The 144,179-nt window shown below is 39.2% G+C and overlaps 1 protein-coding gene across 2 annotated transcripts; it reads right to left on the bottom strand.

Moving 5' to 3' along the window:
• Positions 1-61,461: 61,461 nt before the first annotated feature.
• Positions 61,462-132,820, bottom strand: OMA1 (OMA1 zinc metallopeptidase). 2 transcript variants are annotated; one of them, XM_026006994.2, is made up of 10 exons: positions 132,748-132,820; positions 131,421-131,512; positions 123,412-123,930; positions 119,556-119,784; positions 116,512-116,685; positions 116,304-116,411; positions 113,544-113,672; positions 108,450-108,524; positions 79,838-79,987; positions 61,462-61,914 (listed from the first exon to the last, which is right to left on the bottom strand). In XM_026006994.2, exons 3-10 carry the CDS (start codon positions 123,909-123,911, stop codon positions 61,702-61,704), a joined length of 1,578 nt encoding a protein of 525 aa, XP_025862779.2. In that variant the 5' UTR covers positions 123,912-123,930; positions 131,421-131,512; positions 132,748-132,820; the 3' UTR covers positions 61,462-61,701. The 2 variants fall into 2 exon arrangements, with proteins under 2 accessions (XP_025862779.2, XP_025862780.1); XM_026006995.2 differs by lacking the exons at positions 123,412-123,930; positions 131,421-131,512; positions 132,748-132,820 and adding an exon at positions 122,218-122,327.
• Between the last annotated feature and the right edge of the window lie 11,359 nt (positions 132,821-144,179).

The raw sequence follows: 144,179 nt of genomic DNA, 5'->3' as shown, positions 1-144,179 counted from the left end.
AAGATGAGCAGGATCCCCTTTTCTCATTACTTCTCATCAGTGTAATATTGTATTGAGGGCTTAAATTTGACAAAAATCAGGAAAGGTAATTACCATTATCTCATTTATTCTTAAAAATAATTGTGAGATAGAATCTATTCTCTCTTTTCTAAAAACATAGAAACTGAGGCACAGAAATATTAAGTGACTTGCCTGAGCCCCAAAGCTGATAAGAGTTAATGCTGTCATTCAATCCTGGGAAGCCTTTTCCAAAGCCCATGTTCTTAACCATTGTTTTGCACCGTCTCCCTGTGATTGCCATCGTATCACCTGAAAAAGGCTGAGAAGGAGAATTCTGTATCTGCTTCAGGCGGCCCCTCCAGTCTGGGCCATGCTGACAGTCCAGGGTGCCGGGGGCCTACACTGAGCCAGAATGCCATGGTGCTAATGGAAGAAAATGTAATTATAGAGCATAATTACAGTGTATCGCATTCTGTAATTACACTGACAGTATTTAATATAGAACATATTCTGGAGCTAAACGGAATGGGAACACCCCTCAAACAGAACAGTCAGAGCTGCTAAGAACCTGTCTCTTGACATTATGGATCATAAAACCTCAACATCACGTTTCCCATCTTAGTGGAAAATATATTATTCACCCATAGTCCACACCTGAACTTGATGCTCTCCAGCCCTTATCCCCACATCCTGCAGACCTTACCTCTCAGAGCTGCCCCAACCACTCCAATTCCACTGCTTCTTTCCTATTTCAGAAACTATCATCTCTCCCCTACTCTATTTTTACAACTTTCCAACTGGTCTCTTGGCCTCCCAAGATACTCTGTGGGTCATCCTCTACACTATAGTTGAAGGAATCATCCTGGGATGCAAATCTGACCATGTTCTATCCTCGCTTAAAATCTTTCAGTGGCTGCTCATTGCTGAATGCAAGCACCTTTGCTCAGCACACTGAACCTTGGCAATGTGGCCTTCGCTCTTTATCCTGACCTCACCTCCTGATGCTTGTTCCATGTCCCCATGTTCCAGGCATTCTGAAGTATCTGTGCAGATTCTGGAATCTCTCATTTCTCTCCACATTTGTGCATGCTGCCCTCTCTACCTGAAATGCTTTCCTTTCACATCTTCCTTAACTCACATGCATCCTTCAGGAGCAGCTCATATGCCATCATCCCCCAAAAGACTTCCCTGACCCCCAAACTGGGTTGGTTACTACTAATTAGTGCTTCTTCAGCATCTTCTAGCAGAAAATTCACCCCACTGTGTCCTAATTTATTTTATTCTCAGTCTCCCCATAAAAATTAGGAACACTTAAGGGCAAGGACTCTGTTTTCTTTTCTTTTTTTGTTGTTTTTATTTCTATGTCTCCAATGCCTAGAATGATGCCTGGTATAGAGTGTTCCATGTTTCTTATATAAATGGATGGATGGAAGGAAGGAAGACATATTCAAAGAATTGTCTACAAGCAGTAAGATTTTATTTCTATGACTAGCTATAATTCCACAGAATTGTGGAGGGTCACAATTATGGAGGAGACACCTTTTAGACTTTCTTTTCATTTTAAAAAGTAAGGAAAAAAAGAACACCAAAGAAATGAGGAAACTTTCCCAAGCCCATATAGCAAGTATATGAAAGTTTAGGAAAGAAAAGAGGTCTTTCAATCCCACGTGAAGCACTATTACATAATATGGTAAAATATTTACCGATTTATAGGCAAAGATCTAGGCTATGGGAAAGGGCTGTCAAAAAATTTTATATGTTAATATCAGAAATAATTTGGGTAAAAATTTTGTCCCAGAGTTGCCCGGGTTGTAATATTTGGCATCACAACTTTTATGATTTTCCTCATCTAGATTCTAATAAAAGAAAAAAGATCCACTTTCCACTTAGGTATGGGCTCTACTAGGCTTTCTCACAGTCACTGGTTGCCCAAGAGGCACAAGCATATGCTAGAGAAAAGGCAAAAATGAAGGGAGTAGCTACAGAAACCACATCACCAATTCATCTGAAAAGATGAATGTATTCAGGAATTTGTTTATTTAGAATACCAAATACCTGCTTGCGCTTGTGAAACACCCCAGAGACCAAAAAATTCAAGAACTAAATTCATGCAACATTGGGCTCTCTCTTCCTCCCATTTATTCATTCATTTCTTCATTCAACAATTATTAATCGAGTACCAACTACATTCTAGGGACTAGAATCCCAGTGGTGACTATAACAGAACTCCCATCCTCATTGAGAGTCCATTTCAGATGCCATGTTGCCACTGATTAAATACTGCCACTGCAGCCAGATAACCTGGGTTCCAATATCAACTATGCCACCAACTTCCTGTTGAATTTGGGCAAGTAGCTTGATGTCTTGGTGTATTAAATGGGGGTACAATTAGATTCCTCCTCATAGTGTTATTGTGAGGACTAAATGAAGCAATATAAGTGCCTAGAACCATGGGTGGCATGTGCTTAGCCTCAATAAACACTAGCTTCTATTTTCTACCTGCATGCCCTCAGAGACAGAATGATAAAGCTAGAAGTCAGAGAGGAGGCAGTCCCATGCTCTTGTTTTACAGACAGGGAAATGCCATCTCAGAGAAGACAAGCAATGTGTTCCAGGTCACAGCATATTGGTGTCAACTTCATTTGTACTCTGATTTAAGGCCATCCTAATGTGGAGGACTCAGAGACCCTGGGCTAGCACTGCTAGTCACACAGACCTGAATTTAAGCCCTAAACCTAGTTCTTCCCAGTTCTGTTACCCTAGGCAGGTTATTTAATCTCTGAATCTCTGTTTTTCCCATCTGGAGAATGGGCATGATAATGCTACCAATGAGGAGGATAATGATGTTGATGATGATAGTGTTAATTACAGTAACAATTATTCCCCTGCAGTTGGAGGAGTTTACTATGAGTGTGATATGGGTGTAGTAACTGTAAAGGGCTACTCTGTCCAAGACAGTAGCCACTACCTAGCATCCATGAGCACTTGAAATGTGGCTAATGTGGCTGAGGAAGAAAACCTTAAATTTTAGTTAAATTCAACTTAAATTTAAAAGCTAATACTCAATTCAGTTATTGGAAAGCATCCAAGTATTCACAATTTGGTTGTGTGAATCTATTTTTTTCAACTATTTTATGAAATCTTAATACAGATCAAATGTTTCTGATGAAAAATTAGCATTCAAATTGAAATGTAAAAGTATAAAATACAGGCAGGATTTCAAAGACTTAGTGTAAAAAAGAATATAAAGTATTTCAATTTTTATCCTAGTAACATGTGCAAACGATAATCCTTTGATTATAATAAGTTAAATAAAATTTATTTTTAAGATAAATTTCATCTGTTTCTTTGTACTTTCTTAATGTGGTTACTAGGACAGTTTAAATGTCCTATTAGCTCACATCATAAACCTACTGGACAACATGAAGAACGGGCCACACACTTGGGAGGATTATTATCCTTCTTCCTCTCCTTGCCTTCTGACTGTTCTTAAAAATACTGGTTGGGAAAATGGACCATTTAGGATTTTTTGGTCACAACTAGTAGGAATCAGGCCTGGTTATAGTAACCAAATAAAGAAGGATATGAGAACACTCACAAGCTCTATAGAAAAACTTAAGCAACAGGCCTAGGAAAGGACCCAGGGCAGACCTAGGGTGTAGGATGCAAAGATGGTCCCTGCCTCCTGGATGCAGATCTCTAGCTCTTTTTAATCATCATATCACAATACTCCACATTCCAGGGAAAAGGAATCCAGTTGCCTGTTTGACTCACTTGTCAACTCCTTGGCTGGGGATGGCTGGGGGATGGAAGAGCACTTGGAATGACAGACCAACTAAGATGGTACTTAGTGCAGAAGGATCAGCCCCCCAGAGGAGATTGGGACGCTGCTGTGAGAGGTGAGAAAATGGATCCTGGGCGGGCAAGATCCATAGATGCCACTTAGCACAGAGGCCTGCATGCAGGTAAATGCTTAAGAGGTAAATGGGGTAACTGGGTGAGGGACATTAAGGAGGACACATGATGTGATGAGCACTGGGTGTTATATGCAACAGATAAATTGTTGAAAACTACACCTGAAACAAACAAAAGAAAGGTAAATGGGAGAATCTCTGCTCTGATACTGAGTCACTGGCACCTTGGATGAGTTACTCTGCCTCTTTAGGCCCCATTTCCTCAGCCAGAAAATGGGAGAAGGGTGTACATGCTGGATTCCCTCCCACTGCGAAACTGTCCCAGTTGCTTCAATCCTGCTTGTCTCTGGGGTGGACCTCACCTGCAGAAACTAACTGAGCTCTGCACCCTGTTGGAAGGGGAAGGAAGACTCAGTTTGGGCTGCAGTCCACCCTCCCATCTGCCTCCAGCCCCCACAGGGCACTGTAATTCTGCCTCTCTCCCTTGTGTGCCTGAGACCCTCTGCTACCTCCTTCCTCTCTTACCCCCTTTTTGTTTTGCAGCAAAATAAAAAATCAAGAGCTGGCATGCTCAGAGAAAGCCCTTTAGTCTAATTGATCAGGGATTGCTAATTCAGCAAAACTAAAGTCTCAGAAAGAGAACTTAATTCTTTGCATGAACTCTCCTGTTAAAAACAAGGAAAAGATGGCTTAGAGCTTTACACAGACCCATTATATCAGCCCCAATTATGCTCCCTGGTCAGCAGCTTCCTCCTCAGTGTGCAAAAGTGCCGCTTTGGTAAAGAGACCAGTGGCAAGCTGGACCCAGGAGACCTGGGTTTGAGTCTCAGTTATGCATCCATGCATGCATTCATTTATTCAGCACAATGTAGGGAAACAGAAGTGATTAAGACATACTCTTTGTAACCCAGGAGCTCATAATCTACTAGTGTCTACTAGAGATGGGTGAGTGAGCAAATAATCACAAAGCAATACAACAGAGGCAAGATCAAATTGTTTCAAGAGCTAGAGAAGGAGCCAACTAATTCAATCAAGTAAAGTTCTATGTGGAAAGAGATCATTCCAGACAGATGAAATAGTAAATGCAAAGTCATAATGTACATTATCTGCTCGGAGAGTAGAACTACATTTGGCTGAAGCATAAACTGCATGATGGGGTGGTAAGCTCCAAGTTAAGTTACTTCATCTTTCGTGACTCTCTCTTACCATTTGTCCCCAACATTACTACCTCTGAGAATGGTTGGAAAAATGAAACGTAATTCTTTGCAAGCATCCTTTGAAAACTGTAGCGAATCGTGGATACTGGTGTTATAGTGAGTTCATAGAGTGCCCTAGTGGCCCCATGTAAAGAAGAGGAGCTCGTCAGCCATGCAGAGAGCTTCCTTTGGAAGAAGAGCAGGCGGTGTGCTTTCATCTCTACTAGCTCTGTGTCTCTATGCTTATGCAAATCCAGGAGCCTCTGTATTTCAGCATCTCCTCCATCCTTTCCATGAGCTCCTTGGGTTTGGAGTAAGATCTAACCAGGGCCAAATGCTGGTCTGGTATTTATCGGGTGTGAAACTGTAAGACTCTCTTAGCCTCTCCTAAATTCTATTTCTTCATCTATAAAGTAGGATTAGCAATGTCTATCTCACAAAATTTGTAAGGATTAGATGAAATATTTTATGAGAAAGGTCTTGAAAAACCTACTCATAAAATATTATGGGAAATAAGCAAATATTTCTAAGGTCATCTTCATCACCACCCTTATTTCCCTCTTAGTTGGTAAGAATCTCCCATGAATAAACCACACTCTCATTTCAATATGAAACACACCATACTGGAAATCAGAAAACCTGGATTCTATTCCTGCTTCTGCCTCAGACTCCCTCCCCAGCCCTTTTTCTGCTCCTTTCTCTATGTCTGGAATTACATTTTCCTGGCTTTTTTTAAACTACTGGCTTCCTGGTTAGTGTAGCCATTGAGATGCCCTCATAGAAGACAGGAGGGTGGGAAAGAGGGGAAAGCCAGGTATTTCTTCTCTCACCTTACCTCAGGTGCTGTATCTTACAGATGCTGTATAACCAGCCTAGCCACACATCTCACTGGGTTCCAGTACTTCTAAGATTCCCAGAGTCCTAATGTTCTAGCTCCTACCAGATGGGCCTGGCTTCTGACCTCTGATAACTCCACCTCTTCCTATTGGTCCTTCCACCCTAAGGAAAGTAGCAGCTTTTGACAGTCTCTAGATTGCCTCTCTGTCTCAATTGGCTTCTGGGTTCTTTCCCATGAGACTGTTTGCTGTATTGAAAGACATTCCTACAGTGCTTTGACTATCTGGACCCTGACTGAGACCCTGGGTAAGTTATTTCAGCAGTAAAATGAAACCTGGGGATGATCTCTAAGACATCTCCCACTTTTGACATTCAAGTAATTTTTTTGTCAAAGAATTTCACAATTGAACACACCTGAATCTCCTGAAAGGTTCTTTCTCTCCATCTACAGCCATATCTCTGGCTTCATCAACTTGCTCCAAATCAGAGTTAATATCCAACCTTCCTGCCAATATTAAAAACTTGGCTGTATAACACCAACGTGCTCCCACCGCAGTCTTTTGAGTAAAAGACTTAACTGTATCATTCCCTTTGTTCTGTGTTGGCCCATCTGATCTTTCTCTCATCCTCTTAAGGCTGATGGTAAGCAGCTCAGATAGGTGTGTTTGTAGAATCTATCGAAATGATCTAGCCCAGAGCAGGGGCTCACAGAAGGTACTAACTAAAAGTTTGGTAACTAAGTACTTGCTACATTATGGTCTGCTTGGCCCCAGATTTTTAGAGTGGCCTACCTTGAATTCTTTTATTAACTACTGTCAGACAAACTGAGTTCAAATCCTGGTTCTGCTACTTATTTTTATATGACCTTGGACAACTTTAGTTGATGTCTTTGAGATGTTGCCTATTCTGCAAATTTAGGGAACTAGTATCTTCCTCGGGGGGTTGTTCTAAGGGTAGATGGAGTTGAGGGCCACTTTCCTCCCACTTCCTTGAACCCTGAATTCCATGCAGACTCATGCTGGCCTTACCTTCAGCCCTTCCTTGTTTCCATGTCCAGACTTGGCTCCTCTCCTCTGCTGTGATTTGGAACAATAAACTCACCACTCTGGTATACCAAATGTCTTTCTGGTGGCTTCCATCGCACACTCCATTTCTATTGAATTTATTCTAATCTCCGAAAGAAAATCAGAAACCTCTCTCTTTGAAGAGCTACAAACAGAGATTCCAAGATGTTAAGTCTCATTTCTAGACTACATAATCTCCTGGCCACATCTAACATATCTAGTCAGGCCAATCATTCAGATTCCAAAGACAGACATTTCTCTCCACAATTTGCAAGCAAAGCAATAATGCTCTAATTATGTGTCTATTATCGTCATCATCATAATGCACCCACATGGATGGTGGCAGCAAGGCTGGGTTAATATATTCATTAGGAACAGGCACGAGCTACATGACATTAATACTGCTAATAATACCTAATTGAGCTTAATTACAATGTGATGCCTAATATATTGTGATGAATTTATTCTCAAAGTATTTACATATTTGTAGTTAAGTAATTAGCATTCTGCCCATAAATAACTCCTCAAAAGTCCACTCCAGTTCCGCAGAGGGAGAGTGAATGCACCCTCCTGCTTAGAAGGGCCTGGTGAAAAAAAAAGCTTTTAATTTGTGTGGAAATACATATGTCACGTCTTCCTCAAAGGCAAAGTGAATTGGTTCCACCGGGAAGGCATTTGGGGGAAGATGGTGGCAAGAGAGAGATTTGCTCCTCTCAACTTCAAGAGTCTGACCGAGATTAAGAGCTTTCATGCTGGGGGTTTTTCTGTGCTTGTCAGACCACACAGAGAGCTCTGTGATCTGTCCAAGATGACAGACTTGAAGAGGGACAGTCACAAACTGGGGGAGGGTGATCCAGGTGGAGAGAGAGCTCAGAGAGGTACAGCTGAAAGTACTCAGCATGTTTGACTTGCAGCAAAGATTTGCTGAGATATGAGAGCTGTCTTCTCAGATTTGAAGGGCTGTCATGGGGCAGCAGGAATAAATTTAAGTGGACAATAGCATAGATTTTGAAGTCAAGGAGATGTGTTTGAATCACAGCTTGACCACCCACTATTCACGTGACCTTGGGCCAAATATACAATGTGTCTAGGCCTTTGTTTCCTCTTTGGGTTGTCTTAATTATATCTTCAAAATGGGAGATGATGCCTGAGATCTGATATCCCAGAATCCTCAGCCTGTCTCATCAAACAAAAGTTCAATAGCCCAAACACGAGAAGCAGTCACTGCACTGCATATCTCCTCTCACCACTTAAAATCTGGTAACATGGGGCAAATTATTGGGTCCCTGGAGTCCTCAGATTTCTCACCTATAAGATGAGGATCAATATCACATCTAGTACATAGGATTGTCAAGAGAATTGAATGAATAAAATAATTCATGTAAAGTGTTTAGAGTACTCAGTGCATAGTAAGCACTTAAGTGTTAGTATTATTACTAAGACCATCTATTTTGCTCAAGTTTCAACTTCAGAAGAAAAATATCCACCTTACCTAGTTGAGGCAGAAATGGAATTTATTACAGAGATTAAATGTCTAAGAGAGTTGCTGAGTGCTAAGGACAAGCTCAAAATTGAATTTTCAGGAATAAACTCCCCAAATCATGCCACATGCCCCAAGAGAGCTTCTGCCTCTTACACCATACAGAAGCCACCAGCTCCAAATCCACCCTTAGGGCCATGATCAGGAAGTCACTGTAATCAGGACATTACTACTGTGTGGTGGCTATTTCTACTGCTGCTACTGCGGAGCCATGTGGTGCCTATTACAATCTCTACCATCTGCATTACTGCCAGACACCCTGCTTCTTAACACCCATGAAGCTTGTTGGTGGACAGGGAGGCTTCTGCTAATGCTGCTTCAGAAAAATAAATAAATAAGCTTCTGCAACCATGGTTTCCAGAAGTAGCAGAGAAGCAAGGCTCTCCTCACTTCTAAATCTCGTATGAGCCAATCCTGATTGGCTGGACTCCAAAGGCATCTAGAACCCCAACTGCAAGGGAGTCTGGGAAACGAGTGTTAACGGACATCGTTCAAAATGCTGCCACACAGGAAACCACACTATAAGGAGGGTGGAAGGGATGTTGGGTTTTTTGTTTGTTTGTTCTGCTATATTCCCTATGCTATAGCTTTCCATCTCCATGAGTTATTTACTTTATAACTGGAAGTTTATACCTCTTAATCTCCTTCACCTATTTCACCCATCCCTCACCCACCTCCCCTCTGGATGTTAAGAGTTTTTTCAACTTATCTGTCATCCTACCTCTGCCCTGTTCCAAGGCAAATAGGCAACCTTCTAGGAAAACATACTGTCCACTACTAACCAGGACTTCAATCCCAGAGATCTCTCTGGCTGTCTATATAAAATCTCTCCTGTTCTTTTGTCTTAAGAACCAGATAGGAATTTGGGCAGATAACTGCTCCTTGGGCCTTTTCCTTGACCACATCCCAATCTTAGACCTCTAGGTCTTATCACTTCCACAGTGGGAAGAACCTTGCCAAGTTCGACCCCAAAAGAGAGAGCACTTCTCCCTAAAGCATTGAGCTGATCACCTAAGCATAACATCAGCTCCTCCTTTTGTGATCTGTTTGTGCTCCAAGAGAGGGAAAGAGAAAAGGGAATCTCCCAGTGGAGGCAGACTTAGGTCCATCTTACAACCCCGGCCCCATGCCGGTTATTCTCCATTGGTCAATTACACTCACACAGACCCATTATGCACTATCATTCTGCCAGGAGGCTGCCCCACAAGGACAGCATCCCAGAGCTCCCTACCCTTAAGATTCCAGTTGAGCTTGGTCAATGAGGGGCACTGGCTGAAAACGCAAAGCAAGAGGAGAGGAGGGTATTTCTTCTTCACTTCCTCCATAGTTCAGTCCTGAAGTTCTGGCAGTGTCTGTGTCCCTCTATGGCTATAGTTCCTGCCAGGAAACCCTACTTCCTGGACTCCAATAACATCTTCTTCCCTTTTCACTTGAAAGTCTAAGGAAAGTGGTGAATCTGCTGCCCCCAAGTACATCAAGATCACTTGCTGGTTCATTTAACCCTGCCCATACATCTATTCAATTCCATCATTAAATTCTCTTTGGTGAAACACTATTTCCTGTATGGCTCCTGACTAACACTGGCCTTGAGGAAGGACTATCTAAAACAGAGCATTTTTTTCAAGACTTTTTTCATTTATATTCCCTTTATTCCACCCACTAGATTCCACATTCCCTCCTAAAGGAGCTCTGATGTGTTCTTGGGTCATATCAGAAGTATTCTCTCTTAGCAGAGAAATGAGAGGTCAGAAGGAAGATGTCTTAGCTTTCCTTGGAAGTTAGAGTGTTCAGGCAACATGTGGTTAGAGGAATAAAGTGAGGGGCTTCTGAGTGGCTCAGTGGTTGAGTGTCTGCCTTCGGCTGAGGTCGTGATCCCGGGATCCTGGGATCGAGTCCTGCATAAGTTTCCTCACAGGGAGCCTGCTTCTCCTTCTGCCTGTGTCTCTGCCTCTCTCTGTGTCTCTCAGGAATAAATAAATAAAATATTTTAAAAAAATAAAGTGAGACAACATATGTTGCCTCTTTTACAGAGTTCTAACACCTAGTAATATTCAGTAAATGAAGTTCCCTGACCCTTTCATTTTTTCCCTTGTCCCCCAATCCATAAATCAGACAATCATAGACAGAATGGCACGTGATTAAACAATGAACTCTGTAAACAAAGGACCTGAATCTAAAACCTAGCTCTATAGTCTGTGATGATGGGCAATTACCACTCTATGCCTCAATTTCCCATCTAAAAATAATGGTGATTAAAAAAAATTTTTTAATTAAAAATTTTTTTAAATAAAAATAATGGTGATAATAGTAATATCTGTATCTTAAGATCATTGTAAGGATTAAATGAGTAAATGCATACTAAGAATTTGACACAGAATGGGTGTTCAAAAATTATTGGTATTTTAATTTGAACACTTTGCATGATAAGACAGGAAGCACTTTAAAACCACAGTCTTTTTTTTATTGAAGTTCGATTTGCCAACATATAGTATAACATCCAGTGTTCATCCCATCAAGTGCCCTCCTCAGTTCTAGTCACCCAGTTACCCCATCCCCTCACCCACTTCTCCTTCCATTACCCTTTGTTTCCCAGAGAGGAGTCTCTCATATTTTGTCACCCTCTAATTTTTCCCCACTCAGTTTCCCTCCTTTCCCTTTTGGTCCCTTTCACTATTTCTTATATTCCACATATGAGTGAAACCATATAATGATTGTCCTCCTCCCATTGACTTATTTCACTCAGCATAATACCCTTCAGTTCCATCCGTGTCGAGGCAAATGGTGGGTATTCGTCCTTTCTAATGGCTGAGAAATATTCCATTGTATATATAGACCACATCTTCTTTATCCATTTGTCTGTTGATGGACACCGAGGTTCCTTCCACAATTTGGCTATTATGGACTTGCTGCTATAAACATTGGGGTGCAGGTGTCTCGTTATTTCACTGCATCTGTATCTTTGTGGTAAGTACCCAGTAGTGCAATTGCTGGGTCATAGAGTAGCTCTATTTTTAACTCTTTGAGGAACCTCCACACTGTTTTCCAGAGTGGTTGTGAAACCACATTCTGGGGAAGGGAAGGGTATTTATCAGGTTTTATTACTCTAGACACAATTTTGCCTTTAATGGAAAAGAAGGGTCCAGGTAGTCCAGGAATTAATTATAGAGCAATTCCTAGAAGGGTTTTTTAAATCCTTAACATTCAAAATATGCTAAAAGGATGAACTAAGAAAATAATAAACCCCCATCCTGAAAAGAGGATTACATACCTGTGTATATAAGGAGACACAGTGGACACCAGTATCCCTCTCCTCAATACTCTCTCCCCCTCAATAAGGAAAGGGTCAAGGATGACCTGGACTTATACCACTTGGTAGCCACTGATCCTACATAAGTTACATAACTACCAGGAACCCTCAGTTATCCCATATTTAAAAAAAAAAAAGTGGGTCCTACAATATCTTCATCATAGGTTGTCAAGAGGATCAAACAAGAGAACCATTGTGAAGTCTATCAAGACCACCTTACACATTGCTCCCTCACATTCCTTCTGGTAAATAGGTTTTACGTATGGGCTCACTCCACGTATAGTCCTCAGATGCAAGATCTACTATCTGTTGAGCTCTTCGGGGCTTGACAGTTGCCAACAGTGGAAGGTGGCTACTCCCTATCTCCATGACTTCGGGTTCTGGATCTTCATTTCCTACATATGTTATATTTTGCCTACATCATCAGTGTCCTCAGTCTCAATGGAAGAGGCCTCTAATCTCCCTTTTGGGGGAAATGGATTCTTCTTGATACCATATAGGATCTATGCACAGCCCAAAGACACACCCCTGCTGCATCATAATTGAGCAAATCCTGGAAGCTTTTAATGAAAACTGCTGCTAAACCATGAGAGTAACATTGTGTATGTTTCACCAGGCCCCAGAGAAAGAAGTTAAAAGGAGGGTGAGCAGTCTAAAGTGGAATAACTACCCATTATTGGGATTCTCTGTGTTCTGTTGTGCATACACCCTATCTAGCAATTTCCCAGCATAATGAGATCCTCTAGAAAAATGGGGGCAAGGATGCTCTAAGGCAAACACGCAATCTTTACCATTGGATATATTTCCCCAATCACATTCCTTTTGTTCACAGAAGCTAGCTGACCCTGACTGACCTAGAGAGAAAAAACAGAGATAAAGAGGCCAGTTTGGAGCTATGGCTTGTGTCTTGAGATAGAAGGATGGGGTTATTATATTAGCAGTGAGTGTGAAGGAGAGAGAATGGCAATCAGGAAGGATTTTAGAAATGGGATAGCAGGGCATGGTCAGCAGTCTCATACTAAACATGAGGGAAGAAGAAGGGACAGCTACAGTAGTCCTACCTGGGGTTTGAGCACTGCACAGATGTTGAAGTCACCCAGTGAATCAGAAAACCAGAGCTGACTAGTTTTGGAGGACTTTTAGTTAGTATCTAATAGATAATGAAGTATACAACTCTGTAATGAATATTTATAATTTTGTATCCCAGACCCTATTCCTGACAGAAACAGCAGCCTCCCTATTTACAGATATTGTTCTAAATAATCAACCTGAATGGAAGCTGGTATGTTTGTCTGAGATCCTGCTTGCCTGACTAAATTAGGAGATAGGCCCCTGAACCAAGGCAAGCCCATCTGGATTCTTCACCAGGACTTTCTAACCAGGTCAAGAGAGGCCCTTTATTCCATTTTTATTTAAAAAAAAAAAAATTGAGCCTAGAGATATGGGCATCCAGAAAATCATGGAGAACCCAGCCTAAGAGAGTGGTGCCAACCTGAAAGGCAAAGCATAACTAATACAGTAATGACATCCATCTTGTAGGTGGTTGTGAGGGCAAAATGAAGTAAGCCACATGGGAAGTCTAGCACTGTGCATGGCACCTAGCAGTTATTCAATAAGCCCTCCTGACTGAGGGTACAAACTGTGAGCTTTGAATGGCAAAGATAGGAATGAATGATTTCAGCCATAGAGGAGATGGCCTTTGGATTGGGTTTGAAAGATGGGTTGGATACAGTCTGGGAGGACTGAATTTTAGGAACTCTGTGGCTCCAGAAGCACCCAGGCATCAGGGAGAGTGGGCAGTAAGAGCCTCCTGGAGAGAGCTGGGTGTTCACAGCAGCCCCCCCTCCCCCCCCCCCCGCCCACACACACACATACACACAACCACCATCGCAAGCAGCTTTCCTCTTCTCCACAGGAGGGGTTTGAAGAACAAGCCTGCCTGCCACACTCAGGCTGCAACCGTGACCTTGCTGGGCCCTGAGAGTGACAAGAACGAAGCCCATAATTATTAACCTTGCCACTTGTTTCTGTAGTTTATTGTGACAAGACAATGCAATAAGGAGGGAGGTAATCAAAAAGCAATTTTGTAGCAGTAAGCTTAAAGTGACAAACCTTGCTTTTCCTAAATAAATCACCATTATTCCCATATGGCTCAGGACTGACAACTTGGGTTTCCTTAGTAACCGAGTACTTAGCTAAACCTGTGGCCCAGTGTGAGCAGGAGCCAGCCGCATCTGGAGAGGAGAACTAGTTGCCAAGTCTTTTCCAGAGGGCCCCCCCATGCCTTCCAGGTGAGCACGGTCACCATTAGCATTCCGCTTTAACTTTCTCTGTTTGCACTATTCTCTGGAGATCCCTGAGGTCTATGACACGTAGTAATTTGTCATTTTGCAGCATCATTAATTTGGCTTCTGAGAGTCATTTGCTTTGCCAGTGAGTAGGTCTGAGAACCCCAGCATTCATATCTCAGCATGGCTTTTGAGGTGTACAAGGCAAGGCTCATGAACTGAATTCTAAAAATGTACGAAAAAAAGGATTTCTCTGTGAATCGTAGTTCTAAAGCAGAAAGCCAAGAGCTAATGCTGGTGATGGAAGCGAAGAAAAAGTAATAAAGACTAGAAAGCAATGGCTCTTGGGAAAAGTTTTGTGGCAAAAAATAATATATTCCAGATTGACATTTGCAAATATCTGGATTTATAAGGGTTTCTGAATTATCCTTTGCGAGGGTTAAATATTTACACTGTTTTCTAAGTTTACACCTTCCTCTCTCTCCTCCTCCTTCCTTCCTCCCTTCCTTTTTTCTTTTTTCTCTTCCTACTCTCATCCCTTATTCATGCACATTAACTGAGCGCCTACCTAGTCTAAGCCACGGGCTCTGCACACAGGGGCTGCACCCCAGCTCTCAAGTCTGACAGCCTGGCTTGGGAGATAGACATGTGGACAGATGAGTTACACTCCCAGGCCAGAAACTCAGAGGTGAGTATGAACACCCTGGCCTGCAGGCTTTAGGGAAGAGCCTTTGAGGGGTGCTATTTGGGCACAGCCCTGAAGGACAAGTGGGGTGTGACATGTGGGACTATATATGCCAGTGGCCTGAGGAGAGGAGCCAAGTTGAATGTGGCTTAAACATGGAGTCTGCACAAGCAGGATGGGTGGGTTCAGAATAGGAGTAGAAGGGCCTGCACTCGGTGCTCACAACGCTGCCATGCCCAGAATGCCTCCTCCAGGCTGCCCTTACCTGATCCTCCCATTCCCAGGCTCTTCAAGCCTCAGGGTCTCTCCTTCCCTACCCATTTTTTGTAGGGCTTCCCTGGGGACAGGAGAGACCCTCCCACTAACACTTCCTCTAAAGCTTCTCCTACGTTTCTTCATAGCCTTTCACCAAAACACAATTTTAATGTTACATTTATTTTTTAGTTTACTTATTATATCTGTCCTCTTGCCTGGACTCTAAACTAAGTTCCTGGAAATCACAGGAAGCTTTTTTTGATTCATTACTGTATCCCCTGCAGCTGAAGAAGTGCCTCTTTGCCTACAGCTGATCCTCCACAAATACCATTTGAATGAATGCATGAATGAGTCAAGACTCAGTTTGGAAGAGGAGTATCCCTTTGCCATGTGCGTTTCCTAGTGCCTGTGTTTACGTCATCACAGGTCTTTTTGATAACACAGAACTGAAAGCATTTACTTGCCTGCTCTCCTCCCCCCACAGCTCCCAACCAAGAGCTCCCCCTGAACCTGGCACAAGCATAGGTTGAACTGAGACTTTTCCCTAATAACAGGACCATTTTCCGGGGGAGTAGGAGGAAGTTAGGAACTTCCTGTGAGTCCCTCCAAACACACCTCACCCCACACATCCCCTCCCACCCAGTGCTCTGTGGGCTCAGCTCCCTTCTGGTTGAGGACATCAGGAAAGAAGGGCTGGCCCCTCCTGCTGGCTGCCAGCTCTGCCTCAGCATCCTGTCTGCCGCACAGGCACTTCTCTTTGCAAGCTGACTCTCATACCCCGAGGCGATTGCCTGTGCTCCTGTGTGTGGATAATGAGGTTGTAGGCTGTGTGAGGAAGCAGAGCTCGAGCAGTCACAAGGGGCCTCCCACATCCCCACCTTTTCTATTCTCACCCAGGGGACCCACCTGACTGGAAGGTGCAGTAGGTGCAGAATTGCACATTTGGCCAGCACCTCGCATGGGGTGGTCTCAACTCCTCCTAACAAACAGCCCAATGAGAACGAAGCAGGGAGGATAAGGTGAGTCAGGAGCGAAGGGAAGGGGAAGCTTGGATAGGTTGCAATTTTAAATAGAGTGAACAGGGTACTCACAGGGAAGGTGACATTCGAGAAGAGATTTTAAGGAAGTGAGGGTGTCAACCCCATAAACAGCTGGTGGCAAAGCATTCTAGGCAAAAGGGAGAGCCAATGCAAAAGCCCCAGAGTGGGAGCTCTAGAGTTTTTGAAGAACAGCAAGGAGGTCAATGAGGTTGGAGGGAGAGTGGGGGTGTAAGCAAGGGTAGTAAGAGGTGATTTCAGAGAAAAAGTTGGGGGGTGCAGATTATGCAGGCCCCTGAAGGACTCTGGCTTTGACTGAGTGAAACAGGGTCCATGGCAGGGTTTTGAGCAGAGGAGTGATAGAATCTGACTTGTATTTCTGAAGGATTGAAGGATCGATCTTGCTGCTGTGTCAATAATGGACTACAAGGGGGCAAGGAAAGGCAGCAGTAGTGTAGAAGGCTATTGAACTAACCCAAGCAAGATGAGCAAGGATGACAGCTTGAAGGAGGGTAACAGAAGTGAAGATGGTGAGAAGTAGTAGCCTTCTGGATATGGAGGGTAGAGCCAACAGGACTCCCTGAGGTATTGGAAACAGGCTTTGAGAGAAGGGGAAATACCATGGATGACTCCATGGCCGCAGAAGAAAACAAGAGGAAGGACCAGGGTTCTGAGCGTGGAGAACTAAAGTCTTTTCTCCACCTATACTCACTATATTGTGACCCACCAGAACCTCAGAATCACCTGACACTGTTTCATGAGCACTCCTACCTTCCCGAAGCTCTCCTCTCCAGAATAGATATAGGTAATCACAGATGGCCACAAGGACTCTTATCTTTGAGAGTTTGCCCCTGTGGATGGCATTACTCAGGACCCCTTGCTGGGACTTCAGATTGGGTTCATCCAATGGGAGATTGGTGGGCACAAGGACAGAGAAGTCAGAGTTTGTTTTTTTCCTCTGCTTTCTCCTCCACAAAACCTTACGAGTCAATGAGATTGCTCCCTGGGGCCTATTTTCCTTGGTTCTGTCATCCCTTCTGTCTAGAATTCCCTCTGACCTCGTCCCTTGTCCTCTATTTTTATCCTGGCGCTCTTCTCCATCAGCCTTTTCCTAAAGGAGGCAAACAGTCTGCTTCTCTGCCACAATTCCTGTGTTTTTGCCTTTAGCCTTGTGTCCTGTCACTGGGTGGAGAGGCTTTGTTATTTATGTCTCAGGCCTAACTCAGTTAATCTGTTCCATAATTTATAAGACAGCTAGCCTTAGCATGTCTGAGCTATTGAACAAATATCAGTGGGAATTTAGATCTGGTCTCTGACGAGCACAGGATCTGCCATCTGTGGCCTGGGCAGGGCCACCATGGGGGGAGAAGATCAGACTGCTACCTCAGCTTCTCAAACTAATATGGTCCTCCACCCCGGAATGGAGCACATCCCCAACTCTAGCAGTTAAACTGAGGTCCTGGCACCCTGCCCAGCCTTCACCTGCCTGGTGGTGAAAAATACACAAACTATAGAATCCAAATGGCAAGGATTTAAAGCCAGATCTTCATCTTGGTTGTGTGATATCAGGTAGGTCATTTTACTTCTCTGAGCATATAAGTTGGGCCAATAATACCCGCCCAGTCTCCTTCATTGAGAAAATACTATGGATTCTACTGAATGCCATGAATCTCACCAACATTATCTCATGTAGTCCACACACCCAATCATCTAGTTAGACCTAGGGCACACCCACTGAAGATTTGCAGAAGAGTAATTAAGTGGAGATAATTTTATTATTTATCTTAGGATTCTGAACAGGGGTGAGCAAATGGGAAGCATCCCCGCCATGGAGTGACCGGCTTCACCCAAGACATCCAACTGGAACAACCAAAAGTCCTAGGCACTGTATTCTTAGTCCATCAGATGTCTTGGCTCTTCAGTATCATTCACTATCTCTCCTTCCCATGCCACAAAATAAAGCTGGCTCCTTAATGGTTTCCCTTGGCAAATGAATTATACAAGAGACAAAATTAAAAATGGCAAGCAGTTACTATTAACCCCTTTCAAGTAAAAATCCAGAAACTCAAAAAAAAAAAAAAAAAAGGAGGAAATACTAGAAGAAAAAGAAACAATTAAAAAGTCTTTAATCATTTGTTGAATAATAAAATGACACCATTATAATATATGACTCTAAAATCACTCCTTGGGGGGTGCCTGAGTGGCTCAGTCAGGTAAGCATCTGCCTTCGGCTCAGGTCATGATCCTGGGGTTCTGGGATCAAGCCCAGCGCTGGGCTCCCTGCTCAGTGGGGAGTCTGTTTCTCCCTCTCCCTCTGTACTTTCCCTCCTGCTTGAACAAATAAATAAATAAATAAAATCTTTTTAAAATAAGTAAGTAAGTAAGTAAGTAAAGTCACTCCCTGGGTACAGAATAGGTAAAGAAAGAGACGCAATGCCAATGATGCCTATAGGTAATTGTTCCTAGGTAAATGGTCCCAGTACAGGGAGCCTTTAAACAGCTCCCTCTCCTTCCCCCCCACACTGTACCAGGCACAAACTCTGTCTGTCCACCACCACCTAAACTTTTTGATCTACCACCTGGCTGTGTGTTCTCTCCCTGTCTCCAAGACCTTTACACCTGGCCAGCCTCCAGCCCATCCTCAATGCAGTAGCCTCTAAGACTTACTCTTCCATAACACAACTGAGGTCCACTTTCTTCCCTGTTCAGAGCCTCTCTTATCTCTCTGCTGCCTCAAATATTAGTTTTCAAACTTGAATGTGCATAAGAATCCCCTGGAGAGCTTATTAAAAATCTAGATGCTTAGGCATCACCCTAGAGACTTCTCAATCTCTGGGTCTTCAGAGAAGTCTGGAAAACTGCATTTTTTAAATAAATGCCCTACCCCTGCTGGGGCAGTCTGAACAGTACATTTTAAGAAAACCTAGAAAGGAAGGAAGGGAGGGAGGGAGGAAGAAAGGCAGGCAGGCAGACAAGCAGACGAGGCATGAGGACTTAGTTCATGTCCCTCAGAATGGCGTAGTTGATTTGTCACCATCGGGCACCTGCCTGCACGGTCTTCCAAGCTGCCCTCTCTGACCACCCGTAGAAAACAGTGTCTCCTCAGCATGCACTATCATCTGTACTCTCTGCTTTTTTTCCAGAACACATCTGACTACTTGACATGTTTTTGATTATCAGTGTGCTTATTTTCCTTCTTCCCCCAAAAGAGCAAAAGCTGTGGTGTAAGCAAGGCTTAATATATTTATTTCCTTTCATATTTCTTATTACCTATAAGAGTGGCTAACACGTGGAAGGCAATGCCTGTAAACATCTGTGGGAGATACACCATCCAACGAGGCAGAGACATGGCACCCCCAGCTCCTCTCCTGCACGTTCTTCGAGAAGTGAGCACGGCCCTTGCCAATCATGCGACTCTGAGGGGCCTGTCAGGGCACTGCCCTGCCCTCCCTCCGCAGCTGGGCAAGCACATGACCAAGGCCTGGCCAATCACATTGGCCCATGTCCACTTGGGCTATGGTGATGGTTCTACAGGTGGGCTTGTGCTTACGTGGGTCAGATGGGGTGTCTTGCGGTAGTGACTAGGATGAGAATTTGGAGCTGCCTGAGCCCACATTCCCTCCACATCTGCAATAACAGAAAGAAAGGAGGCCCAGAGGAAGAAGCCGAGTTTAGAAAAGAGAAGAGCCCAGCTATGTGGAGGCTGCAGGTCCAAGCCCGGCAGTCTTGTGGGCTGTGGGCAGTGTGTGTCCTGTTCTCCAGTCACACCTCACACCCTTTCCAGCTACAGAAGGCACTCCCCTGTTTTGCTTCAGCTCATATGACTCATATGACTTTCTGTCTTTGGCAGTTGATGGAGTTTTGCCCCATACGGAAGAACTGATTGGATATGTAATTGGTTACAGTTTGTTTTGAAGTGCTGGGAAGAAAAAATGTAGGGTGCTTTGAGAACAGTTGGCAGGCCTAACCCAGTCTAAAGGGTCAGACTGCCTCCTCGACAAACAGCATATAGCTGCGGCTCGCAGGATGAGAAAAGTTAGCCAGATTAAGGAAGGGAGAGAGCTGGGAGCATTCAGGTTACCGAAAGCAGGCCAGTGTGATGGGCACTGTTGGTCTCCACGCCTGCCCTCATGCCCTGGGATCGCTTCTGTTCCTATGTTTTGTGGCTAGCCACTCACCTTAACACCTGTGACCTTCACAGGCTGGAGGCACCTCGCCTGTACCGAGACCCAGAGGTGCCTGGGAGTTTATGTCCTCCTTGGGTGCCCAGTGCCAATAACCAATTGGTGTGGGTGAATTGAAGGTGGAGAAAGTCTATGGCTTCCTGTGGAATCAGGAACAGTTTGGAACTGCACCTGAAATCACACTCTTTCTTGGCTTCCACCACTTCTTCCTGGGTTCCTCCTGGGAATACTCAGAGAAGAAACCATCTGCATCTGAATCTTGGACTCAGAGCCAGTTTTGCAGAGAGCCCACTAAGCCAGCCAATGTGGCTAAAGTGGGTGAGGTGGGGGAGGGCAGCAGAAGGTGGGATTGAGGGTGGTCGGTAGGGAACAGTGCATTGGACTTCAATGGGTCATGTATAGGACCCTGGTCTAGAGCCCAAGAGCCATGAGATACCACTGAGGGATTTTGAGTAGTAGCAGAACCCTTCCCTACTCTCCCACTCAGTGCTATAGAGCCAAACTTTTCAACATTTCTCAAATAGCTCACTCAAAGCCCATCTGTCAGTGTTGACCTAGGGTGTTCTTTTCCCTGGAAAGCCCTCTCCTACCTTCTCAGATAACTCTGATGTGTCCATGAGACTTATTTCAAGTACTGCCTCCTTGGGGAAGCCTTCCCTGACTTCCACCAAGTCACCACTCCTACCCAGCTCTGAACTAGACGCTGCATCTCTATGCTCCCCCAGCATCCTCTTCCTCTTTATTATCATTCAGCTCCTTTCAACAAACGAATGGTAATTGGGGGAACCTGCTCAAACATTTCTCTATACGTGGGCAAGTAAGCTTAGCGACCTTGACTGTATATTCTGAGCTTCCTGAAAACAAAAATAGTCTACCTTTTACTCCTTAAAGTCTTATTCAGTGCCTACTAAAAACTAGCAATTGCCTACTTGCTTACCATGTGGTAAACCACTTTCCCAAGCACGTCACATGCTATTTTATTTCTGACAGTCCAGTGAGGAAAGTATGTGTTATCCCCATTTTACAAATCTGACAACAGACTGAGGCACAGAGAGACTAAATAGTTCACCCAAGATCATACAGCTAATAAATGGCAGAGGATTCAAACTCAAGCAATATTAACTCTGGAACTTAGGTTCTTAAACAATATGTTGAAGCCAATAGCGCACACTTTAAGGAGGTGGGTATGATTACCAGTTATCAGTATCGTTATAAGACCCTTGCACTTCTAGCCTCATTTTGGTCTCCTCCTGCTCCAGTGGGCATCCTTCCAGTCATGTTGATCCACAGTTCATCTCCTGCCTGCTTTTTCTCACACTCCTTAACAGTCCTTGAAAGCTTTGCTGCTCCAGTGTTACCTCACAATGGAACAATTACTGGGATTGGATGCTCATGTGTCTCTATGTGGTAACATGTGAGATCCTTGTCTCCCTGACAAGATTTTAAGAGTGACTAGATGCCTTGATGAAATTTTGGAATACCCAAGAGGCCCACCAACCACATATATAAATCCTGTCTGCAGCAGGAATGGAAGGAGAAGAGTATTTCCTGGGAAGATTTCCAAGATGCTTCCAGTTGAAATCTGAAGACTGTGAGACACAAACATGGACTTGTGCCCTGGAGTTTACTCTGGGCGCCGCCGGCCCCCCCCCCCCCCTTGCTGGCTGCCTCTTCTGGTTCCAAGTTGTGTGCTTATTTATTCAGCACTCACTGGAAGCCTACTATGCACAGGCTAAAAGCTGAGCTCCCAGAAATGCCTGAGGGAAGGTACTGGGCTTCCCAGAGCTAGAAGCCTAGAGGGAAAGTCTGACAAGCAATACACTGGGACAAATCCTGTGACTGAAGTAGTAGGAGCACAAGAGGAAGGACCCTTGACCTTGGCCCAGATTGGAAGGATCAGGGAAAACCGCTTGGCAGAGGTAAAAATGGAAGGAACTTCAAAGATGGATTTGTGTTTGGGTCTTGACATTACTTCTTATTAAGCTTCATGACTTTGGGAAAATTACTTAGCCTCTCTGAGCTTGGATTATCTTATTTGTATAATGGGAATAAGTGTGTGTATACAGTGTGGAATTAATGAGATAATGAGATAAGCATGTGTCAGCTACATAACTATTTGTTGAATTTTCACTGTGTGTCAGGTACTGTTCTTTGCAACTTCAGCCCATTTACCTCTAACAGCTACTCGTTGATATAGAAACTATCATTGACATCATTTTATAAATGAGAAAGTGGAGGCACTGTCTTAGTTTGGATTAACAAACCACTTGCAGATGCTAAGACAAGGATTTGAATGCAAACAGTTAATGAAGAGATGCAAAGGACACGGTACCAGTGAGCAATAACACAGGCATTATTAAGCCAGCCACTGTGGTGGGTGAATAGAGCCTAATCCTGGAGGGAACTCTGGAGAATGGTATAAAACCCATGCCTGGGAACTATCCTGAGCAAGAAGTAAGGAAGCTGGGGCATTTATCCCCCCACATCTGTCAGTTGTTGGTCAAAGGCCGTCCCTAGGAGACTCTGGGCCTGCAATGGTCATTGACAGAGCAGACTCTGGGGGCCCAAGGATAGCTCTCCAACAAAGATGCAGATGCTGAACATGGAAAGTTGGGCTGGAAAGGGTGGGGACACTAAGGGGATGTGAAAGGACAGGCCTCAAAAACTGACATTGTTGGCTATAGTCTCCAGAGGTTAAGTAACTTACCCAAGATCACACAGCTTTTAAGTGATGGAACTGGGGGTTTGAACCAGGCTATCTGGCTCCAGAGCCCATTCTGTTAACTCTGCACTACACTGCCTTTCCTACATTGCTGGTCACATGAAGTGTAGCTCCTCTGGTGGTCGTCATTGTCATGATTATTATACTTTGGTCCCACCTCTAGAGATTAAATGGCAGGGGCAAGTAGGTCATTTGTTTTACCTTGTGTTGTGTTGGAAAGATAGAGTTTGGGAATTGTAGCTCCTTAGTTCAAGCCCTAACTGTGCTCTGCCTAGCTAGACAGATCATTTACCCTCTCTGGCCCTGATTTCCTCATTTATAAAAGAAGTGTCAGATTGGATGATCTCTAAGGAAGTTTCCCTGTCTGGCATTCTTTACTTCCTTCAAATGACTTTTCCCTGAAAGTGCAGGGTGCTTTCCTCTTGGTAAGTCCAGGTCAGTGGGTGTATCCAACTTGACCATCCCCGCCCCTTCAGACAGCAAGCTCCTGATTAACCAGGACTGATGGTAATTTATGTACTTACAAAATCCTCCTTGTTGGGAACAAGAGAAAATTAAATTGCCACTGGAGTCGGTAACAGATGGTTGGCTCCATCTTCTTCTGACTGGGACCCCCCCCCTAGAGAGAGTAATTGAGGGCATCCTGTCACACAAAAGGGGCCGAGGGGATGAGGGAGGCTGAAGGATGGTTGGGAGTCCTCTCTTTGGCACATAAGTCATTGTGATGTCTCCCCATTTCTCAGTGAAGGAGAAAATCAAATACAACCCAGAAGGAACTAAAGCACTTTGTAAATAGGGCATGCTGGGGTGCCTCCAGCTTTTTTTATTCCACTTCATTTATTTTGATTTTGTGTACCCCCAAAGCCAAGTTGGAGGTTTCCCAAGCATCTGGCCCAGAAAACTCAAGTTGGCCAGTCCCAAGGGAACCCCAGATGGATCTGGACACTGACTGGGCCATAGTCATTCATCAATGCTGGCCCACTTCCAAAACCTTCAAAATGCTAGTTTTAACCAAGAGCAGACACAAGATTCCTAGTGATTGCTCAATTGAGGAATAGAGGAAGGAGAGGTTAATATCTCTGCTTCAAGCAATGGTTTACACCCAGCAACCCCACTGGTAACACATGTGCACACAATCCCACTAAACTTTCTGGTATTCCTTCAGGCCTCTTAACCAATACCAGAATACAAGGTTCCTCCTTTGATGCCAAACTCCAAAGAGGCTTTTTTTAAAGAGGATGTCAAAGGAGTACAATTTAGGGCATAAGAACAATAATGTCACACAGACCTGGGTTCTAATCCAAATACTGACAGACTATGTCTTTGGGAAAATCACTTAGCCTCTCTGACCCCACCCTTTTGATCCTTAAAATGGGAATAAGAGCATCTTGTTTTAAGGAGTATAGGTATGGAGTAGTGGAAGGGGAAGTGGGTGGGGGGTTGGGGTGACTGGGTGATGGGCACTAAGGGGGGCACTTGGCGGGATGAGCACTGGGTGTTATGCTATATATGTGTTGGCAAATTGAACTCCAATAAAAAAAAAAAAAAGAGTATAGGTATGGAGAGTGTAGGTAAGCAGCCAACAGAGGGACTGCCACACTATAGATAATTAATAGACTTTTGTTTGAAGAATTGCAGAAGCTCAAATTAAAAAAAAAAAGACAAAATCCAAAAAGCCTTTGAAGCCACTCCCCTAGATTGACCAACCACTGGATTATGCCTCCCTCCCCTCCCCCCTCGCCTCCCCCAGCAGAATTTAAAAGCATCCAGCCCCTCCCCCTTTCTGTTCCCTCCTTCTTGTGACAATGATGGTGGTTCAGCTTCCCTATCACCTGGCTCCCCCAACACAAACATACATGCTTCTCCCTTACTCCATGGGGCCAGTAGATAATTGAAGGACTTTTCTAATCTACAATCTGATTTGCACCAGACAGTACCAAATGCCCATGGTGCGAGAGACTTCATGTAATAACTATTCCCTTATAGTTAACGTTACAAGAGTGTGAAGGTTTTGACCATAGAAGGAAAGTCACTTATCATTCTACTGCCCTCATACCAAATCCTTATTCCCTAAGTAAACAAACTTTTCCATGATTGGCAAGGCTTTCCTTTACCTAAAATTCAGTCAACCCTGGACAGTCAACCCTAGAATAAAGGACATTAGTGGAAAAAACTGGTGACATCTGAAAAAAGTCTAGAGTTTAGTTAACAGTGATGTTCCAATAGTTTTGTCAAACATACCATGGTAATGTAAGATGTTAACATTAGGGAGAGCTAGTAAAGGTATATGAAGACTCCCTGTACTGTCTTTGCAACTTCTCTATAAACCTAAAGATGTTCTAAAATAGAACGTTTATTTTTTAAAAATTCAAAGTATAGAATAGTGGATGTGGTATGAAACACTTGTATAAATAAATGTTTCCTCTTCTAAAAAATTTGTAACCACCATTTTTCGTTGTTTAAAGATAGTAATCATAGTTATTTTCCATTGCAAAATATTTCATCCTGAAATATCTCATTTTTGTTTCCTTCTGACTCTGCTACCACTTACTGCTTGTGAAGTTTTATTTCACCTCTTTTGTTTGCCTCTATTTCCACATCTGTATAATCAAGATTATCATAATTTCCAGATGTATTGTGAAGAGTAATAAGTAAGATAATGCAATGCCAGGCAACAGTAAGTGCTGACTTAGTGTTGTTATCATTCTTCTGTATTAGCTTTTACTCCAGCTCCTAAACTGAATCCCCATCGAATCTGAAAAACCTGTGAAGTATCTCTGGACTTTGTTTCCTGTCACTCTATTGTGACAGCATTAGCACCCTTGATAATGGGTTGTCATACTCCCAATTGAGGCAGGGTAAAGCAGGAGACATAAAAATAAATGTTTTTTTTTAAAGCCCACTTAACCATGTGCCAAACTGTTACAAGAGCTTTACAAGCATTATGCATTTAATCCTCACATTAATGCTATGAGGTAGGCTTATCCTTTTTAAAGATGAGGGAACTAAGACTCAGAGAGGTTAAATAACTCATTCAGGATCACACAGTCATTCATGGCAGAGTTGGGCTTGGCCAAGTGGGCTGGCATCAGATTTTGTGCTCTTAGCCCTGCTAGGTAAGGACAGCTGTGAGCTATTAGCACTCCAGCTGTCACAGCAGCTGCAGGGTGAGCATACCAGCCAGAAAAAAAAAGGACCTGGGAAAAACCCTACCAGCATCTACTGCAAGGAATGTGGAGGGCTGCTTACTGATCCTTACATTTCTTCCCTGAAGTGATGTGTATCACTTCCAATCACATTCCATTGGTCAAAACAAGTCATTTGGTCACATCTATCATCAAAGATTCTGGGTCCAGAAGAAAGAAGACTACAAATACTGGTGAGTAGCACTAATGTCTGGAGAGCATCATTAATATGATGGGAAAACAGTCTTTTTAAGAGTCTAGAAGGACTTGGTTCATATTGAAAAGGAAATTGATAGAATAATTATTATATGATTATATTAAAATATAAAAATTATCATAGCAATAACTACATGAATATCCAGTAGGAAAAAGACAGTCTTTTCAATAAATAATGTTGGGGAAGCTGGACAGCAACATGCAGAAGAATGAAACTGGGCCACTTTCTTACACCACACACAAAAATAAACTCAAAATGGATCAAAGCCCTAAATATGAAATCTGAAACCATAAAAATCCTAGAAGAGAGCACAGGCAGTAATTTCTCTGACATTGGCTGTGGCAATATTCCTCTAGAAATGTCTTCTGAAGCAAGGGAAATAAAAGCAAAAATAAACTATTGGGACTACATCAAAATAAAAAGCTTCTGTACAGCAAAGAAAACAACAAAACTAAAAGGCAACCTACTGAATGGGAGAAGATATTTGCAAATGACATATCTTATAAAGGGTTAGTATCCAAAATATATAAAGAACTGATAGAACTGAATACCAAAAAAACAACCCAATTTAAAAATAGGCAGAAGACATGAACAGACATTTCTCCAAAGAAGACATGCAGATGGCCAATTGGCACATGAAAAGATGTTCAACATCACTTATCATCAGGGAAATGCAAATCAAAACTACAACGAGATATCACCTCATACCTGTCAGAATGGCTAAAACCAAAACACAAGAAACAAGTGTTGGCAAGGATGTGGAGAAAAAGGAACCTTCATGCACTGTTAGTGGGAATGCCAAGTGGTGCATCTACTGTGGAAAACAGTAGGGGAATTCCTCAAAAAACTAAAAACAGACTACTCTATGATCCAGAAATCACACTACTCAGTATTTAATCCAAGAATACAAAAACACTAATTCAAAGGGATACATGCACCCCTATGTTTATAGCAGCATTATTTATAATAGCCAAATGATGGAAGCAGTCCAAGTGTCCATCAATAGATGAATGGATAAAGAAGTGATTATATATATATATATAAAATAGTATCCATTATAATATATAATATATTCTATGTGATGGAATACTATTATACTATATATATATATATATTATACTATACTATATATATATATTATAATGGAATACTATTCGGCTGTAAAAAGAATGAAATCTTGCCATTTAAAACAACATGGATGGATCTAGAAAATATAATGCTAAGTCATATAAGTCAGAGAAAGACAAATACCATATGTCTCACTCATATGTGGAATTTAAGAAACAAAACAAACCAACAAAGAAGAAAAAAGAGAGAAACAAGAAACAGACTCAACTTTAGATAACAAACTGATGGTTACCAGAGGGGAGGGGGTGAGGAGGGTGGAGAAATAGGGGATGGAGATTAAAGAGTACACTTATCATGATAAAAAATTAATAAAATGAAAAGAAAATGCCTAGGGAAGCCTGGGTGGCTCAGTGGTTGAGCATCTGCCTTCGACTCAGGTCATGATCCTGGAGTCCTGGGATCGAGTCCCACATCCAGCTCCCTGTAGGGAGACTGCTTTTCCCTCTGCCTGTGTTTCTGCCTCTCCCTCTGTTTCTTATGAATAAATAAATAAAATCCTAAAAAACAAAAGTCTAGAAGTACTTGGTTTATATTGAGATGGAAGTTGATATAATAATGATTATATGATTATATAAAAAACAAATAACTATATCAATAATTTTTGCTATAATTTTTAACAGTCTTAACAATTCTCTTCCCTGAAATATCTTAAAGTTCCATCACTTATCAGTTGTGTGACTGTCTAACATGACAACCATTCCAAGTTTCCCAGGACTGAGAGTTTCCAAAGAGAGGGGACTTGGCATGCTGAAATTAGAAAAGTCCTGTGCAAACCAGGACACTTAGTCATCCTACCTTGGACAAGTCTCTTAACCTCTCTAAGCCCACTTTTTACATTTGTATTATGGAAGACAATAATCAAGCCTATATATGTAAAGACATAGCACAATTCCTTGGCATGGTAAATTCATTACATTCCAGCAATATTATTTGTTGTCGTTGTTACTAAATTCCCAATAGCTAAGTTGAAATAAACATCATTATTTCTGCTTTATAGATGAAGACACTGAACCCCCTCCCCCCCAGCAGGCAATGAGTCACTCATGGTGCACAAGTGCACATGCAAGATAGTTCTTTAGGGTGCAGGACTCCGCACTGCCCTCCAGCCCTCCCCAGGGTCCTGCCAGGGAGAAGATGCTGTTGGGCTCAAGCCCCTCCCAAACCCTGGGGTGAAGCGTTTTCCTGGGCATCATGATGGTCTCCCCCTCACCCTCTGTGATTCATGCCTCCCACATGCGCTCCTGTTTTTGCATCTGTGGGAAATGCCTCTTGCTGTTGGATTTAGAAACTTGGATGTGTGGCTAGTGGCATTCTCTGAAAACCTTCCCCCAGAGGAATCACTACCTTCAGGTAGGGATGATTATAGTTCCCCTGGAAGGAAGAGTCACCCCTGACTCTTAGGAAGCCCAGGTGCCTGGCACAGGCCTTCCATTGTAATTATTCCACTGTTACTCCCAACAACCCATGAAGAGCAGAAGAGTCACACCCCCACCCCCTTCATTCCAGATAGGGAAGCTCAGGCCCAGGGAGTGAGGCAACTCCAGAAAAGACGTCTCCACCTTACCAGAGTTCTCTCAAAGTCAGATCGACAGAGTGTACCTCAGAAATCACATTCTGTTAGGGGGACCAACCACCCTGATTTGCCTGACACTGTGTCCCAGTTTGGGAAGTTAAAATCATGAATCACAGTTCACCTCCTGTCCTGGGCAAACCAGGATGGTTGGTCCACAGCTTCTCTGAGAGCTCCAAACTACCTTCCTTATCCTGTTAATGTAAATTTGTATGCATCCGGTGTTTCCCTTTTGTAGCACTCATCACGGCTGTAATTAAGCAATCAATCGGGAAATTTGTTATTTAATTTTGTCTTGTCCACTGAACTATAGCTTTAGGCAGGCATCGATCAAATCTGCACCCCTTGCTCCTAACCCATTAGATTATGCAGAATAGTCTCTTAATGGATCTTTCTCAAATAAATGATTTCACGAATAAAATGAATTCATGAATTAATTAATTAATTACTCAGTAAATATTATGTAAGAATAACTAGTAACCACCCTTGCTCGGATTAGCATTTCCCAAAATGTCTACCTTCTAGGAGTTGTTAAGAATAGTCACACAAAAATAATGGTTTCCTGGGTGAAACAAGCACCAGAATTGTGGGTTAATCAAAATTAATAAGGTTTTCTTATTTTTCAGGGACCTTTGTATTTACTGAGTGAAGTACATACTATGTTTTCCAAATAGTTTAACCATGAATGAACCCTTTTAGCAAAAAGCATTCAGGGCACTTAGGCTCTGCACAGAACCTCTTTTGAGAAATGCTGGACTAGATAACTAAGCACGGATACTTGCCGCCAGCTCCAGTTCTAATCTCCTCTGAGACTCCAGTTATTACTGTTGTCATTAATGACATTGTCGTTCCTTGTTCATGGTTAAGAGAAAGTGGAGGATAAGCCCTGCCTCTCTCATTACGAGCTTTCATTCTCCAAACGCCCATACTTTCACTCTACAAGGCAAACTAATACTTCATAAAAATAAATCATTATGCTGTGCTAGCTTGTTTCCCCAAAATACTCATGAGGGTTGGCAAAGCTATTCCAGCTTTCTTTTCCCAAAGCCCCCATACCCCTCTCCAATCACAAGCCCCATGTTCCTTACTGGATCATGGAAGGCAACTCTTTGGATATCCTGTTAGGGTGGTGTTGGTGACAAAACTAGCTAAGAGCTGAGTGCTCAGTGCAAGGCAGCCAGATTCCTACATGGTTCAGCCGCCTCCCTGGCCATTATTCACAAGTAATGACTGCTCAGTCTCCTGGAGCCTACAGAGGAAGAAAAATCAAAGAAGGGGTTTGCTTAGCTATCATGAATACTAAAAATCCAGTATCAAGAGGGGAGATTGGGGTGCTTCTGAGGGGGTGAAATAATGGTGTATTTCAAAGTATATTTAAAATTGTTTTGAAATACATCAACCAATGATTGGGTACGAAGTTATTTGTTAAAATGAAAAATAAGGAGTTAATCAACTTTTCAATCTCAGAACAGGCATGAAGGTAGACTTTCCTGCTACATGCCAGTTCTGTTCTACATATGTTCATATGTTAGTTTCTTCTTTCATTCAACAGATATTTATTGAGGATTGATTATATGTTGGGCACTATGCTAGCCATAGGCGACACAATGATCAAAAAAAGGAACACCACCTCTGCCTTCACAAAGCCCAGAGATTAGTGAAGGATAGTGTAAATAATCAAGTAAACAGAGACAAGTGCCATGAAGAAAAATAAAAAAAGATACATGCTGCTAGTGACTAATGTATGAGAGAGTGATATGACTTATGACAAGCAATCAGGGAAGGCTATCTTGAGGAGGTGACATTTGGGCTGAGACCTAAAGGTTGAGCAAAAGTTTTCTCATTTAAACCTTAGAAGATAGGAATTACAATACCACATATCAGGATGATTTGGGCTGTGAGTAGCAAAACTCAACTAAAAATGACAAGTGAAGGGGAATTTATCTTGAACAATAAATAAACTGAAGGAAGCACACTTTCTGGTTGCTCGATGAAGTGGCTAAACCGTATCATCCAGAACTAGGCTTTCCTATCTTTCTGCCCTCCCATCTTCCTCAGGGTGTGAGTTTGTCCTTTTGTATACTATACAGTCTCCTACAATGGCCATCTCAGCTCCAAGCATCACATGAGAGACAACATTTTGAGGCAGAAATGTGAGTATTACTTTCTCTGATGCTCTTTTTCCATTGAAGAAATCCATTCCCAAAGCCCCCAGAAGACATCCCCCTCATACCTCATTGACCAGAATTTCATCCCATGCCCTCTCCTAAAACAATTGCTGGCAAGAGGAAAGGAATTACCCCCATCAGCTTCAACCAACCTTAACCCACTGAAGGCTTCAGTTTCCTCCCTAGAAATTTGTGATTGCTTAACATCTGAACAAAACCGGTATTCTATTAGCAAGGTAGAAGATAGGAATTTTGCCCATAATCAATTTTACAACTAGAAAATTGATACTGAAGAGTTAAACAACTTGTCTAACAATATTTTATTTTGAAGCACAGGCAAATCTGATCCCAAATTCATGTTTTATTTTTTTTCCCTCCATCTTAAAGGGCACAATGAGGAGCAGACCAGATAGATCCAGGTCAGAGGTGATAGGAGGTTTGATACTGTGCCCAAGTCGTGGGGCTGGTCCTGGTGTTAAGTCTGTAGATGAAGGATCCCCAATTATATGCAACTGGGAACAGGAGGGCCAGACACATTTCAATGGGAGAAACTTGGGGACAGAAAACATGAAAAGAAGAAATTACTATAACAGGGTCTCAGAAATGAGGTCAAGTCACAGCTATTAGAATGGAGGCACTAGCAGCCAAGCTAGGGGTCTGAGTAGAACCCCATGTAATTACCCCATCTCAGTGTTGGACTGCACGGCTGCCTCAGCTGTGGGGACAAGAGGGCTAAAAGAGGAGGGAGCAGAACAGACCATGAGAACAGTTCAAAGGTGAATCATACACACTTACACTAAAGAGAAAGAGAATCCATCCAAAGAAAACAGAAAAGGAGGGGCACCCATGTGGCTCAGTCTGTTAAGAATCTGCCGTTGGCTCAGGTCATGATCCCAGGGTCCTGAGACTAAGCTCATCATCAGGCTCCCTGCTCAGTAGGGTGTCTGCGTCTCCCTCTCCCCCTCCCCTTGCTTGTTCTCTTTTTCTCAATCTCTCTCTGTCGAATGAATAAAATCTTAAAAACTAAAACAAAAAACAGAAGGCAATGCTTAGGTTGAAAAAGAATAGGAATAGTGTAGGGAGCAAAGCAAGACTTTCATAGGAAAGCAACAGTCAAATCAAGGCCCAGCATTAAGTATGAGTAGAATACACATGGATGTATCCATGCATGCATGAATGAATGACTAACTGAATGAATGATCAAATATAGGAAAAAGGCCAGATAAAATGTAAGATCTGTATGTATCAGAGGATGAATACAGAGGCTCTGAGTTCCCAGGGGTTGGGATCCAAAGGAGATGGAATATCATTGAAGATGAATGATAAATCTCAGCACTTTGTTCCTCTTGAATATAAACATCAGTAGGAATCAGGTTACTACTACTCCCACCCCATTTTCCAGATACAGCTGCAGAGGCAGGTTCTGTTGCCTTCCAATCCTTTACAGATGGCAGGTGAGCCCTGTGACAGACTAGCCAGGCTCCTTGGAGCAAAGCCAACATTTTTTAAAATGATAGAACAGCAAGCAGACAGAACCCACCAGGATGAGTAAGAATCAGATAGAAGAGACCACCAAATATCAATTTTCTAAAATAAGGCGTTATCTTGGAGGAGTCTTATGTTCCACCCTAGGATTGTTTTCAGTCACATGCCTGTTCTGAAATCCTAGGAATGCCAAGGTTGAAGACAAAGGACTTCACTTCTTCAAACATGCTCCCTTCATCTCCCAATCTCATGCTTTAGTTTATGCTGTCCTTTCAAAGTGAAATGTTTGCAGACCTCAGATTCATCTAGCTCCAAATAAGATAACTTCCTGAAGCCATGCTGTCTTCTTTTTTTAAAGATTTTATTCATTTATTTATGAGAGACAGAGAAAGAGAGAGAGGCAGAGACATAGGCACAGGGAGAAGCAGGTTCCCTGTGGGGAGTCCAATGTGGGACTGATCCCAGACCCCAAGATCACAATCTGAGCCAAAGGCAGACGCTCAACCACTGAGCCACCCAGGTGCCCCCAGGCTGTCTTCTTTTAGATTCTCTCATTTAAGGCAGTTCGTTGTTCCCACAACTCATCCTACTCTACTTGTATTTATTTGGTAATCTACTTTCTCTCCAGCCCAAGATTATTTTCAGACAGAAACTATATCTATTTCATATCTGTGCCTGCAGTGACTTGCATAGCACTTGAGTAAAATAAGTGCTTAAAGCAGGTGTATTGATTGAAATGTATATAACTTATGAGCAAATAAGTAATACTGAAAGAATTAACAAATGAGGGATAAGCAAATGAGTGAATGGGAGTGAGTGAAGGAATTATTGAATAGAAAGTAAATGAGTGGTTTCTGGTTCCCATCAAAATGAAGCACTCACCCTCTACTCAGCCTCACTCCTGGTGAAAGTAACAGAAACACTAGAAAGCAAGCATGGAGCAGCTCTCTGAGAACTCTGAAAAGTAAATGGTAGTAGGCAAATCTGCAAAGGAACACCAAACTGGTGCTGAATTGATTTCTCCTCCAGTCTTTCCCTGCCCAGACTAAAAGGCAGTCCAAAATTTAGAACCATGCATTGGATAAACATAGAAGCAGCTCCTTCTAATTCTGGTTCAAAGAGTGGTTTCCCACTGCAAGAGCTAGAGTTTAATTCCTCTCCCCTAGAGGATGGGCTGGCTTTAGTGACTCATTTCCAAAGAACAGAGTACAGAAAGGAAAACAAACAAGAAAACTTGACAGTGGAGGAATCTGGCAGACAATACTGCAACTAAGTGATCAAGGCTGACATGGGCAGTCAAGTGGAAGTCCTGTAGTCCTGATCTAATACCATGAGAAGGACCTTCAGTGGTGCAACCCCAGTCTACCACCAGAAAACATCAGGCAAGACTAAACCGAGAAATATTTTACAAAGGACCTGACCAGCATTCATCAAGGTCAGGAAAAACAAGGAAAGCCTAGGAAACTGTACAAATCAGAGAAGACCAAAGAGATATGATAACTAAATGTAATGTGGGATCCAGAATTGGATCCCAGAAGAGAAAAAAAGACACTAGAAGAGGAACTAGACTAAGAGCCTTAGTTAATAGTATTTGCAAGTGTTAACTTCTTCGTTTTAACAAATGTACCACATAGTATTGTATGAAGTTAACATGAAGGGAAGCTGTGAACTGTGCTCCCATGACTTCATCATCTCTCTGAGATCCCACCTACTGATGCCACATCAGGCATTAGGATTTCAACATATGAATTTGGAGGGACATAAACCTACAGACCATGGCACATGGCTAAATTTTTCTTAAAAATGAAAGTCTGGGACACTTGCGTGGCTCAGTGGTTGAGCATCTGCCTTTGGCTGAGGTCGTGATCCCAGGGTCCTGGGATTGAATTCGGCATTGGGTTCCCTGCATGGAGCCTGCTTCTCCCTCTGCCTGTGTCTCTGCCTCTCTCTGTGTGTCTCTCATGAATAAATAAAATCTTGAAAGAAAGAAGAAAGAAAGAAAAGAAAGAAAGAAAGAAAGAAAAAGAAAAGAAGGAAGAAAAGAAAGAAAGAAAGAAAACAAAACCAGGTGTTGACAAGGATATGGAGCAACTCGTATTTTCCCTGATTGCTGGTGGAAATGCAGAATGGTACAGCCGCTCTGCAAAGCAGTCTGCAGTTTCTTACAAACTTAAGCCTACAATTACTACATGATCTAGGAGTGCCACTCCCAGGTATTTGGGATGGAGAAATAAAACATATTCATACAAAAACTTGCACATAAATGTTATCACAACCCCATACATAATTACCAGAAACAGGACACTATGTGAAAAGGACACACAATCTGTGGTATATCCATTCAAGGGGATATACTGCTCAGCAACTAAAATCACATGACAGGGATGAATGTCAAAAGCACAATGCTAAGTGAAAGAAAACAGTCTCTAAAGGCTACATACTGTATGTTTCCATTTATATGACATTCTAAAAAAGGCAAAACTGCAGTGACAGAGAACCTTGGGGTTAGAGGTGGGAGGAAGGCTCCACCACAAGAGGGAGTTTCTGGGGGGGGATGAAATGCTCTGTGTTCTGCTTGTGAGAATGTTTACTTACATACATACATCGATACAAATATTGAAACTCCTAGAACTGTAAACCCAGAAAAAAGAAAGTCAGTTTGACTGCATGTAAGCCTCTATAATAATAGTAATAAATGTATTCATATTTCCAAGTGCTCCCCTCTCAGACTTTTTCCTTCCTCCAAGCCTATCTGAATCTACAGCCATTTCCTCTGGTTACCTTGGATCTCACCGCTCAAGATTCCTGACCTTGTGCATCTCAGCTGTCCCTGCGACCAGAGGCACACTGCAGAGACTTTAGGGAGACTGGGTATAAGTGGCCACCCTGGAGCCAGCCTCTTCTCACCTCCCTCAGGTGGCTCTCCAAGGCCACTATGTGTCAGTATGGCAGCTCTCCTCATGTTCTGTTTCCATCAAGACTCTTGATTATGGGAAAGAGAAATGCACTGGAGCCAGCCAGGCTAAAAGGGTCTGGAGGATTGTTCTCAGAGGTCTCAGGGAACCTGACAGGAAATCAAGCAGTCCTCAGGGAAACCAAGGTGTGGCCTCCAGTTCATGGGGCCTACAAGGCTCTGCTTTCCTAAGTGGGTCTGTCCCCTTATCCACACCCTTCCTGCTTTCTTCTGCTTACACATCAGCTGGTACGTGCTCCCTTAATCCTCCAGCTGCAGGTCCATAGGACCTTCCAGCTCCAAGGCCTGCCACATACTAGCAGCAGTCTCTTTAAGTTTCCAACTCCAGACTTGGATGAAATGAATCAATTGGCTCCACTCTTTAAGTCGGCCACACAATTCTAGGCTGGGATTACGCTCCCACCACTGGCTCAGGAAGCAGTTGGGTGAAGTACAGGGTCAAATGAACCATGAGCTACTCCTTCCAAGGGCAGACACTTTGAAAAGTGCCACTTGAAGTCATTGGCAATGATGTTGAGCTGTTGATATGCAACAGCCTCGCAGACACAAAGTCAAAAACCCATGCATCCAGTAGTTTAGGGGCAGCCAAGGAAGCCTCAGTATTAAGACACATTGTCTAGCTGCCTGACTGGTGACCAGAAATACCTTTCAGGCCAGAGCCAGAGGAAGATTCAGGGAGGGGTAGCCCAGGAGGCCTGCTGGTGCCAAAGGAGACCTGGAAGAGTCGCTGACCCAGACTTGAAGTTCACCTTGAGCAAAGGCCTCCAGGGCAACAACAACACAGAACAGCTTTGCTGACAGATGAAGGGGCAGGTTAGGGGAGGGAGCAGGAGGGTGGATCTGTGAAGGGCAAGCAGGCGCTGGGGCAGGAAAGGAGAGGAAACCAGAGTTTGAGGGGCACACCTCCTGCCTTCTGGGTGTCAGCCTCCTCCTCCCCACTACCTCAGGACCCTCCCACCTCACCCAAGTCCTGATGGAGAGGCTGCTGCCTTTCATGTCTGGTGCAGACCTGTCTGAGACTTCCTTCTTTCTGCTCTCAGACACAGCAATCCTCCAGACCCAGTTTGTGACAATAAAGTGCTGTCCTCCTTTCTGAGGGTAGGAGATATTTTATCATACACTCTTCCTACCTTCAAATATTAGTTTATTCTGTAAAACTCAAATTCTTCTCTTTCTTTAAACCACCTCACTATTGATATCCAAAAGTGGGAATGAATGCTTTTATATTTAATTCTTCATCAGTTTGCTGGGAAATCTCAGGCAGGTCACTCGACCATTCTATTCCCTCCTACCTGTCTTTCCAAAAAAAAAAAAAAAAAAGCCACAGATATATCCCCTAATTTGATATCTGTCACCAAACAAAGCTGGCTCAGAAGCTGTGGTTAAACAAGTGGGTGGATGTGGGTTTCTCCTTTCTCCCTGCTCCACACCATAGGTATCCCTCCCAGAGCTGTGAGGGCTATCAAAGCAGAAGAACGTCCCCAAAGCGATGGCCCTTGTTCTTACATCAGAAGCCCACAGCATGGATTCTGGAGTCAGACAGACCCTGACTATTCACTACATGATTTTGGTCAGGTTAAATAACTTTTCTGTGCCTTGCATCTGTCTTCTGCAAAATAGGCATAGGTATCTTGCTTGCTTCGGGGGAGACGAAATGACATAGGCATGGAAAATATTCCACATTATGGTTAGTATTTATATTGTTCAATTTTCTTTCCTTCTCCTCAAAAGGGCAACACTGTAAGAGGGTTGTGCAGAGGAGAAAAACTGATTTCAAAGATTGGGATCCTTGGGTCCCTAGTAATCAGATGAAGGAAGTGAACACAGAAAGGTTTAAGAAATCATCCAAGGCCACAGTTTATAAATAGCTCAGCTGGGATTAGAACCCAGTGTGGCACCAGAGTCTATGTTCATAATCATAGTGTCTTCCTGATTCATCTAAGAATGAATCCTGGAAGTGGGAAGATAATTTAAGAGGCTACTAAAGAATCCAGAAGTGCACTAATGATGGTCCAGAGCACTCCAGCTGTGGGGATGGAGGGGTCTGAGGACTAGGGAAAAGGGAGGAAGGATGTGAGAAGGAGGTATTGATGGGGATTTGTATTTCACATGCCTGGGGCTAGTTTTTGGCATTGTAATTTAGGGCCAGACAGCCAGGTTTGGAGAAAGAGGTGACACAAGTGATCTTAAAAATATCCACTGAATCACCAAATACTAAGCTTCTGCTTTCTACGAGCCCCCTCCCCCAATTAGGCCATAAGTATGATTTAAATATGATTCAGAAGCACCTGAGCAGCCAATTTTTTTCAACCCCAGCACTTTAGACCTCACCACAGACAATTAAGTCATATCTCTGGGGGTGAGGCTGTAGACACTGTTATTTTTTAAAAGCACCCCAGGTGATTCTATTATGCAGCCAGGGTTGAGACCACTAGAATTCATTACCTCATCTAATCCTCACAGCATTCCTTTCAGATTCTATTATTATTGTCCCAGAGAGGCTAAGTAACAGCTAAGGAGCAGAGCCAGGGGTCAAACCTTAGTTTATGTAGCTTCAAAGTCCAAACTTTTAGCTACTATGTAAACTTAGAGCTTAGAGAGATTGTCAGGATTGCCATGTCCAATCCTCTCCCATTTTGCAGAGTGGAAAATTGAGGTTCAGGGATGGGAAGTGAATTGCCGGAGGTCAGCCACACTAGTGCAATCAGAGTCCAGACTAGCTATGTTTCCAGACCCCTGGCCCAGAGCTCACTGTGCTCCCAGCCATGCCTCATTCTGTTTTACACCTAGAATATTGATCTAGAGAAGAAGTAGCAAGGAGGGGAAAAAACAACAACAATAACCCAGGGCTGGGTCAGAGTGTCAGATGGCGCTCTCTCGCTCCCAAGACTGGAAAGACAGATGTTGCATTACAGAGAGGTAACCAGGAAGGGAGTCCCACCAGGCCACTCTCACCCCACCATCTCTTCATGTCTGCACAACAGCTCCTTCTCAGTGACAGCCAAACCCCTTATTAAGCGGCCTGTGCATCTTGTCTCTTGCCCTTGCTGAACTTACACCACTCATGTTGTAGGGATTAGGGGAAAAAATCCCTCCACCCTGAGGCAGAACAGTAACAACATGGGAGCTGACTGGGAAGGCAGTTCATCGTGTTGGCTTGAAAAATAACGAAGGTGACATTTAGGGGGCTGCTCTGGCCTCCCTGTCACTGAGCCTCATCATTAATTTAACCATCTCTGTTACAGACAAACTTTCTAGTGAGCCTTGGAGGGATGAGGAGAGGGCTTCCTGTCCTCTGTGGCCCATTAGAGATGTAGGGGGCTTCTCTCCCTCAGTCCCCTCAGTCACCTGAAATCTAGTCTCTGTCCAATTCCTGGCTCAAATGACATTTCTGCAGGAGAGCATAATTGGCTGCTGTTGATGAGGGGAGAAAAAGGTGAGAAGCACACAGGCAGGAGGGGTCTGCTAAACATCAATGTTCTGCCCAGCTGATAGATACTATTTATCAAATGCCCGCAATGGACTATTCACTCATTTGTTCATCCATTTTTTCATTCAACAATTAACTACAGGTGCCTCTTTGTGTCAGACACTGTGATAAGTGCTGAATATGCTATGGTGAGCCAAATAGGCATGGTCCCCACCTTTCTAGAGCTTACAGTTTGGTACTATGCTGTCCAGTATGGTGGCCACTTACCATAGTGGCTACTTGAATATAAACCATCTTAATTAAATACAATGAAAAACAGAATACCTCATTTCTATTAGCCAGATTTCAAGTGCTCAACAGATGCGTGTGGCTAATGGCTACCATAATGAATAGACAGGGAACACTTTCAGACAGTTCTTTTGGACAGCACTGGTTTAGTGGAACAGGAGGACGCTTTACATATATTCTTGCATCTAGCCCCCATAGAACCTTTTGAGGTGGATGTTGTTTCCCCTATTTTAGAGAAGAGGAAACAGTGATCACCTGGTGAGTTATGGAATCAGGGACTCTCCTCCCCTAAAGTCTGTAAGTAAATGAAAGGAACCAGGATCAAAGTTGTGTATAGAAAGGCAAAGTAGTTTAGAGCATATGGCTTGTAGTGTGACCTGTCAGTGTTTAAATACTAATGTGGGCCAGGTTCTTTTTTTTTTTTTTTTTTTTTTGACCTCCCTGAGCTTTGGTTTACTCATCATGTGGGAATAGTCAAATGGTCACTTTATATGCTAGTAGAGATGAATGGCAGGATAATAGAGGTATGCACATCCTTAGAATGGGATGAATGCTCAATATTTGGTAGCCGTTGTTGTTGTTTTAGATGAGGAAACTGAGCTCTATAAACATGAGAGGAAATAATAATGGTTTGGCACCAGAAATGGGAAATAAATTCAGAAATCATTTGTTTTCAAAAACTCAAGAAAGCAAAAATTAAAGTCAGTGAGGAACAAAGGAAGTGGGCCCAGGATTTTGAATATTTTATGATTTACCTTTTTCTGTGTAACAAATTACCCAAAAACTTAGTGCCTTAAAACAACAAATATTATTATCTTCTAGTTTTTGAGTGTCATGAATGTGGAAGCAGTTGAGCTAGATGGCTCTGGCTCAGGATCTCTTACAAGATTGCAGCCAAGCCGTTGGCTGAAGGCTTGACCAAGACAGGAGAATCAACTTGTAAAAAGATTTAGTCACAAGGCTGTTGGCAGAAGGCTTTGGTTTCTCTCTGGCTGTTGACTGGTCATATTGGATATTTATCACATGGGCCTCTACACAAGGCTCCCTCAGTGCTCTTAAGACATGGAAGCTAGTTTTCCTCATGGCAATTACCCTAAAGAGAGAGATACTAAATGAGGGAGAATCACAGTTTTTTAAATAATCCAATCCCATGAATGACAAACTTTCACTCTTTCATATTGTATCTTATTAAAATCAAGTCTCTAGATCCAGCCCACACTGGACCAAGAGATGAACTAAGCTCCACAACTTAAAAAAGAGAAATATCAAAGAATTTGTGGATATATGTTAAAACTACCACAAATGTGAACTGAGCTTAGTATCCAGAGCTCCTTTCAAGCAGAATGCATGGATAGATCAACCAGAGTTAAAGACACAAAATCTATATACACAAATACCACTTTACCATCCAGGAGCTTGAGTCAGGTCAAGGAGGGTAGCAAAAGCCTAACATTATATGTATATATTTGGGGCAAGGACAGGAAGGGCACATCATCTGTATTATAATAGAATATGAACTTATTGTTCAGGCCTTACTCCTAATTGGGACATTGTGTATGGACAGCATCAGAAACACCCACACAGAAACACTTCCAAAATTGCATTGTTTTATTTCTGGCCAAAATATCTTCCCTGAATCCATCTCCTTTCTTTCATTTGGCCTCAAATCGAGTAGCAGAGAAGGAGAAGGAAGGAATTAATATTCACTGAACATTTATTATGCCATTTTATTTATTCCTTACAACTATCCCAGCAGATAGGTGTCAAAGATAGATTATTAAAATATGGTGCCCTCCCACTTGAGTGTGTAGCTGTCCATAGTCCTGAATCTCATTGTTCTCTAGCCCAGTGGTCTCCAAAATGAGGTTGACCTACCCAGACAGCATGCACAATGATTCATGGAAGCTTTGGAGGAAAACATATTAGCCCTCTATTTATATATTTAAATGTAAAATAAGTAAAACATTAAGGTTTACTAAGATGTAACATACAGATGGACACTGAAGCTCTGATACTCTATTTGTTACCTACTCTTTGTGAGGGATCCTGAGGAAACTGTGCCTTACAATGCAGAAGAGCTACCATGGAGTCATTCAGTTTTTGGTTTTCAATATTTCATAGTTTATTTTATTTGGCAAATGTACAGTTTTTGGTTTTCAATATTTCATAGTTTATTTTATTTGGCAAATGTACAGTGAGTGGATTTACAGGGTATATTATCTGAAATGCTAGATCTGAGTGAAGATAATGAAAATCTTCTATACCAAATAGAGATTCACTAGTCATCACAAAGCTAAGTATTTAAAAGAGTTGTCTAAAGTAAAGATGAGATATGCAATTGTTTTTCAAAAATTCAAGAGTTTGCAACATTTTTGCAAACATTTTCTATGATGAAACCAGCTGTTGGTAGTCTCTTACAACTAAGACGATCAAATTCAACCTCTGGTATAAATTGAACATTGGACTGGATCTTTGAATAACTATCTCAGAAAGCGTTAAACCATGATTTTCAAAAACGTATTATTTTAGTGTGAGCAAATATTTTTGTCTCGTTAATAAATCATTTTAAAATTATTGTTTATTTTTATTTCACACTTTTTTTTAAAGCACTATCTTAGAAATCTCCATTTGTTGGGAAGCCTGAATGGCAGTTGAGTGCTCAGCACTCAGCAGTTGAGTGCCTGCCTTTGGCTCAGGGCATGATCTCGGATTCCCAGGTTTGAATCTCACATTGGGCTCCTTGCATGGAGACTTTTCTCGCTTTGCCTGTGTCTCTGCCTCTCTCTCTCTCTCTCTCTCTCTCTCTCTCTCTCTCTGTCTCTCATGAATAAATAAATAAAATCTTAAAAAAAGAAACCTCCATTTGTGTATATCTTATGCACAAAATGCTAGTAGGGAAGTAACAATATACTTTATAAACAGATAAATATGCATACATTGGTACTAGATGTACCAATGAATGTATCAAAATTCCAAGACCAATAGAGACCCATGATCAAAAAAGATTAACCTAGAAACCAGTTATTTCTCCTGACATGGTTGAGACTTGCACTTATCCTCCTGAAACAATTCTAAGTAAGAAAAAGGCAAGATGGGTGAGAAAAAAGAGAGCAAGGATGGAGACACACCACCGATGGAGGTTTTGGAAAGCCAGAGCTACTCAGGGATTGGCAAGGAGAAAGCAAGATTTACTCTAAAGTTGTTTTCACGTAAGCACAATAACGTAAGCACCACAACTGACTCTTGTTAAACTACTAAATAGCTGAAAGAGTCGAAGGTGTCCATCAAGGGACACAGAGGCAGGCAATTATCGATGAAACAATGGGAGCCTCAACAGAGTGCTCGTGAAGAGAATGAAGTCTCTCTGCAGCTGAGTTATTCCAAAGAGCTCCTGGTTTTTCTCTGTTCTTATTTTCCATCTTGTGAGAAATGTGCTGATTTCCACAGTGTCTCAGGACAAATAGAATTTTGATATACAGTTTGCAATTTATGTAACTGATTTCATGTACTTCTGCTGGCTGTATCATGTTTCTGACAATTACAAATACTGCTTTCCTCACATGGAGGTGTCATAGGGCATCTGTGATCACTCTGCTATGCTACAGTGATGGGTGCTATCGTACCCATCTGACACTGCAGCAAAGTGAACCAAAACTCAGACAAGTATGTTACTTGCCCAAGGACACACAAGGGGTAAATGGCAGAGGCAGAATTTGAACCCAGGTCAATCTTAGGAAGTACCTGAACTAAATTCTCTCCCATATCTCAGGTGTCTCCAGCCTGGACCCAACCCCCCCTAAATCCCCAGGTATCTTAATCAGTAGCAATGTTTTGGAGGTTCAGGGTATCCCCAAGCTATTTTCAAAACTTCAAAAGTCTCAGAGAAATGGCATAAGCTATTCCTTAATGACTACAGAGTTTTAAGATGAATAAGATCTTTTAAGGGTGGAGTTGGGGATGTATGAAAATTCTATATATGGTCTCTGGTAGTTGGAGCACAGGAGGTCATTGCTTTAGATTTTTACCCAAAAGACAAATACCCTGTGCCAAGTCCCTTTAACTGCATACAGCATCTGATGGAGCCAGACTGCTTACCAAGTTGGTGACCTCAGTCTGTTCATATGACCTTCCTGTGCTTTAACTTCTCTGTAAAATAGGGATGAAGACAGACCTACCTCTTAGTATTATTTTAAGGATTTTTAAAAATTGAAACATACAAAATATTTAGAACAAGGTCCTGACACACAGTAGTAGGAAGTCAGTGGTAGCTGTTGTTGCTGCTTTGGCCTCACTGTCCTCATCTATAAAATGGACTTAACCATTTTTTACCACCTTTCCCATAGGCTTATCGTGAGACTCAAATGAAATTGTACACAAGTGCCTTACAAGCCATCACACTCTCGGAAGATAGGAGCATGTGTTGTAATTTTTACTTATGACTCACACATGAAACAAGTCTAAGAACAGCATATCCCAGCCAGGAAATTAAAAGCTTTGTTCCTTCAGAGTCAGAGTGTGTCCCTGTATAGATCAATGTTGCTGAAGCGAAGTGAGAGATTTAATTACCTCAAGCCTTAGCACCTTCCCCGCTGAGAGCAGAAGAGTGCCTGGTGAGAGGAGTGGCTGAATGTGGAGGTGACAGGCCAGTGTGTGGCCCCTGGGGAGTCCTGGACCACAAGCTCTGGCTCTGTTCCTAAGGCCAGACAACCTGGCAAAGGCAGAGCTGGCCCCAAGGAGGAGGTGTGAGCCTGTATCTTCCATGCTGTGATGGAATCTTCCTTGGGGGGAGGAGGCTACGGCTGCCTTCCTTGTCCTTCCATGCATGTGTGTCTCCACATACATGGAGCTGTGTCTGCATACACTGGTGTTCACATACTGAGGGGCATGTGTGCCACAGACTCGGTCTCAAATGCACATGGTTATGTGAACGCCTGGGAACATTTGCATCCGGTGGGTTTGTACATGGGCTCTTTGCCCCCAAGGGCACAAATGCATGCCTCTGTCTCTGCTCTTGGCCCAGTGGACATGATTATGTGTGGCCGGGTGGACCCATCTGTGTAAGTCCCTGGCTTCACAGATATAAATGAGTCTCAGTAGTGTCCAAGAATCTGAAACAGGGCAGACTATGGGGTTGCCCATAGGACATCTGAGGAACTGGCTCTGGGAGATTCTGGGTGAATGCCTCCAAAGCTGGCAAGAGGAAAGTTTAGAAGAAAGAAACTGGGCTCACAGCTGGAGGGGTCAAGGAAGTTGTGGCTACTAAGTGAGAGGAGATGCAGAGCCTGGGCTGTGGGGAGGGGAGAATGGGAAAGAACGCTATGCAGAAACGGGGAAGCAGAGCACCTGGCTAACAAATCCATAGCCCCTGGCAGGCACAGACAGGAGAACTGGGTTTTGTTTTTATAAACAGAATTGTCTCCTTAAAAGTGTCATACCAGCTGCACCATGCATATGCATAGAAGGTATCAGATTGAGCGCTGTCACACCCACATGGGGTCTGTATCTGCACAGGGCTTTTCTAGTTTGACATATGATGGGATTGCATCTCAAGTATGTTGGCTTTTACTCAGACAGCACTTAGACAGTGCCTACTGTGTACATGAGGTGTTTGGGAGGAACTAGAATGAAGTGGAATCATGTTCTTATATTACAAATGGAGGAATGAAATATGCAATGCAGAGAAAAAAATACAAGCAGTATAAGGAAAGTGGGTAGGAATTCCACTTTCTAGATTTGTGTTCAAGTCTGAACTCTGTGGTCTTGGGTAAGTTATTTAACCTCTCTGAGTTTCATTTCCCTCATTGATAAGATGAGATGATAACACGAACATCACGAGGTAGTTGGGAGAATTACAGGAAATAAGGTATATAAAGGCAACTATAAAGCATGAAACAAATGTGGTATATGTGGGCTTGGTCAGGCAGCCTCCCTGGCAGAGGAGGGAGCTGACCAGGGGGATGAACAAGGCTCACCTTTGCCCAGGAGAGGACATGAGTGGTCCTAAATTCCACCTGGGGCAGCTCCTATTCTCACACCTTAGTAAGATCCAAACACCTGCTCCCACAAATCCTTAAATGTCAGAGCAGAAGAGTTCCTTAGAAGAACACAAATGAAACCCCTCATATTACACAGGCAGAAACAGACTCAGAAGGGCTTATCCAGAAGTTTCTAGAAGGAGAGCTGACACGCTGTGAGACACTGCACCATACTCTTGTACACATTCTGAGCCCTACTGATTGGCAGAGCTTCTGTTAGTTGACACAGAACCTTTTTCAAATAAGAAAAGGGCCGTCCTCTGGGTAGGTGCAGCTCACTGATGCCCAGCTTAGTGATCCGTCAGCAACTCTGTGTGAATGCAAATTAGAACACCGTGCCCCCTTTGGGCAGACACAGCAGCCCTGAGCACTGAGCTCAGCATCTAGAGCATGAGCAGGATGGCAGCCTGGCTCCCCTCTCAGGTAGATGCCCTGGGAGACCAGGCCGTATGGCCTGTGTCTGAGCCTGGCAAGGGCTGGGACCAGCCAGCACGCCAAGCTCTGAAGATGCAGCAGCAGGCAGGACACTGTCCCCCACCCCATAGGAACTCTCAGTGTAGCAGAGGAAATGACAGCAATGACAAAACTGCAACCAGTCATTGTGAAAAGCTCCATGGGAGAGGAGGCTTCAGGATCAGAGGACCCCAAACCGAGCCTCATGGTCAGGAGAGCTTTGCAGATATATGGGCAAAGAGCTAAGGACAGAGTGAAGCTCCAGTGTGTCTGGCACACAGCATTTGTAGGGGTCCTTGGGTTTTTACATTTTGAGGCAGCCCTGTCAAACTGATGCACTGAAACACCCTCTGAATCAAAATGGCTCCACTCAGATAATGGATAATGCTTATTAAGCACTTAGCATGTATTTTAATTCATCTACTCCTACAACAATCCTATGAGATAGGAAGTGCTATCATCCACAGTTTCGGATGAGGTAACTGGGGGGCTGAGGTTCCCAGCTGGTAAGTGGCAGAGCTGGGGGTGGCTCCAAGCGACACTCCTCAGCACCACTTTACACCACCTCTGGTCAGATGTGTCTTCCCTGCTGCAATTCAGAAATAGGAGGCCAAGGGACAAGCCAGGCTTTGGGATGAAAAACCTAGGACAGCAAGGCGGGTGGCCTCAAGACATGCCTCTTGGATGTCCAGCCTCAGAGCGTGTAACTGACCATTGGTCCCACCAACTGCTCTCTGAAACCCAGCGCCACCTTTGTGCCATGCTCGCACCTGACCTCTCCCAACCAAGGGCAGAGCCAGGCAGGGCCACTCACGTGGGGGTAGCTCCTGGGAGACTCGGGTCTCTCAGGGGAACCTTTATCGCAAGAACTCCAGGGAGCCTTGCCAAACCTAGCACTGTCTAAGACATTCCCAGCCAACCTTCCTTCCCTCTCTCCCTCCCTCGGGATCAGACTGACATCACGACTACAGCTCCCCCAGCCACACAGGCAGTAACCTGCTGCACATGTAATCCTGTCTCAGTTTCTGCTCTCTGCTATCTCGGAGGACCTGGCCTAACACAGTTGGGGTGGGTAGGACTTAGTAGAAGCAAAGTGGGTGCCCAGGGAAGGTCCCTGAAGCCCAGGATCCTGCACCTGGAGGGCAGACAAAAGGGATACTCAGGGAGGATGCCCAGATGGTTGTCATTTGAAGTTGTCATTTACTTTATTTTCCTATCTTCAGACCTTAGAGAGGCTATTCTTTCTTGAAGGAATAATTTCCCTCCCCTGCCACACACTCTCTCTTGCCTTCACCTGGCTCTTCCTGGGTCTTATCCGGAGGTCATTTTTCTAGGAAGACTTGACACCTTCTTTGGGTGATGCACCACTGCTCCCTAACCTTCCCCTACCATGCAACTCCCCCTACAGCACCGGCAACCTGATTATGCCTCTGTATGCCCCGCTGGGTGGGTGGGGGCTTTTTGAGGGGCAGTCTGAGGCTGTGCCGTTTATCACTGTATTCTGGTGCCTGGTGCAGCGCTGCCTGCAAGGTAGGAGAGTTGAATAAATGAACCCATTAATAAATGGAAGACATGGCATGCCCTGTGCAAAACAAACACATTACCAGGATGCAGAGTCCCACAGTGGACAACTGAGATCACAAAGATTTTTGCATGAAGCCAGCTCTGCTAATTAGCAGCTGGGAAGCTCTGGCGGGTCTCAGTTTCACCAAGCTTCAGTTTCTTTATCTGTAAAAAGGGGTGATGATTCCCAACTCTCCAAGGGGGGCAGATTAAGAATAAAACCCATGAAGACTTTAATAAAGTGGCCGGAGTAAGTAGTAGGAACTCAAATATGTCAGGCCCTCCAACCGGGCCCCTGAGACACCTCACTGCACACCTGCTGCACACATGTGGTGGTGCTCAGATGGAGGTGCAAGCTCTGCCTCCCTGGCTATGCTGAAGCACTTAGTTCTTTATGCTCTGCCGTCTGCTCTCCCCGCCTTCTCTTTTTACAATCCCATTTTCTTATCTCTTGATTATTAAAAACTGAGTGGGAAAAATTAGAGAGGGAGACAAATCATGAGAGACTCCTAACTCTGGGAAACTAACAAAGGGTTGCAGAAGGGGAGCATGGTGGGGGGATGGAGTAACTGGGTGACGGGCACTGAGGAAGGCACTTGATGGGATGAGCACTGGGCGTAACACTCTATGTTGGCAAATTCAATTTAAATGTTAAAAATGTAAAAAAAAAATCTAAAAAAAATAAAAACGTACACATATTGCTCCCCTGCTACTGTCATAGCCACTGGGGATTCAGAAATAAGGATTTGAGAGTCTTCTTTCTTAGAGCTCATGGTCCAGCAAGAGTCTGGGAAAGGGAGAGAGTAGAAACAAGCACAAAAATAACTAACTACTGCTCACGGAAGGAACAGACACAATAGACTAAGACCCAGCTGCTGGCATGTGACAACACAGATCCAAGATTTTCCACTAAAGCCAGTTCCAAATCATTTTAACATTTTTTTTAAAAGAGGCACTTTGTTGGGTATGATTCAATATGTATTAATTTTTTATGGAATACTTCAGGCATATAAAAAGCATAAGTACAATGCACAACTGTGTACCAACTCTCCAGCTCAAAATAGAAAACCTGGTTGCATTCTCCTTTCTTTTCTATCCCCAGTGGTAACCTCTCTCCTGAATTTGATGCTTACCATTCCCTGGTGTGTTTTTATACTTTTATTACATGTATGTGCATCTACAAACAATGTATCACATTGCTTTACGCATTTTCTTCTTTGCCCTCCAGGTATTTATTTCCATCATTTGCCTTTTTTTCAAATGAAGTTCTCCCACACATTTTAAAACTTTATATATAAATGTTACATACTGCACGTATCACTCTGTGCCATTTTTTGGTTTTTGCTCAACATTATATTTTTGAGCTGTCTCCATGTTGATACCTATATCTCTAATTCATTTACTTTCACTCCTCTATGGTATTCCATTCTATAACAATATCACCATATTGATCTATTTCCTGGCAGTAAACAATGAGTTGGGGAAATAGTATCACTAAGTCTGTCCCTTAGAGTTCTCCAAGAAGCAGACATGAAGATGGCATTAGATGTACAAGAGAGTCATTGGAAAAACACATGAGTGATGGGGGGGGCAGGAGTAGGCAGGAGAGCCTTGAGACCACCATGAAGGTCTGACACATGTGCAAAGGGAGTGGGGAGGAAGGAGGATTGAATCAGAAGAGCTTCTGACTGTAGCACAGTTCTAAGAGACTCAGTAAGGCCAACAGGAAGCCCCTGAGCAAAAGTCATCCTCATGTGAGGCAGGATGGCTCAACCCAGCCCTGGCACCCCTGCTGTGCTCAGACACTGACTGAGGTAGTCCATGGTGGATCTGGTGGTATGGCGGCCGGAGCATTGGCCACCGATGTTCTCCACAGGTTTTCTTGAAGCAGGGAGGGGGTTTCTGAATGGTGCCACACTTTGTGTGACTGCCATACTATAAATAAATGAGAGGAGGTAAGTTCTTACTCTGTCTGGAAGACTTTAGTTCATTCATTCATTCATCCTCTACCTCTGGGGGAAAAAATGAGATGTCTGAGAAGGCCATCATAGAAAGAGTGATTAAAGATGGGTCCTAAGGGACTGTTTCAAGCATCACTGCTGGAGCCAGAAGTCTCAGTAACCCAGTTCCATTTATTTTTTGGTGGCTACGCAGAGCTCAGCTGTCAGGAATCTACAGTTAAGGTTCCAAGAGGCTCTGTGTTAAGGTTCTTTAGACAAAGAGACCTGCATTTCATTCTTCCCTCTGCCATTTATACAAGTCACCTCACTGCTATGGGTCTCTCGCATTTTTCATCTGTAAAATGAGGATAACCAGACCTATCTCACAGAATTGTTATGGGACTAAAAGAGATAATATAAGCATAATGTTTGATACACATAGTAGGTGTTTTCAAAACCATTAGTTTCTTCCTCTGTCCCTCTAGATCATTGTTAGGGATCATTTTTGGATGCAATATTTTTTCTCGAACTGAGAAATGTTTAAAAACTTAGAACCCTAGTTCTGTAAACTGCAGCTATCTATAGCAATTGGGGTAAATCGAAATGATGTCCACTGAACCTTCTTATTCATACCCATCACTCTTTCTAAAGCAGCATTTGTGATTAATCTCACTCTAGGGCTAAATCGGTCCCAAGCGTTTCCAAGGCACTTGATAAAGAAGCTCTCTGATTTATAGCAAACACCATTATTGAGCGGTGGCAGAGAGAGGCCATTGGGGGATTTGTCTTGCTGGAAACTCTGTCTGTTGGAGTCATTTCTTCTATTTTCCTGGATAAGAGCTCAATTTATTTCAAAATAGATGAATGAGGTCCTTTTTTTGTTCCCTTGGTGGGGTACGAAGGAGAGAGAAGTTGCACATATTTTAAAAATAAAGAAGAAAACTTAATATTTTAAATTTGGAAAGTTCTTTACAGCTTACACAGACATCAGGATTCAATAGAAGGCTAAGCACATAGTAGGTCCTCAATAAATGTTTTTGGAAGTGTATGGTCATCTCCTTTAATCCTCATAGTGGCCCTGTGAAGTACACCAAGTCCATTCTTCCTGTTCAGCAAAGGAGGAAGCTGAAGTTCACAGCTAAGAAACAGCACAACTAGGACTCTGATGTAGACTCACCTGAGCTTTACCCCTCACCCACCCACTCATGACACCGTGATCCCCCACGGTCCAGGAGCAGAGCTATCTATCATGCCCATTCTTTGAGCACAAATGCCCGACAAGCCACTTCCTCAGAGAGAAAACCTGGTCAGCCAAGGCTGCAACTTATTTTTTACCTGGTTTTTGGGTTCATTTGGTTCTATTCCAGAACACATTTATGGAACATTTGCCTCTTACTGAGAGTCCATCTTCCTTACTTTGTGTGCTCAGAGCCCGACTCTCCTCCCCAACAACCATTATAGATGGTCATCTTGGCTTGAACATTTCCAGGGACAGAGACCTCCCTACCCAATGGAACTTTCTGCTGTTGAGAGCTCTTCTTATTTGATTAGGCCAGCATATTGCTCTGGAATGCAATTCCCTAGACCTTAGACTTGGCTCCAGGCAGAAGAGTAGCAGAAAGAAAAAGCTTAGGCTCAGGCAGACATGGCTTAAAGCATAGCCAGGCCACTTACTAGCTCTGTGACATTGATATTTAACTTGCAAAATGTATTTAATTCATAAAATGGAAAGTGGAACCAGTAATATTTTATCAGCAGGAATTCTTCTGAGTGCACGTAAAAGAATACTCAATAGTGGCATAAACAATAAAGACAATTATCTCACTTCACAAAGAGTTTCAAGGGAGGCAGTGCCAATGTTGGCTCAGCAACAAGGTAATATTAGGGTTCTTGGTTGGCATCTTCATGATTCTCAGGTTCATGAGAAGGCCACAGCAGTAACACACATCATATCTTAACACAGCACCTGCAAAGCAGAAATAGAAGTCAGAAGTCACAAAAAAAAAAAAAAAAAAGACTTTTATATAGGGAGGGACATACTTGCCATCTCTGGAAAATATTACATGTTCCTTTATGCCTCATTGACCAGATCTGGTCACAGGCCTAACTCCTATATCAATCACTGTCTTTGAGGGATAACGTTGCCTCGGTTGCCTTAAATGGGCAGGACACAGCCACCTAAACAGAACAAAGTTTTGCTGGAAAAGAAGAGGAAGAATGGCTATTGGCTGGGCAGCAACAGTATTGTAGTTGAGGGTAAAAGGGAACATATGCAAAGTGTTTAGTAGAGTCTCTGACACGTTTTACTCTGTGTCGACTATTACAATTGCCTCTTATTGTTATAAAAGCTAATAAAAGTATCCAACTTCTCTCTGACCATCTCCTCTCCCAGCAAGAACTTGAGTTCATTGTTAAATTATGTTCTACCTTGATGATCATGCTCCCTGGCAGAAAGGATAAAGGGGTCATAGGTAGGGCTGCCTTGTTGCACAACTATCCTGGGTGTTATCTACATTGTTATGCCAGTGAATGGTGCCCCCTGGAGGGTGCAGTTTATACCTTGTGTGACCATTAAACTTGGTCCTAATAGGAGTAAAATAATTATTTCTGTGTCATCTGTCTTCACCATACTATCTTCTCCCAGAAGTGTTTCCCTCCTGTCCTTGGAATATTTGGTCCCAACATAATCTTTAGATTCAGGGTTTGTCCTTTTAATTTTAATTTTTAGCTTTTTTAGTTGCTTTATACTTATCATTATTACTTTTCCTAAATCTCACTTTGAAAATTAGCCTGAATCAATAACTTACCAACAAAAAGAGGGAAAGGCAGTTCCCTTCAAGGGAGAAAGTCAGTGGCCAGTCATGGTCATTGAGCTTGACCATGGGAGCTCTGTCTGCCCTCTTTGCATGTCAGTGACGCCTAGGGTGAGGAGGGCTTTCTGGCTCTGCTGGGACATTTGAAATAGTACAAGGAGAGAGATGTCGCCAGCAGAGGGCAGAGAAACCAGAGCAGGTAATGTCTGATTAATACCCAATGTTACCTTGAGTAGAAAACAAATGATTTTGTTGAAAAATATTCTTATATTTGTTTCTTGACATACTCTGACTTACCAAAACAACAACAACAACAACAAAAATCTCCTAATTTGAGGCCTGGCCTCAAAGAAATGAATCTCCTCCTCTCAGATTTTGGTCCCAAACTTTCCTTTGAAAATCATCTTTGAGGGCAGCCCCAGTGGCTCAGCGGTTTAGTGCCACCTTCAGCCCAGGGTGTCATCCTGGAGAACTAGGATCGAGTCCCACGTCGGGCTCCCTGCATGGAGCCTGCTTCTCCCTCTGCCTGTGTCTCTGCCTCTCCCTCTGTGTGTGTGTGTGTGTGTCTCTCATGAATAAATAAATAAATAAAATCTTTAAAAAAATGAACATCATCTTTGGAAGTGGACTACAAGCCACAAAGTTGAGAGGGAAAAATAAATACTACATGCATAAACCCACTGTCTTCTTACAGGTGCTCTGGAGGCAGATATTACCAAATATTTGGGAGGAGTGAAATTAGTCCTGGGAAAGTAAAATAATTAATCTAAGGTCTATCTGATTTGAAAGATATTTTTCTACATTACACTGTGTGTTCATGCATTATATACCAACCAACCAACCAAAAAGCCAATGTACTGACACCTAACACCTCCAGGTAGCATTAATCTGGGGCCCAAAAGCTCAGGTAGTCCAAACCATGATGTCTGCACCAGGTCACTGAGGCTCCCTGGGCTCTGATTTCTTCATTCATATATAAAGCAGGGCAATCATAGCCACCTCACAGAACTGTTGCAGGAATCAAATAAATATGTCAAGTGCTTTTGGGGCCTGGTTTGTATGAGGTCTCAGTAATGAATGGTGACTCTTATTATTGCTCTGATTACTGATCTTATTGTCAGTAACTTGATCTTGCTGAGCCCTAGTGACCACATCTCCAGAACAATCCAACCCAAATGTCCTCTGCAGAATAAGTTTGAGTGCTGCTAAGCAGGCTCCTCAAGACTGGTTTGTCTTTCCAGCCTGCCTTTCCTTCACATTTCGACTCCTGACAGATTTCTGTGCTCTGGACGAGGCCATTGAGTGGTAACTCTGCAATCTGTTCCGGCTGTTAAATAAACTTCTCCTGCTCCCAGACGAGCTGTCACATTTGTGTAAATACCACTTTTTGCTTGGACTATGATTTCCAAGTCAAAACTCCCACTGCATGGGTGGCTATTAGGGTCACTCTAGATCCAGAGCCCATGAATCACAGATAATAGGTTCAAACTGAGAGGCTGCTCTGGGAATTGACTGTGTGGCCTGAAGGAGAGATGATTAGCTATTGTACTTAGGCATCTTTATGGCTACTCTGGGTATCTGAGCATCACTGTCCATGTCACTACCATTAGAAGAGGTAGCACTATGAAGGGACAATAAGCAACTCATGCTAGTACTACTGTTTACAAGGCCAATTTATATCTCATAATTGACTTTTGACTTCCCCAAAACAATCCCCAGAGATAGGGATTGTTAGAACTATTTGCAGTGGGGACACCTGGGTGACTCAGCAGTTGAGTGTCTGCCTTCAGCTGGGGGGTGTGATCCCAGAGTCTCAGGATCGAGTCCTGCATTGGGCTCCCTGCATGGAGCCTGCTTCTCCCTCTGCCTGTGTCTCTGCCTCTCTCTCTGTCTCTCTGTCTCTCTGTCTCTCTCTCTCTCTCATGAATAAATTAATTTTTTTTTTTATAAAAAGAACTATTTGCAGTGGAACTATGGGCCCGTTACTTCACCTCTCTGAACTTGAGTTTCTCCTCTGTTAAGTGGGGTTGTTATGGGGATTCAATAATAACAAGTTTGATAGTGACCTTCACAGTTTGGTTTCCCTTCAAAGCAGGCCCTGAGGTAGGCACTAAGGTAGGGTAGGTGGGCACCAGGTCATTTGGTAGCGATCGCAGGGAAGCACATGTGGAGAAGTAAATGAAGAGAGTAGTAAGGAAGAGAAGCTTATACAGAGTATGTATCAATGAGCAGGTTAAAGTTCTGGGTAACGGGGGTCCCAGTCCCACCTACTGGCAAACTGTGGAACATACCCTAGAATCATCCCAAAGTATGAGACATTTATCCACTGACACTGATCCCCTGGATGTGGGGCATTCTGCAGGAGTTAAATGCCCTGTTCTTCTGAGCTGCCCCTGCTGGTGGCTGAACAAAATCAGGAGGTGCCAGAGAAACCCCTCAGCAGAGAAGGAAGCAGCAGGGTGAGAAAGGTACTGGAAACTCTCCACCCCAGCTGCAGATGATCTTGGGTGGCCTGAGGGCCCTCACAGGTGGTCCTATGTACTCTTGATGCACATATCCTCTACATGCTGAGGAAATGGCTGAGCTCCAGGCATATGTTGAGGCCTCCCACCCACCACCATGAAACCCCAACTATTACCACCTCCAGTTTCCAGAGGAAGAAAATTGAGTCTTACAGAATAAAGTAATTCACTTAGAATGAGCCAGCCTCATCTGGCTCTCATTGTAGATGCTGAGCTCTTAAGGGCAAGCCTAAGGAGAATATTAGCCTGCTTGATAGAATGGGGAGACTCACAGTGAAGAGTTTGCTCAACAACTTTGAAAAGCAATGCTAGCCACTATTATATTCTTAAATTGATTGAAGAGATGCATCTTGAGCAGTGCTTTGGATCAAGAGTAAGTAAGAAAGATGAGATCCAACCCCCAGGTGGCTCCCAGGTGGAGGGTGGGCTTGCCGTGCAATGTGGCAGACATGATCTGTCTCCACGACATTCCAGTGAGGATGAGCAGAGGCTCTGAGAGGCATAGTGGCTTATTCCATCATAGAGCTTGAAAGGAAGACAGGCTCTGAAGCCCAATCTTCAGACCTCAAATGCTCAGTGGTTTCCTAAACTAGTTCCCTTGACAAGAAAGAGTTGGGTATTTGTGATCAGCTCAGGTCAAAGCTAGTGACCCAAATAACTTTGGGTAGTTGTTGAGTCAAATAAGTCTATGATTTCAGACGGGGATAAGTGCTATGAAGATAAATAAAGCAGAGAATAGGGTTAGTGAATGAGTGAGTGGAAGGTAGAGAACTGGTAGGATTTTTCTTTTTTTTTTTTTTTTTAAGATTTTATTTATTTATTCATGAGAAACAGAGAGGAGAGAGAAAGAGGCAGAGGGAGAAGCAGGCTCCATGCAGGGAGCCTGATGTGGGACTCGATCCTGGGTCTCCAGGATCATACCCTGGGCTGAAGGCAGCACTAAACCTCTGAGCCACCCGGGCTGCCCTGGTAGGATTTTTCTGCACCTGCTATGGAGTGTTTGTGGGAACCTGGGTTCTGGGAGGAGGTGATATACCCTGGCACATGGGTGAGGCTTTCCCCTCACTGCCTTATAAAGTTCACCCCAAAACTGCCTCAAGCATTCAGATAACCCCTATTGCTCACTTGTCTGTATTCATTCATATGTATCCATTCATTCTTTCTTTCGGTCTTTGGACTTGTCAGTGAGCACTTACTATGTGCTGATTTGCATTCCTGAGGGCTTCTGTGCCCTTGTAATGAACTTGTTTCATTCAGCTGGTTGGCTCACTGCACGCGTTGAAAGATGGTGTTGAGAGGGGAGACCATGGAAAGTGTCAGGGATTATGGAGCAAGAGAAAAGATTTGGGCCCTAGAACAAAGGAGGACCCCAAATAAATGTTTCCTGCATTGCCCTAACAGTTGCTCTCATTTACTTTGTGCGAGACAAAGCAAGTCAAAGTCAGTAAAAGCTTCTGTGTATCATAAACCTAGTTGAATTCCTAGGCTATCTGTGTGACCTTGGCCAAGTTACACAGTCCTGTGAGCCTCCATTTCCCTGTTAATTGGTAAAATAACCCATGCCTTGAAGAGGTGTTGTGAGGATTAAAGGGAGAGAAAGGATATGGGGTCTTGTCCTTAGCAGGACTCGCCAAACATGAATCCTCATTCAGTTCATCATCTGAAGAGTGGGCTGGCCAGGAAGACATTGACTTAAGCATCAGAAAGTAGAAATTGATGGAAACCAGGTACACTCTCTAGACAAAGATCATTATAGGATTAATAGAATAACTGGGTTAAATACACACACACACACTCATAAGTCAGACTAAAACAAAACATGGCATAAATAGGCTTCCCTTTGTCTTACATATCTTCAATTTTGTGTTATACTAGATCAGGCCAATGGCCATCCTTTTGGAAATGATCTCTCCTAGCTAATAATCTTAAAGCCCAGACTAAAACAATACTAGAATATAAGAATCAGCAGAAGTATAGCAGTTTGGATACTGTACAAAGTATATACACATAACTATATTCAAAATCCATAATAATCCTGGGACGTAATCAGGGCAGATGTTACTATCTCATGTCCTCCCCCCTCCCCCAATCCCTGCAGAAACAAGACTAGTCATATTGTCCTTGATTCTCTCAAGGCTACTATAGCATCAGAGGATTAGTTGTAGAAGAAATAAAATTCAACTTGTTGGTTTCTGTACAAAAACAGTAATTACTTTAAAGACATCCTTAAATATAGACCTTTAGGTAGATCATCCATTATTCCTAACCCACAAAAATATAGTTCTACTTTAATATATTGGTCAAAATTAATACATGTCAATTTTACTTTCTTTTATAGTCTAAAGAAAAAAAAAAAAAAGCAATCTGACTTTAGATCCCTGTTGACCAGGATGAGGTCCCAGGCCCCTTGTGGTCCTCACTGATGGCACTGGGACTCTGCCAGCTATGCTTAATATTTCAAAGAGCCTAACTAAAAATTTTATATTTTCTTTCACATAATTAGGCCACCCAGACTAATTAAAATCACAAATTTTTCTTTTGGCTGGAATTTTGATAATACCAGAGGTCACATGACAATCAGAGGTCCTGATTGGTCTTTGATGATATCACAGAAATTCTGAGACACAGGGGCAGGACCACACTGTGACTTACACCCCATGCCCAACTAACTCAACCCCTAAACAGCTGGCACCCCAAGAAACCCTGGTCATGAGTCTAGACACTCCACCTCTTCAAGACAGAACTCTGTGCTGTCAAAGTCCATGCAGTCAGGTCAGGTAAAAGGAGTCCTTGATGATTGAAAGGCTGGGAGTCACTGGCCTACCTCTGAAGGCTACTGGTTTTCTGTTAGAAGTTAGGGGCTCTACACTGACATAGTTCTTTCCACTAATAAAGTGAGAGGTATTTCTCAGCACAGATTAAGAAGCTCTCCAGACCCTAATAAAAACATGTCATAAGATGATTCACAGGAATTGTATCCCTCATGTATATCAATACTCTTAAAATGAATATTTTTGCCACCTGTCATAGAGTATTAAAATGAATGCTTTTAAGAGAAAGGAGGGTATTGGCCCTACGGTTCACAAGTGAGGGGTGAAGGGAAATGAGCAGTTTTCATTGCCACTTCCTTTATGAGATCTGCCAACTAAAGTGGTAGAAACTGGATGAAGAGCACAGGTTTTGGAGTCAGAAGATGAGGGTTTGAATCTCAGTTATGAGCTGAGTAGTGCTGGGCACACAGTTACTTAGTATCTCTGAGCTTCCAGATAAAAAATGTAGGTAATACCTCCCTCTCCAAAGAATGTGGTATTGCTCAAGGAGCACTGGATTACAAATCAAGCATCCTTTCCTTCTCATCCAGTTCAGCCATCGACTTGAGGTGCATTCTTGGATAACTTGCGTAATCCTTCCAAGCTTGAGTCTTCTCCTTCCTGAGTAAATACCACCACTTATCCTTCTGGTTTCATAGGGTGGTTTTGAGGGTAGGAGATACTTCAGGTTGTAAATGATAAAGCCCATATTCTAATGCAGATTTACTACCATGTCAACATAAAACTTATGTTACGTTGTTTTTGCTCAGATTAAATATGATTTTGGACCAAATCTACAAAGAATGATCTTGTTTCTTTGCCTGCTGAAAAAGAATAAATGTTGGCACTGACTGTAACCATCCTCAGCTCCAGCCAGGCAGGATCACCCCATCCCCTGTGGTTGCTTCTGGGTTGCTCTTTAGAGGGTGCAGTTAGTATTGAGGGTTCTGTTTCAGTATTTGCAAGGTGAGCCACTCTTCTCAACGGGATGTGAATGAAGCATGTAACTCTGGCAGCTGCACAGCTATCTTGACATCAGCAGAGAAGAGTGAAGCCAGAGCTGAGAAAAATTGCAGAGGAAAAGAACCATTGCTCTGATATCATGATCCTTTGGACTAAATCATGTCCAAAGCTAGTGTACTTCTGGGCTTTTTTGTTAGGTAAGGCAATAAATTTTCTTGAGTTTGAGGGTTGGGTTGGTTTTTTTTTTTTTTTTTTCTGTTCTTGGAAGTAAAATAATCTTAAATACATCGAGTAACATTGAACAAATTTCATTAACCCTGTAAACTTCAGATTCCTGGAGTATAATGGGGGGTAATAGACTACCTATCACAAATAGGGCTGCAGTGAGGTTCAACAGTGTTTGAAAAATGCTTAGCACCGTGCTTGGTACAAAATAAGCATTCAATAAATCATGGCTATTTTTATTGTTTGGAGCTCTACACATTATGCTAAATGCTTTCAGTACATCATTTGCCTTCATCATTTCAGTCTATGAGGTAAGATTTCTTATCCCCATTTACAAATGAATAAGGGAGGGTCAGAGAGGTGAAATGTTTTGCCCAGGGTCCCATGGCTACAAAGAGACAGATTTCATAAGGTGTCTTTTCTTTCCTTTCTTTCTTTTCTTTCTTTCTTTCTTTTTCTTTCTTTCTTTTTTCTTTCTTTCTTTTTCTTTCTTTTTTCTTTCTTTTTCTTTCTTTTCTTGTTTTTCACTATTCTTTGACCAGATAATGTTGAGTGTACAGTATCAGTAAAATACTAATTGAATACCCACAGTGCGCCAAAAATTATTAGGTATTAGGGACATAGCAGTAAATATATATATTGTTCTTTCAGTTTGGTTTCAGAGGACAGTCGTACAACTGCCCAGGTTCTAGAGAGATTAGATTGAATTTGTGCCCTGTATTTATTGGCATCATGCTCCTAACAACTGAGCAACTAGCCAATGACACCTAAATCCTCTGGGTAGATGAAAAGCCCTGACAGTATGGTATGGAACTAAATGCAGAACTTAGGTCTTTTCCATATACAACTTAGAGTATGCGTATACATATTATATTACATTTCAACTGCTATTTAAGTTCTCCTAAAACCCTGAGCTGAAATGTAACATTTCCTTTACATTTATTGATCCCATGGGTTAAAAAAAAATATCTTTTTTATATGCCCTATAAGGTATTCTCTCTATATATTTTGTGCTCTGTCAACTTGTATATGTTTCCTGGAAAGTCTGAACAGTACAATTAGATGTGATAATGGGATGGAAGGAAAAATAGACTAGGGCCTCCACTACACTATTTTCTTAGGAAATCTACAGGGAAATCTAACGGTGTGTTTTACTGTTTACCTCTAGGTGACATTCTCCAAATGACTTTACATGTTATGGAGAGCCTCTGACAGAACTGCAATCATGGTCAGAGTGTGAACAACGACCAGAACAGTTAATCTGAATCTCCTCCTTGCAAGTGTTGTCTTGTGTACAGATCAAGACATTCCTTACCAGCAATCTCTGGTAAGCCTGAAAAAATTTAAAGAGCCCCTGAAATTCTCTTAACAACTAGGTACCTATTTTGTCTAAGGAAATGTGTCAGGACACATCCCAAATGAGGAGTCACCAGCTTCTACAGGCAGAGGGAGAGGTTCTTATCTGCTAACCTGCCTCACTCAGGCTCTTCATGTACAGTTTTTGGTAGAAGGGTCTGAAAAGGAACACCTGAAAGGACATCTTGCAGGGAAGTGATCCTGATTTTACAATTAGATTTTTACCTGACTGAAGCCACACATGAGGAAGCTAACACACACCTGGAGATGGTGCCTGTTTTTCTGATAGCTTAGCTTTAGGTACCTGTGAGTTGTGAAGATGGACAGATGTGCAGTCAGATAGATCTAGGTTTGCTCTTTCTAGGTGAGAGGCACCGGGTATACTACATAACCTCTCCAAGCCTGGTTCTCACCGTGAAAGGAAACCGCTGCAACCTCCTTCATGGGTCCCAGCTCATAGTACACAGTCAATAAAAGATAGTTTCTTTCCCTTTTAATTCTCCAAGAAACTACTTAATATAACGTGTTTCAAGAATAATGTCCCTCTTGTGAATAGAAACTTAACATCACTAGACTTCACCAGTTTGGGAGTACAGATAATTTTATACAAATAATAATACATTTTAGAAACTTATTTCCAGGGATCCCTGGGTGGCTCCAGACTTCTGTAACAGTAATTTCTGAGCACTGCTAGGGCTGTGCCTTGTGCTCCCTGCCCCATCTTCTTCCAGCCCTTAGGTGATGTCTGCTGCCCAGGGAGATCAACTTGGGGGCTGCACCTTCTCTTGCCCCTCCTGGGTATTCCCTCAATGAGAACGGGGTCACTGGCTTCTCTGAGAACCCCTGAGATTCCCAAATCATACTATTGTAAAGGAGCCAAGATGATACAACTTTCTGTTAGGACTTTGGACTGTCAGCGGCACACTATGTTTGCAAGGAAGTGACCCTCTCTTGCCATTTTGTTTCTCACTCTGTCACTTGGACCACAAAGGTCACTACTTTTCCCTCCTGTGGAAACAGTTTAGCTTCTGCCTAGATAGCCCTTTTCCCCTCAGAGTCCATAAGCGAGGGCCAGGAAATTCTCCATCCCAGGGTCCCCTATTCCACATAATCCTATCCCAGTGCAAGTCAATTTCTGCAAACGGATGCTTCAGATGGTCAGTTTCCCAGTTCATCATAACCACCCAGACTCTAAATCCCAGTTTAGGCTCGGCCAGAACTCTCTCTACATTAAGAATTACTGCACATTCTGATTTTTCATCCACTAGAGGTCTGCCTTCCAAATGAAAAGCAAGTATGAGACAGAGTAAAATGTGGAATATAAATTTATTCTGTGACATTTTCCTCATTGAAGATATTTTAAAATAGATTAAAATACATCAATATTTCATGAAAATACCTTGAAGAATTTAGATAATACTTGTAATATACATGATTTGACCCTGAATATACATTTTTTTATCTCAAACATCATTTTTTAAAAAGTAACATAAAAATGGTAAGGGTTGATACATTCTTCATATATCCCATGTCTCATAAATTTTAATTCAACTGCCAGTTCTTTTCTCAACTATGTACGTTAAGGGTATTTGCTTCTGTTGTTGCATGGTAAGAGTATCCATTTTATGTTTCTCAGCAGTGATTTTTACGTTTTCTTTCTCCGATTCTTCCAGAAAATGCTTCATGCTGAGTTTGAATAGTAATCGAGGGTCTGGTCCCGAAAGTGGTGGGCAATTACAGATCTCTCTAATTTTAAGAGCCTAGAAATAATACAAAAATATACATACATAAATTTATTAAAATTTTTCCAGTAATTCCTAATATGTTCTTTGTAATACAATGAAATATAAGAAAATATTCTGTATTTTTTGGAATAAAAGGTGTCTTAATTACAATACATGAAAGAGAACCATACAGAAATTCAAGAAACATAGTTACATTTTCATTATTTGTTCACACAGTAATGAATATCTGAAGTGACTGACCGATGTCCTATTGGAATAAACAAGACTTCTTGTGTGTCTATGATTTTAGTCAAGCTAGGCCTGATCGTAAGAACATCCATCCAGATTTTAAAAGAGCTGAAGACTCAGAAAACAATGCATGTAGAAATGTGAACATACTCAAAGAAGATACACATAACTAGGGCAGTCGAGGGAGCACTGATGCTAATAACCTAGGAAAGTAAACAAATCAAAATAATGATAGTTTTTAATTCCAGGAAAAATAAAATGCTATAGGAAAAGTAGTCACAGTATACAACATGGCTCAGCTGTGAGGGGCGTTTAACAGTTTTAAAAACACTGAAGCTTGACCTATCCAAAATCACAACTAAATACTGGGAAGAGGGAAAGCTGACAGCTGACCATGTGTGTATGTGCATGGGGTATGCCCCAATGGTAAGGGGAAGCTTAGTTCTCATCCCCTACAGAGTAAGTAAACTGGTAATGCCTAAAACTGAAAAGTTAGGAAGTAGCAATATAAGTATGTTTGTTATACAGTTATGGTGGGAAATACCAAAAGTATCATTTAAGAGAGCTGAAAATGGTTACCCTTAAAAAATTTAAGGCAAGGTAGAGGGACTGCAGCTTTAAATAACTAGACTTGGAGATCTATGTAATTCTTTAAAGTGGATACATAAATGACCTTAAGACATAAAAACTCTGGTTTCATTCATACAGGGAAATAAAAAATATAAAAAATAGTGAAAGGGATTATAGGGGAAAGGAGAGAAAATGAGTGGGAAATATCAGAGAGGGTGACAACATGAGAGGCTCCTAACTCTGGGAAACAAACAAGAGGTAGTGAAGAGGAGGTGGGCAGGGGAATGGGGTGACTGGGTGATGGGCACGGAGGGCAGCACTTGATGGGATGAGCACTATATATTGGCAAATCAAACTCCAATAAAAAAAATATACCAAAAAAGACATAAAAACTAAAACAGAAATTTTTTTTCTAAAATAGAAAATTTTTAAGGAAAAAACATTTTATATCTAATGGGGGTTAAAAGAAAGATATTTAGGGGAGGGACCTAGTTTAGCTTTTTATTCTAACTTTTTATAGTGATGCATGTTAAGGGACGTAAGTAAAGCAGGGAAGGAGACAGTCAGTATTTGGGGGATAGTAAAATTTTGGAAAGATTAGCCCAGTGAGGTTTCACTGATAAAATAATGATGGCAGTGGGGAGGGGGTGCTGCTTGTAGGGGTGGTGCAGCGAGGAGGGAGGGAGACCTGAAGGACATGAGGGAAGAGGTCACATGGGTACTTGGAAGAAGAGCATTCCAAGAGGCAGCAGCAGGAAGTGTGAAGATCTGAGATGGGAGCATGCCTGGACTGTTCTGGAACAATGAGGAAGCCAGCGCAGCTGCAGTGAGCAGGGTAGGGGCAAGAGCAGATTATGTATGATCTCATGGGTCATGGTAAGGATTCTAGGTTTTACTATGAGTGGGCCTGCCCCTGATATCTGTGGGATTCATGGCAAGAATGTAACTGGACGCACAAATATCATGCTTAAATATTGAAAGCGGTAAGTCAAGCTAATAAACTACTACAAAAAATATGTTCTATTCTCCTACTTTGAAGAATATACATTGAAAGTAACCCTGAAAAGCAGGGTTGAATTCTGCAACGTGTAAGGTTGCAGGGAGCCTGGCCATCCTCCTGCCACTGACCTGCCATCCATTCCCTTCTCCTCCCATCCCTGGTTTAGCAGGCACTGTGAAGGGTCTTGTGTACATGTATCCAAGGGAAGAGAGCCTAGGAGCAAGCTCAAAAGGGTTTGAGTGAGGAATTCCATCATCCCAAACACCCAGAGTGCCACGTGGGAGGAGCACAGGTTCTTAAAAGAGTATTCCTTTAAGTTCCAAGGGAGAGAAAGGCATGAAGCCAGAGGCAAACCAAAAAAAAATTGATGAGGCCAGGGCAGAAGCTTGGACCTAGGAACACTCTGATTCCAAAGGACTATGAGTTACCAAAATAAACTAAAGAGGAAAATGCATTAAAGTGAAATTCTTTGGTGACTGGGCCTTATCTGAATTTTCTTTGTATCTCACAATCATACACTGAGCATTAAAAAAAAATGTTTATTAAAGTAAACTGAACTGAAAAATCAAGCAAATTTTTCACAACAAAAAGGCAGACTCTCAGCTAAATGGCACCCTGCTGTCTGAACCCAGCCACCTGTAAGAGTGGAAGATGCTATTGCGATTTGCAGTGAGACATCAAGCACAGACTGAGACTGCCCTGGCAAAATGGGGACACACGGTCTACTCCTTTCCAACCACGGTGATGTCCTTTTCCAAGTGAGAAGCCACTACATTATGGCTGCTATATCACATGCCTAAGACATTCACTGGGGTCAGTAAAGGGGCAAGTATGGAGTCCAGCAGGTAAGAGCTGGTAACAGCTGAGTGAAGCCATGAGAAAGGCGAAGCAGCAAATGAAAGGAAAAGCAGAATGCCATCTAATCTTTTATATTCAGTGCAAGGTCTTCTCTCTCCCCTAAGTTCTTTTTCAGCATTTTCACATTCAGCCAATATTTGGAACACCACACTGAGTGAGGTGCTAAGCACACATCAGTCTGAATAGTCATGGTCCCTGCCCTCACACAATTACCCTGCATTTCCCCATTACAGGGTACTTGAATTGTTTCCATAGGTTTTTTTGTTTTGTTTTGTTTAATAAATTACCCTATGGGGTGCCTGGGTAGCTCAGTCGGTTAAGCAGCTGCCTGAGGTCAGGATCTCAGGTCCTGAGATCAAGCCCTGCATAGGGCTCCCTGCTCAGTGGGGAGTTGGCTTCACCCTCTCCCTGTATCCCTGCCCCCTACTTGTGTGCACATGCATGCATTCTCTTTCTAAATAAATACAATATTTAAAAATAAATAATAAATTACCCTATGAAAATCTTTGCTTAAAGAAAAAATGTTATTTTATAACCTCCATTTGGGTTTACTTGAAGTATACCCCCAAAACAGAATGATCGGAACAGAGTATAATTTTAGTTTATACAGGACCAGATTGCTTTCTACCAGGAAGGCTTTGCCAACTTATAATGTTTTCAGCATAAAGGCCTACAAAAGCTATTCATAATCAGTATAACATAATATTTCATGATTTTTATCCAGATAACTGTATCATCTCAAACTTCAGAATCCTTAGAAATCATCAAGTATAGTTTACAGATTGAGGAAACTGAACCCCAAAGAGGTTAAGTGACTGGCAGGGAACAAAAAAATTGCTTGGCAAATGTTTATTGCAGCTTTATTCATAACTGCCCATACTTGGAGAAACGAAATGTCCTTCAGTAGGTGAATGGAGAAATAATAATCTGTATTACATCTAGATAGTGGAATATTACTGAGCACTAAGAAGGAATGATCTATCAAGCCATGAAAACTCAGGAAGGAAACTTAAATTTTTTAAGCCAAAAAAAATCTATCTAAAAAGGCTATATAACATATGATTCCTGCTACACACGTAACATTTTGGAAAAGGCAAACTATGGATACTAAAAAGACCCATGGTTGTCAAGGCTGAGCAGGGAGAGAGGGTATTTTTAGAGCAATGAAACTACTGTGTGACACTGTAATGGTGAATACAAGTCATTGTATTTGTCACAACCCACAGAATATACACCAAGAGTGAACCCTCATATAAATGGACTTTGGGTCCAGAAGATGGGTCAGTGTAGATTCATCTTTTGTAATAAATGTACCACTCTGGTGCAGGACTTTGATAGTGGGGGAACCTAGCAGAAGCAAGGAGTATATGGGAAATCTCTCCTGTACCTCCATGAAATTTTGCTGTGAACCTAAAACTGCTCTTAAAAATAGTCTAATAAAAAAAAAATTAAGAAGGGCATAAACGTGAAAGGGCTTAGAAAAAAAGGGATCAAAACCCACTTCTGCTGTTTTTGCTTTTGATGCTTTTATACAATGCTTTTGTACTAGTTTTTTTTGCACCATATTTTGTTTCTTAAATACATTTTTTACTAAATAAATGTCCTTTTGAGATGTATAAGCTATGCTTAATTGCTAGAAAAACTATGTATTTTTTTTTATTTTTCATAAAGGTTTTTCTCTTAATATTTCTACATGTGTGATTTGTTTATCTCCTCCATCTAACAAAACCCTATTACAAACCACACACATTTCTATCAAATCTTCATCTATTTTGCATAGTAAGATTTTATCACCTATGTTGGTGAAATATTTTTATTTCTTACTTTCCTTTTTTTCCACATTTATTTTACCAAATTTCAGGGTGTCAACATATTTTATTTTTATAAATTCAAATCTGTCTTATTAAATACATTTATTAAATATCTCTTTAAAAGTGAGCAATATTTTCCCACTATACACAACTAGAAGGATATGCCCTTCCATTGCCTTTACTTTGTTTTCTTCATTTAACTTTATGCACTGCACATAACAGGCACTTAATAAATGCATGCTGAATTTTAAAGAAACACCTATAGAACACAAGCTATGAATAAATCATTATGATAAATGTCATACGGAAGACACTCTCAAGAGTTGAGAGTCTAAGAGAAAGCAAGAATGTACTCTAATAATAAAAATATACAGTTCTGGGACACCTGGGTGGCTCAGTGTTGAGCGTCTGTCCCTCTTTGGCTCAGGTCGTGATCCCAGTGTCCTGGGATTGAGTCCCATATCAGGCTCCCCATGAAGAGTCTGCTTCTCCTTCTGCCTAATGTCTCTGCCTCTCTCCCTCTCTCTCTGTCTTTCATGAATAAATAAATAAAATCTTAAAAAAAAATACACACACACACACACACACAATTCTAAGAATCCCAAGGAAGACTGGAGTTAACTACAGAATCGGTTAGCCTACAGATTCCCACTAGAGGTGAAAGAAACTACCATACTGTTCACCTCCTATGTGCCCTGAACTGTGCCAGGTATTTTACTTACGTTATCTCAACTGGTGCTATGGTATGAAGCACTTTTGAAATCTTGGTCCCAATGGAGTATGTTTATTATTGAAGTGCCTTATAAGAGAGGGAGGAAAGGAAAGAGGGAAGGAAGCAGGACCTTACCCCCCCCCCCCAACACACACTCAAGTACGTACATCAGCCAAGAGATAATGTTATTGCAATTTTACAGATGAAGAACCTGAAGGTTGGATTAGATAACTTCTGCAAAATTAGGTAGGCAGGTCAGAATTAAAACCCAAAGCTCCCAAGACCACTGCTATTTTTATACTACTTAAGCATCCTTTCCCCATTATCAACTCTTAGTTTTCTATATGCTAAACTCCCATGAGGGAATGTAACTGCTACTCAACTGCACTGCCCCATTTTTCTATTTTCAACCCAATATTATTTTAGTTATCTTGCCTATAATGAACTATCATGCAATCATGTAACAAATATTCATTAAGCATCTCAGACACTGTCAAGGGTACTAAGGATATAGCAGTGAGTAAGGGCCTTACATTCTTAAGAGGAGGAGTCAGACAATAAGCAAGTCAACAAGAGCATTTTAGTTAAGTATGTGAAGAGACAAAACCGAGAACTTTGTTAGAGAATGACTGCACAGAAGAAGGGCTATTTGAAACTGGGGGAATCAAGGAAAATCTCTGAAGGGAGATGGCGTTTGTGTAAGGAGCTGAGGGAAGAATATTTCAGGCTGCAGAGTCAGCAGGGGAGCAGTGAGGAGGAAACAAACTCAGTATGAAAGAACTGGAATCCAGGACAATCTGGGGGAGAGGAGCATGTAAAAAAAAGCTGAAGAAGGAAGCAGCAGCCAAATTACCTGACTTAAAGGCTGAGCAAGGAGTTGGGATTTTTATTCCAAGATAATTTAAGAGATGCTGCTAAAAGGTTTTATGCAGGGAAATGACATTTAAAAGATGATTCTGGCTACTGTACTGCAAACAGGCTGTTGGGGGATGAGGTGGAAAATGGAAAAGATTAAAATAGGATATGACTGCAGTCAATCCAGGTAAGGGATGATGGTGATGGAGAAGGGACAGTAGACAAGATCTTCTCGAGGACAGGATATAGAGAAGGAATAAAAAATGAGTCCCGAGTTCCTTCCTCTGTGTTAACAGCACTGCTTTTATTATGCTACCCATGTATTTGAGGATAATTTACTTGCTCCAAGTAAATAATTATTGTCACGTAGTACTGTACTGTTTGCTGGTTAATGACCCCAGTCCATAAATTCTTTTAAAGGTGGTATTTTTATCAATTTGTCAAAACAAAATATTCATAAAACGAATCAGATAATTAACAATGCCCCTTTCTGTATTTTGAAGCTAGAGTTAATTATTTACTGAATAACTGTTCTTTAAACTTTCAAAAATTCTCCAAAGTAAATCCCCATCAGGGCTAGGTGCTCTTTTCTTTGCTAATTTGTTATGACTCTGGGTTTCTGATACAGTTGTTTTTATTTATTTGATTTAATTATACCTTACCTCTTTCTTCAAAAATTATTGAGGAGGTACATTCTAGTTACAATTTCTACTTCTAGCTATATCCACTCTGGCAGTTCTCTCTCTCTCACACATACATGCTCATGCATGCATACACTTTAATTACTTCTGATTTTGACCTGAGCCATTAATTAACATCATCTACCTAAAAATAACATTCTCTCAAGTATTTTGGTTATCCTGTATGTTAATTATCGTAGCTCTTCTCCTGATCCTCTTTGTCTAACTAACTGATTCAGTAATTTTCACTTTGACAAAATTTCTGAAACAACCAACTATTATAATTTTATTTCTGCTTAATTTTATTTTCCCTGTCTGAGGTACACTATATTTCTTGATTTCCTTTCTCTTTTTCTCTTTTACTAATACAGACATTTAAATTGATAATTTTTTTCTTTACATATAGGTTTGACAGCAATCCATGAAAATATAACTACAACCATTACAATTTTATTCTAAGGCATGCTCTTCTTGTCTATGCATTTCTTTCTTGTCTTATACACACAAGAATTTTATTTTAATTTTCATGTGGGTGACCATATTTTAATTTTTGTTATATTAATTTTAATGTACTATGTTCTGATAATTTGAACCATAATATTTTCATATTAAGTATATGTATTTTTGTCCAATTTAAGACCAGTACTTTTCTGAAGATGTATGATTTTTTGGGGGGGAAAAATACATCTTTTTCATAGCATTTAGTTTTTTGTGTCAGTTGAATCTTATTTTTCCATACTTTCAACTCAATTCTTTATTAACTACTTACTCTATCTGTGGTTTTCTAAGAATAGCCCGGGGCAAGCTAGAATCATAATCATTTGTAAACAGATTAAACTATAAATTCTATCTATTTTTTATCATCATAGATTCCACAGATTCTGCAAAGAGAATTGCTAGCTACTAAGTACTTCACTGTTTTATGTGTTCCATGTATTAAGGGATCTTCTATCTTAAAGAAGGAAAAGTTGGTTTGGCTAGATAGCATACCAAAGTGTATTACTGCCACTATTTTTTTTGGCTTTATTTCTTTTCCCGTAAATGCTTAGACTTCTCCAAAGTCTAAAAGGTAAGATGTAAGGTCATTCTTACTCATATGTGACTATATTTTCTCTTTATACTTGGCAACTTATAAAATCCTATCTTTGTGATGAAGATTTAACACTTGACAATTTAAATGTCTAGGCATTGTCATTTCAGGGCATCTCAGGCATGATGCTCTGGGGTTCTAAAAATCCATCTTAAGAAATGTTATCTAAATCTATAACACATCTAAGTAAGATGTGTTATAGAAAACACAAAGAAATTAAGACATAAATGAAGGTATTGGTCGTCTTTTCCACAGTTTTATGTAGCTTGATTTCCTGTGTCTTTTCAGTGTTCCTTCATTTTTTTAGACTTATTTTTTAGCTTTGGGTGTTTTAATTTGGTTGTGCTATGTTCCTTTATATCTAGCATCAACGAGCCTTTGCTTGGGGCATCAGTTCTGCTCTTTACAGCCTTCACTGAAAGTTTTACAGCTTGTTTGTTGTATTCACAAGTTTAGCAATTTTCCAGAACGGATGTATCTTAGAAGTCATTCTTTCTTCTTCTGTCACTTTCAATGTAGTTAAATCAGCCTTCTCATGCCAGCTTCAGGGGGCACCTAGGCTATTCTCTCCTAAGCAGGAAAAGTTTTAAATTATACCTGAAATTTGTTTTTTGTTTTTTGTTTTTAGATTTTCTACTCTTTGAAGCTTACCTTACAGGAAGGAAATGGGCATTTCAGAGGCTTTTTGTTGTTATTCTTAGATTTAGTTTAGATGAGGGTCCTTGTGGTATTATTAGTTAAGGACACTCACACACAAAATATCTTTTAAATACAATAACCTACAATCATCTTTCTTTTCAACCTTTATGTACTCACTATCATTCTTATTTTTTTTTAAATCTCTTATCTGTCTCTTAAATCTATTCTTGAATAGGAGAAAAATGTGGCTGTAACATCTTTTCTTCCATTAGATTTGATTTGGCTGTTCTGATTCCCTTCTTTCTTTTTCTACACAGATTCCTCCTGAAGACACACATGCAGGTTAGCCTTTTGAGACAGAGGACAATGACAGTTCCCCTCAATCCAAAAAACTTCTCAGGTTGCTGAAAAACTGGATATTTACAGAGCGCTAAATCATTAACCTACAATCACTTGCTGGCCATACAAGGGAAAATCATGTTGACAAGAGAAGGACCAGGCTATCACCATCCAAACCCCTAGGTAAATGTAGCATCATTAAATGTGGAGTAGCCAAATTAAAAGAATCCTGATGTGAAACAATATAAAGCATAGCTGCACTGCCTATAAAATATTCTTGCCAAAATTTAACTTCTGTTTACAGGTATACAGAGAAACAAGTGTTAAAAAGAAGAGAGAGGAGCAACAGGCCCAAAACAGACTCATTTGTGGTAAGCCCCACATTAGCAAACCAAGACTTAATAGCTAACCTAACTGCAGTTTGAACCTCTTCCAGAAATGGAATCTTAAACCAGTAAATCTAGAATTTCCCAGTCAGCATTTAGTGAGGTAATCTTCCAGTAGATCCCTTTCAACCCCCAAAGAAATATGGGTAACCCCTCTTTCCTTGTCCCTGTCCTCTTCTGCTTATAGAAATTCTCCCATTTTGTTCAGTTATTTGGAGCTCCTTTCTATTGCTAGACCAGCTGCTGCCTAATTCACAAATCACTGAATAAAGCCAATCTGGTCTTTAAATTTACTCAGTTGAACTTTGTTTTTTAACACCAGTTAAACGATATCACAAAAAAGTAATCACATAAATAAAGAATGTTGAAACTAGATTTATTCAACAAGTCAATGGTATGTTTAAAAACAAAACAAAAGGGAGGGGGGCACTGTTCTGAAGTCAAAGAGATGTAAGGGACAAAACAACCAAATGCAACACATGGATTTGGTGGATTCAAATTTGAATAAACCAATGGTAAAACTGTATTTTGAGACAGAAAAATTTGCATATGGACAGGATATTTATTTTTAATAAGGAATTACTACAAATTCTCTTAAGAATGATAATAGTATAATTGTGGATGAAAATGATACTACTTTCTAAAATGAATTTTGGAGTAATTGGGGAGAAAGCATCATGTCAAGCATTTACATTAAAATACTAATGGGAAAAAATAAGATTCAAATGAAGTAAAAGTATAAAAAGACTGATACTAACAAAGATAAGGGGAAAATGGAGATTCATTAATTATTCAAATTATTCTCTATCTTTACATGTGTTTTTAAGATTTATAATAAAAAATTTTTTTAAGATGTTTTTCCTCTCTATCCTCCATTCACCTGTCATTTCTTCATTTCTGTGACTTCATTCTTGATTTTACATCTACACCTTGAGTTTGAAATAACTCATGAGAGGTTTAAATGTTTTTCCTTGAAGGGGTGCAGAAAAAGTCTCCCTAAAATGTGCCATTTTAGTATGTGGACTATTTTGAGTTGAAGGCATTCAACAACCCCTGTGGGCTCAAGAGAAGATTCTGCTCCTCTCTTAACTACCTAAAAGAATATAAATTGGGGGTGTTTCCCAGAGTAAGAGTTATTATCGGAAATAAATTTTATCTGAGTGACCCATCTATATGGCAGGGCAAACATCTCATTACCAAACATCTGCTCTTCTAACTGCCCTGTGAATTGCTCTCCTCCCCTTTGAAGCCCAGGGTGCTTATCCCATTCCTTAGCTCAGAATGGCATATGTACTTCATTTTACCTGTCTTTGAACATCTCATGAATGTGGGGTTTCCATATGTACAAAATTAAACCTGTTTTTCTCCTGTTAGTCTATCTCATGTCAATTTAATTTAGACCAGCCAGAAGAATCTTTGAAGGGTAGATAAAATTTTTTTCTCCCCAACATCCTGAAAAATGAAACCAATCTCTTTATACTGCACTTCGAGCTCCCTCCCTTAATTTCTGTAGGCAAGCATGTACTTTTTTAAAAAAAAAACCTAGGATTTTAAAATGCATCAATAACCTCAATCAAAAACTCAACAGAAACAAATTTAACAGAAATGAATGAGAATAGGAGGTTGTTACTTTAAGAGACAGAATAGTAATACAGCCAGGATAATCGCTATGTGGCTACTTACAAATAACAAAACAAAAACTTCTGTTTATATATTGGCCTGTCAGGATGATTTGATTTAATGTCTTTACTTAAAAGCAAATGGATGACAAAAGAAAATAAAAACAGAAGAAACTGTAAAAGACTTTGAAATGGGCAAAAAGATCACTGGATATCCTATCAAGTGTCACCTCTGCCTTTCAAGGCCTTAGAGCTGTTTTACAACTCCATAAGTTGTAGAAAACTAATAACAATGCAAATAATACTTGTCTTTAGAAATGTAAGTGAACTGTCTGGTGGAATGCAATTGATCATTGCCTCATGAATACATCAGTTTTGCATCTATCTGTAAAGCTGGTTCATCATTCCTGATTGTCTATATACCTATGGTTCTGAAATTCTCCTGTGAGCTGGCTGTAACATATTACTGGCTGTCTCAGGATTAATAGGTAAAGAAAATCTCAGATTTTGTTCATCTTATTTTTGTGTAAGTCATGATTTTACCTTAAAAATTTTTTTTCGGGAACACTTGGGTGGCTCAGTGGTTGAGCATCTGCCTTCAGCTCAGGGAGTGATCTGGGGGTTTAGGGATCAAATCTTGCATTGGGCTCCCTGAGGGAAGCCTGTTACTCCTTCTGCTTATGTCTCTGCCTCTCTGTATCTTTCATGAATAAATAATTAAAATCTTAAAAAAAAAATTGCCTTCTAATATATTTCAGTTCCTTTCATAAACTGCAATGGATATTGGAGTCTGACTAGTTTTTGAAGTGGTCTAAAATTAATTATAAATAATGAAAAATTTTAATAAATATAAAAATTTTAAAATTAAGGCCACCTTGACACTGGTCAATTTTCCTCCTGAATGATAAATAAGAAGAAGTTTTCAAATAAATCTTATAATCAACCACTCCTGGCATAGGAGAATGATATATTATGAAATGGCTGTATTTATTCCCAATAATAACTGAAGTATTTATAAAAACAACTGATAGTACACATCAGGATTCTTCTAGGCACTAAATATCAAGTAAAACAGCAATTACTTATTCATAAAAAATAAACCATATTAATTAGGTTTTAAAAAAGAAAAGAGGAGAAAAAAATTAATGGTCAGAGAAGCTTTATAATTAGATTAAAGCTTCCTTTGAAAGTAGAAAACAAGTCATTTCAAGAGAAAAAAAAAATCACCTCTATTTTTTAACACATTTTTCTAAAAATATCATACTTTTTTCCCCCTAAAAGCATTTTTTTCTAATAGCCCATTCACTTCAGCCTCAAGTAGATACACATCACATGCACCATAATATTTTTTTAAGGTTTTAGACAATGTTACTGTCAGGCTTCCTGGCTTTATATGATTCAGAGGCCAATTCAATTACAGTAGCTGCTAAGATATTTGCCTTTTCCTCAACACTCTCCATGTCAGACAAAATGAAATTCTGTAAGGTGAACAGTGTATGTTTGTGTACACTGGCCAACAACGACATTTCACTTCAATGTTAAACACTCCTATTTTCTACTCATGAGATGTATGATATTAATGATTTATGCATTTACTTTGTCCAATTATAAATGCATAAGAATGATTTACAAGAGTTCAACCTCCAGCTTCCTGAAAGTTTAAAGAATTCAAGATAAAATGAGATTAAAATGAATGCATTTACAGCCTGCCGGTATCTATAAAAACTGAATGTAGTAAATTTGAACATCAAAATTTAAACACCAGTTTACAAATAAGGCTAACATTGAAAGTTCTAAGAGTTATTAAAAAATAAATCCTATTATAAATTATTATAACATAACCCTAAGGAACAGTAAGGCCAAATTAAATGTTTTTCTTATACATTCTATCATTCTCTATCTCCTTCCCCCAACCAAGAAAAAGATGGCAGAGAGTAAGGCAATGAGAAACAGAAAAATTCAGTCTAAATGCTTTCGGTTGTAAAATAAATCTTTCAAGTAAATCTCTATCCTGGGTTATCATACCATTTCCTTTATTCACATCTATTCATCCATATTTTATAACAATCTTTATAGAAAGAAAGTTAAATAAGGGATTCTTTCAAGGACAACTTATGTTATACATAAATTTAAAATCTGAACAGTGTTAAGTGTAATTTTAAAACTGTCATACCATTAAACATCAACAGGTTAATATAACATCTGTTCTTCAATTTTTCACCTAAGTTGTTATGGTAACCAAAATGCGTGGTATATTTGTTTCCTAAATTTAACTGATTATTTCAAGTAAATAAAATTACAGCATATCATCTTATTAACCACAAATATTATTAATACTATAACCCTATATTTATCATTTTTAAATGTTAGTGGATCACAGGATTATATTTAACTAGGAATTTACAAATGCTTTATCTCAGAATACACATTAAAAAAATAGCAAGGGTATACTTCTTTCTAACTTGGGGGTATTTTCTTGATTTTCAAAGCAAAACAAAATGAAGAACTATCTATTTTCTGAAAAACATACTATATTAAAACACTTCAAAATTATATGATTTTAGGGATCCCTGGGTGGCGCAGCGGTTTGGCGCCTGCCTTTGGCCCAGCGCGTGATCCTGGAGACCCGGGATCGAATCCCGCATCGGGCTCCCGGTGCATGGAGCCTGCTTCTCCCTCTGCCTGTGTCTCTGCCTCTCTCTCTCTCTCTCTCTCTCTCTCTCTCTCTCTGTGACTATAATATATATATATATATATATATATATATATATATATATATATATATATATATGATTTTAGTGTTTTGTAGGAGCTAGAGATTACATTCTTTCCAAGCATTAAGTCAATCCCATTACTCCTCTAGTGTTCTTCTCAAAACTTTCCACTGGTGTCCCATCTGTGAGCAAAAGCCAAAGTCCTTACACTGGCTACAAAACCCATACTCTCCACTTTCCCTTGTTTACCGCATCCAACTACATTGGTCTCCTTGCTGTCCCTGTCCCTCAAATACACCAGGCTCACTCCTACCTCAAGGCCTGGTACTATTTCTTCTGCCTGGAAGGGTGTTCTCCTAGGAAGCCACAGGGCTCATTCTTTATTACATTTTTTCCTTCAAATACCATCTTCTCAGTGAAACCTTCTCTGACGAACCCCATTTCAAACAGCTATTCCAGGACCTCGACCACCTCTGCTCACAATTTACCTATCCATTAGAGACTGAATGGTTCCCCCTTGCCCCAAATTCTTATGTTAAAGCCTTAACCTCCAATGTCATGACAGTATTTGGAGATGGGGCTTTGGGAGGTAATTAGGTTTAGATGAAGTCATGAGGGTGGAGCCCTCATGAAGGGATTAGCATGCCCTTATAAGAAAAGGAAGAGACACCAAAACACTCACTCTCTCCACCAGGTGAGGGCACAATGTTCTAGAAGGCAACCATCTGCAAGCCAGAAAGATCTCACCAGAAACGGAATCTGCTGGAAAATTATTGGACTTCCAACCTTCAGAATTGTGAAAAAATTAATTGCTATTGCTTAAGACAGAACCTGATCTTGGACTTCTACCCTTAAGAACTATGAAGAAATAAATTTCTGTTGCTTAAGCCACCCAGTCTCTGGTATTTTGTTATGGCAGCCTAAGTTGACTAAATACATCATTCTTACATTATTTTCCTTATTAACATTCATTACTAACTAGTACACAATATATCAGTGATTCATTCTATACATTACTAATTAATGCTATTTATTGTCTGTCTCCCTTTACTACATAAGCTTCACAAGGGCGGGTTTTTTTGTGTTTTTTCTTCACAATACCTGTAACAACTATGGTCTGGCATAACACATAACCAATAAATATTTGTTGAATGCACAAAGTATAGATTTAAAATATCTTAAATGCTGATATACTATGGCAGGAAAGAATACATTTCTTTGATGACATTCAAGGAATCCAATAAAAAGTAGAAAATACACAATCTTTAATAAATTAAACTTTTAAAAAAATCAAAATCATCTCTGTTCTCATAGAACTAAAGAATCTTACATTCCTGATTTTCTTGATCTTTTCTCCTTCTATAATTCTGATTTACTACAGGCTCGATCTTCTTCCTACCAGTTAAATATGCAAACTACTTTATACGGCTAACTCTGTCCAGGATTTTTTCTCTGTTTACTTCCTAAGTGAACTCATCTACTCTGCTTCAACTATCACCTTTTTCAGGTGACTCTGAAGTCCTCGTCTCTCACCTAGATTTCTCTGTGCTTTGGTGCTGTATTCCTAACTACCTTTGAGATGTACAACACTTGAGGCATATGGTCAGCAACATAAAGGACAGGAACTTCAGGCAGAATATAACACTGTACTTACATAAGTAAAAACAACAACGATGACAAAAAAAAAAAAAAAAAAGAAACCTTAAATAAAATTTAGCTACAACAACAAAAAAGTAAGTCTTTAGTAGTAGTCTATAGACTCACATAATTCTATATACTGCCTGAGAAATCACTTTTTCTCATTACAGAAATTAGACTGTCGATGATAGGGAATTCCAACCTCTGAATTATGACTATGTATTCTAATTAACAATATACTCTTGCACTATCAGCTTCACTTCAACCACTGAATTATTCCCAATATTGTAGTAGAGTTTTATTACTTTCAAATTGAATTTAATCACTTGGGGGGAAAATATAAGAAATTATATGAGGTTTTCAAATTAAGTTTCTGAACTAGGATAGTTTATTTTTAGAAGAAAAAAAATCTCCCAGTGTTTTTCATCATTGGTTCCCAAATAACATATTTGTTTCTCTAACCACTTTTCCTCGTCCTTACTAATCAATTCATTATTATTTTGAAGATTTCTCTAAACCACATTTTTTACAGAATTTAGGACAGGCTTCAGATGAAGAAAGTTGGCTAGAATTCATTATTCAATTTAAGTAAATCATATATTTTTAGAAGTTCACTGAGCAAAAATGCAAAGAAAGGAAATTCTAAAAGAAAACCATGTGGTTATTATGACTTTAGAGATAGGCTAAAGTTCCCAGAGTAGTACAAGGTCTCTGGGTCTTAGGTAGCACTAAGAAGACTGACTCTCAGAGCCAGTGAGCTTCAGTACACATCTTTACTAATGAAATACATATGATCCCAGTCCTATGTTGCCCTTTAAGATGAATGATTACTATATATCAGGTAAATTTCACTGCTATTTCTTTCTCAAATATTTTTTCTCCAAATAAGGAGTATAAATCGAAATATATTTAGGAAAGGTCTTAAGAGCCCATGTCTGGCTATCCTCAATGCTTATGAAAGGTACAAAGTATGCCCAAACTGTAGAGAAGTTGTCATCATTCCTTTCAAAATATATTCAAAATCTGACCACTTCTTTCGCTCTCTTCTGCCTCCATAATGTCTTACTAGGATTATTGCAAGAGCCTCCTTAAATAGTCTCCCTGATTGCACCCTTGATGCACTATAGTCCACTCTCCACACAGGAGCCCCAGTGATCACTAACAAACACAAGAGTCAGGTTGAATTTGAATACCCCTCTGTTGAAAACCCTCTACTAGCCTTCCTCACCACTTGAAACAAAAGTTAAGTCTTTACAATGGTTTAGAAGACCCTTAATGGTCTGGTCCCCCTACATCTCAGCCACTCTCCTCATTTCCTTTACTCCATTCAAGCCTCCATGTCTTCCTGGCTATTCCCTGGACACACCAAACATACTCTCATTTTAGGTCCTGTGCACTTGTTACTTCCTCAGCCTAAAAGACTCCCTCCATATATTTACAGGATTTGCTCCCTGGCTTTTCCAGATTCTATTCAGTGAGGTCATCCTTGACACATGAACACAGACTAGTAAACCTTCTCTGCTGCCCAGCCCTATTACCTTTTGCCTGCTTTATATTTCTCCTTCATGCTTATCACTACTTGATATACTACAAGTATGTTTGCTTGTTTATTATTTGAATTATCTAATTAAAATGTTAGCTCCAAGAAAGCAAAGACTGTTTTGTTTTGTCCTTGCTCATTCTCTGGCAATAGAACACAAAGTAGCAGATTAGAAGTGAGTATTAACAAATACTGATCATATGAATGAATGAATCTTGTGACTGTTTCTCATTCCAAAAAATTGCATTCCACTACATTTCTACTTTTCTTATGATGTCACATTCCCTGTTATATTAAGAATCAATTTGTACTTATCTTAGCATGAAAATATCGAGAACCATGTCTTATTCCTCTTTGTGTCCCCTGTACCTACTAGCATCATTTCTTTCTTATGGTAGGTACTCAATATTTCTTAAGCTGAATTTGAAGTCATACTGAAAGATACTTTTATAATACACCTGCATCTGTTTTTATCCCTTAGCAAACAGACCAATACCAATTCTTAAAATCCTAAAGAATATTCTGCTTTTAAAACCAACCAGCAAATTTAATTCAAGTGAAACGGAAAAGAGATGTAGCCTGGCTTAGAGATATCTGATATCCATTTTGTACTGATGTGATAACTACATAAAACATTTTGAATGATACTAAGTCAAAAAGATTTTCAAAAGATAGTAACAACTAATTCAGAGAAAGCTGCTTCAACTTGATCCATTCAGGAGTTCTACCAAAAAAGAAAGAGTGCCAAATAGCACATGCTTTAGTGTATCTTCTCAAACAAATAAATAACCAAAGAGCAAATGAATACAAAGAGATTTTTTTCTAAGAAAACAAATTCTAGCATCACTATCAAAATTAATAATTAATTGATCCCAAAATTCTGCGCAATTCTTTAACTGGTATTTTTAACAAGCTTTTTAACAAAGCTTAAATCACCAAGAAAAGACTAAATTATGATCAATATGTTGAGTTATAGAGTTTCCCCAAATCAGTTTAAAATTGAAAGGTATGATTCTAAAAAGATTAAATCTTCACCACCAAGAAGTCAACTGAACTGCAATTTATCTCCAATACTTGTGGACAAGCAGGATTTTTACTCATCAGTCAAATCCTTTGAAAAGTGATAATCCATAATTATAGTGATCAAAATATTTGACAGGCTAGAGTAGAACTCAATTTTTCTAAGTACAAGAAGCAACTGCATTAAAAATAAATGATACAGTAAAAACAAAGTCTTGCCTTATACAGGGTTAGCTCACCTGAGGTATGAGTCTATCCAAGCGCTCAGCTCGATTTCCATGAGAAGGATGTGTGGATAACCATTCTGGCAACTTGGGATAGCCCTGAAGGCTATCTGCAAATTCCATCTGCTGCCAAAACACAGAACTGGCTCTGACATCAACACAAGCCTAAAACCAGAATTAATTTTGAAAAATTAGTTATGAGAATTTTTTTGAGAACATTTTTAAAACTTATCTTTATATCACTGTGTTTTAAAAATATTTTCTATTAAACTATAATGCTCCATTCTCCTCTCACTCCTGTCCTGGGTGAAGGCCATTATAGATTCTGTCTTTATGATTCTAACTACTCTAAGTACCTCATCAAGTGGAAATCATACAGTATTTGTCTTGTTGTGACTAGCTTACTCATTTAGCATGATATCCTCAAGGTTCATCCAGTATTATAGCATACTGCAGAATTTCCTTCCTTTTTAAGAATGAACAATATCTCATATGTACACACCATATTTTGCTTATCCATTCATTGGTCCATGGACACGGGTTGCTTTCACATTTTAGCTACTGTGAATAATGCTGCTATGGGTATACAAATATTTTTTTAAGGCCCTGATTTCAATTCTTTGAGAAATATATCCAGAAGGGGAGCTGCTGGATTGTACGGTAATTGAATTTGTGTGTGTGTGTGTGTGTGTGTGTGTGTGAGAGAGAGAGAGAGAGAGAGAGAAACTACCGTATCATTTTCACAGTGGCTTATCATTTTATATTTCCACGAACAATGTACAAGAGTTCCAATTTCTTCACATTTTCACCAACATTTGTTAATTTCTGTCATTTTGATAGTAGGCATCCTAATGAGTATGAAGTAGTATCTCATTACAGTTTTTATTTGCATTATCTAATGATCAATGATGTTGAGCATCTTTTATGTGCTTAGTGGCATTCATATATCTTCTTTGAAGAAATGTCTACTCAAGTCTTCTGTCCATTTTGCAATCAGATCTTTTGTGTTGTTAAGTTTTAAAAGTTCTCTGTATTCTGGATATTAATTCCTTATCAGATATATGATTTGCAAATATTTTCTCAGTCAGTGGGTTATCTTTTTACTGTGGATGGTGTCTTTTGATGCAAAAATTATTTTTTTAATTTTCATAGAGTCCAATTGGCCTATTTTTTTCTTTTGTTACCGGTGCCTCTGGTGTCATATCCAAGAAATCATGACCAAACCCAATGTGTAAAGCTTTGGTCCTACATTTTTTTTTCCCAAAAGTCTTATTGTTTTAGGTCTTACACTTAAGGTTCTTAACCCATTTTGAGTTAATTTTTGTTTACAGTATTATGTAAGGGTCCAATTTAATTCCTTCTGTGAATATCCAGTTTTCCAGCACCATTTGTTGAAAAGACTGTCTTTTACCCACTTTCCATCCTTGACAAAAAATTATTTGATCATATATGTGAGGGTTCATTTCTGGGCACTCTATTCTATTCCATTGGTCTATACATCTTTCATGCCAATGCCACAGTTTTGATTACTGTAGCTGTGTAGTAAGTTTTGAAATCTAAAGTGTGAGTCCTCCAGTTTCTTTTTCAAGATTATTTTGGCTATTCAGGTCCTTTAAGATTGCATATGAATTTTAGGTTTGGTTTCTCTATTTCTACCAAAAAAAAAAAAAAAAAGGCACCAGGATTTTGATAGGGATTGCGTGGAATCTATAGATCACTTTGGGTACTACTAACATTTTTAAAATACTAAGTTTCCAGTCAATCAACTCAGGATATCTATTTCTTTATGTTTCATTTCAGCAATGAATTTTTAGTTATCACTATATAAGTCTTTCACCTACTTAATTCCTAAATCTTTTATTCTTGCCTAGGCTATCATAAATGAAATTGCTTTTATAATTTCCTTTCAGATTGTTCATTGTTCGTATATAGAAATGAATTTTCGAGTGCTGACACCTATCCTGATACTTTGCTGAATTAATTTATTAAACACCTTTTTTTGGAGTCTTTAGGCTTTCTTACCTATAAGATCATATCATCTGCAAACAAAGATAATTTTACTGCTACCTTTCCAATTTGGATACCTATCACTTCTTTTTCTTGCTCTAACTACTAACTACAGTTGAATAGAAGTGAAAGTGGGCATCCTTGTCTTCTTGCCCCCCACGTACAGAAAGTTTTCAGTATTTTACCACTGAGTGTGATGTTTGTTGTAGGTTTTTCATATTACGTTGATGTAGTTTCCTTCCATTCCTATGTTGTTGAGTTTTAATCATGAAAAAGTGTTAAAAATTCTCAATTTTTTTCCTACATCAATTGAAACGATCATGTGAAGCTTCTTTTTCCCTTCCTTTTGTTAGATGTGGCATATTATATTGATCAAGTTTTATATGCTGAACCATTCTTGCATTCCAGGAATAAATCTCCCTTTGGCATGGAGCATATCCTTTTTAAATGCTACTGAATTGTTTGCTAGTATTTTGTTGGGGATTTCTGCATCAATGTTTTTAAGGGATACTGGTCTATAGTTTGCTTTGAGTGTCTGTCTTTGTATCAGGGTTATGCTGACTTTAAAGAACAGCTTAGGAAGGATACCCTCCTCTTCAATATTTTGGGGAAGTTTGAGAATTAATATTAATTCATCTTTACATACTTAGTAGAATCCACCAGGAATGCTGTCAGACTTTATTCTTAGATTTTGATAACTGATTCAATCTCATTACTAGTTATAGGTCTATTCAAATTTTCTATTTCTTCATGATTTAGGATTGGTAAGGTTTTGATTCTAGGAAATTGTTAATTTCTAGATTATCCAATGTCTGGCATGCAACTTTCATCATACTTTCTTATAAACCTTTTATTTCTATAGAATCATTAGTAATCTCTATACTTTCATTTCTGATTTCAGTAATTTGAGTCTTCTTTACTTTTTCTTAGTTCAGCTGGCTAAAGCTTTGGCAATTTTGTTGACCTTTTAAAAAAACAAATTTTGATCTTAACGATTCTCCTCTAATTGTTTTTCCATTCTCTATTTCTTATTTATCTCTGCTCTAATCTTTACTATTTCCTTCTTTTTCTAATTCACTAATTTGTAAGTTAGGCTGTCTATATGAAATCTTTCTTGTTTTTTAATGTAAGCATTTATAGCTATAAATTTCATACTCAGCACTGCTTTCACTGCATCCCATAACTTTCTGTATGTTGTTTTGTTGTTTTGTTTTTGTCTAGTTTTTATTAAATTCCTTGTGATTTTTTTCCTCAATCCATTGGTTATTTAAAAGTGTACTGTTTTGGGGTACCTGGCTGGCTCAGTCAGAAAAGCATGAGACTCCTGATCTTGGGCTTGTAGGTTTGAGCCCCATGTTAGGTGTAGAGATTATACTTAAAAAGATAAAAATCTTTTTTTTTAACTGTACTGTTTAATTTCCAGAATTTTCTGAGTTTTCCAGTTTTGTTATTTATTTCTAACTTCATCCCACTGTGATCTGAGAAGACACACTCAATGATATATACCTGAATCAATGAGAATTTGTAGCCTAACATATGATCCATCCTGGAAAATATCCCATATGACCTTGAGATGAATGTGTACATTCTGTTATTTTGGAATAAAGAATCTCTTAGTCGTCCTACTGCATTAAGTCCTTTATTTCTTTATTTTCTATCTAGTTGTTCTATCCATTATTCTGAGTAAGCTACTGAAGTCTCCAACTCTTATTATAACTATTGCTTCCTTTAGTCTTGTAAGTCTTTGCTTCATGTTTTGACAGTATATAATTAGGTACATAAATCTTTATGTTATATCTTCTTGTTGTTTGAAACTTTTATTACTATATAATGCCATTCTTTGTCTCTTGTAATCTTTCTTAATAAAAGTTTATTTTGTCTGATATTGGTATAGCCACCCCTACTCTCTATTGGTTAGTATTTGTATGGAATATCTTTCTCAATCCTTTCACTCTCAACCTGTTTATGTCCTTGAATCACATATTAGTCTACTATAGACAGCATATACTTGGATCATGTATTTTTATCCATTCTAGCAATCTGTTTTTTGACTAGAAAGCTAATCTATTTACATTTAAAGTAATTAGTGATAAAGAGGGACTTACTTCTAACACTGTGCTATTTGTTTTCTATATGTCCTCTACTTTTTTTGCCCTCATTTCCTACAATACTATATTCTTTGTTTAGTTCTTTTTTTTTTTTTTGTAGTGAAATGTTTAAATTCCTTTCTCATATCCTTGGTGCATATTCTATAGCTATTTTCTCTGTAATTACCATGGGGATTACATTTAACATCCTCTAAGTTTATAACAGTCGAATTTGAATTTTTATCAGTTCAACTTCAGTAACATATAAAAACTCTTCTTCACAGCTCTGTCCCCATTCTCTTCAGTCTCTAATGTAACAAAAGTACATCTTTATACATTGTATAACCAAAATAATAACAATAATAATAAATACTTATTTTAAATGTGTTAATCTCCCAAATTATACAGAAAACAAGATTTGGAGTTACAAACTAACCTTACAGTAATAAAGCTTACAAGCTTTTATACTACTAATTGTTTTTTTTTTCTTTAAAGGTATTTTCTTTATTGTATATAATACAATAAAGAAATTATGTTACAATGTACAATTGTATAGAAACAAAAAAGTATAGTTACAAACAACTGTTACAATAATACTAGCTTTTGAAATTGTCCATATATTTACCTTTACTAAGATCTTTATTTCTCCATAAAGTTTTGAGTTACTGTCTCCTATCCATTCATTTCACCTGACTCCTTGGAGCATTTCTTTCTTTCTTTTTTTTTTTTTAAGATTTTATTTATTTATTCATGAGAGAGACAGAGAGAGAGAGAGAGAGAGAGAGAGAGAGGCAGAGACACAGGCAGAGGGAGAAGCAGGCTCCATGCAAGGAGCCCAATGTGGGACTCGATCCTGAATCTCCAGGATCACACCCTGGGCTGAAGGTGGCGCTAAACCACTGAGCCACCTGTGGTACCCCTTGGAGCATTTCTTACAGACCAGTTCTGATGGTCATGAACTCCCTCAACTTTTTTTAACTGAGAGTATCTTAATTTCTCCCTTTTGAAAAACAGTTTTACTGGACATAGGATTCTTGGTGACAGTTTTATTCTTTTATAGCACTTTGGATATAGCAAACAGTGTCTTCTGGACCACAAAATTTCTGATAAGAAATCTACTGATAATCTTAGTGTGGCTCCCTTAAATGTGATTCATTTCTCTCTTGCTATTTCAGGATTTGCTCTATGTCTTTGGCTTTTTAAAGTCTAATTATAAAATATCTCAGTGTGGGTCTCCCTGGTTCATCTCTCTTGAAGTTCACTGAGCTTCCTGAACATTTATATTCATGTCTTTCATCAAATTTGCGAACTTTTCACCCATTATTTCTTAAAATATTCTCTCTGCCTCTTTCTCTTTCTGTCTCTTTCTCCTTCTCCTGGGACTCCCACATTGTATATGTTGGTCCTCCTAATCATGTCCTCCAGGTCTCTTAAATCAATCTTTTTTTTTTTTTTTCTGTTTCTTAGCTTTGGTAATTTCCATTGTCTTATCTTCAGGTTCACTGATTCTTTCTTCTGCCTGTCAAATCTCCCTTTTAATCTGGCCAGTGAATTTTACATCTTTGTTGTATTTTTCAGCTCCAAAATCTCTTGTTAGTTTTTTTTTGGGTTTCTATCTCTATGCTGATATTTACACTTTGCTCGTTTTCTTGACTTATGCCTTCCTTTAGTTCTTTAAGCATCTTTAAGACAATTGTTTTAAGTCATTATCTAGTATGTCTGCCATTAAATATTCTTAAGGGACAGTTTCTACTAATTTAATTTTTCCCTATGAATAGGCCGTACTTTCCAGTTTCTTACGTGTCTTGTCATTTTTGGTGAACACTGGACATTTGAATCTAATAATGTAACACTGGATATCAGATTCCACTCTTTCTACAAAGTTTGTTATTTTTATTATTGTTTTGTTATTACTTTTTTTTTTTTTTTTTTTTTTTTTGACTACTGCTGTCTCTGTGCCTAGGGTTTGCCTGAAGCATAAATCTGTCTCCTCAGGATTTTTCTAAGCATGTGCAGTCACTTTCTAATTTTCCCCAAATATGCAGTTGTTTTAGAAAGTTCTAGTCTTTAGTATCTGGCTCCCCTCACCAAAAAGTGGAAAAAGAAAATAAAGTGGGAAAGCTGGGGGGAGGAATGTTACCAGATGATTAAGTCCCCTGGAAGTCACTTTGGCCAGAGGGGCAGGGCTTGCTATAATGGGAAGTGGTAAAAACTATGGCTGCATATATTGGTCTACTGGGGAATTTTGGCATTCACTGCTCTGTGTTGAGCTATGGGAGGGGCTACTACAACTCTTTGTGTGCTACTTCAGACTGCTATCCTTACTCTCACCAGCCTCCAGGCCTAGCATATATTGCATCTTGTCAGTGCTCTGAAAAAAGACAGAAGCCAGTTCGTTCCTTGGACATCCCTGGAAAAGTTGGAATGTTGGACACATGGTCCAATTCTTCCTTCACTAGGGAGAAGCTGGGAACTGAGGTTTCCTTCAAATTGTATGGCACTGTGTTGAGGGTAGGGATTATAAATTCCCTTCCTGAGAAATTCAGAAACTAGTTCAGAGGCTCCTGCACCTTGGGCCACCATAAACCAGACATATCAAAGCCAGTAGGACAATTTGGAACAGCTCCTTGCCACAATCCCTCAACATAGACTGAGTGGCAAAATTCCCCAGAACTGAGATTCTCCTCCCTGGGAAAGAGAGAAAGTGAACCATTGGTCTAATGTTCCGACATTTCTGGATGATGCCTGAGAAACTGCCTACTATCTCACCTATCTCAGAGTACTGATTGGACCTGGTATACTTTATTTATTTTGGAGGGGAAAAGGCAGAGAGAGAGAGAGGGAGATAGAGAATCTTCAGCAGGCTCCAACACCCAGCACAGAGGCCCAATGTAGGGTTCAAACGCATCACCTTGAGATCATGACCTAAGTCAAAATCAAGAGTTGGACACTTACCTGACTGAGCAACCCAGGCTCCTCAGAGACTGGCAAACTTTAGATGTCTGGGTTCCACTAAGAACAAAGACAGGGGTTTGGACTGGTATGAAGATTTGAAGTCCACAAAATACCTGGCTGGGCTAATTGGTAAGGACCTTCTCCTATACCAGGCCAGTCCATGAAAACTGAAAAGTTTTTCTAATGTAAAGATACCAACACAGGGTCAAGAAAAATGAATAACCAGGGAAATATGTCCCAAAGGAAAAACTTAAATCTCTAGAAACTAACCCTAATGAAACATATGTATGATTTATCTGAGAGATTCAAAGTAACCCTCATAAAGATAGTCACCCAGGTCAGAAGAAATACATAAACAATGGTGAGAACTATAACAGAGATAGAAATATTTTAAAATACTAAAGAGAAATCTTAGAACTGAAAAATAAATGAACTGAAAAATTTACTGCTAGAAGATTTCAATAGCAGGCTTAGATCCAGAAAGGCTCAGTGAACTCAAAGACAAGTCACCAGAAATTATCCAGAAAAGGAAAAAGAAAAAATAAATAAATAAAAGAGTGAAGAAAACTTAAGCATTTATAGAACACTACCCAGTAGACCAATATATGCATTACAGAATTCCAAAAAAGGAAATAGAGAGAAAGGGGCAGAAAGTTTATTCAAAGAAATAATAGGTGAAAACTTCTCACTTCAGGGGAAGGAAATGAATAACCAGATGCAGGAAACCCAATGCATTCCATGAAAGACAAACTCAAAGAAATCAATAACCTAGAAAAATTACAAGCAAATTTTAAAAAGTCAAAGACAAAGAAAGAATTTTGGAAAAAAAAGAAAAGTGAATCAATATGTACAAGTACATCCATAAAAATATCAATGGTTTCCTCAGGAGGTACCTTGGAGGCCAGATAGGATTGGAACATCATATTCAAAGTGCTGAAAGAAAAAAATTGCTGACCACGAATAGTGTGTCAAAACCGTCCTTCAAAAATGAAACACACACACAAAAAAAATGAAAAACAGACTTTCTCAAATAAAATCTAAGGGATTTTATTGCCACTAGACTTGCCTTACAAGAAACATTTTATAAAGAAAACTCTTCAAAGTAAAGAACTATAAACAGCAATATGAAAGCACTGAAAGTATTAAACTCAGTGGTAAAAGTAAATATGTATACAAGTACAGAATACTATAATATTCTAATAGTAGTAGGCAAATCATTTTAATTCTAGTTTAAAGTCAGTAGTATTAAAAATAACTACAAGAATATATTAGTGGATACGCAATATAAAAATATGTAAACTGAAATCAATAACAAAGTGTGGGGGGATAAAAAGTAAAAGTGTAGAATTTTTGTATGTAACTGAAGTTATTATAAGCTTAAAATAGAACTAATAACTACAGAACATTTGAGCCTCTGGGTGGCTCAGTGGTTGAGCATCTGCCTTTGGCTCAGGTCATGATCCCGGAGTTCTGGGATCAAGTCCTGCATCAGGCTCCCCATAAGGAGACTGCCTACATCTCTGCCTCTCTTCCTGTCCCTCATGAATAAATAAATAAAATCTAAAAAAAAAAAAAAATTATATAAAGTTAGTAGAAGGAAGGAAATACCAAGACTATATAGCAGAAATAAACAAAAAAGAGAATAGAAAAGGAATAGGAAAAAACTGATGAATTAATAAGCTGACTTTCTGAAAGATAAATTAACAAATCTTTAGCAAGACAAAAAAAAATGAGAAAAAACTCAAACAAAATCAGAAATGAATGAGGAGACATTACAACCAAAGTCACAGAAATAAAGAAGATCCTAAGAGACCATTACAAACAGTTACATGCCCTAACACTGGATAATCTAGAAGAAATGGGATAAATTCTTGAAACATACAATCTACTGAGACCAAATCATGAAGAAACAGAAAATCTGACAAGACCTAAAACAAGAAAGAAGATTGAATCAGGAATAAAACATCTACCAAAAAAGAAAAGCCCAGAACCAGATGGCTTCACAAATGAATTCCATCAGACATTTAAAGAAGAATTAACACCAATTCTTGTTAAATTCACACAAAAAAGTTGACAAGGAGGGAATACTTCCAAAATCATTTTGCAAAGTCAGCATTATCCTGCTACCAAAGCCAGACAAAGACACTAAGAAAACTATAGATCCAATATCTTGATAAGCACAGATTCAAAACCCCTCAGCAAACTACTAGCAAACCAAATCCAACAGCACATTGAAAGAACTGTACAACAGAAGAGTGGGGGGGGGGGGGGCGGGGGTGGCAAAAGAGGAAGATCCTAAGATTATTTCCTGCCATGGATATATCAAGGCAACAACTTCATGTATTGCTACTAACTGTGAAAATGACCTGACGACTGGCAGAATAGATCTTCCACAGCTAAAAACATAAAAAGAAGGCTACAACAAGAAGTGAAGGAGGGGCATAGACACTGTAGTGAATCAAACCTCTGGCACAGCAACCAGTAAAGAGGAGAAATAACAAATATGGAAAAGGAAGAATCGGGATTAGGCCCAACCCTGGGCACTTCAAGCCATAAGGACCTAAACCAAGAAGACAAATCCCCAAAACATCTACCTTTAAAAATCAACAGGGTTTGGGGCACCTGGGTGGCTCAGTCAACTAAGCATTTGCCTTCAGCTTGGGTCATGATCCCAGGGTCCCATCAGGCTCTCTGCTCAGCAGGAATCCTGCTTCTCCCTCTGCCCTTCCAGCTGCTTGTACTTGCTCTCTCACTTGTGCACGTGCGCTCTCTCTCTTTCTCTCTCTCTCTCTCATGCGAAAGAGAGGGAGGGAGGGAGGAAGGGAGGAAGGGAGGAAGGGAGGAAGGGAGGAAGGAAGGAAGGAAGGAAGGAAGGAAGGAAGGAAAAAGAAGAAAAAAGAAAAAAGAAAATCAACAAGGCTTAACTCCAAGGGTACCAGAAGGCTATAGGAAACCACGTCACTGAGCTTAAAAGGCCAGTTGCACTATATTACTCAGTCAGAGACCCAGCACAGAAGCACCCATTTGAAAAGTGTCTTTGTTACACATGAAGGAGATTTACAGTCTAATTTTAGGATTTTTGCCACAGAGGCAGGAGTCTGCAGAATTCTCTGGGAACAGAAGTGACAACAGGATCCATTTTCTTGCCCTCTTTTTAGCCTTGCTATCTGGATGCTTGCAGGAGCCAGTTCTGACACTTTCTATCACCTTGCTGGTATCACTTGCCCCATTGCAGCACTCCCCTACAGATTTATCCCAGTAGTCACTCCTCCAAAGCAGCACCTGCCCTGCCATACAGTAAGCAGACAGGAGCAGTGCAGGAGCAGTGCTCCTCTAATGTGACTCCTGTCCAGGGGAGGATAGAAGCAAATGCCACTCTCTGGCATACCTACAGTATCTACTGCCAGGTTTCTCAGTCAGCTATGCCAGTGGCAATCCCTACCCACCAAGGCATCCAAGCAATCACAGTAGACAGCAAGGTTTAGGGCTGGCCCCATCCACCAGCATACCCATGGTGACTACAGCCAATCCTCAACCAGATGTACCAGAGGCAAGCCATGTCCATCAGTGTGCCCACAGTAGTTTCAGTCAGTCATTGTTGACAGGCAGGCTTAAGGCCAGCTCCAGCCACCAACACATCATCAGCACTCACAGTTTAACCATAATAGCAGAGTAGATGCAGCACACACACAGATGATAACCATAGAACATCTGGTTCTGGTAACCAAGGGAATTGAGCTACTGGGCACTACATGATACCTTTTACGTAATGGCACTACTTTCAAGACCAGGAGACAAATCTGACTAGTTAATACAAAGAAACCAAACAGAGAATAAGACAAAATAAGACGACAGAGGAATATGTTCCAAACAAAAGAACAAAACAAAACCCCAGAAAAAGAACTAAATCAAATGGAGATAAGTAATCTATCTGATATGAGAAAGTTCAGAGTAATGGTCATAAAGATATTCACCACACTATGAGAAAAGTGGATAAACTCAGTGAGAACTTCAATAAGAAATAGAAAATATAAAAAAAAGAGCCAATCAGAGGTGAAGCATACAGTAACTGAAATGAAAAATACACTAGGGGGAATAAAAAGTAGATTAGAGGATATAAAATAACAGATCAGAGATCTGAAAGACTGGAAAATTGAGAGCAACCAAGCTGAAGAGGAAAAAGAAAAAAGAATTTAAAAATGAAGATATGGCACAAAAATAGACATATAGATCAATGGAAAAGAATAGAAAAGTCCAGAAATAAACCCGTGGATATATGGTCAATTAATCTATGACAAAGGAGGAAAAAATATACAATATAGAAAAGATAGTCTCTTCAATAAATGGTGCTGAGAAAACTAGATAGCAAGATGCAAAAGAATAAAACCAGACCACTTTCTAGTATCATATGCAAAAGTAAACTCAAAATGGATTAAAGACCTAAGCATGAGACCTGAAAACATAAAAACCCTAGAAGAGAACACAGGCAGTGATTTCTTTAACACTGGCCACAGCAATATTTCTCTAGATATGTCTCCTAAGGCAAAGGAAACAAAAGCAAAAATAAACAATTGGGACTACATTAAAACAGAAAGCTTTTGTACAGAGAAGGAAACTTAACAAAACAAAAAGTCAATCTACTGAATGGGAGAAGATACTTACAAATGATATATCTGATAAGGAGTTAATAACCAAAATACATAACTTATATACCTCAACACCAAAAAAACTCCAAATAATCCAATTTAAAAATGGGCAGAGGACACGAATAGACCTTTATCCAAAGAAGACATACAAATAGTCAACAAACACATGAAAAAATGCTCAACATTGCTAATCATCAGGGAAACACAAATAGAAAGCACAATGAAATATCACCTTATACCTATAAGAAGGGCTAAAATAAAAAATCAAGAAATAACTAGTATTGTGAGGATGTGGGGTAAAAGCAACCCTCATGCACTGTTGGTAGGAATGCAAATTGGTACAATAGCATTGACTGTATTTCATGTGCTATGCCTTTTTTCCCTCTGGCTCATTCATTCCATAATTGGAAGTTTATATCCTTCATTTTCCTTTATTTAGAATAAATAAACTCTTAAAAAAAAAAAAAAAAGACTGACAATGAGGGATGGAAGAAGATACTCCACGCAAAGTAAAAAAAAAAAAAAAAAAAAAGGCTGGTTACCAGTACTTGTTTCAGACAAAACAGACTTTAAAACAGAGACTATAATAAGAGATAAAGAAGGGCATTACATAACAATAAAGGGATAAATCCAATAAGAGGATGTAACAATTGTAAATAGCTATGCACTCAACATAGGAGCACCTAAATATATAAAGCAAATATTAACAGATATAAAGAGAGAAGTCGACTATAATATAATGATACTAGGGGGTTTTAATACCCAACTTATATCAATGGACAGATCATCCAGACAGAAAATCAATAAAGAAACAATAACTCTAAAGACACATTACCAGATGGATCTAACAGGTAGATAGAGAACATTCCATCCAAAAACAGCTGAATACGCATTGTTTTCAGGTGCACATGGAACATTTTCCAGCATAGATCACGTTACACTATAAAACAAGTCTCAATAAATTTAATAAGGTTGAAATTTTATTAAGCATCTTTTCAATCACAACAGTATGAAACTAGTAATCGATTACAAGAAAAATACTGAAAAAAAAAACACAAACAGGTGGAGGCTAAACAACATGCTACAACAGAACCAATGAATGGGTCAATGAAGAAATCAAAGAGAATAAAATACTTGAAAACAAATGAAAACAAAAACACCATCAGTTCATAATCTTTAGGTCACAAAAAATCAGTTCTAAGCCAGAAGTTTATAGTGATACAGGCCTACTTCAAGAAATGAGAAAAATAGCAAATAATTAATCTAACTTTACAATGAAAGGCACTAGAAAAAGAACAAAGCAAGTCCAAAATTAGAAGAAAGGAAACAATAAAGATCAGAGCAGAAATAAATGGAATAAAGACTAAAATAATAGTACCAATAATAATAATCATAGGAAGATAAAAAAACTAAGAGCTGGTTTTTTGTTTTTTGGAGTTTCTTAAAATTTTATTTATTCATCCATGAGAGACACAGAAAAAGAGAGGCAGAGACACAGGCAGAGGGAGAAGCCCCACAGGGAGCCTGATGCAGGACTCAATCCTGGTACCCCAGGACCATGCGCTGAGCCAAAGGCAGACGGGCTTAACTGCTCAACAAGAACCCATTTCTTCCTCTCTCTCTGCCCTGGCTCATGTTCTCTCTATATCTCAAATAAAAAAAAAATAAAATATTTTTAAAAATCCTAAAATACACAAAGTACCACAAAAGGCCCCCAAAAAGGCAAAATAATCTTAAGAAAGAAGAACAAAGGTAAAAGCTTCATACTTCCTAATTTCAAAATATATTACAAAGCTACAGTAATTAAAACAGAATGATACTGGCATAAAGATAGACATACAGACCATTTGAACAGAATAGAGAGCCCAGAAATAAACTTAAGCATATCCAGTCAAGCGATCTTTGACAAAAGTGCCAAAAATATACAATGGGCAAAAGACAGTCTCCTCATTAAGTGGAAAACTGGATATCCACATGTAAAACAATGAAATTGGACCCTCACTTTACACCACAGACAAAGATGCAACCAAATGGATTAAAACCTTAAACACAGAACTTGAAACATATGAAACTCCTCAAAGAAAACATAGGGGGGGAACTTCATGACACTGGTCTTGGCAATGATTTCTTGAATATGACACCGTAGCACAAGCAACAAAAGCAAAAACTGATGCAGGAGACTACATCAAATGGAAACGCTTCTGTACAACAAAGGAAATAACAGAGTGAAAAGGCAACCTACAGAATGGGAGAAAATATTTGCAGACGATATACCTAATAAATGGTTAATATTTAATATAAGGAAGTCCTAGAACTCAATAACAACAAAAAAAAACAAAATATTTAAAATTGGGCAAAAATCTTGGATAGTCCTTCAAAAACAATGTACAAATGACCAATAGGTATATCTAAAAATCATCAATATCAGTAACTATGAGAGTAAAGGAAATCAAAACCATAATGAGAGATCACCACACATCTGTTAGGATGGCTATGATTTTTAAAAAAGGGGGGCGGGGGTGTTGGTGAGAACACAGAGAAAGTGGAACCCTAGCACACTGTCAGTGGGAAATGTAAAATAGTATTGCCACTACAGAAAAGAGTATGTAGGTTTCTCAAAAAATTAAAAATAGAACTTTTATATGATCCAGCTATCCCACTGATGAGTACTTATATAAAAGAACTGAAATCTCAAAGAAATATCAACATTCTTCTGTTCACTGTAGCATTACTCATAACAATTGAGATACAGAAACAATCTAAATACCCATCAGTGGAAAAATGGATAAAGAAAAGTGGTATACATATATAATGAAATATTATTCAGTTTTTAAGAAGGAAATTCTGCTATACGCAAATACATGAATGAACTTTGAGATATTATGCTAAGTGAAATAAACGTGTCACAAAAGGACAAATACTGCATGGTCCCACTTATGTGAGGTATTTAAAATAGAAGCAGAGGATAGATGGTGTTGCCACAGGCTGAGAATAGGGAGAAAAAGAAGTTGCCATTCAAAAGGTAGAAAGCTTCCGTTATACAAGATGAATAAATTCTAGAGATCTGCTGTACAACACTGCCTATAGTTAATAGTATGTATTATACACTTAAAAATTTGTTAAGATGGTAGATCTCATGTTAAATATTCTTGCCACAATAAAAAAAAAAGATAATGATAATTATATATCAAAACAGAAATATTAAAAAAATATTCAGCCTATCACAAACCCAATTCATTTTTCTCAATAAAAATTACAGCAGGGCGCCTGGGTGACTCAGTTGGTTGAGTGTCCAACTCTTGATTTCGGCTCAGGTCGTGATCTCAAGATCGAGCCCTGTGTCAGGCTCCAAGCTTAGCATGAAGTATGCTTGAGATTCTCTCCCTACTTGGGTGCTCTCCCTCCCCCTCTCTAAAAAAAATTTTTAAAAATTATCACAAAATAAGGAACTTGCGTTTACAAAGTGTCTGAAAGTACATTAAGAAAAGATGGGATAATTCCTAGACAAGGTTTCCTTCTTAAAATAGAACTAGTAATGGTTACAGTTGGCCAAGGGAAATATAAGAAAATATGTCTAAGTAAAATACATTGGTCCTGGAACACTTTTTGAGGCATTATACTAGGACACTGGGAAGAGCACAGATTTTAGAAACAGAGAGACTGGGTTCAAAATACCATTTATTTATTTTGTTTAATTAATAATGACTTACGTGGCACTAAATGCCAGGTATTATTCCAAGCGTATGACAAATGTTAACCCACTGAATCATTATAACAAACCTTTGAGAGTAAGTACTATTATTACACTCATTTCACAGATCAGAGGAAGAAACCAAGGCCCACAGAGGTCAAGTAATTTGTTGAAAGTAACATAACTAGTAAGTGACAGGGTCACAATTTGAACAGAAGTAGAATGGTTGAAGTGTTTGTGACCTTGGGCCAATAACTTAGTCTCCAGGAATCTCAGATTCATTTTTAAAAATGAAATGAAAGCAGTAGATCATTAGGATTAAATGTGGGAACTCTTCTAAAGTAGTCAGTCTAGACCCAGAACACAGTAGATACTATTTCTACTCTTACTTTCCCCCGGTGAGCAACCAATTTTGCAAGATGTTAGGTCTGGTCATAAGTGATGATATCACAAATTTACAATTAAAGAAGGATTTAGTTTAATTCAGCCTATAACATCAGCATGCATGAATATGCATTAAGGGACATATTAATGCAAAAAGAATTTGCTACTATTCAATTAGAAACTCAGTGGGATATGATATTCATAAGAGTAGAATAGTAGAAGAGCTATTCTTATATTTGAATATTTTCCAATGTCAAAACAATACCAGAAAAAATACGTATAAATAAATCCAGACCTAGTATATCCTACCTGTAGCCAAAATTTTCATTAGAAATGTAACAATAAAGGTATCTCTGAATTTTGGTTTCTATTCACCTAGATTCTCCAACAAAACTCCTGCCAGCCATAACCCTAAGAGGTAAAATCTGACATTAGCAGTTCTGAGTCATTTTTCAGAATGCCATTAACAGCTTACACTTGTGTCAGTCCTTGTGACATCCTCTCCTGTATTTCACACAGACATGTGGTGGGTAAAATAGTCACCTGAGATAATACTACAAAGGACTGTGGCAGAAGGGTAGCTGGACTCCTAGAGATAGAAGAATACACTGAGGCTATTTAGAGAGACCAAACACTTTTTAAAACGATTATCTTTGGGGCAGTGCTGCAGAAAACCAAAATTGTTCCTGGTGCATTACAATATCATAGAAAGTTCCATTTCAGAAACATGTATTTTTATCCTAGGAGGGAAAAATCTTACTATCTGAGAGATCTTTGTCAGATTACTTAACTTCTCTGTCCCTCAGTTTCATCTATAAGATGAGGATGATAACAGCACCTATAGTTCACAGGGCTGTTAGGAAAATTACAGAGTTAACACATGCAAACAAAACAGGGCCCCTCACGTACAGGGACGTTAGTTAACAGTATTGCTGTTGTTGTGAATAGCATCATCAGTGTTACCAGCACTGCTGTCATCACCGTCACTACCATCTACCAGGAAACCAGCTCTCCCAGTCTCTCACTTTCATACAATCATTTTCCTAATACCTCTGAAGACATCACTCACTAAAGCTCACTTTATGGTAGAACACATTTCTTGTCTAAACATTTTCCAGTCAATACTTAAAAATTGCTCTTTTCCAAATGAATGTGACATAGCATCAAGATGGTTTCAGCTAAACCATTCTCAATATTAAAAACAAAACAAAAAAACCTGGACTTACCAAAGCTATTTCATATGCCCTAACAAAGAGAAATAAGAAGACTTCAATCATTTTGTAAATTCATTTCATTTTAAAGTTTTTTGCATCTTTTAATTGTCAACATGTCAAACTTTCATGTACATATTTTCCCTATCCTAAAGTTCTATCATAAGATTCAACAGAGTTAAAATCATTGCAACTAAAAAATTAAGTGAATACACAAAGCCTGTCTCATTTGTCTACATGATATAATGAAGTTCAAATAATATGTAACACATGATGTATGCTTTACGAAAATTTACATTATAACACACCTAGTAAATAAGATGTTCTCATTTCCTGTTTTTTATTCTTTAATCACTAAGCAAAGCACCTAAGATATTAACCCAAATTGAATACAAAAATAGTCAGTATGCTATGACAAAGGCTCAGATTACCAACCTGGAAACTCTGAGACCTGCATCTTAGCATGGGTTCTTCCTAACTAGGTGCATGTTATGGGACAAATCACTTCACCTCTTTGGACCCTAATTTCCTTATCTGTAAAAAGAGAAGGTTGATTAGATTATCTCCAGCTTTCCTTCCTGCTCCAAAAGTCTATGATTTTTACCTATTATATACAGAAAGTTTACAATTTTGATTTTATTTCTGCCATGAAAATAGATTTTGTTTATTACCTGTTTCCATCACTAGATGGTGCTCTCTGCACAGTTATGCAGGTTACTTGAAAAATCCATCTGGCACCTCACAACAGGAACACTTACAAATTTGGGGGGCTCGACAACTCTACCATTTGGAAGGCTCTCCAGGCCATTACAGGGTATTGAAGATCCCTGCTCCCAGTGCCTATCCCATGCCAATTAAACACCAGAAATCTCTATTACCCTAAACATTGTGACAATCACAAGAAGTACCCTACTAAAAAGACTGCTCCTGCATTAAAAACACTGAAACAAAATCAGTTTCCTTTTTCATATTTAAGAAACAGATACTAAAAAATAAAAATAATTTAGCTGCTGGTGAAATCAGCCATTTATGTAAATGACTGTGAAGTGTCAAATTATCTTTATAATGACACAGAATACACACACACACAAAATAAAATATGTAATTTGATTGCCAGCTAGTAAGGACATCTACTAGTTATTACTCTGTGAGTCACCAGTTTTTACCAACCTTGTATTAGTCTTTCTGATAACTTATATAATGATAAATTAAATGTTTTATAAATGAAAAATTAAAACTATAAAAATATAAAACTATAAAAACATAAAAACACAAAATAAACTCACACCCAATAACAAAGAGCAACTAGAGAGCACTCTAAAGGCAGCAAGCTGCCTATTTTCAAAGAGGCATCCTTAGTAACTTGATTTTAATGAATTTTCCATATTCTGTTTAGTCCTTGGCCGTAAAATCTCATAAATCTAATGGGATAGCACATGACCAATAGTTCAATCTCACAGAAATAGTTCCTATTAACCAAGTTCACAAGGCTGATATAAGAGCAGAATATCAACTTATTAATGTGTGCCAATAACTATAATTGCCAAAACTACGAAGGGTACAGGGCATCTGTGTCCTCTAGTCATCATGTTCCCTCCCTTTTAGGCATGGTACAAAGGAAGTCAGGCTATAATGAGGAGGTTGACTAATAAAGACAGAATTAGGAATAAGATTATTATGCTCTGTGATGTGAATATTAAATAGCAAGAAGTTAAGAAAGTTTGATGCATCAATGTCCAAAAAGAGGATACAAGACACAAGTAAGAATCAAGTAACCACGAGAGGTAGGTACTATCATTATTCCCATTTTTCAGACTAGAAAAGAGAAGGGTTAAGTGATTTGCTGACAATCATGGGAAAGAGACAAGAGGTCAAACACAGGTCAGTATGACTCTGGAGTTCAAGGTGTCAACCACTATGCTGGGTAAGATATAAAATTCTGAAAATTGCTAACAAGTCTCTAACTTTCAGTTTTATCTCTTGACATTGGTGCTCTTGAACTCTACATTTTAGCACACTGCATTTTTAACTACTAGACTAAGCAATTATTTTTGCCATTAAACATGCTGTCCACCATGCCACAAACATCCCCATAGACATCTTCACCAGCATAATTACTACCTAGCTTTCAGATGTCTGCTAGAAGCATCTCTTTCTCAGTCTAATCTCTAGACCAAGTTCTCATCCCTAGTTACATATCTCTGCTCTACTTTTTCAGGGGATCCTATGTATTTCTATCACAATACTTTAAACTACAAAAATTGCTTATTGAATCTCTCTGCTTTTTACTCAAATTCTGACCTCCATAAAGGTATTATATAATCCCTACATCCTGGAAAATGATACATACACATTAAGTACACACTGAATAAACAGAAATCAACAGAACAGACTGAAGAAGGGCTATGTATGTCAATTTAAAGAGTGTCACCTAGGTCTCAAAGATGTCTTCTAATAGCATATATTAACAAATATGGGGAAAAAAGTGCCAATCAAATAGAATCTGAAAAATCTCATGGCAAATGCTGGCCAGTGTCCTCTTAGGTCTTACCTTGAGGAAGTAAATATCCTAGCTGACTGGACCTAATTATAATTTATGGCAAAGTAGAGGAAAATGTGATTGGAGCCAATGAAAGCTGGCATGAGGCTGGCACAGTTCAGGTAAAATGCTAATGGTGAGATATATTTTATAGACATGACTACTAACACGTGGTAATAGATTCCATGTGAATGATAAAGAAGGTAGTATTAAGGACTCCAGATCTTTTCCAAAAATAATTGAATAGAAGGTGGATATTTATTGGGGAAAGGATGACTAGAAGTAGATGTGAAGGAAAATCAAGGATATTTTGAATATATTAGGTTTAGGATACTTGTGAAATAGAAAGAGGAAGTAACAGGCAGATATATGTTTGTTTTGTTTTTAATTTTTTGACTACAGCTGAAACACAGGCATACATTTAAATATAAATGATTAGAAGATAGATTAGTGCTCTTGGGACTTTAATTATATTAATTCTACAACATAGGTCTTACTACTATTCCTGTCCTATAGATGAGAACTGAGGTATAGAAATTCTAGGATAAAAAAATTCACCCAGGATCACACAGCTAATACTCTAGAGCTGGCAAAGCAGATTCTCAAACTGAGGCAGTCAAGTTCCTGAGCTCGCTCATTATCACTATACATATTGCTTCTTTGGCAGCTGACAGCCCCACATCATGGGGACTCCAGAAAGGTTCCATATTTGGTACTCAAGAGAAAGTGGCTGAGGTGAAAGATTCACAAAGAGAATAAGGAAGAGACTCACCAATAAAAGGATAACCCCACCTCCCTCTCCCTTTCTATCCCCTAAATAACAACAGCCAATTTTATAGGATTCTTCTGCAAAGACACTTGAACAGCCACAGAGAAAGGGCCTACATATATTCCATGTAGAAATTCCCAAAGACAGAGCTAGCTCACTGTCTTTTCATCTTACAGTGGAGTCCCCTATCCCAACCTATGTATGCAGAGCTTCTGAGAAGTTTCTTAGTGTATTTGTGTAAAATATGGACAATCATGAGCTACGAATGTGGGGGTGTATACACTTCCATTCATGAGAATAACTGGCACTGGACTTGTCCTCCCACCACAAATTACCATAAAAATGGACAGATTACATGAAGCAAACATTTTCAGGTACTGGACAAAAGGCAAGACAAGACTATGATTCTTGAAAAAAAGAGAAACACTGTGTACTGAGATCCCCAGATTTGCTCCTGCTCTCTGCCTAGAGGAAATTTCCTGATCTCAATATAAACGGGTGAAACCCAAGCAGAACATCGTAAGTTTGGCTAAGCTAAGGGGTTAGAAGACAAGAGTTTAGGGCTACAGGAGTAGTTGGAATTTGTGGGTTAAGGTTTCAGAAAGAAGCTCGCCTCAGAAATTAGCAGAGTTTCATTGGGGTATCTTAAACTAGATTTCATCAAAATTAAAAATGTTTTCTCCGGAAAAATATAGAAAAGAAAGCACACATAACTTTGTTTAAAAAGATGAACCACAGATAAGGAATAAACAATTTCAAATCACACATACAACTAATGACTGTATCCAGAATACGTAAAGAACACTCCAAAGTCAACAGTAAGAAAACACAATCCTAGTAGAGTATGAAGAAAAAAAAACTGAAAAATACTTAACCATGGAGGAATAGGCACAGATAGCAAATAAACACATAAAAACATTAACTGGGTTATAAAAGATTAAATCTTCCATAACAAGAAATGAATTGTCTAAACCTAATCAGTCAAGAAATTAAATTAATAAACACATTATGTGGAAACATAAAGGTAAACAGCTAAAAAGTTAAGGTGACTTTCACTTCAGGGTATAAGGTAGAGGGGCAGTAAAGGCTGTTATTTCCCATTATGAGTTTACAATATTAATATTAAACAACTTTCTATATAATACTGAAATGTGTAGCTAAAAACACAAATACATACATATTTTTAAAGGGGAGTATGGTTAATAGTGTCAAATGCTACTAAAAGAACAACATAAAGATGGAAAAGCATGCATGGGATATAATAACATGGAAACAAGATGAGCTTGAGAAATGTAATTGTGGTAAAGGGATAACACCAAAAACAAAACTGGAGCACAGTCTTTGAAATCATACACACTTGGGTTTGAATCATGGCTTTACCGTTTTGTACTTGTAAGAAGGTAGCACAGCCTATCTGGGTTTCAGTTCCTTTATCAATAAGATGGAGATAATGATACTAATCAATATTTCACAGAGTTACTAAAGGATTAGATCAGATGATATATATATATAGCATACTAAACATGGTATTAGAATATGGTGTTAAATCACAGATAATGACATTATCATCAAAACAGGTGATATTGCAGAATAAATGGTAGTATCAATATAATATCTGAGGTTCTTACACTGTTCCGTCCTTTTGATAGGAAATGAATACTTATACTCAGACATGGCGTTTTTTATATCCTAAGGGCTCCATAACAAAGATATTACTGGTATCACTATGGATTCATAACTTAACATCTGTAAGCAGTATCATTTTCTCCTTTGAACTAAGTATGATGTCACAACTGGCAAAAGTCACCTTGTCCACAATATTTAAATGTGCTTTAGAAAATGAATCATAGTTTTATCTACCCAGATATATTCTCTTTAAAAATATATAGCTTATATATTTTAAAGTAATCAAAGGAATATCAATATTTACTAACTTTTCTAATTTCATTCTTCTTTCTCAAATAAAACAGAAAATTTAATTTACCGAGTCATCCAAAAACATTAAATTGACATTTGATCACTCAAAGTAGTAATTTCCAAACCTGTCTAGACAGCACAATCACTTGGAAGTTCCTAAACATATTGAGATTCAGTGTTTCATCATCTAGTTACTGATTTAGAATTTCCAAGTGTAGGATCTAGAATATGTATTTTTAAAATCTATGCAGAAAAAACATTTTTTTAAAAAAAAAGGCAATCTACAAAAGAAGAAATGAAATAGTCAATAAAAATGAAGCAATATTCTCAACTTTACTACTAGGCAAGAAAATGCAAATTTTTTAAAGCAACAAGATTCCATTTTTTGTCCAAATTAACAAAAATTAAAGATATTTAAAATGGTGCTGATGTGGGTATTAGAAAAATGGTATTCTGATATGTCACTGTTAAGATTTGCCATAATGTTCTATAATAATTGAGAATATCTTTTAAAAATAAAAATGGCATGTCAGCAATGCCACCCTGCTATAAAAAGCTCAAGGAACATAAGGATATGTGTATAAGGATGCCAATTTGCAATTTAAACAATGACAAAAGACCTGGAAATAATCCAAAAGCACATGAATAGATACATAACTAAATTACTTACTGATATTACAGAATATTAGGTAGCTATTAAAAAGACTAAGTTAGGGACTGCCTCTTCTAGCAGTGACAGAGTAAATAAATTAGAGCAGAACAATGTTACTATCAAACATAATTAGAAAATCTAATAGGTGAAGGGGATTAAGAGGTAAAAACTAACAGTTATACAATAAATAAGTCATGGGGATATAATGTACAGCATAGGGAATATAGCCAATAATATTGTAATAACTTTGGCGATGGATGGTAATCACACTTCTCATGGGTATTATTTTGTAATGTATAAAAATACGGAATCAATATGATGTACACCTGAAATTAAAAGGATGTTCTATACCAATTATACTTCAACAAAAATTTTTTAAATCTGGATAAAGTATAAATAATATTTGTTCAAAGGTTTTGGAAAGTTACCAAGTCAGCCAAGACTAGAAAAGCAAAAATCCCAGAAGGAAAGCTCAGGGAGGAGAGTCTTATCTATGTGTTGCTCTTGCTTTCAAAGAAATCTGTTAAATTCTAAGCAGTAAAGAGCCAGAGGCTGAGAATATAAGCAGAACTCTAAAGAAATTCATGCATAAAGAGGTGACTAAGGAGATTTTTCAGCTGTCTAGCAGGGCTAGAGAGCCAAAACTTCAGGCTTAACAAGGTAGCCAAACTTGAGAAGCTAAGATCTGAAACATAGGAAGGCAAACACACCACCTGATGTCAGTTCACCAAGGTGTCCTATCAATTTTTAAGCTGCACAGGACACTTAAAATGGATGAAAACTGAGTAGACATTTCAAGTCTCATGATGCTGGCAGATGAAAAACTGAAGTGCAAAAACCACTACACAGAAGGAACTTAGCAAATACTCCATGCCTCAGTAGACTTCCCTGAACAGCAATACCTTTATGAATGAAGGTGAAGTAGAGGTAAATTCAAACTTATGAAGTCTCAGCTCAGGCTCTGACTGACTGAAATACTCTGGACTATTCTAGTCCTCCAGACTAAAGGGAGAATCCCCATTACCAGAAGAAATTATCATTCAGAGCCAACAGTACTATTTATATGAAATGTCCAGGATTCAATCAAAAATGAGCAAGCAACTGTTGGGGATTTACCCCAAAGATTCAGATGCAATGAAACGCCGGGACACCTGCACCCCGATGTTTCTAGCAGCAATGTCCACAATAGCCAAACTGTGGAAGGAGCCTCGGTGTCCATTGAAAGATGAATGGATAAAGAAGATGTGGTTTATGTATACAATGGAATATTACTCAGCCATTAGAAACGACGAATACTCACTATTTGCTTCAACGTGGATGGAACTGGAGGGTATTATGCTGAGTGAAGTAAGTCAATCAGAGAAAGACAAACATTATATGTTCTCATTCATTTGGGGAATATAAATAATAGTGAAAGGGAATATAAGGGAAGGGAGAAGAAATGTGTGGGAAATATCAGAAAGGGAGACAGAACATAAAGACTCCTAACTCTGGGAAACGAACTAGGGGTGGTGGAAGGAGAGGAGGGTGGGGGGTGGGGGTGAATGGGTGATGGGCACTGAGGGGGGCACTTGATGGGATGAGCACTGAGTGTTATTCTGTATGTTGGTAAATTGAAACCAATAAAAAATAAATTTATTTAAAAAAAAATGAGCAAGCATATCAAGAACAAGACCAAAGGCAAAAAACAAACAATAGAAACAGACCCAGAGAGAATGCAAATAGTTAATAAACATGAATGTTTAAAAAAAAGCTACAATTAACATATTCAAAAAATATGAATAAAACTATGACAAAATAGAGAATTTCCCCAGAGAATTGTAATTTATAAGAGAATCAAAGAGAAATTCTAGCATGGAATAGTATAATAACTAAAATTTAAAAGTCAGGTTTAATGGCAGAATGGACGCAACTGAAAGTAAGATCAGTGAGCTCACAAGACGTGACAGAAAATATACATGCTGAAATGTGAGTTATCTGTGGGAAAGAACCACAAGACAGATCTGCTAATACTATGAAAGAACTAATAATCAAATTATTTTAACCTTAGATATTGGCATATCTCAACAATCTTTACTATGCTAGAGTGTGACAGTTTAGGAGTGAATACAGTTTGAACTTATTCACGTTTAGAGGGTGTCTGAAATGGAGAACTAGGCAGATCCATCTACTCAGACCCTAACTGTGGCCCTAAAGGAAACTGCTTGAAGACACTGGATCCCAAAAATTACAGCTGTTGAATTTCTGAAGTACGTGCATATTCAAGTGGAGATCAAAGAAGCCCAACTAAAAGAACTGTGGACTGAGCAAAGCATCTTTTTAAAGATTCATTTACTTACTTTTAGAGAGAGAGAAAGAGTGTGTGAGCAAGGAGTAGGAAGGGCAGAAGGAGAGGGAACAAGAATCTCAAGCAAACTCTCTATTGAGTCCGATGCAGAGTCTGATCCCACAACCCTGAGATCATGACCTGAGCCTAAGTTAAGAGTTCTACGCTTAACTGACTGAGCCACCCAGGCACACCACATGACTTTAGAAAAGGGCTACCTTGAAGATTATGACTTAAACTCTGGAAGAACTAAAGTGATTGACAGTAGAAGGAATCACAACATATGAAACTCCTTAAATAAAACTGAATTAGATTTTCAATAAATAAATAAAATACATATATAGAATGCAATATCCTTCAGACATTAAAAATATAGTAAAGGTAACAAACTGAAGGTTGCCAAAAGAGAGGGGCATGAGGGACAGGCAAAGTAGATGAAGGTGCAGGAGATACAGGCTTCTAGTTATGGGATAAATAAGCCACAAGATGAAAGGTACAGCATAGGGAATACAGTCAATGGTACTGCCACAGCATTGCATGGTGACAGACGGTAGCTACACTTACGGTGAGTATAACATATGGAGTTGTCGAATCCCTGTTTTATACACATGGAACTAATGCAATATTGTGTGTCAACTATACTTCAATAAAAAATATATAAAATACAAATATAGATATATATATGCATATTGACAAACGTTATGCCAATAATGTTGAGAATTTAAATAAAACCTAAGTTTCTATAAAAAACAAAACTTATAAAAACTGACACAAAACTGGGGCACCTCAGTGCTCTGTTGGTTAAGCCTCCAACTCTCGATTTCAGCTCAGGTCATGGTCTCAGGGTCATGAGACCAAACTCTGCGATGGACTCAGTGCAGAGTGTGCTTCTTTCCCTCTCACTCCCTCTGCCCCTTCCCTTGCTCATTCTCTCTCTCTCTCTAAAGTAAATAATTTTTTTTTTAAAAGCTAGCACAACACAGAAAAATGTGAATAGTTCTGTATCTGTTAAAGAGATTAGCCATAACTAAAGACCATTACACAAAGAAATGTGTAGGTCCATATGGCTTTACTCATGAAATCTCCAAACATTTAAAAAATAAATGTCACTAATATTATACAAACTGTTCCAGAGAAAAGAAAAACAACCCTTCCCAACTCATTTTATGAGGCCAACATAATCCTGATACCAAAACATGACAGGACATTCATTACAAGAAAAGAAAATTCTAAGCCAGTATCTCTTATGAAAGGAGATACAAACATTCTACTAAGCAAAACATTAGCAAACCAACTTCAGTAATATACTGAAAGGATAATATAATTGATAAAATCGGTTTATTTCAAAAATAGCAAGTTGTCCTAATGTGTAAAATAAAAATAAATGTAGTTTTCCAGATTTACTGGTTAAAGAAGAAAAATTATATACTCAATACAAAAAAAAAATGAATTTGATAAAATTTAACAGCTACTCATAATTTAAAAAAATTCTCTTAGCATATTAGAAATAGAAGGGCAACTCTTCTAAAAAGTCAGATTACAAAAAAAAAAAAAAAAAACCTTATAACAGATATCAGAATGGTGAAATACTGAATGCTCTCTCCCTAAGGTCATGAAGAAATAAAAGTCTCACCATCAACATTGTACTGAAGTTTCTGGCCATTGCAATAAGGTAAAAAAAGAAAGGACATAGATTGGAAAGGAAGAACTAAAGTTGTCATTACTCACAGGTAACACAAACATGTATGTAAAAAATCTAAAAGAATCTACACACTATTAGAATTAAGTGACTTTATTTAGCAAGGTTGCCAGATACAAGTTTATAAAAAATAAATTGCACTTCTATACATAGGAAGTTTATTTTTTAAATTATACTTGACGATAACATCAAAAAACGTCAAACACTTAGCAGTACATTTAACAAAAGATGTGTAAGTCCTACACACACACACACACACACACACACACACACACACCATCTGAAAACAGTGCTGAAACATCTAAGAACATCTATGTAAATGGAGAAATATATCCCTCATGGGCTGGAAGACTCGATATTATTAACAGTACTCAACCATCCCCAAATTCACACAATTCCAATCAATATCTCAAGCATGTTTTTGTAGAAGTGTGTAATTTGATAAGCTGATTCTGACATTTAAATGGAAAGGAAAAGGACTAAGAATAGCCAAGTCAATCTTGCAGAACCACACTGGAGGACAGAAGTTATCAAATATCACATCTTACTACAAAGCTACAGTGACAGTGTGGTATTGGCTCAAAGACAACAGAACACAATAGGGAGGCCAGAAATGGACTTCTCTATAGCTCCCACATTTACAACAAAGAGAGCACTGAAGTATAGTGGGGAAAAGATAACTCTTCAATAAACAGTGCTGAGGCTATTAGATATCTACATGGGAAAAAAACAATTTAGATTTCTTCCTAATATTATTTTTTTTCTAATATTATATTTTAAAAAGATAATAAAATAAGCTTCTTGGAAGTAAAACAGTAACAATTTATTGAAATAGGCAAAGGTTTCTTAACCAGAACATAAAACATACTTTAAAGAGAAAATTCCATAGACTATAGTACATTAAAGTTAGGAAACTCTTGTTATAGCCAATCTGTGGCCCACTATTCGGGAACTTCTTAATCTAAACAGTGAGATAATTCACTTAACTTTCATTATATAACATTCAAATAACTACTTTTGCTTTTGTGAATAAGCAGTATCTTCATTTATGAAATTAAATCCATAGAACTCATAATAAGAACTTCAAATAATAGTGATTTTTAATAGCTAGGACTTTTAATAACTACTGGAAACTCAACAAAGAATCAAGTACAATTTGAATTTAATGTACAAAGTGGCATTGTTTTTTAACCATTTTAAAAAATGCAGTTTTACTTCCAATATTAAATTCTACTAACAATGCTCAGTTATCACAGATGATAAAAATAGCAGGCAGGCATGCAGTTCCCTTATAAAGCAGACATGAACAAAGCCAACTTAAATCATGCTAAAGGCCTAGAGTTGCTTTCTGTGGCTAGCAAAGGTCATTTGCTGCAACAAAAGCAGTCTTAAAGATACAGAGTAATAAGCCTGTCCTTCTACTGTTTATTTAAATGGTAAAAATTCAATTTGTTCATCTAGGATCATAGCGACAATAGGATAAACCTTTCTCAGGGGGTGGGGGGGGGGACGTTATACAGGACTTTACTCGAAAAGTACCCTTAGATCAGTGAAACAAAGGAGAGGAGTAAAATAAAGATAGTCTATCAGTGTACAGTGTGCACAAATTTAAAAAGGTATTAATGACAAATTTCATACAGCCCAACTCTCATTCTTGGCTCATGCCACAGCTCATTAAGATGATGTACATTTATCTTGTACTGTGTGAAGGACATTCTGTTTTCTCAACTACTGAGCATTTTACCTTTGCAGCTAGCTGTAGTCCAATTTTGTCAGCTTCAGCCTCCAATGTTCTACTGTACGGTCTATCAAACATATACTAAGAAGAGATAAGAAAGAGAAGCTCTATTAAGGATATTTATCTTACAACAAAAGGAGTGCCAAAGTGAGATTTTTAAAATTAATTTCATGGAACATTTAGGATAGAGTTTTTACACTCTCCATGATTAACATTCAAAGGGCAGCCTTTATTTCTTCCATCAGAGATTAATATTTTAAAAACATGAAAAGAATATTTAAAAAATTATGCCTACAGACTACAGAAGAGTCTATAGTATCACAGAGAGTATGGTAGTCCCCTTTATCCAGTTTCACTTTCCATGGTTTGAGTCACCCACAGTTAACAGGGGTCTGGAAGCACAAGGTCCTTCTGACACACTGGCAGGTTTAGAGCAGCCTAATGCTATGCCACAATGCCTACATCATTTACCTCACTTCACCATTCATCTTATGTCATCACAAGCAGGTGAGTACAGTAAGATATTTTGAGAGGCCATATTTACATAACTTTTTTTTACAGTGTGTGGTTAATAACTGTTGTATTTTATTATTAGTTATTGTTGTTAATCTCTTACTGTGTTGAACTTTAAAACTTTATCACAGATATGTATTTATAGGGAAAAACATAGTATATATAGGATTGGATACTATCTGAGGCTTTAAGCCTATCCACTAGGGGTCTTGAATATATCTCACCCTCCCCTCACCCCATGGATAATGGGAGAGGAATACTACAGTACAAGTATCCCCCACTTTCCAAAAGTTTGCCTCACTCTGCTTTTACTAAAGACCTACATTAGTACCTGTTTTCACTAACCAAAAGAATCCAAAGAGTATGTTTGCTTTTATGAAAAAAGCCTGAAAGTGACATAACAAGAACTTTCAGAAAGCAGGGGATCCCTGTACTTCTATTTTCCCAATTACAACCTCTACCTACTGTGTAGAGGATTCTCTAAGAAAGCTTATTAATGCAAGCTTTTAATATGGCCAAGGAACATTCTGATCTTGTGGTTTTTGTTTTTTGTTTTTTTAAGATTTTACTTATTTATTCATGAGAGACACAGAGAAGCAGAGACATAGGCAGAGGGAGAAGCAGGCTTCCTGCAGGGAGCCTGATGTGGGACTCAATCTCAGGACTCCGGGATCAGGACCTGAGCCAAAGGCAGACACTCAACCACTAAGCCACCAGGTGCCCCTGATCTTGCAGTTTTAAAAGAAAATTGAAAAAATATAGCTATATAATAACCACTGACACCACTAGAGAATTTATTTCAGTTAGGAAATTAACCAAATAGCAGAATTTTCTTTCCTTGATAAATTATCTTAATTCCATCTTTCTTTTTGAGGTATTGATTAGTTAGGGAAATGAAATTTTCTTCCAACTTCAATAAAAAAATATAAATAGCTATCGTATTTTTAACTTTCCTAATTACTTGTATTTATGTGAATGCTTTCCAGTTAAATTCTTATTTTCAGTAAGTACTAAAATTTGTAGGAGAGGGATCAATAGTCAGAACTTTTGAGAACAGAGTTATTAATAGAGGAAATACTTTTTCAGAGGTAGCTACACGTCAGTGATGTCCAGAAATAATATAATCAATCTGATCCACAGTATATGACTTTCTTCCTTCATGATCAGGTCTTTTCTAGGTTGCTGAACTATGTATCAGTCTTCACTTTCAACAAGCAGTCTGCAGGGTTCCATCAAGTCTACTGATAGTGGAACTGGTTAAAAACATTGTCTTTAAAAGGACAGAATCTTACACTCAAGTCCAAATGCTGACACTTATTAACTGTGAACCCTTGGCTAATTGTTTAACCCCTCTAAGCCCAGTAGTATCATATGTAAAATGGAGTAGCAACAGCACCAACCTCCAGGGGTTACAGACAGGATAAAACGAGCAAATTATGACAACAGCTCCTATTTATTGAGTCCGTACTTTGTACTAAGGCCTGTGCTAACCGTTCTATAATCACTGGTTCTCAACTGGATATGATTCTGCCCCCGGGGACATTTGGAAATGTTTGAAGACATTTTTTTTTTTCTTTAGAAAGAGAGTGCACACAGGTGGTGCAGGGGCAGAGGGAGAGAGAGCATCTTAGGCAGGCTTCATACCCAGCACAGAGCCTGATGTGGGGCTCAGTCTCACAACTCTGAGATCATGACCTAAGCCAAGATCAAGAGTCAGACACTTAACTGAGCCACCCAGGTGCCCCTGGAGACAGTTTTGATTGTCACTACTGTAGGGGAGGAAGGATGGCGGTTAAAAGTGCTACTGGGATCTAGTGGGTAGAGGTCAGATGTTTAGAGGCTAACTAAACATCCTGCAATGCACAGGACAATTCCCCACAACAAAGAATTATCTAGCCCAACATGTTAATAGTGCTTAGGTTGAGGGATCTCACTTTAAAATGCATCACTAAACCCATAACAGTGCTTTGAGTTTAGCCAGTATTATGCCAATTTACAGACCAAGAAACTGAGGCCTACAATTGGTAAAGTAATCTACCCAAGTTATATAGAATTTAGGTCTACTTTCCACTCATAAGGGGAATATAAAAAATAGTAAAAGGGATTATAGGGGAAAGGAGAGAAAATGAGTGAGAAAAATTAGAGAGGGAGACAAAACATGAGAGACTCCTAACTCTGGGAAACGAACAAGGGATAGCAGAAGGGGAGGCAGGAAGGCCAATGGGATGACTAGGTGACGGGCACTGAGGGGGGCACTTGATGGGATAAGCACTGGGTATTATACTATATGTTGGCAAATCGAACTCCAATAAAATATGTATTTTTTTAAAAAGAATTTAGGGGATCCCTGGGTGGCGCAGCGGTTTGGCGCCTGCCTTTGGCCCAGGGCGCGATCCTGGAGACCCGGGATCGAATCCCACATCGGGCTCCCGATGCATGGAGCCTGCTTCTCCCTCTGCCTATGTCTCTGCCTCTCTCTCTTTCTCTCTCTGTGACTATCATAAATAAATAAAAATTTTTAAAAAAATTAAAAAAGAATTTAGGTCTAACAGAGCCTAAATTCAAAAACAGGTCTATCTGTTCACAGTTTATATTCTTAACCCCTGTACATAATTAATCTACAGTGTGTACCTACTGCCTAACATATGGTAAGCACTCCATAAACAGCTACCATAATTATTACTAATAGTTTTCAAAACTCTACCTGGTAGCACTCTATAAGGACTGCTACCTTATACCCAAATCTTCTAAGGTTACAAAAATAGGACCCCCCAATGGTTATGTAAAGTCCCCTGTTTCTTCCTTTTTCTGGCAAATGAATGTCAGCCAATTCCCCTCCCTTTATGACTTCACTATCAGCATCCCCTTGGAGCAAGGCTTCTAGAGAAACATATCCTTATCACCAAAATAACTGGAGGAGCCTTGATTTAGGGAAAAAGCATTCAAAGAGAAGTGATCTCTACTTTTAGTTTAATTATTAAAGAATTACATGAAGTGGCAGGATTCATCAAATATTTCAAGGGAGAAACAGCTACAAGTTATCTTTCTTAGGACAGAATCTTCAGATTACATCACAGAAAAAAATCTACATACTAATTAATGGGGAGAAAACTACACAAACTCCTATGACTTACCCAGCATATCAATAACAGAAATAAAATTCAAAATACGAGATCCTGTAACCTAAACAATAACCATTCTTTTTTTTTCCTTTTAAGAACCTTTATTTCAATAAAAACGCAGCCAAACAATATGGTAACGCTGGATAAAAGGCTTAGTTATCCAATTTCAAAAGCAATTTGTCTCAAAGAATTTTACACATTAGATTTAAACAGCACCCAGATGGCACAATGATGGGTGCTCCACAAATCATTAAATAAACAAATAACAGATTGTTCCTGAATAACCAAACCTCCTAGGACAGGAGGAAATATGTGAAGAAAGATGTGAAATAAAATAATTAATTATAGTTAAAGCAACTATCAAGATTGCAAGACCTACTTTCAGTTGTGAAATGTGAACAAAATGACCTCAATAAATTTTGCAACGACTATCATTATACATAAGCACTAAAAAATAAAGTTAACAAACACCTAATATAACTACCCTTTTGGTATTTTCCAGGTAATTCTAGTTTAACTGGGAGGAAGGAGATGAGGGCAGCTTCAGCAATATCATGCCCATAAAAGTTTACAGGTTTTAAAAGTTCCCCATCAGAATGTAAATATTTGGGGGAAGGAAGTTACCTAGTAAGTACACCATAGTCACTATGAGACAAAAATGAAAAGTCTGAACGCAATGTGACAGAAGTAGGGAAAGGATTTGTGACAAGGCTTTTTTCTCCTTAAGACCAATAACTAGGGGGATCCCTGGGTGGCTCAATAACTAGGGTCCCTGGTTTAGCACCTGCCTTCGGCCCAGGGGGTGATCCTGGAGTCCCAGGATCGAGTCCCACATTGGGCTCCCTGCGTGGAGCCTGCTTCTCCTTCTGCCTGTGTCTCTGCCTCTCTCTCTCTCTCTCTCTGTGTCTCTCATGAATAAATAAGTAAAATCTTTAAAAAAAAAAAGACCAATAACTATGTCCCCTCCATATCATGTTAGCCAAAAGTTGCTAAGCCTTTGTAACCCATCTATCCCCCATCATTTAAAAGATGTCGTATTTTCTAATTTGAATGCTCATTAATAAGAATATCCCCTAAAGGGACACCCTGGTGGCTCAGTCAACTAAGCCTCCAATTCTTGGTTTCAGCTCAGGTCATGGTCTTGTGGGTAGTGAGGTCAAACCCCATCGGCTGCACGCTCAATGGGGAATCTGCTTCTCTTTCTAACCCTTCTCCTGCTACCCCTCACCCTGTTCATGTGTATGCGTGTGCATGGCGACCATAGAATAAATAGAATAAATAGATCTCTAGAATAAATAGATCTTTAAAAAAATATAGATCTATTAAAAATGAGAAAACATAAGACACTAAAATTTAGTAGCTATGTTTCATGGTATGTGAAAATAGGTATCTGTTACTTTAGAGTAATATTTAAAATATTCTCATCACAGGCCATTACAAATTCAACTTACTGTCTCATACTTACCTCCTGTAGTTTAGACTGTATCCACTGGCCCAAAAGTGCCAAACTATCTCGAGGACAAATGGCCCAAATCATTGTGAGAAAAATCAGACCTAGGAAATCCAATAAATGAACCAAGCTAGCCTTTTCTGCCTGAGAATAATCAAAATAATGAAAATTACACATAATAAATTGAGAATATGTACAAAAAAAGACAGCATATACCTACATCTTCTAGTTCATCATGTATAATCACACTAAATAATTACATTTAACTGACCTTCACCAACTAAGATCACATGTTCTTTTTCTTCGATGTGCTTTATTTATTCCATCCCTTGCTTACATACTTGCTTACATGTTTATATATATTCACTCATTCAGCTAACATTTACTGAGCCACCTACATCATATAGATGAAACTGAACAATGACAGGTTCAAAGATATGAACAGAAGTTCATTAACCTATGGTTCTTATATTTAGTATAATAAGATCTTGTGAAATAGGTTCAATTATCCCTATTTGATAAAGAAACTAAGATGGAGAGAAACTAAAAGAATTGTCAAAATTCCCAAAGCTATTAGTAAAAGGACAAGAAATCAAACCCCAGTAAGTTTTAGTTTCTAATGTAGTCATTAAACTGTTTTTAAAGCAAACAAATGTGCTCATTATGATTATACCTTTGGACAGACTAAACACTACCTAACATATGAAATAGTTAAAACAAGGAAAATTCAGAAGAAGATTGGAAATTTATTTTAAATAAAAGTCTTTTGGATTTTATGACCAAATGATTCATTTAGGCAAGTGTGCAAAATTATCACTCTGATATTTCTCACTAGGAAATCAACTTTTGTGAAGTTTTATATTTATTTACAGTAATAACCAATTTTAGTTAAAATAGTTGTTTTGAGTAGTAATTCCCAATTACAAGTTTAACACACTGAATTGTTCATTGTTCCCTATTTAAGTTGATAAATAAATGTTAATATAATGCTGACATTGTTCATACAGGAATCATTACTTGAATGTATGAAACATGGCTGACAACTTAAAATAATCACATAGAACACTTCTCTTAATATAATCTGCCTTCACAAAGCATTCTTTGCTTCATTATACAAACTGTGTGTCATGAAAAACAATTATGGAATTATTTTAGCACAAAAGAGTAAAACTACAAAAGATAAAGTTATTATTGAAGAGAAAATCCTTGTTATTAATTATTAAAGAATATAATTGCTATTAGTTTTAGAAAACTAAAAATCTTTTTTAAATATGTATTTGTGGAATGAAGAAAAAAAACACTGAAGGCTATAATGAATCAAACTGGAGACTGCTAAAAGAGAAAATATAGTGCTGATAAGGGCTAAGACCTCTACAAAGAAATACTAATAACTATTTTCAATTTTTAAGGCCTTATCTAATTAGCATTCCTCCACTGATAGGAATGACAACAGTGTGCTGAATGAGGCACTGAGCTAGAGGCCAGAAAAGTAAAGATACAGAATATGAACATCTCTTAAATTTTTTTAAAGTGACCAAAATGGATTGATTTTGCAGCGATGAAGTCCTTTCTTGAAACACCATCTATTTTGATTTATTCTTGTACATATCTGTTTACGGAAAATGTTTTTTATATTTTTCTGTACCACAGAAGAAATAAAGGAGATAACTCCTATTTATGCTTCAGAAAAGTAAAATCGTGGCCCACTTCAATTTACTAATTCTTTAAGGAATAGACAGGATTTGAGATGATTTTTACAGCAATTCATAACATTATCATTTTCATTTAAAATTAATGTTACTTGCATTTCCAACATAGCATTTCATGATCCTTTCACTATTTATCTTCATGTTTTCAATCAGGAAGTATTTCTAATTAATTTCTCTAATTAATGTGGACAAAAGAGACATACTTATTTTTAATGAATAATAATATATGAGTAAACAAATACATTGGTTTTTTTGGACCCATCAAGTCAAACATAATGTGTATCCACAGGAACATAAATCAACCTGAATTCTATGATCCATTAAAAAAAAAAGGTGCTGCCAGTATCCAGGTAACTTCAGTAAAAGCAAGCAGTGCTGGATTTGCAAACAGAAGAACTGGATTAAAGTCCCAATTCGCCAGTTGGACACATTACTCCAGTTATCTAGAATCTTTTTAACATGAGTTTCCTCATATGTAATATAGGGATGTTAGATACGTAGTTAATGAGGATGGTATTAAAATTATAATTGAGAAGGTTTGTATTTAAAAGCTCAGCAAACTGTAAAATGCCAAGGTATCATTATTATTACTCTGCATTAATTATATATGACATATCATTCCAGAGATTTTCAGAAATGCTCCAAGCCATCCTCTGAGAATGAATAAAAAAGCAAGGAAAAGGATTTAACCACTTAAATAGTCATATCACTTTCATATAGTTAATTTTCTCAACAGACTACAAGTATGTTAATAATTATGGGAAGTTTAAAATCTAATTTAAAATAATTAGAGGTTGAGAATAATTACTTCTTTGCAAAAGACACAGGTGATAAAAATAGTATTTAAGAGAAACACTAATTATCCAGGTATCAAATACTAAAGACTATAAAAATTCTCAAAATTAGCCAATCTTATTTTTTGAGATAACAGAGTTAGTCAATGACTAAAAACTAAAACTCCATCTTTTAAAGAAAAACAAACCTGAAAAGATTCAGTTTTAAAAGATTTGACTTGCTAACTTCAAAGCAGTATTTCAAGAACTAAACATTCATTCTAGGTACTTACAGCATGCCCAAGTATTGCATGTGCTATTTCATGGCCCAGAAGGAAGGAAAGTTGATGGATATCAGTCACACTATTTAAAAGTCCAGTGAAGATAAACACTTGTCCATTCTGCACCATAAAGAAAATAATGTAAGCAACTGGAACACCTTAAAAAAACAAGGACATTAAATTTAACAATTAAAAATTTAGTGTGAGTACTTTTACTTACTGGAAGCACAAAGGCATTTACATCTGGAGAATCGACCACATGGATAACCCAATTGATCTCAGAGACCCCTGGAATATCTTTATTGCATTCAATCAAATGATTAACTACTTCTTTAACCATTAGGTATCGGGCATCCTTCTCAGTGAGCATATCATTTTTAAATTCTTCCATCCACTGAAAGATTAAAAAGTCATCTTTATTTTAAGGAGTTTTAGCTCCACAAAATGTTTATATTGCTTTATGAAGAGTTATATAGCTACTTATTGTTGAACATTTTAATTTTTAATTATGTAAAATCTACATATTCTAAACACTCAAATCCTTAAATTGAATTATTCATGCAAAGGCAATGCAAATGGAATAAATTCTATTAACTAATATTTTTCATATAAATTGGTTGAAATAAAACTTTCATCTTTTTCTATTAGTCTATAAAGAAAGAAAATGCTTAAGATTCCTACTTTCCTAAATATTTCAGAAAACAAAACATTGCCTGGGGAACAGAGATTTCACATAAGGAAGTGCAATACAAAAAGAAAATTACTTTCATAACCCACTGAATAGAAAAACACCCTATATACTTACTGAAAAACTTAAACTTCTACCAAAAAAAAAAGACATTTCATTAATTTTAAAGTGTTTCATTCACACAGAATGAAAGGAAATTACTGAAATTTTAAAACTAATGGGCACGCAATTTCCTCTATACTATGTTGAGTAAGACTAGCCACCAAATGAAGACACTTTTTCTGAAGCTATATTCCATAAGAAACCCTTTCAAGTGTAGGAAAATTAAACATGTTTTGAAAATATTACTTTAATTTCCATAAAATGTAAAACTTCTTTTACATGCGGATCAAGAACTTGATAACCTTCCCTGAGATGTATTTAAAAAAAAGATGATTTTGTAGAATTGGGATCTGAAACAGTCTTTTTATCAATAGCATTTTTAAAAAGCATAAGTCACCAATGTAAACTGAAACAACAAAAAAACATTATATATTAACCCTTCTGAAGTGGATGAAACAAAATTATATAGAATTATAGTGCTTTATAGTATCTGTATAAAAATGTGTGCTTGAATTTTTTTTTAATGATTTTGTTTATTTATTCATGAGAGACACACAGAGAGAGAGGCAGAGACATAGGCAGAGGGACAGTCAGGCTCCATGCAGGGAACCTGAAGTGGGACTTGATCCCTGGTCTCCAGGATCACACCCTGAGCCAAAGGCAGATGCTCAACTGCTGAGCCAACTAGGCATCCCTGAATTTTCCTATCAAGCAAGTTATTACATTTGTAGGTTAAAAAATAAAAAGAATAGGGGTACCTGGGTGGTTCAGTGGTTGAGCGTCTGTCTGCCTTTGGCTCAGATCACAATCCCAGCATCCTGGGATCAAGTCCTGTATCAGGCTCCCTGCAGGGAAGCCTGCTTCTCCCTCTATTTCTCTGCCTCTCTCTCTCTCTCTCTCTCTCTGTGTATCTCATGAATAAATAAATAAAATCTTTAAAAAAAGAACACATACAAACATATATATATAATTTTTTAAAGCTTCTAAATGATATAAATGGTAGAACATACTGATTTAACACTAGGCCTGTCTCAATCCTTCCACAACATTTTCCTCAAACTTGCTTCAGACAAGACTACTCTAAGAAACATCTCCAATCTCTGTATAAACTCAACTAGAAGAGATGCATCTTATCTTTACTGGGAACAATCTTTTTAGTGAAAACACATTGTTATTTCTTTTTTAATGGTAACTTTCCACAGACAAACTCAAGTTGAACTGAAATTTAAAAATACAAAGATTTAGCCACACCAAAGCTGTCAAGTGAGACTACGAGACTTTAATTCAACATATACTAATTGAGCACATACTATGTGTGCACTAAGAACTAGTCAAAGAGGATCTATCCTCAAGAAACTCACTAGTGGTATAAAATGCTTAACTTGTATTTGCTAAGGAGTTGAGACTTCTGAATTACAACTTTAATTTGCATTCAAAAAATATAATAAAATAAAATAATAAAATATAATAAAATATATTTAATATATAATAAATATATATTTAAATATAAATAAATTTATTTATAAATTTATAAATATATTTATAAATAAATATAAATATATATTAATATATAATAAAATATATTTATTATATAAAAATATAATAAATTTTATAATAAATTGAAAATGATGTTTTGGGGGAAAAAATCTTATTCTACATTACTTTCAAGGTATAAAAATTCTATTACATACCTACTTATCCAAAAAATACATACTAAGCACTACTTTGTACGTTGTGCTAGTACTTAAGATAAAATGATAAAACAGACAGGCCTCTGTTCCCAGAGCTTAGTCTAACAAAGGAGACAGATCAGCAAATAAATAATTATGCAAATAATTATTGTTACCCTCATGATAAGTGATTTAAAAGAAAAGCACAGTATGCAAGGAAAATAAAAGTAGGTGGGACACCTGGGTGGCTCAGTGGTTGTGCGTCTGCCTTTGGCTCAGGGCATGATCCCGGAGTCCCAGGATTGAGTCCCACATCGGGCTGCCTGCATGGAGCCTGCTTCTCCCTCTGCCTATGTCTCTGCCCTCTTGCTGTGTCTCTTATGGATAAATAAGTAATCTTAAAAAAAAAAAAAAAAAAAGCAAGAAAATAAAAGTAGGAGTCCTGACCCCAATATAGCCACCACTGGACACAATTACAAATGAGCTGATTTATAATTTAGTCTGTATGAAGTATACCCTCAAAGCCTACTGTAGCCAACCTGCCTAACCCAGTCTGGATAATCAAGGAAGGCTTTCCTGAGAAAGTGACATTCAAGGTGACATGTCATGAGAAGGAAGAAATGAGAAGAAAAGCAACGTAGGCAGTTGGAATACTGAGTATGAACGGTTGGAGGCCTTTCAGGAAAATGTTAATTTTCTATCAAAGACTAACAAAAAAGTAGTGCCTCTTTCATACTTAAGAAATTTTTCCGGCTTTGAGTATTATATTAAGCAATCTAATTACAAACAATTCATACTACTTACTGCTTCGTATTCCAATTCTGATAAAAGTCTGAAATGTTCTTTCCCCAATAATAGTAACTTGCTCCTTCCTGTGACAGGACTGACTTCCAGGTGAGTAAAATAAAACACTACAAAGAGCAATCCAAAACTACCGAAACAAAGGAGTAACTTCCATTTATTCTTTCTTAAACTTTCTTTAAATAGCTCCTTCTTGTTAGGAGGAAGTGCCTGCCACCATTTCCTTATGCCCCTAGAGCAGAAAAAAAATTCAAAGTTCTGACAATAGTATCAGCACATATCACCAAAACTTAATCTTATGCTAGGATTTTACGTCATCAAACACTTGAATTTTTGTGATATATTTCTCCGTGTAGATGAATTTTTTCAATTTATACAATTCTTGGCTAAATAATGAAAAAGTATTCAGTTATATAGAACTATAATTAAAAATTCTAGTGTTAAAAAAATTCTAATGTTCACTTAAATTTTCTTAAGTTTTTTTAAAGATGAACAATAAAGGAATAGCAATTTTACACAACTACCATTAGTTAACATTTATTGACTGTTTACTACATGCAAACTACTATTCTAGTCATTATATATAGGTCATCTCTTTTAACCTTCACATTAACCCTGTTTCAGAAGAGAATACTGAGCAAAGCAACTTGTCCAAGGTTGCAGAAGTAACCAGCTAAGACAGTGTGACTCCAGAGTCAGAGTACTTAACCACTTAATAGGAATGAACTGCCCTAACACGCTTTTGAGGGGGTTATGGTACAATAATCTATACCTCTAACCATGATCCTCCCTACTGGTCATCAGAATTCTGGCACAATCTGCCAGGACTTCAAGCAAGGTACTAAGGAAACAACCTCAGCACTGAGTTTTAGAAATAACTATTGCTCACTACCAAAAAAAACACTATTCCCCCAAGAACGCGACAAAGGAGAAGAGCATAAACACTGTAAATAAGGAAATAAGAGGAACACCTGCGTGGCTCAGTAGTTGAGCATCTGCCTTTGGCTCAGGGCATGATCCCAGGGTCCTGGAATTGAGTCCAGCATCAGGCTCCCCGCAGGGAACCTGCTTCTCCCTCTGCCTCTGTCTCTGCCTCTCTCTCTATGTGTCTCATGAATCAATAAATAAATAAAGTCTTTTTTAAAAATAAGGAAATAAGAGACTGTACAGCTAACACATGAGGAGGTCCACTTCCTACCAGGCAACAATACTCTCTGCTGGTTATCAGGGTTCACAGACATTTTGACAAGCAATGTTTTCAACACTGGGACAAACTTTTTCCTCCTAAGTTCATCTGTGAAATCACAACAAAAACTTAAGATACATACATCATTCTCTTGACAAAATTCATCTTATAAAATAACTTCAAGTTATCTTAATTTTATTAAGTGATACACTTAAAATGCCTCAAAGTGTTTCAAGCTGAAGAGACTTATTTTCTACTTAAAACTAACTATAGGGATGCCTGGGTGGGTCAGTAGTTGAGCATCCGTCTTCAGCCCAGGAAGTGATCTTGGAGACCCAGGATCAAGTCCCACATCGGGCTCCTGCATGGAGCCTGTTTCTCCCTCTGTCTGTGTCTCTGCCTCTCTCTGTGTGTCTCTCATGAATAAATAAAAAAAATCTTAAAAAAAAAAAAAAACTATATGTGACTTATTTTCTGCTTAAAATTAAGATGATAACACAGCTTAAAAAATGTCATTATAATAGTAAAATCAACAAAAAGTTAAAAATAATGATTAAAAAGGATGAAAAGAGCCATTGGCCTAAGAACCTGGGCTGAGTTGTGACAAAGATTCTCTCTTCCATCAGACTCTACTCAGGCTCCCCTGAACTTTTTTCAACTAGGCCTCACCTTTGGACTTCTGTATCTCATCTCTTCATTGTCCAGTTTTCAGCAAGAATCCCGCTAAATCAGTTTAGCCAGAACCCCCCACCCTTCATATCTGATTACCCTCAGAATCTGATCAGGTTCCTCATCATTCACCAGCCTCCAAGTCATGTCTGACCCTCAGCCTCTGCCTCTGCCTTCAGCAAAAAGCCTCGTAGGGTCAGGTCAGGGAGAACCACCCCGTACTCCTGGTATTTTCTCTTACTAATTTTCCATCCACCAAACCTCACCTTGGCTATAAATTCCCACTTACCCATGCTGTATTCAAAATTAACTCTGGTTCTATACTTAGGTCTCTTCCCCTACTGCAACAGTCCTGCATAAAATGTTTACTGCTTTAACTGTGGGCTAGCTCTGATTTTCTTTGACAGCCATTACTTACATTCAGAGCTAACACAGGGGCAGCCCCAGTGGCTCAGCGGTTTAGTGCCACCTTCAGCCCAGGGCCTGATCCTGGAGACCCAGGATGGAGTCCCACATCGGGCTCCCTGCAGGGAGCCTGCTTCTCCCTCTGCCTGTGTCTCTGCCTCTCTCTGTCTCTCATGAATAAGTAAATAAAATCTTAAAAAAAAAAAAAAAAAAGAGCTAACACAGCTGTATTTTTTCTGAGTGCCAATGTCAAATCTTAGGAACACAATACATTAGAGAGTACAAGTTCTCAATTTCTGATAAAAAGAAAATTGGTTTGGTTAGTATGGGAGGAGGAAGGCTAGAAGGGCCTTCATAGTCATCAAATATAAGAAAGCTTGATGAAGAAACAATGCTTAACTTTACCTTTCTTCAATCTTCATGGAGCAAATAAGAGAAAACAAGATTATTTAGGGGAGAAGGTTTAAATTAAAGTATTATTTAGCTATAAAAATGTAATTATTATGAAGGAGTACCCAAGAGAAAATAACAAAGATGTGCTGGAAATAGAAGAAATAAATAAATACTAATTAGGGACACCTGGGTGGCTCAGCGGTTGAGCATCTGCCTTTGGCTCAGGGTGTGATCCTGGAGACCTGGGATCAAGTCCCACATCAGGCTCCCCGCAGGAAGCCTGCTTCTCCCTCTGCCTATGTCTCTGCCTCTTTCTGTGTGTCTCTCATGAATAAATTAATAAAAAAAATTTAAATAAAAGAAAAATAAATAGCAATTAAGTGTTAACTTGGCTAGGAAGGAGCCCATTCTTAAGTAAGTGAAGTTCTTCAGTTTCATGACACATTGCCTCAGATTCCATAAACTTAACATGTTTGTTACTATTCTTACACACAAGCCATAACCAACATTTCTCATTTTTATAATCATAAACATAAGATTCTTTAAAAAGTGTCTATAAAATTTCTTAGAGATATTTTTATACTATAATATACAATAAATTAGGGCACCTGGGTGGCTCAGTCAGTTAAGCATTCTATTCTTGAATCTGGCTCAGTTCTTGATCTCAGGGTCATGGGATCGAACCCTGTGTCAGGCTCCATGCTCAGCACAGAGTATACTTAGGATTCTCTCTCTCTCTACCCCCTGCGCTGTCAATAAATAAATAAATAAATAAATAAATAAATAAATAAATAAATAAATAAATAAAATCTTTAAAAAAATAATATGCAGTAAATTATTTCAAGATTACTAAACCATACTTAACAAAACTGGGTAGAACCAATTGTTCAGAAACTTAATTTTGAGCTAAATATGGAAAATGGGAAATCTAACAAGTTTTCATTAAAAATATAGTTTATAGGGATCCCTGGGTGGCGCAGCAGTTTAGCGCCTGCCTTTGGCCCAGGGCGCGATCCTGGAGACCCGGGATCGAATCCCACGTCGGGCTCTCGGTGCATGGAGCCTGCTTCTCCCTCTGCCTGTGTCTCTGCCTCTCTCTCTCTCTCTCTGTGACTATCATAAATAAATAAAAATTAAAAAAAATATATAGTTTATAATAAAAATATAGTTTTTAATATAAAAGTTTATTTTTTAAAAGCTTTTTACCTGCCTACAATGATTGCAAATAGTTTCTGCACTGGTTTAAGAAGTATCAACAAGAGAGGAACTGGAGCAGCTTGAAACCGAGGAGAAGTGTGGAAACTCCTGGTGTCTCTTTTGGGAAGACAGTTTAAAGGATGCAATAGTGAAAGGGCAGGAAATCCTGCAACTTCTTTTATCAGTAGCTGTCTCGAAAAAGAGCCATTCCACGCAGTACAGTTTGGGGTAACCATCCCAAATTCCTTACATCTCGTGCTCAAGAGGCATTTCGGTCGTTTGTTATTAAAAGTCCTACAGAAATAAAAATTTTCAGGCAGAAAAGTCAACCTATCACACTGATTCACTTCCAGACCCTGACACTTATTAACTATCTGACTAATGTGTACTTGATGACAGTCTGGTGAGGTCACAGTTAGTGTGTTACATCTTCTCCAGTTGGTCAGCAAATGTATTCGGAAGAAAACACAGTTTCTAGTAGCATATTGCAGTCCACAGATGAAGCTCATCTTTCTTCTCCTTGATTATCTGAAACACACACACACAAAAAATAAGTTCTAAATATCTCTGGAAAATACTTATTTACAAAGCCTGGAACATAACCCTTAAGAAACAGGTGTGTCAATTGTTCTTCCCTTAACACATCTCAGACTGAATTACCTTAGGTTTCCACCACCATCCCTCAGTAATGCCTGTCGGCAATGCAAAACAAACAGGTTTTACCCACTTTTTTTTACTCTGACACATACTCTAGAAACTTGGATTTTTTTCTTTTCGTTTTTGAGTTTTAGTTGGGGGAAGTCTGTTTTTATTTTAACAGCTAAATTACAGGAGAATTAAGAAATGGATTAAGCAAAAATAACCACAGGTTTTAGGAACTGGCAGTAAGTAGGAGGAAAAAGCATGTAAAGGAATAGTAAAATCTAAGTTTTAAAATGTATTTTTTAAAATAGAAACCTGATCCTTTCAAATATAATCCTCACACTTCTGAATGGGGGCAAGATGGAATAAAAGGAACCAGACTTATCCTTCCACTGAACAAAGAGAATAATAAAACAATGGTTTCAACACATTAGACATTAGACAATGAAGACCAGTGACCCCTGAGTGATGGGAAACAAATGTGATGAGCCCTACAATTGCCCCTGCTTCCTGCCTGGAGAGTTTCCAGGCCACTAAGTAGAGAGGGGAAGCCTAGCCCAGCCCAACAGCACTCCTAAATTGGAGAGGTGAAGCTGGGAGTTCAAGCAGGCCACAGTAGCTAGACCCCACAGAATGCAATACAAGAGAAGACTGTGCAGGGAAAGAACTCCAGAGGGTGTTGTGCAGGAAAATCTGCCTCCAGTACTCATCTCAGTTCTAAACAGGGCACTCACTCATGTGAGGAAAGTCCCTGGAGATGGGAAAGAATCACCTGACAGGATTAGAGGAGCAAAATTCAGGGCTCAAGGAGGGCAGAGTGTAGTGCCGATTTCTATCTTTCAAAGTGGAAAACCTTTGAATTCCTGGGGCACCAGTGTACTCAGAAGGGTTTTACCTCATTAGAGAAAAATTAGTCCCAGACTAAAAGCTACTCTGACCCTACCTAACAAAGATTAAAAGCAATACTCAAAATGATCAAACTGTTTCTAAGGAACTTCTCCACATCCTAGAAAAAAGCTCAAAATTAGTTACAAGAATATAAAAAAGAAAAAAGAAAAAAAAACCCCACCATTTAATAAGGTACAATTTATAATTAAAAATTACCAGGCAGCAAAGATATAGGATATGTGAACCATGATTATGAAAAATATTAATAAAAACTCACTCCTAAGTAACATGAATGACAGCATTGATAGGTAAGGATATTAAAGTAGTTATTACAACTACATTCCATGTCTTTAAGAACTTAAAAGAAAAATCTGAGAATTTAAAGTAGAGACATGGAATATGTTTTTTTAATAGAACTACACTCAACTTCTAGACAAGAAAACTACAGTGTCTTTGATGAAAATTATATTGGATGAGGGACGACTGGGTGACTTAGTGGTTGAGCATCTGCCTTTGGCTCAAGGCGTGATCCTGGGGTCCTGGGATTGAGCCCTGCATCAGATTCCTCCCTCAGGGATCTGCTCCTCCCTCTGCCTATGTCTCTGCCTCTGCCTCTCTCTGTGTACCTCTCATGAATAAACAAAATCCAAAAAAAAAAAAAATTAAACAAGAAAATTACATTGGATGAGACTAACAGACTAGATACCTTAACAATGAAATAAAGACTTGTGAACTTGACATATCAATAGAAACCAAGAAAACTAAGAGGGAAAAAAAGAGCACAGAGCATCAGTGAAGTATAGGATAACTCAAGTGGCCTAATGCATGTATAACTGGAGTCCCTGAAAAGAGGGGAGGGATGGTAAACAAAAATACTTGAAAAAATAGTGGCCAACATTTTCCAACTTTGATGAAAACTATAAACCTACAAACCCATGAAATTTAAAAGCCACACAAACAATGAACACAAAGGAAACTTACTTCAAGGCATATCTTAATCAAATTTCTTAAAACCAGTGGAAGAGAAAATCTTAAATTTGACATCCTTGATGAAATGGACCAACTCCTTGAAAAACAAAAACTACCAAGCTAACTCAGAAAGAAATGGATACATCTGAAGAGCCCTATATCTATTTTTTTTTTTAATTGAACTCATAGTTTAAAAACCTTCCCACAAAGAAAGCTCCAGGCCCAAACAGCTTCACTGGGCAACTCTATCAAACATTTAAGAATTAATAATAATTCTATTCAAACTCTTCCAGGAAACTGAAAAGAAAGGAATACTTTGCATTTTATTCAGCATTACTGTGATACTAAAGCCAGGAAAAAAATTACAAGAAGACGATAGAGTAGTATCTCTCATGAACACAGACACAAAACTTAAGATTTTAGGGCAGCCCTGGTGGCGCAGCTGTTTAGCACCGCCTGCAGCCCGGGGCCTGATCCTGGAGACACGGGATCAAGTCCCACGTCGGGGTCCCTGCATGAAGCCTGCTTCTCCCTCTGCCTGTGTCTCTGCCTCCCTCCCTCCCTCCCTCTCTCTCTGTCTCTATGAATGAATAAATAAAATCTTTAAAAAAAAAAAAAAGATTTTAGAAAATCAAATTTAACAATATATAAAAAGACTACATCATGACCAGCTGAGATGTGTTCCAGGAATGGAAATTTGAGTAAAAAATTCATAAATCAATGTAATCTACCCTATTTATTGAAAAAGAAACACCACATGATCATCTCAGTAGATACAGAAAAAGCATTTGATAAAATCGAACATCCAACCCTGATAAAAAAAAAAAAAAAAAACCCTCTCAGTAAACTAAAACATCTACAGAAAACTATAACCAACAGCATATTTATTGGTTAAAGACTATACTTTTTGCCTAAGTTTAGGATCAAAGCAAGGATGTTTGCTCTCACCGCTTAAATACAATATTGTACTGGAGATCCTCAACAATACAACAGAACAAATGCATAACTAAATAAATGGCATCCAGACAAGAAACATAAAAGCTAAATGGTCTTTATGCCTATATATGCCTATATAACATGACCATCTATATAAAAAATCCAAAGGAATCTACAGAAAAGTTATTACAAGGAGTTTAGCAAGGGGGTAGGATACAAAAGCAATATACAAAAGCAATTTTATCTCTATATACTATCAAGTGATAGAAGCCAGACTGTACTTCCTCCAAAAACATGCATAATTCTATGATTCCAGCTCTATAATATGAACTGTAGAAAACGCAAAATAATTTATAGTTACAGAGAGATCAATGATTGCTTGAGGACAGGAAGGTAAAGAAGATCAGGAAAGGAATTACAAAGTTGGGAGGTAATGAGTATGTTCATTATCTTGATTGTGGTGTTAGTTTCACAGGTGTACACATGTGACAAAACTTATAATACACAGCTTAAATACGTACAATTCATTTTACATCAATTATACATCACTTAAGCTATTTTTCAAAAGATACTAAAAAAAGAACAATCAAATGCAATGTATGGACTCTGAATAGATCTTGGTTTGAAGGAAAAAAAATCAGCTTTAGAGGACAATTGGTACTATTGGGGGAATTTGCACATGGATTTACTTTTAGGTTATTTTAGGGTTAAGTACTGCTTATTAGGTGAAAATGATGTGGTTATGTAGGTGAATATCCTACACCTGAGTACTTACTGAAGTATGTTTTTATGATGAATAAAATTTACTTTCAAATTGTATAACAAATACGCACACACACACAACCACACACCCCATAGAGCCAATGCAGTTAAATATTAACATCCATCTAAATTGTGGTTATGCATGTGTTCATTAAAATTCTTTTTGGAAAAAAATAAATAAATAAATGATAAATAAATAAATATTTTTGGTTTTTCTGTTTCAAAATCTTCATAATAAAAGTTGGAGGAAAATATGTAAATCTAACTCAAACTAGACTAGTACAATATTATCTAGAAAGATGCTTCAGAACACCAGTTTTAAAAAACCGTATTAACTATACAGCAAACTATTTGAAAGTCACTCAAAACTTTTATATACTTTATACATTCCACCCTTACATTATTAACATATAATGTGAATAAAGGGCATGCTAAGTAAACATTAACTCCAAGTTAACCTTTTGGAATTACTATCCATTTTAAATGAGTCCAAACTTGATACATAATAATCTGATGTCATTAACAAGATACTTTCTAGGTTTTTTCTTTTCTTTTTCTGAATCAAACCGAAGCCTAGAAATCATTTCAAAACTAAATTTTAGTAGCTAGTAAGGTTCTTCATTGGCTAGGTGACTTGTGACTTACACATGCAGCATAAAATACAATCCCTGCCCTCATGGATGTTATCTAATAGAGGAGGGCAAAGGTACCTAAGACTACTTAGTAGCGGACAATATAGTTCTTCATTAAGTGTTATGCACTATATAAATTTTTTAAAAAGAAAGGACATCCATGAATAGCAGAATAGTTCAAGGCAACTATTATTTTTTAGGCCATTTGGGCAGATGCAGAAAAAACTGTTTCAAATGGGAAAGTATACTTAAGGTTTAAAAACAGAAAGTCAGGGATGCCTGGGTGGCTCAGCGGTTGAGGGTCTGCCTTTGACTCAGGGTATGACCCCAGGGTCTGGGATCCAGTCCCACATCGGGCTCCTGCGGGGAGCCTACTTCTCCATCTGCCTGTGTCTCTCTTTCTGTCTCATGAATAAATAAATAAAATCTTTAAAAAAAAAAAAAAAGTCATCTGCTAGAAGTCAAACTGCAAAAACAACACAAATCCACATTCTTTTACTATAGGAGGTAAGCTTCAGACACTTGCTCAATCGCACTCCCCTTTTATAAGGGCATCCTAAAACCTCAATTTAAGGGATAGGCCGACTGTCACTCTTCCCCAGTGACCCCTGACATTGGCCACAGAGCTAGGATATCTGACATAGAGGTGAGGCAGTATCAGGCAAAGGAGTAAGGGCATGTATAAACTGGGGTTATAGTTGGTGTCATGGTAACACAAAGCAATCTGCAAGCAAGAACTGTAAACAAAAACCTTTGCAAAAGAGAAGTGGATCAACAAAAAGGACAATGGAATCAATGTGCATAAAATAAAAGATCATGAAGCCTCAGGGACAGAAAGAGAGGGAGCAAGATTCATACTTTCCTAGTTCCCAAGAATCCATTGTACTTCCTAAATTTAACTGAGCTTTATGACCTTTTACTTTCTTCCTCAAACAATTCTCTCTCAAAGGGTTTCTGTATCTAAGAAACTTAAACTTAAGTTATAGGGCAGGGACGCCTGGGTGGCTCAGCTGTTGAGGGTCTGCCTTCAGATCACACCCCAGGGGTCTGGGATAGAGTTCAGCATCCGGCTCCCTGCAGAGAGTCTGCTTTTCCCTCTGCCTATGTCTCTGCCTCTCTCTGTGTGTCTCTCAAGAATAAATAAATAAAATCTTAAAAAAAAAAAATTACAGGCATAAAACAGTTACACTTGTTTTACATGCAAGCTGATAACATTTTAATATTATACATGCTGCTTACTAGAATTAGCTAAGGGTTTCTTCTAGACTTTGCAAAGCTGAATTCCCAATTTTCAACACTGAATCAGTTCCAGATTAGTACTGGATTATCTCTGCAGTGACTTTACCATACAAAAGACCTCAATCCACATTAAATCAGTCATGTCAATTTATCTCAACCTAGCCCTTCCTGGGCTCTGTGGCTTTAGGCTGTAGATTACTACATACCCTCCAATGTCTCTGCCTATTAAACAACCAACTCCTATCTGCCTAGTTCATTTCTCACCCCCAAACAAGAACTAAAGCAGTCTTTCTAAAACGCAAAATCAGACAACAGAATCCTACTCCCACAACTCACATGAAGTCCTACAATGCTAAATACTATGCAGCCATTTTTAAAAATGGAGATTTGTGTAATGACAAAGAGACACAAACCTTAAAAATAACAACAAATGCTACTTGCAAGAATTCTATAGGTCAGGAACGGCAAACTCAGATGTGTAAACCAGCCCTGCACAACAGAAATGTCTACAATTATGGAAATGTGTCTCTGTTGTCCAATATGGTATCTCCCACCTATGGCTACTGTACTATATCGCTTGAAATGCGGCTGGTGTGACTGAGCAACAGAATTTTTAATTAACTTTAGTTAATTTAAAACAAAATGGCCATCGGTGACTAGTGCTACTATAGTTAACAGTGCACTGTTGGGTCCAGTCGGTAGGGTCCAGGCAAAGCCATAGTGATATAAACGCAAATTCATGCCCATACAAGGAAGGTACAAGTGTAATGGAACTTGAGCTTAGTGTTACCAAACAGTTCAATATTTTCAAAAGACAGTAATTCAAACTTTTAATTAAAGTTATCAGTTTTAAAATGCTGGCAACAAACTTAAAAAAGAAAACAAAGTTTTTAACCACCTTGGCCAAACACATACACCAGACCCCACTCAGTTTTTGACCTCTGAATGATGTTATTCATTCATTAAATATTTAATGAGTGCCTCCTACATGCCATATCACATGCCATTCTGGATGCTGGAGATACCACAGGAAATAAAGAAGACAAAAATCTCTGCCCAATTTGCAAAAAATAGTAATGCTGAAATATGCTAGTATATACAAATAGAAATTAAAAATCTAAAGTAAAACGTAGCAAACCATTCATTGTGATTACTTTGAGTGGCAAAATGGTAGGTGTAAAGGATTTAGTATTCTCCTCATGTATTTCTGTGCTGTTTAAATGTTTACAAGGATGTATTATTACTCTTATAAGCCCCAAAACCAAAAAGGCAACTATTTTTATAATTTCCAACAGTTTCTATCGGTTTCAGTGAACTCCTCTACATGGAAGACCAGGCCTCTCATGATGCCACCTCCCACTACTTCTCCAGGCACCTTCCCCCAGCTCCTACCCATTCCTAAGCTCCAGACCCACTGATTTACCAACACCCCTCAGAAAAGCTCTCATCTCTATTTCTATGCACATTTATTACACTGCTTAGCTCTGTAATTACAGCAAGCAACTCTTGATCATCCCTCAAGACTTATGTGGAATCTTTAAAAAAAAAAAAAAAAGTCTCTCCCAGAAAGTATAAGCAAAAGCTCCAAACATCACATGAACATAACTAAAAACATTTTCATTTGTATCACTGACAATCAAGCGTCATTTAGAACAGAAACAGTGCCTGATATTTTGCGATGCGTGGTTTATCCTCAAGAAAGGGGAAAGAAATCTATTTATACATCTTCCAAGAGCCAACACCAGGCTACACCCAGCCTAAAAAAGAATCAGGGTTGACACATCCTCTTCAAAGAACCGTGCCAGGCCAACAAACATAGCTGGCAAACCTCTAAGACTACAAAATTAACGAGGTGAGGAAAATTAAACAATCTGGATGGTTAGCCTAAGAACATTTCAGATCCTGAGTTCCTTTAAGTACTGTCTCAGAATGAGCAAGTACAGCACTCACTGGCGCTCACGGCTGAAGCCTGGAAGACGGTTTTCACAAGTCTGCTGAAAATGACTATTTCTTCTCTAGTTTCTATGGAAACAGCTGTCAGACTGGCAAAAAGAAAAAAAAATAGGACATGTACTTTTAATCATTCAAGCAAAGTGTACACATGATGGAAAGCCTTTAAATAAATAAATAAGTAAATAAATAAATAAATAAATAAATAAATAAATAGGAAGGCAACAGACTTGGGTTTCAAGCTTTCAAATGTCAGACCGCACCCCTTCCCCGTGGCCGAGCTGATGCATGTTATAAGTCTGCATCACTGGAGCGAGGGCCACATGGCATCGGTGGCAGTGGTGATAGTTGATCAATCCCTGAATTCCAAATGAGGGGTCTTCATCGCAACCCCCCCAACCCTGGACTAAAATTTCTCATTGAGGCTCCACGGTGCAGTTAAACTGCTGCTCTGTTCTACACAGGCCAGTGGCATTATTTAAAAGCCATAAAATGTGACTCCTGGGGGGGGGGGGGGGGGCGACAGCCCAGGTGGCTCAGTGGTTGAGCACCTGCCTGCAGCCCAGATCCTGACCCCGGAGACCTGGGATCAAGTCCTGCGTCGGGCTCCCTGCGTGGAGCCTGCGTCTCCCTCTGCCTGTGTCTCTCCTCTTTCTCTCCCTGTGTCTTTCATGAATGATAGATAAAATATTTTAAAAAATAAAAATAAAAAAAATATTTAAAAAAAATATATATTTTTTTTTTTAAAAAGTGACTTCTTGCAGACTGGTTCGTGAAGAAATTATCACAACTGCCTAGAACCGTTTAGAGACGAGGACGTGCTCAGCTCTTCGCTGCACAGGGTTTAGGTAGGAAACTTTGCAAAGCTAAGGGAGGGGCCCCCCCCGCCCCCCGAGTCGCTTTAGGCCGCTAGAAGCGGTTTTCCGCAGGTGAAGGTGTTGGTCCGAGGCACCCCACGCTGCGTCAATACTATTTAAAATTAAAAATTAAAAAAATTAAAAATTAAAAAAATTTTAAAAATTAAAAAAATTAAAAAGGAGCCGCAAATGAGAAAGGAAGGCAGAGGGGAGAGGCTGGGCACCCCCCGACACCAAGTCCACCTGCGCACTTACACCCCCCAGGTTGGCAGCGCAGCACCCGGGCCCCTGCGCATCCCCGGGGGGGGGGGGGGGGCGGCGAGGCTGGACCCTCCCCCCTCCTCTTCCCCCTGCCCCCTGCCCGCCCACGCCGGACGCCCCTGCCCCCAAGTGCCCCCCTCAGCCTCCCCCTGGAAGTTCTCCCACCCCAACTCCTAAACCAAGAGCGGAGGCGTCCCGCCAGGACAGACCCCAGCAGCGGCGAACGCCGAGACTCCTCCGGCCGGGCTCCTGCGCAAGCGCACACCCCGCCCCAGAAGCCCCGCCCCCTCACTTCCTGCCCTCTGCCCGGGCCCGGGCGCCTTTGGCTCCGCCCACCGCGGGCAGTCGCCACACCCGCCCAGAGTGGCCCTCCCCGCGGCGGCGGACCGGGAGCCACTGTGGCGCGCTGGCGCCCCCGCGCGGCCGGAGGAGGGACGTGGCTGCGGGCTGGGCGGTCGGCCCTGGCTGGTCCTCACTCCTGTCCAGGAACCTGACTCTCGGGACCTCTAAAGAATGATCCTTGATGGGCTTGATGGGATGAGCACTGGGTGTTTATGCTATATGTTGGCAAATTGAACTCCAATTAAAAATAAATAAATTAAATAAATAAATAAATAAATAAAGCAAGCAAGCAAGCAAGCAAGCAAGCATTATATATTGCTTAAAAAAAAAAAAAGAATGATCCAGGCAAAGGTGTGACTGCTCAAGATTCTCAGGCAGTCCTGGCCAAAGCAAAGGAGACTCGAGGGCTGCCAAAGGACGAAGGCTTCTTGGTTGTGAAGTTGCAATGATAGAAGTAGTCTTTGGAGCGAGAGAATTCTCTGCTTTCGTGTGACCTCTGAAATGGCACATTTTGAGAACAATGAAGCATCTGGAAGTCACTGGAAATTAGCTAGCCACAAAACAATGTGTACAGTATGTTCCATTTATGCCACCAAAAAATAGCCAGCACCAAGGGCGTTCTAGGTGCCAGGGGTACAGCAGGGAACCAGGTAGAGATGTGACGTTCATGGAGCTTGTATCCCGGCGAGGAAATCTAGGCAGTCAGCAAGCAAACAGGTAAATAAACACGGTATCAGATAGTGGTATGATGCTACAGCAGTATGTTATATGTATTTTCAATGCATGATGAAAAACATCTTGATAAACACTATAAACAGTTTTAGAGGATTTACAAGATTATAAGCAATGATTTCTTTGCCTCCCTTATTTGTGTTTTATAAACTTGTCTTTTACTTTGAAGGAACTATCTTGGCAGATCCCTGACCATTGGTTCCCTAAACATTGAAGCAGCAGGGACTCCTGGGTCGCTCGGTGGTTGAGCGTCTGTCTTCGGCTCAGGTCGTGATCCTGGGGTCCTGGAATTGAGGCCTGCATCGGGCTCCCTGCAGGGAGCCTGCTTCTCCCTCTGCCTATGTCTTTCCCTCTGTGTGTGTGTGTGTGTGTGTGTGTGTCTCATGAATAAATAAATTAAAAATCTAAAAAAAAAAAACCCAAAAACAAAAAATCTGAAGTTGCAGGTCCCTGAATCTTCATGGGTTTATCTGAAGTGCATGTGCCTCACCAAATGTTCCAATATACAAGCTATCTCTTGCTCAGGATGCCTGTTCAGCATGTTGTTATCAGTATAACAGATGGGGTGCGGTTCTCTGGGATGTGCAGATGGTCCAGATCCCTTTGGACTGGAGATCTGTATTAAGACAGATCACCAAGATGATACAATGACTATCATCAGGTCTACTATGTAGTTAAATCCACAGTTGTCTATAAACCATTCTCATGGTTTCTGAAGGAGCCAGACTGGCAAATTAAATGAAGATGTGAGAGGAACAACTACCTTGTATCCTTTAGGTCTTTAATGGTGGCATTAATCTCTACCATCGTCATCCTTTCCCCTTGGATGAAATATTGCTTTGGCTGATTATCTCAACTCAGTAGGGAAGGGACAGTTTTAGTGGCTTTCACTTGGTTTTCCCCACCATGAACTCAAGACCAGGGACATAATGTGGAGCTTGCTCTCAATATATAGTCCCAATTATGCACTCAGGGGCTGAGGTAAGACCAGTGGATGGGTCTATGTTCCCGTGGACTCAAGGTAAGCTGGATGTTATCCAGGACTCTGTTTATTACCTGACCTCCATAAGTCCCCACTCTTACAGAGGGCCCATGATAACACTTTGGGTTTCTGGGTAACAAGACTCATTCAGGTCCTGCAAAATTTCTGGGTGTTTGTTTCCCCAACATATAGTTAGCTGTGAAAATGGTCATAGGCCATAGAGTAATCACTGTAGTAAATGTTTGTTTCAGGGTTGCAGGGTCCTGCCTAAGGACCCAACCCCCTCTTTAGTCAATAGATTCTGTGGTCTTGGTCTGAAGATTGACTTAGATCTGAGAACTCAGCAAGAAGCATGACCTTTTTATTAGAGCAACCACTGTCAGACTCCTGCTTCTCTATTCTTGCCTTCTTTTTGAATAGATATTAAGCAGCACCCTACTGGCTGCCTGTCTGTTTTTCCCTAGAGACACCTTGTACTATTAAATACCTTAAAAGCCTCTGAGGATCAAGTCCCCTGTGCAGCCCCTCTTAACTTGCCAGCTATTATAGTAATTACAGCCTCCAGGCTTCTCATGGTTAAAGCCACCACCTGGTTTCTATTGCTTCAGGATGCTGTCATTACCAACCAAGATATTACCAACCCCAGCCCTGTGATTGCTTCTCTTCCCATCATCCCAGGCCTGCAGAAGAGAGCCCCCTCTGAACTTCATAGGCATGCTGATACCTCTCTCACGAGGACATTTCTCATTGCCATTGTGTATGGTCTGTCCTTTGGGACTCCTGTGGAGCATAACCCTCTGTCTGTCTTCTGGTTCCAGCAAGCCCACTTCCCTCAGGACATTCTTTTCTTCCTCAACAGTCTGCGAGGGCAATTCAGCTGCCTTCTTCCCTGGAGACTTCCCTTGGCTGAGGTTGATATAACCTGCCTCATCCAAGAATATGCCTTCTCCCCAGGGACAACATGCATCCAGTGACTGATGGATTTAAGAGGTACAAAGGAGATACAAACCCTTGTGCCTCAATTGAGGACAACCCAGCAAGGCAACTCCAGCTCCACAGCTCTCCATAGGATTGGCTGAGTAGCACCACTTCTCCCCCTGCCCAGTTCTCTGTCCTTTACTTATAGATGTCATCTCCGATGACCCCTCCATCACATCCCAAAAACCCTGCACACAGAGACTTAATCTCAGAGTCTGTTTCCAGGCAACCCAACCCAAGGTAACTCAGTTTTCTCCAGAAGTAGAAGATGCTTGGATACAGAAAGACTTTCATCAACACTTCCCAGAGGAAGTACCAGAAGCTGAATCCTGAGGTAAAGGGAGTGTAACTGAAGAATTGTGAAGCTCAAATTGTTTTAAAACCAGGTGTAGACAGAAGCTCAACAGACCATGCAGCTCTCTGCTGATCTCGATTTGATTCAGGTTGCAAGCCAGGCAAAATGGCCACAGGATTTGGTAAGGGTCACAAATTTGGCTGCAATGGACAGGTGGTACCTTGACTAAAGTGACCTTTCATTTTTCTTGAACATGTGCCAGGCAGTTCCAAATGATGGAATTGACAGGTTCTGAATCTGAAATCACCCCAGTGTAGACATCTGTAGCATCTTCCTTTCCCTGTTCTACTTCGACAAAACTAGCTCAGCATTTTCTTCATCCATAGCCTCCACTTACTTTATTTCTTCTCTGGCAACCCAGCTTTTCTTCCTACAGAACATAAACAGAGATGCCTTTAACTTTTTTTTTTTTTTTTTTTTTGGCTTGAAGAGAACAGTCACACCAAGTTCTAGAGTGTTATTTTCATAAATTGCCTCCTGGATTGTTATGCTCCAGCCTACTGAGCGGTCTCCCTGTCTTGGTCTCATGCCTCTTGTCCAAATGGCAGCCACCTGGCCCCAGGTCCTGAAGTTGGGGGCCAAGATGATGCTATATGGGTTGCCAACTGCAAGCCAGGCCCAAGAGGAAGGCCACCGCTTCGATGCATCCTTTGCTCACTCCCCAGAGATGAGTTCTCCAGAGATTTCAGTTGAGCATTTTTCTAAGAGTCAGAACAAACTATTATTCCTTTATTGCAAGCCAGACTAGTAATACCAAGAAAAAATAAAACAAAAAAGAGAAAAGTACCTTTAACTCACTACCCAAAGATAATTAATCACTGTTAACACTCTGGTATGCAACATTCTTGAAATGCAAGATTAAAATTACTTCCAATATTTAAAACTTTGCTAGGATGAAAGATTTCTCACTGTCCTTTTAATGTGCATTCATTCCATTGATTCCTAACGATGTAAACATTTTTTCCATGCTTTATGCTATTTGGATTTCTTCTTTGGCAAATATTCTGTCCATGCCTTAACCCATTTTTGTATAAAGTATTCCTTTTCATCTTATTTGTGAAAGTACTTTATATGTTTAAGAATTGTCTGTCGTTTATGTAATAAACAACATGCTTGGTATTTGTCTTTCAACCTTGTTAATTTATGTATGCAGATATACAAACTTTAAAAATTTTTTGATAAAAAAAAAATTTTTTTTGATATAAACAAATCTATCCATCTTTTCATGGTGGTTTCTGTCTTTGAGACTGTATTGATAGTCTATCTCAAGCCCAACATCGTGTATTTACCAATATTTTCTTCTGGCATTTAATGACTTTGTTCTTTCTTAAATCTCTATCAGAAATTTATTTAAGTACAAGGTCAGGCAAGAAAATATAACTTAAAATATTTTCTGAATTATCAGGCCAGTGGAGCTTTTACGAAAGATACATGCAGGTGTCATGCCCATGGTGAGGACCACTAAGGCAACTGCTGTCCCAAGAGTTTATTGAAGAACCCATCTTTGTCTGACTGACGTGAAGCACCACTCTGGTATATAGTATATTCTCTGCTTCTGGGGTGTTCTCTTTTGTTGCTTTGTTCTGACATTAGTGCCTGATTCTAATCATTCTAAGTTTACAATATAAATTTCATTTTCAAATACTTTCTGGTTCTTCTTAATACGTTTGACTTTCATGATGGATTTTATTTATTTTTATTTTTTTAAGATTTTATTTATTTGTTCATGAGAGAGAGAGAGAGAGAGGCAGAGGGAGAAGCAGGCTCCATGCAGGGAGCCTGACATGGGACTCGATCTCTCGAATCCTCAGGACTCCAGGATCACGCCCTGGGCTGAAGGTGGCACTAAAGCCCTGAGCCACCCGGGCTGCCCATATGCATGATGGATTTTTAGAACAATTTTTCAAGTCCTCTCCACCCAACAGTGCACTGGGATTTTAATTTTGTTATTTCTGTTTTTAAACTTAGATTAACTTTGAGGAATTTTATCCTTTTACAAGGTTGACTCTATCAATCCAGAAAACTTGACGTGTGTCTCCATTTAGCCAGGTCTTCTTTTATGTCCTTCCATAAAGTTTTACAGTTTTCTTATATGGGTCAAAGCAGCATTTTTTAAAAGGAACTATACATTTTTGACTTCATAGGATTACAGAATCTCAGGACTGGAAGGGACTTAAAAACCATCTTGTCACCCCACCCAGTCCGTTGCTAAGCCCACCTTTCAAACAACCAAAGATACAGGGGGTATTTTCATGTTTGTTTTAACATGATGACATCACGCTATGTGTATTTTCTGTGACTTCCAATTTTATCACTTGAACAGGTCTTGAAAAAAATTCTTATCAGTGTGTATAGATCAACTTAATCCATTTTGATCACTGCATGGTATTCTATGAAGATGACATAGAATCATTTATCATCCCCCTGTTCCTGGACATGTAAGCCATTTCTGTCACTTTGCTGTTACAAGCAACTCAGCTTCCAACCTTGAGCCCTAACTAAAATCAAAGTCCCCCAAATCCTGGATTACAAACCCAGTGCTGGCAAAGCCCCCCTCCTCAGAATCACCACTAGGTGGCACAGTGCTTGTACAAAAAAGGTCTGACTTTCCAGCGTCCTTCAATTCTGTCCAACAAACATTTATTGAACATGTATTATATAATAGGCACTGGAATTTTTAATACACTAATTTCAATAAAATAAACAAGTTCATCAATTCAAAAACACTTACGGAGTGCACACTAAGTGTCCAGCTCTGTGTAGGTCCAAGGACTCCAGGGAAAATTAACAATTCCCCTGCTGTTCTAAACTCCAATAATTCCCAATATAAAACAGGGGTCATCACAACATGGTACCCACTGATTTCCAAGCCCCAGATAAGTCCACACAGTAGATCAAGAGACCAGGACGGCAGATTCTCAAATAATTTGGACAATCACTTAAATATGTCATGAAATTTCCATGCTTATGCTCCCAGGCTCTTGTACACGTCATTCTCCCTGCGTAGGATGCAGTGTAACTTGGTATTCCTTCAGGAGGATACCCTGAGACAAGGATTCAAATGCAAGTCATTCATTTGGGAGGTGATCCCAGGAAGCACCAGTTGGGGAGTGGGAAAGTGAGACAGGGAAGGAAAGGAAGCCAATAGATGATGCATTAACAAACTAGTTACAAATGGGGGCAGATGGAGTGGAGTCCCTCTGATGAACGTGGGAAGACCATGTAACACACACCTCAGAGTTTCCAAACTGAAAGATGAAGTTGCTGGTCTATTTATCCACTAATTGCAGCTAGTCATTGGTTGAGGGCTGTCCTGGGGATGATTAATTCTCTAGCACTTCCAGCCTCCCTCATGTGCTCCTGGGAGCCCAGAAAAAGCCTCAAGCGAAGGGATTCAGATGCTGGCAGTTGCCAGTTAGACCAGCATGTGCAGAAATATGGGCTAGGCACCAATATGCCGGGAGATATGAGTGGGCACTAGTGACATCTGCTACAAATGCCTAGTCTACTGTCACCTAACTAATTTATTCTTCAAAACACAGGGCAGAAATCACCCACATGGGCAAGGCTTGTATGCGTCTGCACCAGGCCTATTGAGTTGCCCCACTTTTCTGTGCACCAGGAGTTTTGTGCTTAAGTCATCCCTACCAAGAGATTAGAAGTAGTAGCTCTGAGGCCCAGGTTGGCCTCACTCCAAACCCTAGGACAAAATCACTAACATGTTCACTACAAGTGAGCTCCTTGGCTTGTAGATGCATCCCTCCAATCTCTGCCTCTGCTTTTTTTTTTTTTTTTTTTTTTTGGCTCTGCTTTCATGTCATAATCTGCTCTGTGTTTCTGTGTGTCCTCTCTTTCCTCTCTTTTTAATAAGGACATCTGTCATTGGATTGCAGACCCACCCTACCTCCAGGATGATCTCCTGTCAAGATCCTTAGTTTGATTAACATCTACAATAAATATATCCAAAAGAAATTTAAAGGAGATAAAGTCCCTCTGTGGCCCTTAATTAGAACATGGGATTGGAACTGCTCGTAGCCATTTTGCCCGTGGTGAGGAGAAAGCTGGCCTAAAAAATGAGACCAAGCCAAAAGCAGAATAAAGATATGAAGAGAGAAATAGAAACCCGACATTGTTTGAGCCCTTGGATCCAGCCATGTCTGAAGCTCACCTCTCCTTTACACTTTCCAGTTACGAGTCAACAAGTATCTTTTGCCTAAACTAGTTTGAGTTGAATTGTTAACACTTGGAATGGAAAACAGTTCTCTCTGACACACTCAAGTACTGCACATCTGCTTTCATCCTCAATCCCTTTCCCCTTCCTCTTCTTCTCCTACCTGACGAATCCTTATTTATCCTTGGGTCTCAGTCCAGATAAAACTTCCTGAAGCAGATCTTCCCTAAGCTGATACCCACCTGCACCTCAGAGTTCATCAGTTCTCCCTGGTGGATGTTATCAGAACCCCACACTCCCTCACTATAATGATATTTTCCATATCATTGGGGTTTGGAGCTGACAGCGAAGAAAGAATTCTTGAGACATCTTTGGTGCAAAAAAAAGTGGTTTTATGAAAGCACAGGGACAGGACCCACAGGCAGGAAGAGCTGCATTGGGGTCATGAAGAGTGGCCCATTATCGACTTTCAAGTTGGGAGTAGGTTAAAAAGAGCGGAGTTTTGGAAGTAAGGTTTCCAGGACTTTGAGGAGGCTAGCTATTGGTGGGAAAAGGTCATTTATGATCATCTAATAACATTTTAGTCATGAGACCCTTTAGATGTATGTATAGGGTGGATCATATGCTTGGGGGATGATTACTAATATATATCTTGGGGGGTAGAGATAAAGGAGGTTTCCAAAGAAATTTTTATATATTAGAGTATACTCACAGGATCCTGGTGATGAAGGGGGTGGGAGGGGTAGGTGGTCAGGATAATGTTAAAGTAAGATTGCCTTTTGCCCTTAGCAAAGTGTCAACATCGAGGCAGCTGAGCTCCCAGGAGAAGGTCACCTATCTGTTTCAAAGACTTGTCAATAGGCTGTAGGCAGGAAAGAAATTTAATTTTTTCTTTTGCCTTTGTTTCCCATATCAGTAACACTTGCCTCATGTTATTGGAACTACCTGTTTAATTGATCCTCCTATACTAATACCACTACTACACTGACATGTCAAATCTCTGAGGGGAGAAATTATTTATTGCTCTATTCCTGTTTCCAGCATAGTGATGCAATGTAGTAAATGGCTAATGTCTACTCATTCCCACTTTGAATCTTCATTTGTTCTTCAAAAGTATAGTAAAATAGAGGCAGCCCCGATGGCCCAGCAGTTTGGCGCTGCCTTCAGCCCAGGGTATGATCCTGGAGACCCGGAATCAAGTCCCATGTCAGGTTCCCTGCATGGAGCCTGCTTCTCCCTCTGCCTGTGTCTCTGCCTCTCTCTCTGTGTCTGTCATGAATAAATAAGTAAAATCTTAAAAAAAAAAAAAAAGTATAGTAGAATAAACGATGACCAAGTGTAAGTGTTTTTGTGTGGCTACTAGACAGTTGTAAATATGTGCTAATTTTTAGTATAAAAGCTAGTAATTGCTTTTGCTTAGGATTTCTTAATTAAATAATAATTTTTTGAAACTCCCCACGCTGATCAAAGAAAATAATTTGAAGAGGATAATTATACTCATGAAGGATGAAAATTATTGTTTTAATAGTATTTAGTGGTCTAATTAGACTAAATAAAGGAAGGACCCAGTTTGCCAGGTCTTTAAGCATTTTCTGAAGATCTGGATTAAAATCTAAATAATACATCACCATGAACTGCTCTTCTTTTAAATAATTTTTGGGACTTTTTTCCTGATTATTAAAACAAATTATAATCATTGTGAAAAATTTAGGAAATCCATAAAATTGTAGTTGGAGATAACAGAAAGCCCCATTCTTCCCATCAATGAATCTTTGCATTTTATTTCTGTGTGCATTCATAACCAGACACCAGCTAAGATTCTGGCTTTTACCCCCAGGAATGCTCCTGCTCTTACCTTACGCTTGTATGGGGTTCCTGATTTCACTTCTCATGGTTGTTCCCTTTTTATCTCAGTTGGGCTCTGAGCTGGGCATGGAGCCTGCTTAAGATTCTCTTCCTTCTGCCTCTCACCCCCTTCTCTTTCTCTTAAAAAGAAAACAAAAAAAAAAAGGAAAATCAGAATTCCTTTTCTCAGTCCATTTGCACACTAGGGGGTCTGTACTGGGTTGAAGAGTACCACCCCTTCAAAACCCATGTCCACCTGGAACCTGTAAATGAAATGTGACCTTATTGGAAATAAGGTCTTTGCATATGTAATCAAGTTAAGGTGAGGTTTTCCTATTAATGTGGGTCCTAATTTAATGGACTCTTGTCTTATAAAAGAAGAGGAAAATGTGGACACAGACACACAGTGGGAAAGGACCACCTATGGAAGGAGGCAGAGATTGAAATTACACTGCCACAGGCCAGGGAACTCCAAGGACTGCTTTGCAAACCACCACAAGTTAGAGGATGCAAAAGATGCTTCCCCAGAGCTTTCTGGGAGAACATGGCCCAGCTGCCACCTTGATCCTGAACTTCTAACCTCCAGAACTGTGAGAAATTGTTTTTTGTTTTCTTAAGCCGCCAAATTTGTTGTGCTGAATAACGGCAGTTCCAGGAAATTAAGAGGCTCCAACCACCTGCTAAGTGATCTTTCCTTTCCCCCATCCCCCAGCTTCCACCCAAGGCCAAAAAATCCCCTCTCACTTCCTTATGAAAAGCAATTTAGGTTCTTTCACTCCTCCCCCAAGCAAAGTGCCCTCCCTCTGCAGATGCAAAGGCTATTCTCCGCTTCACCAAGGGCAAGGCAGCCCAGGAGGGCTTTCCTTTCTCCTGCCTCAGCCCACCTGTTGTTCAAAGAAGTCTGAGTGGGGCAAAGATTGATCCCTACTCTGATAAAAGTTGTACCATTCTGCTTGAAGATTTTTTTTTAAAAGGAAGAGAAAAAGAGGAAAAGGAAAGCAGTTATGGTCAGCTTGGATGTAAAATAACAAATGGTACATTTAAAGTAGCAGATGTGTTCCCATTTTTCTTTTTTAAAATGGAGTGGGATCCTTATATAATCTTGTTACTCTTCCCCCGCCCCATATTAGAAAGTCCTCAAGGATTATACTAAAATTTATACAGATCCACAATCTCTTATTTACAAGTCCAAATTGTTCCAAAAACCAAAAGCTGTTTTGAAAGTTTGGTGCCAGCTCATTTGGCAGCAAAGCTAACCTGAAGTGGCCTAGGGCTATTTATGGTCTATTTATAGCAATTAGTGTGACTATAAATAAGTTTCATGGCAGAAACCTGGATGTGTGGATCATGCTGCCACAGACCCTACTGACAGAGCTAAATAACAGGCACCAAATTATCCTTCTAAAATTCTAAAATTCTGCGGACACCTGGGTGGCACAGTCACTTAAGCGTCTGCCTTCGGCTCAGCTCATGATCCCCGGGGTCCTGAGATGGAGCCCTGCATCGTGCTCCCTGCTCGGCAAGGACCCTGCTTCTCCTTCTCTCTCTCTGCCTGCCACTCCCACTACTTGTGCTCTCTTTGTCAAATAAATAAATCTAAAAAAAATAAAATATAAAAATAAAATAAAATCCCAAAATTCTGAATTCTAAAACTCTCTCAAGGAGTTGTGGACCTGTAAAACCATCCCCCTGATGTTGGATATTAAGGTTCCTTTCGGCGTTTTGCTCTTTAAAATTTGCTGCAGGGAACACGTCTTATATATGAACCTTTGTGTGCACCACTGTTTTATTTCCTTAACATAAATTCGTTGACATGGAATTAGGAAATCAAAGAAAAGAAACACTTCTAAAGTCCTTGGTGGATATCGTCAACTTGTTTTCCAGAAAGGTTATATCAATGAACCCCTCCCTCACCAGCACTGGATAATACCAGTTGTATTAATTTCACAGAGGAGAATTTTTATTCCCCTTTGCTTTGTACTGCTGTAAGGACTGGTGATGTTAGATATATATTTTTTGAAATGTTTATTATCAGGGCACCTGGCTGACCCAGTTGGAGGAGCATAAGACTCTTCATCACAAGGTCATGAGTTCAAACTCCCTGTTGGGTGTGGAGATTACTTGAATAAATAAAGCTTTTTTTTTTTTTTTTTATGATAGTCACACAGAGAGAGAGAGAGAGAGAGAGGCAGAGACACAGGCAGAGGGAGAAGCAGGCTCCATGCACCGGGAGCCC

The sequence above is a fragment of the Vulpes vulpes genome, chromosome 12 (genome assembly GCF_048418805.1).
Source record: "Vulpes vulpes isolate BD-2025 chromosome 12, VulVul3, whole genome shotgun sequence".
Classification (NCBI taxonomy): domain Eukaryota; kingdom Metazoa; phylum Chordata; class Mammalia; order Carnivora; family Canidae; genus Vulpes; species Vulpes vulpes.
The sequence above is the reverse complement of the archived record's forward strand: the minus strand, read 5'-3'. Positions and strand labels throughout refer to the sequence as shown.

Bases quoted from the DNA above. Each gene is read 5' to 3' on its own strand.
- OMA1 (XM_026006994.2), bottom strand. From the start codon at position 123,911: ATGAGCTTCATCTGTGGACTGCAATATGCTACTAGAAACTGTGTTTTC. The intron at 119,785-123,411 runs GTAAAAAGCTTT...TTTCTGCTCTAG, and splicing joins TTTGCAATCATTGTAGGCAG to GGGCATAAGGAAATGGTGGC. The intron at 116,412-116,511 runs GTAAGTAAAAGT...TTTATGGTGCAG, and splicing joins TAAATGCCTTTGTGCTTCCA to AATGGACAAGTGTTTATCTT.